Source organism: Mesoplodon bidens (genome assembly GCF_964165515.1).
Source record: "Mesoplodon bidens genome assembly, chromosome: 6".
Lineage (NCBI taxonomy): Eukaryota > Metazoa > Chordata > Mammalia > Artiodactyla > Ziphiidae > Mesoplodon > Mesoplodon bidens.
The window spans coordinates 105,404,914-105,549,092 of NC_138162.1; the positions used below are offsets into that span (position 1 = coordinate 105,404,914).

A 144,179-nucleotide genomic window follows, 5' to 3' on the forward strand; every position below is an offset into this window, starting at 1 on the left:
TATAAAGAGAAGCAGAAAGTAATCATGACTCACTTTGTCATCTGGTACAAACCACACCCTCTGGTGTGCAAACATGTCCCTCTTTCCCATCCAGAAATGGTGGGAACAGATGGTTTTGGAAAAACTTGTTTTGTAAGATGAGCTTCTGAAGAGTCCAGTGTGTTTTTTACATGACCCTTATCTCCAAACACAAGGCCCTCAAATCCTGTGTTTTTTCTCACACTGTGTGTGTAGGGGGCTGGGGGAGGGAATGAAAATTCTCTCAGTCCATGCGAATAAATCTCTTGCCCTGGCCCTGGTCCATTTCTGCCTAAACAAACTCATAAGAAATACTATAATTGGAGCCAAGGTTTGCAGCAAAAAAAAAAAAAAAAAGAAAATTTTTTTTGACTGAGAGAGAGAGAACTGACTTTATTTCCTCCTGGGACTTTTAAAAAAGATAACTTAGCCTTGTTGACTCCAGCTTTCTTATCAGGCAAATAAGTAGGTTTGGCTAGAAGGCCCACCTAACTAGTTATTCTGTAACTCAGATCTCTGATACATTCAGCAGCATTTCTCTTGGGGTTAATAATGTTGTATTGTGCAAAGCAAGCTTGATTTTCACAGCTCAGTCTTTCCTTTGCTTGGTTCTGTCTTCTTCCTCTCCTCCAAATTATCTTCTCGCCACGCACATTATCAGTTCACTTTATGTCACATAGCATCCCCGGCCTTCCTGTTGCTTCTACCTTTCATGAGTTCTAAATTCTAAATGTCCTCTCCTCATTTCCTCACTGGTAACTCTCTCAGCCTTCAATCTTGTACCCAAGTCATGAGCAATCATTACAACTGTTCCCTTTATGTCTTCAGCCTGCTTCTTCCTCTCTAAGTCTTGTTTATTCTGTTTTTTTTAAATTGGGGTATAGTTGCTTTACAATATTGTGTTAGTTTATACGGTACAGCAAAGTGAATCAGCTATACATATACATTTATCCCCTCTTTTTTGGATTTCCTTTTCATTTAGGTCACCACAGAGCAATGAGTTCCCTGCGCTATACAGTAGGTCCTCATCAGTTATCTATTTTATATGTAGTATCAATAGTGTATATATGTCAATCCCAATCTCCCAATTCATCCCAACCCCCCTTTCCCCCTTTGTATCCATACATTTGTTCTCTACATCTGTGTCTCTATTTCTGTTTGTAAATAAGATCGTCTATACCAGCTTTTTCAGATTCCACATATATGTGTTAATATATGATATTTGTTTTTCTCCTTCTGACTTACTTCACCCTGTATGACAGTCTCTAGGTCCATTCATGTCTCTACAAATGACTGAATTTTGTTCCTAAGCCTAGTTTATTCTTGTAAGAAGTTTTCTTGCCTGGACAGAAAGAATCAATAAAACACGACCAATGAAAATATTGCCTCTCTCCTGCCATCTTCTCCCATACCTAGTGTGTTATTTAATAATTGATTTTATGATATTCAGGTCGCTGGTTCTTGATGATAAATTCTCAGAGAAGAAAAACGTTCTCTACTTGAGCAGTGGGCATGGGAGAACCGAATTCTCATGCTTATTTTGTTACTTGCTTTGTGATCTTTGGCAAAGGACCTCTGTATGATGTATGCAAATTCATGTTAGTACCTGTCGCATGATCTCAGAGTGTCATCATGGTACAAATGAGTTGCTTTCTTCCCTTGCTCTATTTTTTTCAAAAATGCTCAGATTAGGAGCTTATGTGAGCCTCTTGAAGGTAGTTTCTTTAGTGTCTGCTCTGTGTGTGTGTGTGTGTGTGTGTGTGTGTATGAGAGGGAGAGGGAGAGAGAGAGGGAATGTGAGAATATAAAGAAGGTAATGAGTAATCACTTATGGAGTGAATGAATGAAACTGGTTAAAATACATGAAAATCAATGGGGTGTCATTTTCTATTAATAATTAGAACAGAGAAACACATTCACCTACTAATTTATTTATACTTAAGTAAGAAAAGCCAAAGTTTTGAAAAATTCAATGAGATTTTTTTTTGTAGCTCCCACTTTTCAGATTTATTTCAGAATTTTCCAAACCCCACATCTTCTTAGAAGGTGTATTTAAGGTTTTTAAATGTAAGTAAAATAAATCGTGCTTTCAGGAAAATGTCACCATGCTAAGAATTAGTTGACTTCAAATTTTCAGATGACTATGACTATTAATTCTCAGTTGACAGGGACTTTGTGAGCACACTGCACTCAAGAGCGTGAGATCTGCCAACAACAGGGATATTTTCGTTTCCAGTGAAAGGTGTTGCCTATTTTGGCAAGAGTGGAACTAACTTATAAATCACTGATTTACGCTGGTGTTGTGTTTATACACACACACACACTTACACACATGTATATTTATATATGCATACACTCTCCCAGCAAACAGCCCAGCTATCCAAGACTGCATTCCAATTTGCCAGTATCAGTAAAATTGGCTACAATACCAAAAGATGTTCTAATAAAATTGTGTCTATCCCCAAATGGTGAGAGTGTTCACATGCTTCTGCATGAGTATTTTCTGTAACGTTGTGACAATGAAATGTTGGAAGCAATCCCAACAAACGTGCATTAGTTAAATTGTTGTGCATTCATCCAGTGGAGCACTGGGCAGCAATACAGATGTTTCAGAACTGTACCTATTAATTTAAGAGATTTTCACAATACATTTTTAAATGTAAAGGAAAGCTATAGAACTTAATATCATGGTCTCATTTTGGAAAAAGTAACACACATATAGATGTGTTGAAAATTTTCCAAATGAATATACCCTGGTGAGAACTTGTCTCTGGTGTGGAGAAATTAGAGCCTTTAAAAGCCTTTTTTTCTTTTTTTGCTTGTTGGTACTTTCTGTTCTTCTATACTCAACATGAGTTAATATGATAATAAAGAAAAACACATTCAAGATGGCTATTTGGCCATATATGTTAAAGCCCAAGAATCATCATGCCCTCAGCATAAGAAAAATTTTACACTTTGGAATAAGACCCAAGAAAATGATTAGAATGTATACAACGTATCCAAAATATTGGACTAATTTCCCCTTCCTTCAGCAGTGATATCCTTGGCAATATTAAGCACTATCATTTTAAAAATCTGTGCTAATTTGATGGGTGAAAAATCTGTTTATTTATATTTTATATTAATCTTTAATTAATGTGGAATTAGTATATCAGACAGGAATTATAAGTCGATATTTTTCTTTTCTATATAGTTAATTAGCTAGACTTAATAATTAGTAAACCTACTAATTAATACCACTTATTGAGGACCATAAGCTGGTATGAAAATTTAACCTTATTATACACTAAATTTATAGATATATTATGGTCCATTTCTGGACTATCTAGTCGATCTCATTTATTTGTCTGTTACTCTGCCTGGACAAGACTTTTAAATAGTGTAGCTTCATGATTTAAATCTGGTGAAAATTTGCCCCTCCTTGTCCTCACTTTAATGAAGGGGTGTTTACTAAAATGAATAGAGAATTATTAATCAAGGAACTCAAGAGCATGAACAGGACTGTTTAGGGACCCCTTACAAAATTTTGACAGGTAAACTTGTGATGTATTTCTCTAGGTATATGGGTCAGTGATATCATTACGACTTGTCTGCACATGTAGTCAGTGTTCACCTGCAGATCAGTATTTCTCCTAATCAGCTTTTCTACTATAAATGTTCTAACTCCTTGCCACCCAGCTTCTTTCCTAGGAACAAGAAATAACAATGTAGAAACTTCAGATAACTCCTTGGGTTCTGTGAGTCATGTTTCATTCTATTCATCCTGACCCCATCCACAAGGTTGTTCCTGATAAATACCTTTCCTATATATAGTAAGACACGTGCTAAGGTTTGCACCTAACAACTCTGCTAAGTCAAGCAATCCTGGCAGTGATTCATTAGAGAATTGCATACTGGAGACATCTGAGATTGCTTCTGGAAGTCTCTGTGATCTATGAAGACAGTTCAAGACCATATTTGTACATGAAGCTCTCATCTCCCATTCTGCATTCTACTTATTCTTCCAAGTATGTTCTCCTAGAGCTGTACCTTTTTCTTTTTTTAATTTAATTTTTATTTTATATTGGAGTACACTTGATTTACAATGTTGTGTTAGTTGCAGGTGTACAGCAAAGTGATTCAGATATATATCTATATATATATCTATATATATATATCTGTATATATATATCCATTCCTTTTCAGATTCTTTTCCCATATAGGTTATTACAGAGTATTGAGTAGAGTTCCCTGTGCTATATAATAGGTCCTTGTTGACTATCGAACTGTTCCTTTTTCTTTCAAGTCCTGCCATTCGTGGTCATCTTCCAGGTGAAAACGACTTTGGTCAATTTTTTTCTATATCTTGTCTCGAAATTTCTCTGTGCTTCTTGTGCCACCTTGTCACTACACCACTGCTCTCTTTTCAGGCTTTCCATTGTGCCTTCCAGAATGACTGTGGCATTGTTTACAAAACCTGTGTTACTTTTGACATCACTTCACTTCATTCATCTCTAGCAAGGATAATGTACATCTGTAGCTTTTTAGTAGACAGTCCTCATTCTGTTACCTCCTAAGTATGCAGGAAGCAGTGTTCAGTTTTCCTAAGTTTCCCAGCTATTGGTATCTTTCCTCTTCTACACGTGTGCAAATCTTTTTTCCTTTGAAGCGGGCAGCACTCTATATTTACTTAGCCTCCGAGCTACTTCTGCATAGTCATCTACAAGTTAGCACACTTTTCACAGATTTTCCGCTTTCAAACCCTAGTTTCTACCATCATCCAAGTGAGTACAATGTGCATGTAATCTGATAAAAAAGCTGAGCTTATCGCTCAGTTCCTTGACATTCTGTTGCATTTATCTTCCCCTTATGTCATTCTCAGAAATAGCTTCATCCTCAACCTGTTCATCGCTATAAAATTCTCCAGTTTTGGAACATTAAAAAAAAGTTTTGGGCTTCCCTGGTGGCACAGTGGTTGAGAGTCCGCCTGCCGATGCAGGGGACATGGGTTCGTGCCCCAGTCCGGGAGGATCCCACATGCCGCAGAGCAGCTAGGCCTGTGAGCCATGGCTGCTGAGCCTGCGCGTCCGGAGCCTGTGCTCCACGAGGGGAGAGGCCACAACAGTGAGAGGCCTGCGTATTGCAAAAAAAAAAAAGTTTTTGATTTCTAATTTATTATATAAAATTAATAATGCTCACTTTAGAAAAATTTAAGAGAATTTAAGTATATAAAGAACATACAACTCACCAGTAAGCCCAGGATATTGATAATTTGTAAGTTATATATCAATCTACCTCTATATCGATCTATCTATCTATCCATCTATCTATCCATCCATCCATCCATCCATTTATTGTCTATAATGTGCATGTTATCTTTATCTTAACAATTTATAATCCAGAACCTTAGTTTAATCCATTTATAAACCCTCACATAAATGATCAATTAATATTTGACAAAGGAGCCAAGAGTACTCAATGGAGAAGAGACAGCCTCTGCAATAAATGGTTTTGAGAAAACTGGATAATAACACACAGAAGAATGCAGTTGGACCCCTATCTTATACCGTACACAAAAAATAACTCAAAATGGATTAAAGACTTAACTATAAGACCTGAAATCACAAAACTCCTAGAATAAAACAGGAAAAAATATTCTTGACAATGGTTCTGGCAATGATTGTTTGGATTTGATGCCAAAAGCAAAAGCAACAAAAACAAAAATAAACAAGCAAGACTACATTAAACTAAAAAAATAAAAAATAATAAAACAAAACAAAACTGCACAACAGGTAAACAGTTGACAAAATGAAAAGGCAACTACAGAATGGGAGAAAATATTTGCAAATTATATATCTGGTAAGGGGTTAATAACCAAAGTATATAGGAACTTATACAACTAAATAACTAAAAAACATACAGTCCAATTAAAAAACGGGCAAAGACCTGAAAAAACATTTTTCCAAAAAAGACATAGAGATGGTCAACAGGTACATGAAATGATGTTCAACATCACTAATCATCAGGGAAATGCAGAACAAAACTACAATGAGATATCACCTCATGCCTGTTAGAATGGCCATCATCAAACAAACAATCCATAGAAAGTGCTGGTGAGAATGTGGAGAAAAGGCAACCCTTGTGCACTGTTGATGAGAATGTTAATTGGTGCAACAACTAAAGAAAACAGTATGATGATCCCTCAAGATATTAAAAATAGAGCTACCATATGATCCAGCAATCCCACTTGTAGGTATTTATCAAAAATAATTGAAATCAAGATCTCAAAGAGATGTCTGTACTCCCCTGTTCAGTGCAGCATTATTCACAATAGCCAAGATATGGAAACAATGTAATGTCCATTGATGGATGAGTGGATTAAAAAATTTATATATGCATACAATGGAATATTATTCAAGCTTAAAAAAGAAGAAAATCCTATCATTTATGATAACATAGGTGGACCAGGAGAAGGTTAAGCTAAATGAAATAATCTAGACATGGAAAGACAGATACAGAATGATCTCATTTATATGTGGAATCTAAAATCATCAAATTCATAGAAGAAGGGCTTCCCTGGTGGCGCAGTGGTTGAGAGTCCGCCTGCCAATGCAGGGGACGTGGGTTCGTGCCCCGGTCTGGGAAGATCCCACATGCCGCGGAGTGGCTGGGCCCGTGGGCCGTGGCCGCTGAGCCTGCATGTCCGGAGCCTGTGCTCCGCAACGGGAGAGGCCACAGCAGTGAGAGGCCCACGTACCACAAAAAAAAAAAAAAAAAAAAAAAAATTCATAGAAGCAGAGAGTAGAATGGTGGTTATCAGGGGCTAGGGGGGAAGGGAAATGGGGAGTTTATGGTTAAAGGGTACAAAGTTTCAGTTTTGTGTGGTAAGTAAGTTCTAGAAATCTACTGTACAGAACAGTGCCTAGATCTAACAATACTGTATTGTATACTTAAAATTTACTAAGAGGGTAGATCTTATGTTAAGTGTTTTTACCACACAAAATAATAATAATAGTAGTAATAAACAATAATTTACAAAGGAGGTGGGGAGGAAGCTTTAGGAGGACTTGGATATATCTATGGCCTTGATAGTGGTGACGGCTTCACAGATGTATATTTATCCCCAGACACATCAACTTGTATACTTTGAATATGTACAGCCTTTTACATGTCAATTATACCTCAATAAAGTGGTTTAAAAAAGAATCTGCTGACTTAAATGTTAATCTCATCAAAAAAACCCTTCATAGAAACATCCAGAATAATATTTGAACAAATATCTGGGTATCATGGCTCAGCCAAGTTGCCACATAATATTAACCATCATATATTTATAAGTTAAATTCTAAATCTTAATTTCTTCAAACTGTTCTCAGTTCCTTAGCATTCAGTTGCATTTATCTTTTCTCTTCTTAAGCCACTCTCAGAAATGGCTTTATTCTTGACCTATTAAGAAGATCTGCTCAACACAAAATTAATTTATGAATAATTGGATGGTTTTAATTCATACATATAGTGCATAAATGATCACACATTAATAAGTGCATGGGTTAGCAGCTTTGCTTGGTTAAGTCCAGAGAGAAATCAGAAAGGATCACCCAGTCCTGTATTCTTATTCTATCAAGCTTACAGGGTACTTTTTCTCAACCCAGAAGCATGTGACACAGAAGTAGAGTTTGTAGAATGGCTAAGTTACAAATAAATAAATGTGTTGAATGTGACTCCTGGAACAATGTGCTTCCATACAGTTTGTATAAAAGTAAGGACAATGCCTTCAGCCTCAAGGTTTTTGTTGGTCCTGGTTTTCATGTTCCCACCAGGTCAAAAGATGAACAATAGGGTCTGAGAACCTACTCAAAAAACATTTACTCAGAACTTGCGATCAGCATCTTGCTTTCACTTCCAGGTGTTTCAAGTTCATTTTAATTAACCTGTCACAGCTTTGGGCATTATGACTCATGTGGCCATCCCTTCCTTTCTACAGTGGGCCCAAGATGTGTAATCCTGAGTTGATCCTCTTTGTCTGGCAAAGGATCTCTTGGAGGGCCCTCTTTGATATGCAAATGTAGGGCTAGCAGGAACACATTTTTCTAGGATTAGAGAATTAGTGTATAACCAGTTCTTTTTTTTCTTTTTTCAATGACGAAATAGCTGCAGTGTGGAGTACATCTCTGTGAAGAGAGTGACAATTTAAATTAAAAGCCCTGGGCTTTCTGGAAGGAAAGTCAAATCCCAATCTGCATGCTCAGTGTATGATTAATTTTCTGTGTTAACTTGGCTAGGCCACAGTACTAAGATATTTGGTCAAACAGTATCCTGTTCCTGTGAAGATATTTTTGCAGATGACATTAACATGTAAATCAGCGGACTTCAGCAAAGGAGATTACCCACCTTAATATGTACAGGCCTCATTCAATTACTTGAAGGCTTTAATAGAAAAAAGAATGACCTCCCCTGAGACAGAGAGCATTCTGCCAGTAGCCGGCCTTCAGACTTGAGCTGCAATCCTAACTCTTCTGGGTTTCCAGCCTGCTAGCATACCCTGCAGGTTTTGGACTCGCCAGCCTCCACAATTGTGCGAGGCAACTCAGGGAATACTTCAGGATATGAGGACCAAAGACAGAGACCACTGAATTAAATAGCATGTGGGAAAAGGGAACTTAAGCTGGAGAACGGGCTTTAGACGAGGTTTTAAGTTTGATTGAGAAGAGTTGGTTTGAAGCAATATGCAGCTGCCACGTCCTTTAAACCTAGCTATCCTTCCGTGAACAAGCAATGTGAACAGTAGCTAACCAAGTCAGTGTGAACTAAGAACCTTAGTGCCTTATTTGGAGCACCATCACTGTCCAGGGAGGGTTCAGAGCCTGTAAAAATACTTCTATATTATGGACCACTTCTTGCATCCAGTGACAAAACAGTTGCAATAATAGACCAATCAGAATCCAGTTCTCAGTCTCTGCTTAATATCTTGAAAAGGCATGACGTACTTTCAACTATGTAAATCTGTAAGAGTTTTGAATGATTTGGGGAATGGAAGGGTGTATACAGAGAAATATAATGGGTTTCCTGTTAACTGTGTAATGGGGTCTCAAGTGGGTTACTAAAAACTTTTCTGAAGTTAAAATATACATCAGAATTTTATGTCAATAGATAAAAGAATTTTTGCTCCAATTTTTTACTTTTTAATTTAAATTCATCAATTTAAAAAACATTAACAAATATTTATTGGGCACTTTTTCTAAAACATGCACAGTTCTAAGTGTTAGAGCTAACTTATTGAACCATTACTTGCTTCATGGAATTTACATTCAAGTGGATGAGAGAAAGGCTTTAAAAATGAATAAACACACAAATACATAATGTAGAATGTTGGTGTGTAATAAGTGCAATGGGGAAAAATAAAACAGAAAGGGTATGAGTTGTGCTAGAAAAAGGAAAAATGGAAATTTCTGATTGTTACACCTCATTGAGAAGGCAATTTTTTGTGTGTGTGTGGTACGCGGGCTTCTCACTGTTGTGGCCTCTCCCATTGCGGAGCACAGGCTCTGGACGCGCAGGCTCAGCGGCCATGGCTCACGGGCCCAGCCGCTCCGCGGTATGTGGGATCTTCCCGGACCGGGGCACAAACCCGTGACCCCTGTATCAGCAGGCGGACTTTCAACCACTGCGCCACCAGGGAAGCCCAAGAAGGCAATCTTTGACCAAATACTTGAACTAATCATCCAGGTACCTATCTGAGGGAGGAGTATTTCAGGCAGAAGGAAGGGTCAAAGCAAACGCTGCGGCAAGCCTGTGCCTGATTATTCAAGGAATATGGAGTCATCCAGTGTGGCTTGATTAGCGTGAGCAAGAAGATGAGCTCAGACCAGAAGGGAGTCAGAGTACATGTCCTGTACAGCCTTGAAAGTCATTGTAATGGATGGAGTTGAGTTTAATTAGGATGGTGACGATTTTTCAGTCAGTCTGGATTTTCACATGTAGGAAGACCATGAGGGGACGACCGTAAGCAAACTTTCTCAACCTTTGATTGTAAATAAGAGGAATGAGATTTCCCTATGGGAGTTTAAATGTGAAATCAACACATAATGAATCAAAACAGATATAAGCAGAATGCCTCCCTGGTCCCTTTGGAAAGGATTACTGTTTGACTAGGGGACCTTATCCATAGAGTAGGGAGGGAAATTTGTAGTTAGGCCAATCCAGGCTCTCTCTCTCTCTCTCTTTTTTTTTTTTTTTTTTGCCATATTAAAGCACACATATTGGATCTGAATTTTAGTTTTTATACCAGATGAGGGGTAGGGGAGAGTGTAGGTCAGCAATGGAGCACAGAAAAACTAGAAGAATCACAAATATAAAGATGGACAATGTCTAGTCTCATTCCACCTGGAAGACAGTGTTCGGACAGCCCTATCTGCTTGTTAAGATTATGCAAATGATGCATCAGTTTGATTGGACTCAATAAATCTCTGTGATGAGCTACTGCTTTTTAATTTAGATAATGTATGATGAGAGGAAAGGTCACTTCATGTTACTAAGAGCCTAATGCAATGTAGCAAGTCTTAAATAATAGCTAGTAATTCAGGGTGATTCAGGGTGAGAGGAGTTATTGGCTGATTATAACAGTTAAACTTAAGCAAGAAAGTGAAATCTTACGTAAACATAGTACCTGAAAGGAGATAACAAAAACCTCTTGGCTTTCGTATATAAAAATGTATTTACAGAGCTTAAAAGCCAATAGCTTTCTTTCTTTGTGTTACACTATCTACTTAACACAGGTGGGAACATAATAAGTTAGAAGAGGAAACCTTAAGGCTTTACCTTTGTTCTGGTTTTAAAAGACTAACAGGGCTTTTCTCTCTTTTTTTCTAAGACTCAGCTGCTCGTGGCTTGTAGTTCAGGGACTCTGCTTGTTTTTTGAGTGATCCTCCTTCAAATCATTAAATCAGTGTGCAAACATATATTCATTAGCTACTATTTTCTAAGCACTATGTTGGGGTCTTGAGGGTGCAATGATGACTAATATGTATCCTCAAGGAGAGCTCAATTTAGGGGAGAATAGGTCTATAGTTTTGAAAAAATATTTTGATTTTTGTGTTTACTTTATGTAATTTTTAAATTATAAAAATAATAGTAACCACTACTTAAAAATTAAGAAATACAGAAAGAAAAGAGGTAAAAACACTCATCTTCCCAGCACATACAGAAACACCTCCCTAAATATTTGGGAATTTTTTTGCTTTTTTTTTTTTTTTTTTTTTTACTCCAAATAGGTTTTTGAAATTTTTATGTAGTTCATCTTCCCAGCACATACAGAAACACCTCCCTATATATTTGGGGATTTTTTTGCTTTTTTTATTTTACTCCAAATAGGTTTTTGAAATTTTTATGTAGCTGTGACCGTTTTGTATATAAATTTGTGGCTTCAGTTTTGTTCCAATATTATAATGTTAAGCTTTCCCATAATATTACATTTCATTGTAAGTGGTTTAATATGTTATTGAGTAGGTATGTAGTTGACTATATGCCCATCTTTTTATTTTTGGATATTTAGTTTTAGTTTTATTCCTTAGAGATAATGTAATTAACATCTTGATGCATAAAACCCATTTTATATTTCAGACAATTTTCTTAGAGTGATTCTCAGTGGTTGAACTCCTTGTTTAAAATAGAAAATATTTTAAAATCTTGAATTTGATGACCAGTCTGTCTTCCTTTAAACTCTTAAGTTTGTATTTTTGTTTGTTTTGTTATAGAGATGTGATCCAATAAATTTTCAACATGTGTACAGTATGTGTATAGAGCAGGCAGAAGGAATGTATTCAGCCGTGTTAACGCCTGAGTTCCTTATGCTCTACAACATGTCCTTTAATAGCGTCTCTGGAAGCTATTTAATTTACACAGTGCCAGCTCTGTGTAATTCATTTCTGGGCCCAGGGAAAACAAAGGTGGTGCCTCAGTATTCACTGACCCTATAGTGTGTCTTTGGGTTGAAGGAATGGTACCTCTCTGTCTGTTCCAGGAGCAATTTGTAAGAGCATAGCAGTGTAGGAATGTTTTAATTAAATAAAAACATATTGAAGAAAGATCCTACACCCAGTGGTCCCAAGATTTGTCACACATGCTCAGAAAAGATCAATACTGGGACTTCCTTGGGGGTCCAGTGGTTAAGGCTCCGCAGTTCTGCTGCAGGGGACGCAGGTTTGATCCCTGGTCAGGGAAGTAAGATCCCGCAAGCTGAGCGGCCAAAAAAAAAGAGAAAAGATCAATATCAAGTCTTTGATAATTCAATGACACTTCCTTCTCTAGGTTCTAGGTTGTGGTGAAGATGATTCATGTTAATACAAAGCAACTGGCACATTCTAATCACACAGTAAGCATTTGCTCCTTTCTCTCTTCCTGTAAGAAGACTTTGCATCCGCTTGGTCTGAGTAGGGTCAAGTAGGTGGTGACTGAATCATCCTTTTCTCCCAGTTCCAATACTAACATCATTTGGTCTTTTTTCTGTGTGATGTTCTTTGAACTAATCAGAATGGAAAGCAGAAAGAATAGTGAGAATTCTGGGCTGAAAAGAGATTTTTGTGAAGTTCTTTTGAGGAAAAATACAGTCTTCCACGTGTGCTATTCCTCTTCGCCCTTAGTGAATAGGGACAGAGCTATAATGGTCCTGGGAGGTGAAACAGTGACAGTAAGTTCTTCCTGGAGCTTCAGTGAGAACCCATCTTGGGCAGAGTTCAAGACTTGATCTCTCATTCATATGATTCGATGATTCTAAATAATTACTGTTGAAGAAATTTTGAAAACCTTGAATGACATAAACATACAGAGAACACAGCAGAACGATTATATTTATTAAATCAGATACAATCTATGAGTCTTAGTAACCTACCCATAATTGGGTCCTTTTCTTCCCATGATCCCACTCTCGGTTTTAGGTCCATCTACTCCTAAGAGGTAAAGATAAGGTGTTTTAAACCTTGAACACCTCCCCTATCCATTTATCTATGTCTGTTTCTCCAGAAGTTTCTTTTTTGAGGTGTGCAGCAGGGAGGAAAACAAGAAGAGAGGGTATCCTATTCTGGTACAGATACTCCACTCCAAGAAACACTTCCCAAAGCATCAATGAAAAGGCAGAGCTCAAGACCAGATCCTCCTGATACAGTACACTGATCCTCATTGCCTGTCTCCTGCTTGGTGCTGTGGGGTCCTTTCACTATCAGTCTTTCCCAACCAGTATCCCTAAAGGATTTTCTTTTTCTGCTAATCATCTCCCAGTGAACTGTGGCCCTGAAGGATGGAGGAGGATCTGAGTAACTCCAGCGCTACCAAAAAACCATCCTTCATAAGCTACACACTGCTGGAGTCCCTGCAAAAACTCCCTTAATACATCTGGACCTCAGTTTCTGCATATGTAACTTGGAGTTGTTGATACATACATCGAAAAATTTTAATAGGAACTAGCGACACCACATACAATGAACTTCAAATGGCATCAGGCATATATTAAAGGGAAGGGGCTTTACAAGTGTCTTATACATTACAATGCATAGGAACTACACAATCTGGAACACCAGTTCAAAGTAGTAATGTTCTTACCTGTATCCAGATCAGATTTTGTTCCTCACTGTTTTTAATCAAATGATTAAAATGGATCATCTTGTTAGAACCCTCTCGTTAGGTGACATTTAACTAAGAGATATTGGTGTAGAATAGAGGATAAACATTTTACAAGCGCTTTTCAAATATATATTATCATCTGATCCTTATAAAGTCCAGTGAAGTAGAATGCTGGAAGTTATTTGCTACATGACTTTGGAACTTAACTTTGTCCATAATCAAGATTTAAGAGAAAGTTACATTCCCAGTGTAATAACGCAAGTGGCAGAGTAAGAACTTGAGCCTGTATTTTCCCACTCAGGATCCTGTGCTGATATCACAACAACATCTTCCCATTCCCCCAGGCACTCTTTGCTCCAAAAACACCAGAACATCACCAGCCATAAACTAATGTGTTATGAGACATCCTCCTCACTTCTTCTCACAGTTGGTTCCTCACTGATCTCACTGTTCTTGCCTCCAGGAAGCCTTCCTTGTCCTGACAGGGTTTCGGCATAGAGGTCACCTCTGACCTCTATGCCTAAATCTATCATAGCACTAAACACAAGGTACTGTGATCTACGGACAGTACTCACTTTGCACAACTTCATGGTAGCCGTTCTTGCCTATCTGCCTCACCAGACTGTAAGCATCTCAAAGGAAATGATTGTGTTTTCAGCCATGACCTCAGTGTCCTACGCATAAGATACTAATGAATGTGTACAGAATTAATGGAGAAGAACCATGTAATCATTTAAAAGCACATGTATTCTTTCTGTTCCCTGAAAAAAACAAACCAGTAGAACTTGGATGGAAGAGACAAGACACCTGTGAGATTCCCAATCCTGATGGCTGAAATGTTCAATAACTAGATTAAAAAATTCCCTTATGCTTGTTGGCCAATATGTGTATTATCATTTAGAGATACCCCTTTTCATTGCAATCACTAGTATAAGAATGTGCTTCAGAATCCATAAAATGATGCATAATTTTAGTGGACCAGGAATGGGTTTTGTAATAATACTTCAGGGTTTTTTAGTAGGAATTGTATATTTATTTCTCAACAGAAATATAACCGGGTGTATAAATCAGCTGCATAAGTAGGAAGCATTAGAGTCTGTGAGTAGGAGATCAGACAACACCAGGTCCAAATTCCACTCCTACCACTTACTAGCTAGGTAACTTTGGGCAAGCTGCTTACTCTTTTTATTCTATAAAATGAGGAAAACTGAGTCTTAATCTTCTGAATTTTTTATCTTTTTAAACCCCAGTTTTTTTCATATACAAAATATGGGTAAGATGATATTTATCACACAGGAGTATCATAAGAATCAATATGATAATAAGTATAAAGGACCTGGAAGTTAGTAAGCAGCTCTAATTAATATTAGCTATACTGTATGATATCTGGGCATGCCAACTTAGACTCACTACCACCTGTGACAACTCCTGAAATTTTCCTGGAAGTTACATTTTGTGAGTCTTAAAGGCTTCCCCCAACCCCCTTTTCTTCGTTGTTATTGACGATACAAATACCCTTGGGGAGCTGAGAAACCTTGAGCTAATAGAGTCCTACATTCTTTTTTTGTTTTGTTTGTTTGTTTGTTTTTGTATCTTTTTTATTCAAATTTTATTTTTTTTTGCTTTATAACAAATTTAATCAGTTATACATATACATATGTTCCCATATCCCCTCCCTTTTGCGTCTCCCTCCCGCCCTCCCTATCCCACCCCTCCAGGTGGTCACAAAGCACCGAGCTGATCTCCCTGTGCTATGCGGCTGCTTCCCACTAGCTATCTATTTTACATTTGTAGTGTATATATGTCCATGCCGCTCTTTCACTTTGTCACAGCTTACCCTTCCCCCTCCCCATATCCTCAAGTCCATTCTCTAGTAGGTCTCTGTCTTTATTCCTGTCTTACCCCTATGTTCTTCACGACATTTTTTTTTCTTAAATTCCATATATATGTGTCAGCATACAGTATTTGTCTTTCTCTTTCTGACTTACTTCACTCTGTATGACAGACTCTAGGTCCAGCCACCTCATTACAAATAGCTCAATTTCATTTCTTTTTATGGCTGAGTAATATTCCATTGTATATATGTGCCACATCTTCTTTACCCATTCATCCGATGATGGACACTTAGGTTGTTTCCATCTCTGGGCTATTGTAAATAGGGCTGCTATGAACATTTTGGTACATGTCTCTTTTTGAATTATGGTTTTCCCAGGGTATATGCCCAGTAGTGGGATTGCTGGGTCATATGGTAGTTCTATTTGTAGTTTTTTAAGGAACCTCCATACCGTTCTCCATAGTGGCTATACCAATTCACATTCCCACCAGCAGTGCAAGAGTGTTCCCTTTTTTCCACACCCTCTCCAGCATTTATTGTTTCTAGATTTTTTGATGATGGCCATTCTGACTGGTGTGAGATGATATCTCATTGTAGTTTTGACTTGCATTTCTCTAATGAGTAAAGCTGTTGAGCATCCTTTCATGTGTTTGTTGGCAGTCTGTATATCTTCTTTGGAGAAATGTCTATTTAGGTCTTCTGCCCATTTTTGGATTGGGTTGTTTGTTTTTTTGTTATTGAGCTGCATGAGCTGCTTATAAATTTTGGAGATTAATCCTTTGTCAGTTGCTTCATTTGCAAATATTTTCTCCCATTCTGAGGGTTGTCTTTTGGTCTTGTTTATGGTTTCCTTTGCTGTGCAAAAGCTTTGAAGTTTCATTAGGTCCCATGTGTTTATTTTTGTCTTTATTTCCATTTCTCTAGGAGGTGGGTCAAAAAGGATCTTGCTGTGATTTATGTCATAGAGTGTTCTGCCTATGTTTTCCTCTAAGAGTTTGATAGTGTCTGGCCTTACATTTAGGTCTTTAATCCATTTTGAGCTTATTTTTGTGTATGGTGTTAGGGAGTGATCTAATCTCATACTTTTACATGTCCCTATCCAGTTTTCCCAGAACCACTTATTGAAGAGACTGTCCTTTCTCCACTGTACATTCCTGCCTCCTTTATCAAAGATAAGGTGACCATATGTCTGTGGGTTTATCTCTGGGCTTTCTATCCTGTTCCATTGATCTATCTTTCTGTTTTTGTGCCAGTACCATACTGTCTTGATTACTGTAGCTTTGTAGTATAGTCTGAAGTCAGGGAGCCTGATTCCTCCAGCTCCGTTTTTCGTTCTCAAGATTGCTTTGGCTATTCGGGGTCTTTTGTGTTTCCATAGAAATTGTGAAATTTTTTGTTCTAGTTCTGTGAAAAATGCCAGTGGTAGTTTGATAGGGATTGCATTGAATCTGTAGATTGCTTTGGGTAGTAGAGTCATTTTCACAATGTTGATTCTTCCAATCCAAGAACATGGTACATCTCTCCATCTATTTGTATCATCTTTAATTTCTTTCATCAGTGTCTTATAATTTTCTGCATACAGGTCTTTTGTCTCCTTAGGTAGGTTTATTCCTAGATATTTTATTCTTTTTGTTGCAATGGTAAATGGGAGTGTTTCCTTGATTTCACTTTCAGATTTTTCATCATTAGTATATAGGAATGCCAGAGATTTCTGTGCATTAATTTTGTATCCTGCAACTTTACCAAATTCATTGATTAGCTCTAGTAGTTTTCTGGTAGCATCTTTAGGATTCTCTATGTATAGTATCATGTCATCTGCAAACAGTGACAGCTTTACTTCTTCTTTTCCGATTTGGATTCCTTTTATTTCCTTTTCTTCTCTGATTGCTGTGGCTAAAACTTCCAAAACTATGTTGAATAAGAGTGGTGAGAGTGGGCAACCTTGTCTTGTTCCTGATCTTCGTGCAAATGGTTTCAGTTTTTCACCATTGAGGACGATGCTGGCTGTGGGTTTGTCATATATGGCCTTTATTATGTTGAGGAAAGTTCCCTCTATGCCTACTTTCTGCAGGGTTTTTATCATAAATGGGTGTTGAATTTTGTCGAAAGCTTTCTCTGCATCTATTGAGATGATCATATGGTTTTTCTCCTTCCATTTGTTAATATGGTGTATCACGTTGATTGATTTGCGTATATTGAAGAATCCTTGCATTCCTGGAATAAACCCCACTTGATCATGGTGTATGATCCTTTTAATGTGCTGTTGGATTCTGTTTGCTAGTATTTTGTTGAGGATTTTTGCATCTATGTTCATCAGTGATATAGACCTGTAGTTTTCTTTCTTTGTGACATCCTTGTCTGGTTTTGGTATCAAGGTGATGGTGGCCTCGTAGAATGAGTTTGGGAGTGTTCCTCCCTCTGCTATATTTTGGAAGAGTTTGAGAAGCATAGGTGTTAGCTCTTCTCTAAATGCTTGATAGAATTCGCCTGTGAAGCCATCTGGTCCTGGGCTTTTGTTTGATGGAAGATTTTTTATCACAGTTTCAATTTCAGTGCTTCTGATTGGTCTGTTCATATTTTCTATTTCTTCCTGATTCAGTCTTGGCAGGTTGTGCATTTCTAAGAATTTGTCCATTTCTTCCAGGTTGTCCATTTTATTGGCATAGAGTTGCTTATAGTAATCTCTCATGATCTTTTGTATTTCTGCAGTGTCGGTTGTTACTTCTCCTTTTTCATTTCTAATTCTATTGATTTGAATTTCTCCCTTTTTTTCTTGATGAGTCTGGCTAATGGTTTATCAATTTTGTTTATCTTCTCAAAGAACCAGCTTTTAGTTTTATTGATCTTTGCTATCATTTCCTTCATTTCTTTTTCATTTATTTCTGATCTGATTTTTATGATTTCTTTCCTTCTGCTAACTTTGGGATGTTTTTGTTCTTCTTTCTCTAATTGCTTTAGGTGCAAGGTTAGGTTGTTTGTTCGAGATGTTTCCTGTTCCTTAAGGTGGGATTGTATTGCTATAAACTTCCCTCTTAGAACTGCTTTTGCTGCATCCCATAGGTTTTGGGTCGTCGTGTCTCCATTGTCATTTGTTTCTAGGTATTTTTTGATTTCCTCTTTGATTTCTTTAGTGATCACTTCGTTATTAAGTAGTGTATTGTTTAGCCTCCATGTGTTTGTATTTTTTACAGCTCTTTTCCTGTATTTGATATCTAGTCTCATAGCATTGTGGTTGGAAAAGATACTTGATACAATTTCAATTTTCTTAAATTTACCAAGGCTTGATTTGTGACCCAAGATATGATCTATCCTGGAGAATGTTCCATGAGCACTTGAGAAAAATGTGTATTCTGTTGTTTTTGGATGGAATGTCCTATAAATATCAATTAAGTCCATCTTGTTTAATGTATCATTTAAAGCTTGTTTTCCTTATTTATTTTCATTTTGGATGATCTGTCCATTGGTGAAAGTGGGGTGTTAAAGTCCCCTACTATGATTGTGTTACTGTCGATTTCTCCTTTTATGGCTATTAGTATTTGCCTTATGTATTGAGGCGCTCCTATGTTTGGTGCATAAATATTTACAATTGTTATATCTTCTTGGATCGATCCCTTGATCATTATGTAGTGTCCTTCTTTGTCTCTTCTAGTAGTCTTTATTTTAAAGTCTATTTTGTCTGATATGAGAATTGCTACTCCAGCTTTCTTTTGGTTTCCATTTGCATGGAATATCTTTTTCCATCCCCTTACTTTCAGTCTGTATGTGTCTCTAGGTCTGAAGTGGGTCTCTTGTAGACAGCATATATATGGGTCTTGTTTTTGTATCCATTCAGCCACTCTGTGTCTTTTGGTGGGAGCATTTAGTCCATTTACATTTAAGGTAATTATCGATATGTGTGTTCCTATTCCCATTTTCTTAATTGTTTTGGGTTCGTTATTGTAGGTCTTTTCCTTCTGTTGTGTTTCTTGCCTAGAGAAGTTCCATTAGCATTTGTTGTAAAGCTGGTTTGGTGGTGCTGAACTCTCTCAGCTTTTGCTTGTCTGTAAACGTTTTAATTTCTCCATCAAATCTGAATGAGATCCTTGCTGGGTAGAGTAATCTTGGTTGCAGGTTTTTCTCCTTCATCACTTTAATTATGTCCTGCCACTCCCTTCTGGCTTGTAGAGTTTCTGCTGAGAGATCAGCTGTTATCCTGATGGGGATTCCCTTGCGTGTTATTTGTTGTTTTTCCCTTGCTGCTTTTAATATGATTTCTTTGTGTTTAATTTTTGACAGTTTGATTAATATGTGTCTTGGCGTATTTCTCCTTGGATTTATTCTGTATGGGACTCTCTGTGCCTCCTGGACTTGATTAACTATTTCCTTTCCCATATTAGGGAAGTTTTCAACTATAATCTCTTCAAATATTTTCTCAGTCCCTTTCTTTTTCTCTTCTTCTTCTGGAACCCCTATAATTCGAATGTCGGTGTGTTTAATGTTGTCCCAGAGGTCTCTGAGACTGTCCTCTGTTCTCTTCATTCTTTTTTCTTTATTTTGCTCTGCAGCAGTTATTTCCACTATTTTATCCTCCAGGTCACTTATCCGTTCTTCTGCCTCAGTTATTCTGCTATTGATCCCATCTAGAGTATTTTTCATTTCATTTATTGTGTTTTTAATCGATGCTTGATTCATCTTTAGTTCTTCTAGGTCCTTGTTAACTGTTTCTTGCATTTTGTCTATTCTATTTCCAAGATTTTGGATCTTGGAAATAGAATCTTGGATCATCTTTACCATCATTATTCTGAATTCTTTTTCAGGTAGACTGCCTATTACCTCTTCATTTGTTAGTTCTGGTGGGTTTTTATCTTGCTCCTTCTCCTGCTGTGTGTTTTTCTGTCTTCTCATTTTGCTTATGTTACTGTGTTTGGGGTCTCCTTTTTGCAGGCTGCAGGTTCGTAGTTCCCATTGTTTTTGGTGTCTGTCCCCAGTGGCTAAGGTTGGTTTAGTGGGTTGTGTAGGCTACCTGGTGGAGGGGACTAGTGCCTGTGTTCTGGTGGATGAGGCTGGATCTTGTCTTTCTGGTGGGCAGGTCCACGTCTGGTGGTGTGTTTTGGGGTGTCTGTGGACTTTTTATGATTTTAGGCCACCTCTCTGCTAATGGGTGGGGTTGTGTTCCTGTCTTGCTAGTTGTTTGGCATAGGGTGTCCAGCACTGTAGCTTGCTGGTCGTTGAGTGAAGCTGGGTGCTGGTGTTGAGATGGAGATCTCTGGAAGATTTTCGCCGTTTGATATTATGTGGAGCTGGGAGGTCTCTTGTGGACCCGTGTCCTGAAGTTGGCTCTCCCACCTCAGAGGCACAGCACTGACTCCTGGCTCCTCAATTTGGGATGATTTGTTGTCTATTCATGTATACCACAGATGCAGGGTACATCAAGTTGATTGTGGAGCTTTAATCTGCTGCTTCTGAGGCTGCTGGGAGAGGTTTCCCTTTCTCTTCTTTGTTCTCACAGCTCCTGTGTCTCAGCTTTGGATTTGGCCCCGCCTCTGCGTGTAGGTCGCCGGAGGGTGTCTGTTCTTCGCTCAGACAGGACAGGGTTAAAGGAGCAGCCGCTTCGGGGACTCTGGCTCACTCAGGCCGGGCGGGAGGGAGGGGCACGGAGTGCGGGGCGAGCCTGCAGCGGCAGAGGTTGGCGTGACGTTGCACCAGCCCGAGGCGCGCCGTGCGTTCTCCCAGGGAAGCGGCCCCTGGATCCCGGGACCCCGGCAGTGGCGGGCTGCACAGGCTCCGGAAGGGCGGTGTGGACAGTGACCTGCGCTCGCACACAGGCTTCTTGGCGGCGGCAGCAGCAGCCCCAGCGTCCCACGCCCGTCACTGGGCTCCGCGCTTTCAGCCGCGACTCGCACCTGTCTGTGGAGCCCCTTTAAGCAGCGCTCTTAATCCCCTCTCCTCGCGCACCAGGAAACCAAGAGGGAAGAAAAAGTCTCTTGCCTCTTCGGCAGCTCCAGAGTTTTCCCGGACTCCCTCCTGGCTAGCTGTGGCACATTAGCCCCCTTCAGGCTGAGTTCTCGCCGCCAGCCCCAGTCCTCTCCCTGCGCTCTGACCGAAGCCTGAGCCTCAGCTTCCAGCGCCGCCCACCCCGGCGGGCGAGCAGAGAAGCCTCTCGGGCTGGTGAGTGCCACTCGGCACCGATCCTCTGTGCGGGAATCTCTCCGCTTTGCCCTACCCAGGTATGTGGGGAGTTTCTTGCCTTTTGGGAGGTCTGGGGTCTTCTGCCAGCGTTCAGTAGGTGTTCTGTAGGAGTTGTTCTACGTGTAGCTGTATTTCTGGTGTATCCGTGGGGAGGAAGGTGATCTCCGCGTCTTATTCTTCCGCCATCTTACCCGGAAGTCTAGAGTCCTACATTCTTATTTTATGATAGTTCAAGCTCCCTGAGATCGCCATTGTGGAAGAACAGGCTAAGGATACAAAATAATTGGAAAAGAGAGTTTTATATAATAATGGGATTGGATCAGAAATTGCTTCACTGAACCACATGTATATGTGAGAGGATAACCTTCTCAATAAATTTTTGCCAACATAGCAAATACATATATAAATACGTATACATGTATTTATTTATTTTGCTTTTTATTTTTTTAAATTTTTATTTAGTCATTTTTTTATTGAAGTATAGTTGCTTTACAGTGTTGTGTTAGTTTCAGGGGTCCGCAAAGTGATTCCGCTACATATATATATATACTTTTATATATACATGTATATATGTGTATATATATATTTACAAATATATATATATACTTTTTCAGATTCTTTACCCTTAGAGGTCATTACAAAATACTGAGTATAGTTCCCTGTGCTATACAGTAGGTCCTTGCTGGTTATCTATTTTATATATAGTAGTGTGTACATACACATATATTTATTATACACATAATAAATACACACATTTATCAAGCTACATTGAAGCCATTATTGCAGTGGCTTATTGGAATATAGTATTTTATTGGAAATGTACTACTTCTGAGTGGGGAATATGGGGAAGAAAGAAAGAGAAACAATAGCGTAGGATCAAGGGACCTTAGAGCCAGACTGCAGCCAGAACTTCCGCCTGCTGTGCCATTGTCACAGGACCATAGCTCTGAGGTTGTGCAACACCTTGAGTAAACACTTCCTGAAGCAGAGACAAGAATGAACCCTGAGGTTTCATTCTGTCTCATTTTAGAGGAAGCGGCAGACCCAGCAGTGCACGTCTGCTTGAGACAGGAGGGCAGACAGCAGGCTCCTGGGATCACCCAGCATGTGGCGAGGGCTTCTTTTGACAGCCACTTTCCTCCTTTCTCCACTTCCAGGTAGGTGTTTAACTCCTTTGCAGGTTCTGTTAAATACCCAGGGAACTGCTTGCTTTTCTTCTTCTCCCAGTATTTTTTTTAACCAATTTTACTAACCAGTTGAGCTGGTTTAATTTGTTGCTTTGGGTGGGGGGGGCTCTGACTGATTTAAACACTCAGTGTAAAGGAGAGGCAAGCAGACTTCTTGAATCAATATTTACACGTCTGATCTGAGAACACTTAGAAATCAAAGGGGAAATTTCATTCAGCATCATTTAAACAATGAATGTGATCTTTGCATCAAAGAATGGAATGCACCAAAATCAACATTGTCAGTTTTTAGAGCAGTTAAGATGAGGCAGATTTGACTGGTTATTAAGGTACAGAAGGCTTCAGAAAGTATGTTATTATTATTAGGGCCAGTTTGATTTGTCCTATTCCTTTCGATCACATTTTTATATTTAGTCCTTTCATTATTGGTGATGATAAATATAATGAATTAGAAATAAGTAGTGGACCCATTTCATGTTTATAAAGCACTGTGATATCACTTGATCAAAACAATGTTGCCCTTGAACTTACGTTGATCATTCACTTCCATTTTGCTGGTTAGATCAAACATTTGTCGACTGAAAAAAAAAAAAGCACAATGTGAGAGTTGTGAGTGAAGTTTTATTTGGGGCACAATGAGGACTATAGCCTGGGAGACAACCTCTCAGATAACGCTGAGGAACTGTTCAGAAGTAGGGCAGGGAGATCAGTTTTATGTGTTTTGTTGAAGGGGGACCCATGGAATCGAGCATACATTTTGGCAGGAGGTTGCTGCTAGTCACGGTGAGCGGATGTCTCCATTAATAATTTTAAAGCTTTTCTACATATGAGAAAATGCAAGAAATTGGGTTCATAACATCTTCTCCTAAAAGTATCGAATTATCTGAAGGTCTGTTCTGCCAGTTTTTCCCAGAGTACAGAGTGCCTCATTTCTGATCTTTGCCAGCCCTGAGCTCCTGTTTCAGGCTGTGTGTTGAAGGTCAACTACTGCAGTGGCTAGTGACTTCATTCTTTTTTTTTTTTTTTTTTTTTTGTGGTATGCAGGCCTCTCACTGTTGTGGCCCCTCCCGTTGTGGAGCACAGGCTCCGGACGCGCAGGCTCAGTGACCATGGCTCACGGGCCCAGCTGCTCCGCGGCACGTGGGATCCTCCCGGACCAGGGCACGAACCCGTGTCCCCTGCATCGACAGGCGGACTCTCAACCACTGCGCCACCAGGGAAGCCCCAAGTGACTTCATTCTTGTAGTGCCAGATGGCGAACAGCAATTTTTAGTTTAAGTTGTCAAAAGTAGAGTAATATTACTTCCTAATAATGTTATATCTAGCATATCTCTCCATCTCTGATGAATTCTCCAATTAGATTTTGGTTAAATTCTATTGGCTAACACATTTCCTTTGTTTATTTCTACTTTGAGAGCTTATTGAAATTCAGCACATTAGCTTCAGTGTGTGAGATGCCTTCCCTGGTAAACGTTTTCCTGGGCTTTAGAATGTTTGCTGGGACCTAGAAATGGGAACAAATTATCAGCAAGAAGGATGGGGTTAGGTAGGGATATATTCTCCTGTGCCTTTTGCCCACTTAGTATTTTGTCACTAAAAGCGACTTTCCTTTTACGCTGGTTTCTGATTTGTTTTTCAGACTTGGGAAAGTTTTACTTAATATCTTTTGGTATAGAACTGTGCTAGGAATTTAAATTATTGACTTAAAATTCCTATTTTTCGAGTCAAAGTTAATAGAAATCTTCTTTCCCTACATTCTCCAAAAGTAGGATCACTGAACACTCTCTGGGACACTTTGCTTGGTTGAAACATAAGAATTGTTTGTGTACTAGCCTTACCCAACAGCATAAAGATCAAGCTGGATCTGTTAACAGAATAACATAGCTACCAGTGAGGTCCACCCACATTATAGCCTTTTCGGTGAATTTGGGCATACCAACTGATTCTGTTCTCTTGTCTTTGCATTCACATCATTTGCCCCAAGAGACAAAACATCTTTAGAGGTCATGTCTCAAAGTGTGACATCTCTGAATACTTGGTGAGAGGGGGACAGAGGTTCTGAAGTGGCTTTTGTGAGGATGGGGGGACGAACAGAAAGCTGCCTTCCCTTATCTTCCATCTGGAACAGAAAGCTGCCCCCTCTTTTTTATTTTCCATTGTGTATTTTCAAGAATGTCTCCATGAATCCACCTGCCAATTCAGGGGACATGGGTTCGAGCCCTGGTCCGGTAGATCCCACATGCTGCAGAGCAACTAAGCCTGTGAGCCACAACTACTGAGCCCACGTGCCACAACTACTGAGCCCGTGTGCCGCAATTACTGAAGCCCATGAGCCTAGAGCCCGTGCTCCACAACAAGAGAAGCCACGGCAATAAGAAGGCCATGCACCACAATGGAGAGTAGCCCCTGCTCGCCACAACTGGAGAAAGCCCGTGTGCAGCAACCAAGACCCAACGCAGCCAAAAAAAAAAAAAAAAAAAAGGAATGTCTCCATGGTCACTGAAACAACCCTGAAATGAAAAACCCACTGAAATGTAAGATGTAAAGCAATTTCCATTTTCCCATCTCCTCTTTTTGTTTCTCTGCCCCCATCATCCAGATAATAAGTACGTGCCCCTCCAACCATGACTTCTGCCCAGTTCTTACATACGCGAAATTAAAAAATGAGGTCAAATCAGGCCAACTGTTTGTAATGAGCTTTACAATCCCCTGAGAAAAATAACTTATAAGACTTCATTGTAGGAAAGGGAAAAAAATTTAAAGAATGTGACAGGTGCTTGGGGGTGAAGAAGTAGGGAGAAATTTCTTTACTTCAGCAGAATATCCAGGGGGTACAGTACTTTCTGAAATTATTTTATTACAAATTGCAATTTCTTCCTGTCTTCATAAGCCGACAGGAAGACCCCAAAGAGTATAGGTAATTTGATCTTTAGAGCTAAAGTGATAGACGTAATTAGGATGTGTTTTTTCCCTTAGTGTTTGTACTCACTTTTACTGCATGAAGTTTAAAATCACCAGATAGCTTGATGGGGTACAGAGAATTCCAGAACTTAAGTCCATGTCATTGTATAAGCCCTGATTCAGGGCTTAACATCATGTGTTTAGTTTGAAAAGACATTGCTTTCAACAGTTCTGAACAGATTTGAAGAAAAATGGAAATATCAGTATTATGTACAAAGGGGCTAAACTCTAAAATGGCTCCAAACACATTAAAAAATAAAGTAGCCATCCAGACTAATGTCTGGTGTATTAATCTTATCAACAAGATTTAACTTTTCTAAAGACAGAGGGAGGGAGGCAGAGAGAGAGAGGGAGATAGAAGAAGGAAGAAAGAGAAAGAAAGAAAACGGTTGGAAGGAAGGATGAAGGGAGGGAGGAAGGAAGGTGAGAAGTTTCCAGAGTAAAAGAGAGTAAAGAGGGCTTCCCTGGTGGCGCAGTGGTTGAGAGTCCACCTGCCGATGCAGGGGACATGGGTTCGTGCCCCGGTCCGGGAGGATCCCACATGCCACGGAGCGGCTGGGCCTGTGAGCTATGGCCGCTGAGCCTGCACGTCCGGAGCCTGTGCTCCGCAATGGGAGAGGCCACAACAGTGAGAGGCCCGCGTACCGCAAAAAAAAAAAAAAAAAAAAAGAGAGTAAAGAGACATGAAAACAAGATAAAATACCTGACCCTAGAGTGGATCCTGCACTGGAATGGGGAAAATTCTATAAAGGATATTATTTGGTCAATTGACAAAACTGGAATACTGATGGGAGATTAGATAAAAGTACTGGCTCAGTGTTAAATGTCTTAAATTTGAGAGCTGTGCTATGGCTGTGTAAGAGAAGATTCTTGTACTTAGGAAACAAGTTTGTAGGGATAAAGAACCATGATGTATGTCATGTAACTCATCCTCAAATGTTTAGAAAAAAGTGTGTGTATGTGTATGTATATTTATATACATATGTATATGTAGATACACATATGTATATATGTGAGAGACTGAGAATATTCAAAATCTCAGTGACAACAACCTCAAAATATTGGTGGCTTACAAGAATACTTTGTCACTCATGAACATGTTGGCAAAAGGGTAGATCTGTGAATTAGGTAAATCTGGGTGAAGGAGATAAAGACATTATTTGTACTATTCCTATTCCTGCAATTCTTGTATACATTTGAAATTATTGCCAAATAAAAAGTGTTTAAAAGTACCCCCCCCCAAAGATTTCACTTTTCTAAAACTAATAAACAGTGAAAATAACTATCTAACCCAAAGCCAAATAACAGTTTTCTTTTTCTTGATCTGGTTTTGCTAGTCAAAACTAATCCATCCTGTGAGTTCTGTGGGAGAGAGAAAAGCAAGTATTAAAGTGAATTAGTAGAAACATAATGTGTTTCATCTCAGATCTGTGTAATCCCTGGATGACAGTTAGTTGTGTTTGTTCCACAGGCCTCAAAATAATTCGTCTGCTGTTATTCAGCTGGGAGGAGACTGCACCATCACACCTTAGGATGAATGAGCCACACAACACTTAGGCCTATTGCCTCTCTTTAACTGCTGTATAATTTGTTGTATCTCAGATCTCATTCTTTCAGGGCCTTCTTGGTTTCAGAAAAAGAAGGGCCATTAAGATAACAGAAATTCTATCTGTTATCTTTAGAGAATGTACCCTGTTGCAAGAATGTGAAAAGCTGGAAATCTGTTCACTTCAAACTGAGGAAAGTGTGAGGTTGCTGGAGGCGTTTTAAAAAATATTCTGGTTTAGTTTATTCATTGATTTGTTTTGGTTGCCATTTGGAAGTGCTTGGCCATCAAACAAACAGTTGGAAAGAAATTTCTCCACTGATTTACATGTTTAGACTCCATATTTCATAGTCAGTTGGGAAACATTAGCATTTAGATACTAACTAGAGGCATGGAGATCAGTGTGTATATCAGAGAAAACTTGTGTTGGTTGGATTGGCCTGTCCCCTTCTCACCACTTCTGATGGGAGGCATGTTGAGTGTTGTCCCCTTCTGCTTTTTTTTTTTTTTTTTTTTTTTTTGCGGTACGCGGGCCTCTCACTGCTGTGGCCTCTCCCGTTGCGGAGCACAGGCTCCGGACGCGCAGGCTCAGCGGCCATGGCTCACGGGCCCAGCCGCTCCACGGCATGTGGGATCCTCCCAGACCGGGGCACGAACCCGCGTCCCCTGTATCGGCAGGCGGACTCTCAACCACTGCGCCACCAGGGAAGCCCCCTTTCTGCTTTTATAAAAAGAATTAGTTGGGTAGGTATTATTTTATGAACTGAGGGCAGCTTAGACTAATATTTCCCATCAGAATAATGTGCGTTTCATACAGCATTTTTAGAAGAGTTACTCTGGTTGCAATGTTGGTGAATATATGGCTTCATGAGCTCCATATTAATGGGACTAATTGCATTGATTGAACACAGTCCACCAGACAGCATGCGGGTGCCTTATGGTATACTTAGAGAGTAACAGGAGACTGTACGGAATTGTGTTGCTACCGTCAGTTAATTTCTGGCAAGAGTAATTTTCTCACTCTTGGCATCTTATTATTTTGAAATAATTACGATAATTAGGAAAATTTTCACTCGATGGAAAGAAAATGGCTGATTGACTGTTCCTTTAGGATCTTGAACCTCGCTTATTGTTTTAAAACGAACGTTATCATTTTCCTCTACCAAAAATTAATTAAATAGAAATAAAAGATGCCCAGTGATCAGCTCTATAACAGCAAGAAGTAAGTGACTAAGGGAACTTGTGATATAATTCTTGAAGTGTGACTTTGTAATGAGACATTTTATCACAAGGTTCTGATTAGAACGTTATTGAAATGACGGTCACCTATTCAAAGAGATCATTGGAGATTCTGTATTTATTTGCATAAAGCTGTAGACTACTTGAACTCTGCTTCAAGATCATTTAATCTGCCCCCCCTTTTCACAATTAAAAAACCCAAACTAAACCCAAAGTTAATGTAGTCTAGTGTTGATGCCATGGCTTTAAGTGTTTTTGAATTATTTTTAACAGTAAATCTTGAGCCAATGAAAGAAACGCCATTTCATCACTTTAACATTCCATTTTTGACCCAGTGAGCTTTAAGCAAATTTAATCACTTTTTCTATTCTTCAAAGTTAGATGCAAATGGCTCTTGAATGGTCAGAAGAATGAAAGCCATCCTCAAATGATAAAAGAAAATTGATATCACTAGGAATTTTGAAAAGTTTCTACTTTAGTTTCTGAAGAAACTTTGAAAAAATAAGCATTTATTCTCTGGAGCATCACTGGGATAAGTGTACATTCATGCAAAGTGACTAATGAAAAATACTGTTTTATTTGCTAAAAGATCAACCCCAGTCACATAAATTTATGTTACCATAGAATTTAGGTTTGCCTATTTTAATGAGCTAGAATTACCCTCTAGTCATTTAAAGCCTTTCCAGTTCCAGTTAGGAAACTGCTGGGTTGGGGCCATACTGTGGATCCCTGTTCCCCTGTACCTACATTCTCTGTGGATATGCAGCCCCTTGACCTCTAAAGAGCTGGTCTGTTGACATTTCCTCAGGCACTTCTTTATACAGAGCAGGGACTGGACCATATGGGCAAGTAAAAAAGAAAGTAGAAAATTCAGCATCAGCTTTGGAAAACTGAATTTCTCTAAAAAAAATAACTTCTAGAAACAGCATTGAAATGAGAATTCAAGATGCCAATAGTAGGTTGAATCTTTCCAATTCTCTTTCAATATAACTGCAGGTTCAGAAGTTTTCCTTCCAGGCCAGTCCTAGTGTTCTAATTGTCTCCTTCTCCAAGTTTCATATTTTTCATGTTTTGTATTCAAAAATGAAGGTATGTCTGTACTGCAAAAGTCAGCCTATTCTATGGAGCTGATATTGGAGCCTTTTCTTACTGATTTCGTTTCTTTCATTAGTGTAAAATATTGCTGTTGGAAAACCCAAGAAAAATATATTAGAATCTGAAATGGCATCCATTAGTTATTTCATTTTTATGACACTGTGTAGTTTCAGAGTGCTTCAATTTGATTATTCTGACACTGATTAGGTTCTTAGAGGATTAGTTTGGCTTCTGTTCTCCTGTCCTGGCTTTTGCCTGTACTATTTGCTACCTTCCCCTAGGGGACACAAAGTGGTAAAGAGTAGCGGGAAAATTCCAAAGAAATATGTTCACTAAGCTGAGAAACACCAATAAACTTTCAGTGGGAAAATATCTGAAGATATAGATTAAAGATCTGAGAGGAAGAGTAGGCTTCTGATTTAGTTGAACTTTTCTGGTGTCTGCACTTTTATAACTCTCTCACATAACTCAGTTAAAGCCCCTGCGTGTGGCATCATTCATCAGAAACGCTATCAAGATGACCACTACCGAACAGCTTATGTTCTGCTTAGATGAATCTTCTCTCTTTTTTTTTTTTTTGCTCAGTAAATTCTGTAAAAGAACTCCCTGGAGTGAAAAACTATGAAGTGGTTTATCCCAGAAGACTTCATCCACTACATAAAAGAGAAGTCAAGGATCCAGGTCAACAGGTATAGCTTTTGATTTAATAAAGAATTTTGAATACACGCACACACACACACACACACACACATGCATATATATAACTATATTTAATATGTAGATGTATATACATATTTTTGTATATATACATACACACATTTGTGTTTTTTAACCTGTCATATCTTTATTAATCTTCACGATAACCCAACATTCTATTATTAGCTTTATTTTGATTTTAAAGTTCTGGCAGTTGAAATAAACTAACTGTCCAAGGTCACACAGAGGGTAAACTTTATTTATGGTAAGTTATCTTATTCTGTTACTTCTAGAGAATTTGATGCAACTTCTTTTATCTGTCTCTTTATATATCTCTATCATCTATACATACACACATACAAACAAAACCGTGAACACTAAAATTGAAGTAAAAAGTAAAATATTGTGGGTGAATAAATGCATATATGTGTAGTAAATTAGGAGTAATTACTGTAATTGAACATAAAATTTACCTCTGTTTTTTCAAAAGAGTCGGCTATTAAAGTTTGTAGAATTCTTACCACTTGACAAAACACACGTTCTCAGTCAAAAGAGGAAAGCTAAAACATGATGATTCATTCCACAGCAATTTTCTAATTACCTACACCTGGAAGTCTTCTGCTGGGAGCCAGGAAAATACAAATAAATGAGACATAAATGACAACTTTTACATCTATCTATTGTAAGATGAAACTCACTGGAAGCTCATATTCCCCAACTGGACAAAGTTCCTCACAAATTATTTTTTCTAAAGCAAACACATGTATAGCAATAGAACCCAGAGTAGACTCTGTTTCCCAAAATAATTGTCTCTCAACAAAATGTTCCTGCTAAATTTATATAGGACCCATATGCATTGGATTCCCTGTCAATATGGCTTTCTTCAAATGCTTTCTGGCAGTCTCTTAAAAATGCCAACTACATTTTTCACTGAATATTTTGAGGTGAAAGCCAAGTTCCTAGAAATTAACTTTGTGGTTTCTGTGTTGAGACTCTTGGTCTTCCTTGTGCAAATAATTGATTAGCAATTACTTGAAACATTTAGAATTTAGAGTGCATGGGACAGAGGGGATCCCTGTATCTACACAGATCATGGTCTGGATTGATCACTTCTCAAGGCAGTGAAGAGGATGACTCTTGTACTTACTATTATACCACTGTGCCCTCTGCTGGACCAGAGAACTAAGGCACCAACATTACCTGTCAGGTATGCCAAGAGCATGGCCCATCTTTCTGACTTCATCACACCTGGCCACATTACTTAAGATTTGAGCTAGAATGAAGTAATCCTCTGAAAAATTTTCTGGAGGAGGCACTAACAGCCAAGGCAGAAAGATTTGATTCATGATTGTATTCTTGATTGTATTTTACATACATGGCATAAGGAGACCTGAATAAGCGTTTGTTGAATAAGTGAGCAAATGAGTAAGTAAACACATAGATGAATGAGTGTAAGTGGAATACATTTCCTATAAACCTACATAGATGTACAGTCAACACATTCTCAGCCAAGGTCCCTGATGTTGAAACTTACATTCTAAAGGTGGTCACTATTCTTTCTAGGATTCAGTCTTCAGATCCCATGCTTCCTTAGAGGCCAAAATCATCTTGCTGTTGGTCCATGCCTTAAAACAGAATATCTGGCATCACAATGCCTCCCCTATTGGGAACAATGTCAGGCCTTAGCTAGGTTCACCAGGGCTTTCAGAGGCCTGGGATTACTGTATGTTATCACAGTAGTTGGGCTACAGGGTTTCCTTTGTGTATTCACAGGCATCATGTTGACTTTACAGTTCTGTTTCCATCTCAGAACCATACAGGACTCTAACCGTCCCAATCCACCCACTAGACCTTACCCATGGCGTTTCCTGGAGGAAATTTTTATTTATATGTCCCTGTGTCCAGTCAATCTTACTCAGTGGGCTCCAAATCATTTCCTTCTAGTGGAAGCTCTCCAAATCAAGGTGCCTATTTCCTCTCCCAACCCATAGCTCAGAACCTAGATAGAATACAAATAAGACACACTTCTTATTAGCAGGCATTGTTCTCCACCATGAGCTTCTACTTGAGAAGTACAGTTATAAAATTACCCAGTGCACCCTCTTTCATATAGTCTCTGGTTTTCTTCTTTGCTGTTTTCTTTCATCCATACCCTCCATGATAGTATTGGCTAAAACTCCCGTTACCCAATTATCTTTGCTGAAACAACCTCCAAATAATATTTTATCTGAAAATCTACTAAAATCCATTGCTGACAGAAAACAGATATCTGGAAGGCTCTTCTGTATGGACGGTCATATCTGGTATCCTCCTAATATTTTCATTTTATCTGGCCTTTCTTAAGCCTGAACAAGAAGTGGTGACAACAATTCTCCATGACGTCTGTTTTCAACCCTCAGGCTTTTTTCCAGCTCCTGTTATTCATGAAAGTGAACTGAATTATAGCAGCTTCCCCTCATCTAGACCCACAGGGTAGGATATTTATAGTCTGAGATTTTTGACACCAGAGACACACTTCAATAACTGAAAATTTAAAGGAAATTTTAGCTGAAATAACTGACCTTAGAGATGGCAAATCCCTGCACAATATTCTGACCAGACGGCTCTAACTTTTTTTTTTTTTTTTTTTTTTTTAATGCGGTACGTGGGCCTGTCACTGTTGTGGCCTCTCCTGTTGCAGAGCACAGGCTCCGGACGCACAGGCTCAGCGGCCATGGCTTACGGACCCAGCCGCTCCGCGGCATGTGGGATCTTCCTGGACCGGGGCACGAACCTGTGTCCCCTGCATCGGCAGGAAGACTCTCAACCACTGCACCACCAGGGAAGCCCCCCCTTTTTTTAATCAACAATTTTATTTTATTTTTAAAAATTTTTATTGGAGTATAGTTGCTTTATAATATTGTGTTAGCTTATACTGTGCAGCAAAATGAATCAACTATATGTATACATATATCTCCTCTTATCTGGATTTCCTTCTCATTTGGCTCTAACTTTCTATTGTCCCTGGATGAGCTCAGGGCCTTTTCTCTCCTTCAGGAGAGGGAGGAGACAAGAAAGCTTGACCTTAGGTGCAACACAGTAGCGGAAGCATCACTGAGTCCATAATAACTGTTGCTCTATCGTGTTTGCTCTGCCATATTGGATCTCTTTAATGACAACAAGGTCCTGCTACTTCCCAGTGAATTGGTAGATATTACATGTCACCATGGCTAATAACCCTGTTTTATAGGACAAAGTCAGAATTCAGTACCTGATAACATCATCTTTAAAATTCTTCTGTGTAGACCTATCTCCTCCTGTATATATAAATCTAAACTTAAACTAGTTCTCCTTTTCCACACAGTTTACTAGAAGGGACATTTTCTTCTCTTTCTGAACACCCGAGACTCTGTTTTCTTCCTGATGACTTCTTCCTGCCTTAGGGTACAGATTCATGTTATTTTGCCCATATTCTGCCCTCCATGTAGCAGTGAGAAGACCTCTAGACCAAATCATCAGTTGAGAGGCTTGCAGGTCTTTGGGTCTGTGTGCATAGTAGTACTTCTTCTCAAATAAGTTCCCCACCCTGTGTCACTTGGCTAATTCATATCTCAGCTGACATGTTCCTTCCTCAGGAAAGTCTTTCCCTGCCCTTAAGACATTAGACATCCTACCATGCTTCCAGATTCATACCCCTTATCATATAACTCACTCTTATTGTCTGTCTTTCCACAATATTATAAGCTTTCTGACAGTCAGTACCAATGTTTCCTGCTCAGAGGCCAGTTTCCAGAACTTAACAGTGCCTGGCATATAACCCACACTCACATCCTCTTTGTAGAATGTGAGGCTGCCTGGATGGATAGATGGGTTTGTATAAAGGTCTCAGATAACTTGTCTCTTCAGCTGGCAGTTGTTTGACTTGTTAACAGAGGCAGAAGCAGACATCTGGAATCATAGAGACCACTGTTAAAGAAAAGCAGGCATCGCTTTCTAATGATGAGACAGGTGGACCTAGCCAAAGGAATCTGTGTGTGTATGTTTTTAATCACCAGTAAGTATTTGTGCATTTTTGCAGGAACAATTTGAAACTGAAGTGAAGTATGAAATGACAGTTAATGGAAAAATCGCGGTGCTTTACTTGAAGAAAAACAAGTAAGAGTCTTTACTTCTGATACTGTCCTCACCAACAGCCAGTTAGCATGTGGCAACTGTGATAACTGAGTCTGTTACTACTTATGACGCCCACAAACCTTGGCTCATCAGCTTTTACTCTCAACTGACCCAAGGGCTTCCACGAGTATTTGTTCGTACTGAAGTAGTAGAGACACTGAGTAAGGTAACAGTTTACTAGCGTTCTGCTAGGTGAAGTCATAAAACACAATCAATGAGGTGTGAGCAGACGTATATTTTATCAACTTCTATGAAACAGCACATAGATTTTTAAGTCTCCCCCATGCATCACTGCGTTTTGTTATTTTAACACTGAAAGATTAGATATTAAAAAAATTTGCAACTATTTTCATCAGAAAAACAAGACATACATAAGTTAAATAAACTCTAGGGCCAAAAAAAAAAAGTCAGTGGTAAAAACTGAATCAGGGTCCCCTGATTGCAACGCCAATGCTGTTTCTACCTAGCCAACCACTAACCCTCCATTTTCTCATACATTACATTTTCCTGTGTTCCTTCATTCTCTACATTCAGTTCATTGAAATTCAACATTCTTTTTCAAATTTCACTATCTCAGCTCTCACCCAGATCTTGATCATCCTATATCTAGACTATATCCGAAGTAGTCTTTTCCTAATTCTATGCTTTCAAGCTTTTTTAATCCCTCAATTGTTCAATATAGGGCAATGAGATTTTTTTTCCCCCCTCAAATAGACTATCACCTTTTGCAAAAAGTCACAACTGTCGAGAGTTTGGAAACAGTGTGGCACAATGGAAATAGTACAGGCTTTGAATTCAGGCAAATCTGGATAGGATTCTTTGCCACTTGAACTGTTTCATCTCCTCTGAAAAATAAGGAGAGTAATATTTATCTGGTAGGATTGTTGAAATGATTAAATGATATGTGTAATAGGTCTATCCCAGCGGCCAGGATAGAGATGGTATAGAATACATATTAGTTACTTCCTTTTCTCCTTGCTCTGCCTCTTTAAAAAATATATTCAGACTCCTGTGTGCTGGTGGATCATTGAAAGCACTTTAAGAAGCTCAGTGAGAATGCTGAAAGAGCCCCAACTTCCCAGTGCAAGTCAATTTTCAATACACTTTCCACTGCTGCAACTGTTAACAGTTACTGGTAACTGACACGGACTGGGTGGAAAAGGCAGTCATCCTTAGCTGCGGGGAAAAACATTGCTGTTTTCAGTCATTTTTATCAACTTTGCCCTACTCGGTTCTATTTCTTCCTCAAATCTCTCCTCAGACAAACATGCAGAGTCTGATGAGGAAACAGACATTGTTCCACAGTACTCAGGCATGTCCCTGCCCTCCCCACTCTCTCCAGTTTAAGCATCCCTTTCACGCTTGGATTTGCCCTGAGGGGCTAAGAGGTAAAACTTTTCTCCACACCCAGGGAACGCTCTCGCTTTGATCACTGGACTTTGCAATTAGCACGAGTAAACGTGACATTTTCCCCCCACCCCCAGGGGTCTCCTTGCACCAGGCTACACGGAAACATATTATAATTCCACTGGAAAGGCGGTCACCACAAGCCCACAGATCATGGTAAGACAGAGTATCCTAAATTCATTGCTAATGGGCATGTGACCCACACACTCAGAGGCAGTGTCATTGCCAATTAGTGAAAGTGAAATGGTGTTAGAGCAACGATGTTTTTTTCACAGTAGTAATTTCTTTCCTTTAATTTTTATTTTATATTGGAGTATAGTTGATTTACAATATTGTGTCAGTTTCAGGTGTACAGCAAAGTGATTCAGTTATACATGTATATATATCTGTTCTTTTCCAGATTCTTTTCCCATATAGCTTATTATGGAATACTGAGTAGAGTTCCCTGTGCTATACAGTAGGTCCTTGCTGATTGATTATCTATTTTATATGTAGTGGTGTATATAAGATGTGGTACCTATATACTATGGAATATTACTCAGTCATAAAAAAGAATGAAAAAAATCCCATTTGCAGCAACATAGATGGACCTAGAGATTATCATACTAAGTGAAGTAAGTCAGACAGAGAAAGAAAAATACCATATGATATCACTTACATGTGGAATCTAAAAAAAAAGTGATACAAATGAACTTATTTACAAAACAGAAACAGTAGTAATTTCTTAATAGATCCTCTAACATTTTTACAGTCTGACAAGAACAAATGTATTCCTTGACCACCACGTTAACCCTTTAAGGACTCCTTATAGGAGAGTGAGCAGAAAGAGCTTATTTTCATTTGAAAAGTAAAGAATTAAATGTATCTGGTGTTCTTATTCAGTGCCAATCACCTCTCAGGATCACGGAGTCTCTCAAACTCAAGACTATTTCCTCAATGGTAGAATTGCAGAATTCTATGTTTTCTCTAAATAATTTCCACTCTGGACTCTTATTCAGAGAAGAAGACGGATGAAGTGGTATGAGGAGTGCTTTATCCTTGCCGTCTATTCTGAGGGAGTTTTTCAAGCATTTTCCTCCATAGCAATGCACAGAGGTTTATGTGGGCCAATACCTCACCTGTTCCAAAGTAGAAAGGTGAATTTGACTGAAGTACGTCCATGTGAAAAAGTGCTAAGACTGAGCATTTTGCTTCGAGTGGATACAGGGATATTAAACTAATCTAGTTAGTCTGGTGGCACTCTCTGGATAAATCAAGAAATAACAACACAAACTGAATAATCCATTCATTGGAAAGAGCTCATCAGTGTTAGGAAAATTTAATGAGCAATTAGCCAAGGGAAAGAATGAATGTCTGGCGTTCTGGGGGCTCAGGTTTTAAACTTATACCTGTGAGTTGGTTTTTTCCCAGACTGTATTCATCCCTGTTATCCTTCTTCTGCAACAACAAAATTTACAACAGTGTTTAGTTAATGCCCCCTAAGCATTTGGGATCATTAGCTAAATAGTAAAGATTTTAACCACAAAAGGCTGCTTTAAAAAAAATTTTTTTTAGGGAGATTTCCCTGGTGGTCCAGTGGTAAAGAATCCACCTTCCAATGCAGGGGATGAGGATTTGATCCCTGGTTGGGGGACTAAGATCCCACATGCCGTGTGGCAACTAAGCCTGCATGCCACAGCTACTGAGCTCGCGTGCCTCAACTAGAGAGCCCACACACCACAACTAGAGAGAAGCCAGCACGCAGCAACGAAAGATGCCTCAACGATGATCCTGCGTGCTGCAACTAAGACCCGATGCACCCCAAAAAAAGAGAAAGAAAATAAATTAAAAAAAATTTTTTTTGTTGTTCAGCATAAAATGATTTGAAGACATTATAGATCTGGTTTCAACATTTCAAATTCAAATTTAGTAGTGGGTCTAAAGTACATGCACACTTTTCCTTTGTCAAACCCCTTTTCCCTTTTGTCTAGGATGACTGTTATTACCAAGGACACATCATAAATGAAAATGTTTCTGATGCTAGTATCAGCACATGTAGGGGTCTAAGGTAAGGCTTCAGAATGGTTTGTATGTACCTGTGATGATGGGTGTGTGTGTGTGTTAATTACCTAAAGAATCTCAAATATAATAAATTATACTACAGTTGAGTATGAATTCTAAGGACTCAAAAATTTTGAACTTTGAAGGAAACATGGCTTTTCTTGGTAGTAGTTTGTAAATTACACCTCTGAATTGCTTGCAGAGTTGTTTTTGTTTGTTTGCTTGTTTTCAAAGTATAGGTTTTTGAGTCCCACTTTTAGAGTCAGAATCTTGAGTGCATGGGAGCACCTCTCTTCACTCTAAACTCTCTCTAGTGTGTCCAATCCATGCCTATGACATCCATTTCTTTCGGGATGTTAATGACTTGTCATGTATTTGTCTACAGTAAGATATCTCTCCTGATGCCCAGACTTCATTATCTCACTTCCTCTTCCATATCTCCATATCTCTCCATATCTGGATATCTTAAGGAAATCTCAATCTTAATATACTCCAAATCAAACTAATGATATTCTCCCTCCTGTGGTGTTTTTCCAGTGTTTCCCATCTCCATAAAAGATACAGTCAACCAACCACCTAATACAGAAACCTAGGTTCCTTGATGACTTCTTGCCTTTCAAATATGCATTTTCAATCCATTTAACAAGCCCTATTGATTGTATGTTCTAAATAGTCCCTGGGGTTATTCACTACATTCTCTCTCTACTGCCACACCCTAGTCCAAACTGCCATGATCCTTTAGGCAGACTATTGCAATAAATCACCTAACTTATTCCCCCAATCCACTCTTCTGCTTCCACGTATGCTTAGTCCAGTCTCCCTGCTATATATTCTCAGACTTTTTCTTCCTAGCAATTATCTGCCATAATTGCATGTATTACGTATACATCATAAAATTGTATATATTTGTGGATCAAATGTGATGATTCGATCCACATCCATCTTCCTTATTTGGATATAAGCTCCATGAGATGAGAGACCACGACTCTTTTCCTTTTACCTTCTGCCCTTGCTCCAATGTCTAATGAATAATGGGTGCTCCCTAATTCATGGTTAAATGAATCTTAGCTCAGGGCTTTAGCAGAGAGAATCGAGAAGAAATTGATAATATTCATTGATTATGTGCCTTACGTATTATCTCCTTCAATCTTTACAACTATCCTATTAGGTAGTTATTATTATTCTCATGTTAGAGGTGGAGAACTAAGGCTATGTGAGCTTAAGTCATTTTCCCATGGGATCACGGATAATAAGTGATAGACCCAGAATTTTAACTCTCTCTATAAGACTTCAAAGTCTCTTTTATTGTCGGTGTATCTTTAGAGCAGACCAGGCATGAGAATCGGAAGGACACTTGACTGAGAGTCAGGTATTTTCCATTCTAGCACCAGTTCTGACACAGGTTAGCTATATGACTGCAGTAGTTACTTCTCCCCAACTAGTCCAATTTCCTCATAGAGAATATAAGTTTAGGTAATCTCGAAGAGTCTCTTCAGCTATAATGTTATACTATATTTTACTGCCATGAGCTTGGAATGCTTTGGCATTGGTCATTTTTTGAAGTCGGCAAGTCTTGAGTGCTCAGAACTGGAATATTTTTAGGAAGCTTAGATTCTTGTGTTTTTCAGGGGCTACTTCAGTCAGGGAGATCACAAGTACTTCATTGAACCTTTAAGCCCCACAAATCAGGATGAACAGGAACATGCACTCTTCAAGCACGATCCTGATGAACAGAAGACTAACAGCAACTGTGGGATGGATGACATGTTATGGGTACCTGAAATTCATCAGAAGGCAGTCCCATCGGCCACCAGTCTTGTTGTATGCCTTTTATTTTTTATTTGCAATGCTCTCATGTATCTAATCCTGGCTGCTCTGGGTTCCAGCCTTAGTAGCTCCAACTGACTGAAGCTTTACAGTCATTGTTGAAACTAGTAGGTTACAGAGACATGAAAACCTTACTGTACATTGACGATTTATTTAATGAGTGTGTAAGGATCAACTATTATTAACAACATGTTGTGTGCAAGGGTTAAAAAGATGCATAGATAGAATGCTGGCCTCCTAGAAGCAGACAGCTTTCATGATACTACACCATACAACAAAGGTGTAAAGTATTATTACTGCTTTGAGATAAAATACCCTGTTGTCTCCATGAATGAATCTATTCAATAAATCTTTCTGGAAGTATTGCCACAGGTGCTGGGGATATAGCAGTGAGCAAATTAAATATCAGCTCTTCCCACAGGAACTTGGAATATTCTTTCATACCTGGAATTCAGCTTCTGGTCACAGAAGGAAAATGAATATTGCTTGAATATAGTTTGAAACTATAAAATATATACACAAAAACTTTGTCATTAGTACCTTCATTTTCTTTAGGATACACTTCACATCCAGTCATCTCTTCTATTGATACATGTTCTCAGAATGCATGAGCACTGGACAGAATAGGTTTGAATAAAATACAATCTCTGTTGGGTTTAATCTGCTACGGGTTTAAATTCTACCAGCGGTATGATATCTAAGAGTCCAGGAGAATCACTCTGAGCTATATGTTCCTATGAACGTTGATCTCCTGGTTTAGCTGGGTACAGGCCTCTCGTCTTTCTGTCTCAATTCCTTGGTAACTGTGTGCAAATAACCTCGCTCTCATGACATCTTACTGTTTGGTTTTGCTACTTCTTCTCAGTTCCTCTCACTGTTATCCCGCCTCTGATGGACCACTAAATATTAGAGGCCTCATGTAATTCAATACTGGGTCCCATTCTTTACTTTATCTACACATTCTTCCTAGGTAATCTCATCCGGTGCTATGTCTTATTTAAATAGGAACTCTGCACTAATTACCAACAAATGTATATCTCCAGCCTTTGCCCTTAGAGGCCAGACTGTTACAAGTAGCTACCTACTTCATGCATCTAACCCTTGTCTGAATTTCTCATCTGGCCTCGTATCAATTTCTACTGATTAAAGAGTTCAAGAACCCAGATCAGTAAAAAATCTACTGTGAAACATGTTTTTTGCTTTTGTTTCATTTTGTGGAGAGAAAGAAACTGAAAATAGGAAGGCTTGGAATGTGGGAAGGAGATCAAGCACTGTCTGAGAAGAAAAGGACAGGCTGGGTGCCGTGGTGGCTCTGGGCTTTGCACCATTGGTAAAGGAGGGTGTATTCACTGGGATAGGAATAAAAGGCAACCAAAACCGAACAAAACCCTAGGAGCATGCTGAAGTTAACATGCCTCTGTTTCACAGCAGGCTAGCGGAGAAAGTCCACCGTTCAAAAAATATGAAGACTTTGGTTTTATTTTTAGCACTCAGTCGTGTAATCCTTTACACTCTTTGGTAAAAATGAAGGGGCTAGACTAGAATATCACCAATGTCTCTTCTACCTCTGACATTCTGAGCCTTGTCTATAGATGATTCTGGATGGTTAGTTAGAGTCAAAATGGTAATATTGTCTTCCTTCATTCCCAGACCAACCAACTCTTACAAAATTACTCATTTAAAATTTAAGAATGATTCTTGCAGAGAAAGATGTTGTCTTAGTAATCTTCTTTTTTATGTTTATTATAGAAATCCAAAGACCAGAAGGCGTGGGAACAAAATAAATACATAGAATATTTTTTGGTCCTGGATAATGGTGAGGTAATTATATCAGATAAATGTGTATTTTAAAATGCTATACTACATAAATTTATTATGCAGGATATTAAATAATGGATAAGTTTTTAAAAATAATGAGCATGATCTATTCTTTTTTACAAATTGTTATGAACCTAGGAAATATGACATAATAATTAGATTGATATGATCTTACCTTTTAAGGAATGTACACCTAATATGATATGCATAAACTGATTTTTTTGCACTATAATGCTCCTTTCTCATTGTCTTAAGAGCCCCAAACTTATTTTCCAATTAAATTCCTTTGTCACTTTGTCTTCTGTTAAGTAGTTAAATCATTGGTAAATTAAAGTTTATGCTCATCAGGGAGTGGTAAATAAAAAAAAAAAACTAATGGATAGAATTTTCTGAAAAAGGTGATTTTTTTGGTAATATTCATTGTTAATCTTCTTTTATAAGAATGCATTTTATATATTGATTATTCTAAACCTGAAGTCCACATGTGTGCTCTCAAAAGGAAAATTTTTGTGTTATGATAATATGAGTAAGTTAGTTCAGACCCTAAAATTTTGACCTCTCTTATTATACTAAATTCACCTACTGCTCATATTTTTTGAAATAAGTAGACTATTCCTTGCACTAGTGCTCCTCAGCTTAGGAAACCATGATATTTAACTGAAAATATGTCTGCAATAGCTCCTTAGAGCTTTACACTGAGCTAGTACTTCAGGGGACAAAACATCATCTCTTCTCCCAAACTGCTTTAATTTAGGTAGAGAAATAAGGAAGTGCTTTGTTTTTAATGTTTAACTGTTAACTTTTATAACTGATCATTAATTATAATAAGTAAAATAAAGTGAAATTGCTTTTTTTTACCTTCCGTTTATATTCATTTCTATCAATGTCTATATTTTGTCTGTAGTTTAAAAAGTACAGTCAAGATCAAGAGGAAATAAGAAAGCGGGTGTTTGAGATGGTCAATTACATCAACATGGTATGATATATTTTATTAAGTGTAATTTTAACAATTTGCTAGGCGGTGTCTTTGGGTGTTTCTATGAATGCTCATGAAGCAGGGAAGAAAAGCCAATAGTCCTAAGACTAATACTGCTTACTGGCTCTTGAAGGGTGACCACAACTTTGGCAACTTAATTGAATATTAATATTACATGATAGAGAAGTATACATACTCACCACACTATTCTCAGGTCCATGAAGGTATAGGAGGTGGTTTTGTTTCATGGTTTTTGCTTTTCTAAAACCCAGTAAGAAAATGCTGACATACAAATCCCAATAGAAAACCAGTCTAAGGAAGAAAACGGAGAGCCAACCAACCAACCAACCAACCTAAAAACAAAATAAGCCAAGCTCTGGTACAGTAGCAGCTTTCAATACCTAATCTCATTTAATCCTTGAACAATGCTAACATATTATTAAACATAATTTATAGCTAAGAAATTAGTTTCTAAGATGCAAAATAACTTGCCTAAAATCACAAGGTTAGGAAATGTTAGAGAGAAGATTTCAACTTAGATTGGTTAGATTTCCAAGCCTATTTCCATTGTACGACTGTTGATTCGGTTCTTTAAACATGATTTTATTATCTAATTTCTAAAAACTTTTAAAAAATGATTTTTATATCCTTTCTATTTAAATCTTGTTAGTTTCCTATTAGTTGAACATATGGTTACCTACTCAGTTGAAATGGCTGAGTCACTTGTAGTCCTGCAAATCCTCTGAGGATAGAAATAAAACGAAGGTGGATACAGTGACCAAGGTCATATCTCATCTTCTCACCACAAAGAGTATGCTGACTCCTCTTAAGGAGCCCCAAGAACTGGCCATATTTATTGAGCACCTACTTTGTGTCAGGTACTTTTCTAGATTACAGAAATAAAATGGGGGACAAAACTGACAAATATCCTTTTTTTCAAGGAGTTATTCTTCCCTTCAGGAAGTTAGCATCCTTGTTCAAGGAGGCAAACAAAGAAGTCAAATAAAGAGTATGTAAGATGGTGATAAGTGCTATAAAGAAAAATAAAGCAGAGTTTTTAAAAAGAGAGAGAGAAAGGGAGAGAGAGAGAGAGGAGAAAGATTGAGATATCTTGGGTACTGTGTTAGACAGGGAAGTCATTTCTAATAGGGTAACATTTGAGTAGAGACTTGAAGGAAGGGAGAGAAGCCTGACCCTAGGCAGAGCAAAGGACCTGAGGGCAGAACCTAGATTGCCTTGTTTGAGGAATAAGGGGAAGGCCATTGTGGCTGGTTGTAATAAGCCAGGGCTAGGGTGGGAGATGACATCTAAAGGTAGCAGTGGCCAGAACCTGAAGGCCCTGTGGGTCTGCATAAGGACTTTGTTATTCTTTCTTTTTTATTGAAGTATAGTTGATTTACAATGTTATGTTAATTTCTGCTGTACAGCAAAGTGATTCAGTTATATACATATATATATTTATACATTCTTTTTCATATTCTTTTCCATTATAGTTTATCACAGGATACTGAGTGTAGTTCCCTGTGCTATAAGTACGATCTTGTTGTTTATCCATATTATATATAATAGTTTTCATCTGCTAATCTCAAACTCCAAATCCTTCCCTCTCCCACCCCCCTCTCCCTTGGCAACCACAAGTCTGTTCTCTATGTGTATGAGTCTGTTTCTGTTTCGTGGATAGGTTCATTTATGTCATATTTTAGATTCCACATATAAGTGATAACATATGGTATTTAGCACTTTGTTATTCTTAATGAATGAGGAAGACATTGGAAAGCCTGAGCTGAGGTGTGACATGTTCAGATCTGTGTTCTTAAAAGATTACGTTGGCCATGCTGTTGAAAATAAACTAAAGGAAAGCAAGGGCAGAAACAAGACCAGGTAGGGGAATCGTGTCATAATTCAGGGCAAGAGAAGATGGTGGCTTGAGGAAAGGCAGTGATGGGAGACCTACTGAGAAGATCTGATGTCTGGATAGAGTCAACTGGGTTTATGAGGTGGGTGGAAGATGAGAAGCATAAGAAAAAGAGTGGAGTAAGGTGACACCAAGGGTTTTGACCTAAGCAACTTCAAGGATGAGGAACAGTGGTGGGGGATATTGGAAATCTATCAGAGGAAAGGTTAGGATTTCCATTTTGGACACAGCAACTTTGAGATATCTCTTCATATAAAAATTTCTAGGTGGAAATGCTGGAGATACAAGATTGAAGTTCAGGGCAAGAGATGGCAGGTCCAGGTCCATAGATATAAATTTATGTTTTTAGCCCATATAGATGGCATAAGACACAGGTTAGCAAACTGTAGCCTGTGGACCAACTCTGGCCTGTTGCCTTTTTATAAAATAAAGTTTTATTCAAACACAGTCATGCCCATTTGTTTACATTGTTTATGGTTGCTTTCCTGCTACAATGCCCAAGGTGGTGAGTAATTGCAACGAAGACCCATGGCCTCAAAGCCTAAAATATTTTCTACCTGTACCTTTGCAGAAAATGTTTGTAAAATCACCAAGGGAATGGGTGTAGATAAGTAGGAAAATGACACAAAGATATATACTCGAAGTACTTCTCTAAGGAGGAGTAAGAGGGGAGGAGGTGAGAGTGGAGGTGAGACCAAGGATTAGGCAGTGAGATAGGAGGAAATCCAGGAGAAGTTGTTATTCTAGAAGCTACTTGAAACAAAAATCTATCAAAGGACGACACGATCAATGATGTGAGATGCTTCTGAGGACCAGGGACTGGCCACTGGATTTAACAAAGTAGAAGTTATTGGCCTCCTGGATGAAGCAAGTTTCTGTGGAGTGTAAAAGCATGATTCCAGGGAGTCCAGGAGACAATGAAAGAAGTGGAATTAGAGACAGCAAATAAAGAAGTTTTGTTATAAATGGAAGCAGAGAAATGGGGCATAGTCATTGGAGGAAGAATCATAAAGAGAAATTCCGGTCCCGCCACGATGAGGCATCCTTTTTATGCTGATGAGAACCATTGCATGAAAGGCTAAACACTAACAATGCAAAAAAAGATGGAATAATTGTTGGAGGAATCTCTTTGATCTGGGGAGAGATGTCAGGTCCAGTGCATGCACGGAGAAGTTGGCCTTGGGCTCACAGTTCATTCATATAGTGAGGAAGGGGAAGCACAGGTTGTTTGAACAGGTGTTGACCAGTGGGTGGCCGGGGTGGGAGTTTGTGGAGATTCTCTTCTGGTTGCATCTATATGCTCTTCGATGAATTTGGCAGCAGGGACATCTGCTCAAAGTGAGGCTTTCAAAGAAAGTGGCAGAATTTTTGAGAAAGAAGAGCAAGCATGAAAACATGTATAGAAGGTTGTGAGAGTGAACGGGTTTTGGAAATGCAGCAGGTTTGCTGGAGGGTGGTTCAGACCACTTGAGGTTAGTGGTCATGGCTTCTAGGTGAAAGCAGCCAACATCATTTGTTCTCCCCTGTCTGTGTTCGGGGCTTGATGGAGGAGAGACAGAAGGAAGAGTTTGTTTTAACCGGGATTGGAGTTTTGTCAGGTGAGTAAAATAAAAGAGAGGAATAAGGAAGTTGGGAAAAAATCAAAGGCAAGATTTTAATCTGATTAGATGTTTACTTTGCTTTTGGTGATAATTGCATTCCTCAACACTTTTCTTGTTTGTTTTGAAAAAATATCTCCTCAGGTTTCTCAGCAGAAAGTTGCCCCAGGAGAAAGCCTGTAACTGTGTAGTTTTTTTTCCCCAGCTTTATTGAGATATAATTGGCATATTACATTGGGCAAATTTAAGGTGTTCATTGTGTTGATCTGATATATATTGCAAAATGATTAGGTTCGCTCACCTAATAGGCTGGCTAACACCTCCATCCCGTCACATGATTCCATTTATTTTTTGTGATGAGAACATTAAAGATCTACTCTCTTAGCAATTTTGAAGCATAGAATACAGTATTATTAACTTTAATCACCATGTTGTACATTAGATCCCCAGAACTTACTCATCTTATAACTGGAAGCTTGTACTCTTTGACCAACACTGTGCAGTTTTATAAACTATAGTAGTAATTTAAGTTTTCATCTTTAGAGTAAGTGTATTGTCTCATAAGCTTAACTAGTTATTTCTAAAGGTTACTCTATATGCATTGTAGATTATTTGGTTCAGTCCAGTTTCAAGTATTAGAGGTCCCTTACTTTATTGTAACTCACATATGCAGGACTTTTTCATGTAGCCTGTTCCTTTTCTGATGTCCAACTCAGCACTGAGTCAAGCTTGCTAATTCTGAAAAATTATGACTCTGAGGAAGTTACATAGCATTTGAGGAAATATATTTATAGTAAAGTCACAGTCATGAACTACTAGCAGGAAATTATAATATTTTTTGAGGTTGCAAGCAGGAAAAGTTTGTTTCAATAGACCCTTTGTCCCAAAAAAGGGAGATTATAGACCTGAAATATCTAAGGGTGTCTGTCTTGCCTACAAATGGGGATGCTAGTGTCTGCCAAAAGAGATGGCAACTTCCATTTCACAAGTATGTTTGGAAAGAAGGTTTTTACAGTGCTGTTGTAAATAAGTTTCAAAATCTAAAGTACACTGAAAATATTAAAAGATAATAACACCATTATGAGTTGTTACATTGCCATTTATTCTCTTTCAAACAGCTTTATAAAAAGCTCAATACTCATGTTGCCTTAATCGGGATGGAAATCTGGAATGACAAGGATAAGATAAAGATATCCCCCAATGCAAGCCTCACCTTGGAAAGTTTTGCTAAATGGAGGGAGGGTGTCCTCCTAAGAAGAAAGCGTCATGATGTTGCTCAGTTAATCACGTATGTATAGACTTTGCCCTTTGTATGTTCTGTGGTATTTGCCATAGACACTTTTCAAAGCCTTGGCAAAGCAAATGGTATCTCAGGTTACAGGTTTACACATAGAGCGTTAAAAGTTTAAAAAGTATTCATTTGGATCTTATGTTGCATGTGCTCTTACTTTTGTTCCAACTATTTCTTTTTCTTTTTTTGTTTTTTTTTAAGAGAGAGGCTAGTAAGTGAGCAATGATTCATAACAAGCTTGTTTGTTTTGATTGTGTATAACAGAAAGGAAAGGCGGGTTTAGATAATGGCAAGAGGGATTTAGATTCAATGTTTTAATAGAATGGATTAGCTTTACGCACCAATCAGGACAAACTTCTAGGACTGAAGGAAAATTGAATGTGATATTCTAATCCCATACTTCTACCATCCTGACGAAATGACTAATTAGTGACTAATTTAAAAAATAGGGGAAATAAATCCAACAGCTATAAATGATACAAGACTGCTAAGCATATGCCTCAAGACAGTTCTGCTGGATGGTTTGCAGCTGGAATCAGAGTGCAACAAAGAGTGACTTAAAATTACTTGAGTTTCACTACCTAAGAAAACAGTGGGTGTCATGGGAAATAAGTGGACTAGGTCCTGTCAGAATTAATTAATATTCTGTGCTGGTTATCTATGACTGCATGATGCATCGGCCCGCAACTTCCAGACTTAAAATAAGTCTTTTTCATTTATATGTCTAGTGCCTTGCCTGGGGTGCTGGTTGATCATCTCTTTGCATATACAGCTTTTCATGTGGCTAACTTGGACCTGCTCCAATATGGCAGTCTCAGGTTTCTGGATATCTTAACAAGGTGACTAGCTTTCCCCAGAAGCATTCTAAGAGGCCCAGGAGAAAACTTCAAGGCTTGTTATGACTCAGTCTTAGAAATCACACATCACTTCTGGTGTATTCTGTTGGTCAAGAACAAGTCATAGACGTATCCAGTTTTAGGGAAGGTGCTACACAGGATATGAATACCACAAGGCTGGCTCATTGGGTTAACTAGCTGCCACAGTTCCTTAATTTGGAAAGATGAGTTCCAGACGCAGGGGCCCACCACAAGACATAGCTCATTTGGGGGAGTGGTTTGGTGATTTTCCAGGGTCTCGAAGGTAGTGAGTAGTAAGGGAATTCAACTCTTACCAGACTGGTCCCAGGACAAAGCTAAAATGGTAGTTGAATCCAGTATTGTGAAGTAATAGGGTAGAGAAGTATAAATTATAGACAAGATGACAGATGTATAGATAAAAAATAGTAATCCAATATCAAGAGTAGATTTCCTGAATAGACCAGAATAAACAGGATAAAAGAACTAAAAAGATAAGGGTGGAAGGAAATAATTGTTCTTTCATGTGTAAATTGAAAGCCTTACCATTTACCTGACAAATGAACAAAATATACCTATACCTGGGCATAACCAAGTATGAATCTTAGAGTCCAAATATACTCTATCCACTGAAAAGAGAAACTGAAATAGTTAATCCCATAATGGAGGAAGATTTTATTTTTTATAAATGAGCTAGTAGTAAGAATTAAATCCACAAAAATGTAGACTTAAGTATAAATAATTTTACAGTATAATTTTAAAAGAGAATATAAATGCCATAAATCTTTAAAATATCATGTATGATACCAAATATCATTACAGAATAACAGATATTGAAATCTCCATAGGGGATGGGAAGTGGCAGGAAGTTCTCTCATTTCCTCGTTTTTCATGTGGCAAAATGTGTACTTGCCATTCTTCATGTTGGTAAGTGGGAAAATATAGGTTCAACTTTTTATGTAAAGGCACCTACTAAGGGAATTTTAAAAATGATGCATACTTGCAAATTTCTAGATGCAAACCAGGGTCAGATTCTTTTTTAATTTATTTTTGTTGTGTTGGGTCTTCATTTCGGTGTGAGGGCTTTCTCTAGTTGCGGCAAGCGGGGTCCACTCTTCATCGCGGTGCATGGGCCTCTCACTATCGCGGCCTCTCTTGTTGCAGAGCACAGGCTCCAGATGTGCAGGCTCAGTAGTTGTGGCTCACGGGCCTAGTTGCTCCGCCACATGTGGGATCCTCCCAGACCAGGGCTCGAACCCGTGTCCCCAGCATCAGCAGGCAGACTCCCAACCACTGCGCCACCAGGGAAGCCCCAGGGTCAGATTCTTAACAGACAATAATAACAGAATAATAATAACAATAAAAGCACATGGAATTATTAAAAATTGAAAGAAAAAATGAAACAAAACCAAAATAGAAATTAAAATTACTAAAGACCAAATATCTTATCTATGTAAATAAATGCCAGTGGTTCAAATGTCTCTCCAATAGGACAAATATTGCAAATGCATAAATGCTTCAATAACACAAATACTTATAGAATGAGCCCAAACTTAAATCAAGCTACAGCTAAAACAGTGCTAAAATAAAAGTAAACATATATGAAAATACATGAGAATATAAATTAAAGCGAAACATGTTTGATCTTAATTTATATATTTATATAAATTTATACATACATATGTGTATATATAAAGCAAAACATTTGTTAGAAAAAAATCCCCCTTTATTTCCTGACAAGAGATGAATTCCACAATGAAAAATATAAGAATCATGAGTAAGAGATATAAAATATTAAAGTGATTACTCCCAGATGCTTGGATTTAGGTGGTATGAAAACCATCAGATTTAAAAAAATGCCTTCTGCAAACTCACTGAAGGAAATATTTGAGTGATGATTCGCGATGTGAGTTTCTCTGTTAATTAGTTAGGGTTCTGGATGAATTGTCTATAGAAAATATATACTTAGAGTCACAAGCTTTATCAATCTCTCTTTTTTGCAGGGCAAGTGAATTTTCTGGAACAACTGTGGGCCTTGCTTTCATGTCTACAATGTGCTCTCCATATCATTCTGTTGGCATTGTTCAGGTTTGTTTAAACTGTTGGTTCTACAGCTCAAGCCTGTCAAATGCTGTTCTGCTGCATCTATTGAGAAGGTCATGTAGTTTTTCTCCTTTGGTTCTTTGGCATGGTAAAAAACAGTGACTGAATTTCTAATGTTGAAACAATCTTGCATATCCAGTGTAAACCCAACATGGTCATAATGTATTATTTGTATATATTGCTGGAGTCAACATGGTAACATATGTAGAGGATTTTTGCATCTATATTCATGAGGGACATTAGTCTGTAGTTATCTTATCCTGTAATGTGTTTTTCAGGTTTTGTTATTAGAACAAATATCAGGGTAAAGCTGGCCACATAAAATGATGTGCTCCCAACTCTTCGGTTTTCTGGAATATTTGAGTAAAATTACTATTATTCCTTCCTGAAATGTTTGGTGTAATTCACCAGTAAAACCATATGGGTCTGGCATTTTTTTGTGGAAAATTGTTAAACTACATTTTCCATTTCCTCAATAGATCTTGGACTTCTCAGGTTATTTATCTCTTCTTGAGTGAGCCTTGGTAGTTTGTGTCTTCAAGGAAAGTTGTCCACTTCATTTAAGTTGGCATATATTTGTCAATGATATTCCTTTACTATCCTTTTAATATCTGTAGGATTTGTAGTGATTTTCCCTCTATCATTCATGATATTAGTAATTTGTGGGGTTTTTTTCCCCATGATCAGTCTGGCCAAAGGTATATCAATTTTATTGATCTCAAGGAAACAGTTTTTGCTTTACTGAGGCTTTCCTAGTTTCAATTTCATTGATTTCCGCTCTTGTCTTGATTATTGATTTTTTCTGCATTCTCTGCATTTAATTTGTTACTTTTTCTAGTTACTTAAGGGAGAATTTTAGATTGTGAATTTGAGGGTTTTCTTCTTTTCACATATAATCATTTAATGCTATAAATTTCCCACTATGCACTACTCTAGCAGCATCCAAGTTTTTTGGATACATGTGTTTTCATTTTCATTAAGTTAAAAATATTTGCTAATCTTTTTAATAAATTTATTTATTTACTCGTTTATTTATTTATTTTTGGCTGTGTTGGGTCTCTGTTGCTGCACGCAGGCTTTCTATAGTTGCAGCGAGCAGGGGCTACTCTTCATTGTGGTGTGTGGGCTTCTCATTGCAGTGGCTTATCTCTGTTGCAGAGCACAGGCCCTAGGCGCACGGGCTTCAGTAGTTGTGACACGCGGGCTCAGTAGTTGTGGCACATGGGCTTAGTTGCTCCACAGCATGTGGGATCTTCCTAGACCAGGGATCGAACCCGTGTCCCCTGAATTGGCAGGCGGATTCTTAATCACTGCACCACCAGGCAAGTCCTCTTAATTTCTTTTTGACTCATGTATTATTTAGATGTGTATTGTAATAATTTTCATTATTGACTTTTTAGTTTAATTCTGTTATTCTGTCATGGTCTGTGTATTCATTTGTTAGGGCTGCCATAACAAAATACTATCACCTGTGTGGTTTAAACAATAGAAATTTATTCTCTCACAGTTCTGGAGGCCGGAAATCCAAGATCAAGGTGTCAGTAGCTTTAGGTGACAAGGTATCTGAGGCTTGTCTCCTTGGCTTGATGATGACCACCTTTTTGCTGTGTCCTCATGTGGCCGTTTTTCTGTGCACACTCATCCCTGTTGTCTCTTCCTCTTCTCATAAGGACATCAGTCTTATTGTATTAGGGCCCCACCCTTATGACCTCATCTAACATAATTATCCCTTTGAAGATTCTATCTCCAAATAGAGTCACATTAGGAGTTAGGGCTTCAACATATGAATTAGCGGGCAGGACACAATGTAGTTCATAATAGTCTGGGAATATACTTTGTAGAATTTTGATGTTTTAAATTTTTTTGAGGTTTGTTCTTGGTCATTACCCCATATGAACTTCAAAAAGGATGTGTCCTGCTGCTGTTGGAGGGTTCTGTAATTGTCAATTATGTCAAGTTGACTTATAGTGTTGTTCAGTTCTTTTGAATCGTTTATGGAGAGAGTGTTTAAGTATCCAAGCAGAACTGTAGATGTGTCTGTTTCTTCTTTCAATTCTATAAGTTTCACTTCATGTATTTTGAAGCTCTTTTGTAAAGTGAATACACAGAGTTGTCATGTCTTGTTGGAGAACTGATCCATTTATCATATTATGTCTCTCTGTTTCCCTGAAACATTCCTATTCTGAAGTCTACTTTGTCCAAATTCAGTATAATCACTCCAATACTTTGTGGCTATAGTGTACTTGATACAACCTCTTCCTTACTTTTATTTTTAGCATATGTATTTCTTTACATTTAAAGAAGGTTTCTGCTAGACAGTATATACTTGGATTTTATGTTTTGTCTAATCTGACAACCTCTGTCTTTTATTTGGTATGTTTAAATAATTTATATGTAATATCATTATTGATATTGTTGGATTAAAATCTTTCATTTTGCTAGATGTTTCCTATGCCATCTCTTCTATTTTTTCTGCCTTTTTAGGATTGAGTATATAAAAAAAATTTCATTTATCTCCATTATTAGCTTTTTATTGATTTGTTTCTTTTTAATGGTTACCCTGGGGGTTATTGTACATCTCTGCTTGTATGTTTTACCTTGAAATGATATTAACTGGTTCACATATAGTATAAGGACTTTACAAGGGAACACCTCTAATTACTCCCTTCCATCCTTTGTGCTATTTTTATCAAATGTTTAACTTCGCATATACTATAAATACAATATACATTGTAACTAATTTTTCTTTCAAAGTTATCTTGCTGTGCAATTTAAAATGAGAAAAAATTAGTTTTCCATTTATCTTGTCTTTACTGGTGCTTATTTTGGTTACATTCCCAACATTCTTCATTTCTTTGCGGAGAGAATATTTCTCTCTGGCATAATATATTTTTTCTTCCATAAGAATTTTTAAAAAATATTTCTTATAATACAAGTCTCCTGTCCATTAATTCTTTCCATTTTTTTAAGAAGATGACCATATCTCTCTTTCATTTTTGTATATATATTCCACTGGGTTTACAATTCTGGGTGGACAGTGTTTTTCTTTCAGCACTTTTAGTGATTTCACTGTCTGCTGGAGTTCCTAATGGGAAATCTGCTGTAAACTTTATCTTTGTTCCTCTCTAATGTGTGTGGGTTTTTTTTTTTCTGATTTTAAGATTTTTCCTTTGTCCTTAATTTCTTCAATTTGATTATAATTATAATTATGTTATAACTAAGGGGTTTTTGTGGGGAGAGGTAATTTATCCTACTTAGTGTTCCTTTGTCCTGAGGCTTGGTATTTGTGATTAATTTTGGAAAATTTTAGGCCATTATGTCTTCAAATATTTCTTCTCTTCCATTCTCATCCTTTTTACTTTCTGGGGTTTCAATTACATATAAGTAATTGAACATACATGTATGATCATTCTATATTACCCCACAAAACTTGTATGTCCATTGTTTGTTTCATTTTGTTTGGTTTTTCCTTTTTATCATTTTTTTCAATTCGTGTTACCATTTGGGTAATTTCTGTTGAAATATTAAATCCACTGATTCTTTCCTCAGCTATTCCAGATCTACTGTTAAGCCTATGGAAGGCATTATTCATCTCTGTTACTATCTTTTTCAATTCTAGTGTTTCCACTTGATTCTCTCTTATGGTGTCCAATTCTCTGCTGAAATTTTTCATCCAGTCTTATATGATATTCATCTTTTCCACTGGAGCTTTTAACATATTAATCATAGTTATTTTAAAGTGCCTCCCCGATAGCACTAATAATCTGAGTCTGGTTCTGTTGATCGGCAGGGTATTGTTTTTTCTTGGTTTTTTTTTTTGGATGCCTTATTACTTTTAGTTGAAAGTTAGGCATCTCGTGAAAGGCGATAGTCTGAGGTAAATAAATTTTTTCTTTTTTTTGGCCACTTCTTTCCTTCTTTTAGGACTTCAGTGTGCGGATCTGAATCAATCTAGCAGGAGTTGAGCTGGGTTCGGGATTTTCTGGTTACTGTGGCCATCCTCAGTGCAACACAGATGTTAAATTCCTTTCACATCATTCTGTGTTTAGAATGAAGGATGGTTTGCCAGAGGTTTTCTCACTGTGTGTTCCACACTCGTCTTTAGGGCTTTACTGCACCTCACAGGGAGTCTCTTTAAGCTGTTATCCATCTCCCATCAATCGGTTGTTGTTACTTGTTACTGGGTGATTGTTGGACTTTTGGTGGGAGGAGGGCATTTCCTTTTGTTCCCATTAAGCTCAGTCTTAGGCAAGTCCTGCATCTCTTAGTTTCTGGCATGGGTCCTTCTAGTGACCCTGACCCACTGCCAGACGGTGGAGACCTCTAGTGACGTCAACCCAGCAGGCATTCCTGCCCCCTCTGCCACTCCCCTCCAGTGGTAGAGGTTTTTTTGGTTTGGGTTTCTTTTTTTCCCTTTCTTTTTCTTTTTCACAGTTGCACTGAGACTTCACCAGTGCCTTAAGGGTGACAAGATTTGTTGCCCTTCTCTCAGAAGTTGAAGACCTTAGTTAGGGCTAGGACTAGAGTAATCCAAGTGAGGCACTTAGCTCACCCTGGTGCTGGTCATGTTTGCTCCATTACAGGGATAAGGGAGAAGGATCGTGAAGGAGTTTCATGCCTTTGCTACTGCTGTTCTGCTCCCCCAGGTCAATACCATGATGGAGGATTTCCCAGAACTCTCACTTAGTGACGTCATGTGGAGAAAAATCTGTGAATAGGTGGGAATTTCTCTTATGTCTGAATTCCTCACATTTTGCATATTCTCTTGCTATTCCACAATCAACATTTATCCGTTTTTTGCGGGGTTTTTTTTGGTGTTTCCACCACATTTTTTAAATAGATCTTTATTGGAGTATAACTGCTTCACAATACTCCACTAGCCTCTGTCACACAACAAAGTGAATCAGCCACATGCACACATACATCCCCATATGCCCTCCCTCTTGAGCCTCCCTCTCACCCTCCCTATCCCACCCCTCTAGGTCATCGCAAAGCACCAAGCTGATCTCCGTGTGCTATGCTGCTGCTTCCCACTAGGTGACAATTTTACATTTGGTAGTGGATATATGTCGATGGTACTCGCACTTCGCATCAGTTTTTAATGTTTTGTATGAGTTATTACTGGCATCTGGTAGTGTCTGCCCCAGGTAACAGAAGTTCACGTCCATCTCTCCCACTAGGTGCCAGCCTGTCTTTCCTTAGATTTCAGCTTTGTTGCCTTGTGGCCTCAGCTCTAAGATTGGTTCTAGAAAATTGTGAATCTGACTACAATAAGTTTGGGTGTGATGCTCTGTCCAGCTTCCTATTATCTGGTGATGGGAAACAGGGGTCAGGGAATTCTCATCTGACTTTGTCTAATTTCAGTTTTCATCAGGCCCTGGGTCTCAGCACTTAGGCTTTCTCAGTGATCCTGCATCCTTTCAATGGCAGCAAAACTCTACTTTCTGACTTTTGCAGATCATTCCTGGAAGAGAGTTTCCTGGCCCTCCTGCAATGGCAGAAAACCTCAATTGATATCAATATAGGATCCTAGGCTCAGGATTTTTGTCTGCCCTCTCTCTTAGGAGTAGAGGTTTTTGTAGGGGGGGGGGGGGGGGGGTGTGTGTGTGTGTGTGTGTGTGTGTGTGTGTGTGTGTGTGTGTGTGTGTGTGTGTGTGTGTGTGTGTGTGTGTGTGTGTGTGTGTGTGTGTGTGTGTGTGTGTGTGTGTGTGTGTGTGTGTGTGTGTGTGTGTGTGTGTGTGTGTGTGTGTGTGTTAAACCCATGCCCTATCTGTAACAGGGCATCAGTTCTCCTATAGGTTGTTGCTACTTCTCTCCAATATATCTTATGAGTCTGGGTTTATGATAGGCTTCCTATCATAAACAGAGGGAGTAAAATATGTATTTTAAAACTTGAAAGTACCTACCATAAGATTGGAAGAGAAACTAGCCTACTTAAAGCAATAGTTAATAATATATGATAGTAACATCCCTAAGATGTTATGGAAAAAACCTGAACAAACTTTTTGGCCAACCCAATAGACTTAAAACTGCAGTAGGAATCCAGAGGAGAGGATTGTTGATGAAGAGTAATGTGGTCAGGAAAAGTTGCATTAAGATGAACCTCAAAGCTTGGATTGGATTTATGGGGAAGAGAGGATGGAGGTAATTCTAGTAGAAAAAACCATGTAAGTTATGAAAATAATTATTTAAAGGAAGGTACCCTAAATTTGAAGGAACCTCAAATAAGGCAATCTGGAAAGTGTCTATTTAAACACATTTCTTTTTTTCTTAAATTGTTTGGTTTTTGTCCCCACTGAAGACACTCCATCTTAATAGATAGTAAGGTTACCAGGTTCACCTCAACAGGATGAAACAATATTGTGAGTGGTAGGTATTAACTTCCTGTCTCACATAAGTGTTCCTTGTTTGCCAGCCTTGTACTGTGCCTGATGGACTTCTCTATTTTGTTCTTTGAAATGAAGTGCATAAGGGAATCAGTTTTCTGTGGGTGGGTGTTATTGGCATCAGTTTTTTAAAATTCTAGCTTATTATTATTGTTGAAAAAAAGGTTGTCATTATCCATCATGGCAGGAAATAACAAAAATTTTCATTATAGGGACCCATTGACAAGAACAGAGAGTAGGCTGTATGCCTTGTGATGGGGATTCAGTACCAAAGGGGTGTGTGTGTTGGGGGGAGAGACAGCAAGAGGTACAGAGACAGAGAGACAAAAGGGCAGAGAAAGTCAGGGTGAGAAGCAGGAGAGAGGGGAAGAGATGGGTAAGGTGAGGAGACTGAAGCTAAAATCAGACTCTCTACTCCACACTTGACTACAGTAAAAATACTTAATTATGTCCTGAGTGATAATTCAGTTTGCAAACCAGAGGATCTGTCTCCCTATTCTCATCCTCAGGACTACAGTCACAACATGCTCAGCGTTGCAGGGACCATGGCTCATGAAATGGGCCATAACTTCGGAATGTTTCATGACACCTATGCTTGCAAGTGCCCTTCTACAGTATGTGTGATGGACAGAGCACTAAGGTGAGCCTTTCTGGGAAGATGCTATTTATCTGTGTTTTGGATTCACTCTGGGCTGTCATCTTCAGTGACATGTTCAAACTTGCAAATTATTAAATAGCAGTATCAGGACAAAATCATGGATGTGCACCTCTACCAAACTACCTTGTACCTCATCTATGTGTAATGTTTTTCATTAACTGAGACATAGTTTAAACATACTGTCTCTTTGCTGTTGGGGTGATGTGTCACTTTATCCTCATCTTAGCTACACAAGATCTGGGTTCATAAAATCATTAGCATGTATCACATTTTCAGTGAATTCAGATTGGGTGGTGGTAATGGAGAAGTTTTAGAAGAAAAATGTAATTAAAGAAGAATGGGGCTTCCCTGGTGGTGCAGTGGTTGAGAGTCTGCCTGCCGATGCAGGGGACATGGGTTCGTGCCCCGGTCCGGGAAGATCCCACATGCTGTGGAGCGGCTGGGCCCATGTGAATTCAGATTGGTGGTAATGGAGAAGTTTTAGAAGAAAAATGTAATTAAAGAAGAATGAAATTAGAACACTTCCTAACACCATACACAAAAGTAAACTCAAAATGGATTAAAGACCTAAAGGTAAGGCTGGATACTATAAAACTCTTAGAGGAAAACATAGGCAGAACACACTTTAACATAAACCACAGCAAGGTCTTTTTCAATCCACCTCCTAGAGTAATGAAAATAAAAACAAAAATAAACAAATGGGACCTAATTAAACTTAAAAGGTTTTGCACAGCAAAGGAGACCATAAACAAAACAAAAGACAACCCTCAGAATGGGAGAAAATATTTGCAAACAAAGCAACCGACAAGGGATTAATCTCCAAAATTATACAAACAGCTCATGCGGCTCAATATCAAAAAAAAAAACAATCAAAAAATGAGAAGATCTAAATAGACATTCTTCCAAAGAAGACATACAGATGACTAAAAAGCACATGAAAAGATGCTCAACATCATTAATTATTAGAGAAATGCAAATCAAAACTACAATGAGGTATCAACTCACATGGGTCAGAATGGCCATGATCAAAAAATCTACAAACAATAAATGCTGGAGAGGGTGTGGAGAAAAGGGAACACACCTACCCTGTTGGTGGGAATGTAAATTGGTGCAGCCACAATGGAGAACAGTATGGAGGTTCCTTAAAAAACTAAAAATAGAGTTACCATATAATTCCACTCCTGGGCATATATCCAGAGAAAACCATAATTCGAAAAGATACATGCAACCCCAATGTTTATTGCAGCATTATTTACAATAGCCAGGACATGGAAGCAACTTAAATGTCCATCAAGAGGAATGGATAAAGAAGATGTGGTACATATATACAAAGGAATATTACTCAGCCATAAGAAAGAATGAAATAATGCCATTTGCAGCAACATGGATGGACCTAGAGATTGTCATACAGAGTGAACTAAGTCAGAGAAAGACAAATATATGATAACACTTATATGTGGAATCTAAAAAAAGGGTACAGATGAACTTAGCTACAAAACAGAAATAGAGTTACAGATGTAGAAAACAAACTAATGGTTACCAGGGTGTAAAGGGGGAGCAGATAAATTGGGAGACTGGGATTGACATATACACACTACTAGATACAAAATAGATAATAAGGACCTACTGTATCACACAAGGAACTCTATTAAATACTCTGTAATGGCCTATATGGGGAAATAATCTAAAAAAGAGTGGATTTATGTATATGTATAACTGATTCGCTTTGCCGTATATGCGAAACTAACAACATTGTAAAGCAACTATACGCTAATAAAAATTTTTTTAAAAGAGAAGAATGTTCTCACAGGAAGATGATGAGAGTCTCTGAAAAGAGGTTACACTTTCCTGCCACACCTTAGGCAAAACTGCCCTGGAATTTTATTTTTAAGAACCCCACAATCCCTTTTATGTGTTCATTTCCTCTTTTTGTATTTCCCTCTCCCAGCTCATTCAAGCTAGGGTTAGTCTCCCATGCCCTTCCACAAAATAGCATATGGCTGCATGCCAGTTACATATCTTATGCTATCTCTCACATATATTACTGCATTTTAAAATTTTTTTAAAAATTTTAAGTATAGTTGATTTACAATGTTGTGTTAATTTCTTCTGTACAGCAAAGTGACTCAGATAGGTAGACATATATATTCTTTTTCATATTCTTTTCCATTATGGTTTATCACAGGGTATTGAATATAGTTCCCTGTGCTATACAGTAGGACCTTGTTGTTTATCCATTCTATATGTAATAGTTTGCCTCTGCTAATCCCAAACTTCCATTCCTTCCCTCCCCCCCACCCCCCTTGTCTACTGCTTTTTTTTTTTTTTTTTTCGTGGTATGCGGGCCTCTCACTGTTGTGGCCTCTCCCGTTGCGGAGCACAGGCTCCGGATGCGCAGGCTCAGCGGCCATGGCTCACAGGCCCAGCCGCTCCGCAGCATGTGTGATCTTCCTGGACCGGGGCACGAACCCGTGTCCCCTGCATCGGCAGGCGGACTCTCAACCACTGCACCACCAGGGAAGCCCGGCTACTGCTTTTTTAACCTCATTGTTATTTGTGGAATGAAGAGAGGCTGTCAATAGAAATCCCTCTGAAGGAAAATGAATTCTTAAACCTGTAAATAAATATAATTTTAGTGCCTTTAGGACTTCAAAACCAAAATGATCGAAGGCTGAATGAACTTATCTGGATAAATTAGAAGGATTTTTAGTTTATTAAACAGCAGCCTGGATGTTCTATTTTAAGATGTGACCATACCTGCCTTGTTCATTAAGCTGGAGGTGTTTATACCTGCCCGGGTGGGCTAATTCAGGCGCAAAAATAAGAGCTCGTGATTTAGCAGCTGGTGAGTGTATTCCCTTTGATCTTTTGGGTCACGTTTTGAGTGTATGACACCCAGTGTCTGATATTTCTCCCTATCTGCTCAGCGTGACTGTATTCCATTTTCTTTTTCCTTACCTTTACAGCTTCTATATACCTACGGACTTCAGTTCCTGCAGCCGTGTCAGCTATGAAAAATTCTTGGAAGATAAATTATCCAATTGCCTCTTTAACGTTCCGCTGCCTACAGATATCATATCCACCCCGATCTGTGGGAACCAGTTGATAGAAATGGGAGAAGACTGTGACTGTGGGACCCCCGAGGTACCATCAAGTTCTTTCTAAAATGATCTACTTTGTCTTTCAACTGCTGAGAGATAAACTATCAAAGAATGTGCGCTTCACTAAAAAAATCACACTTCTTGTAACTTTGTAAATGTGTGTTTGTAGACGTTTGTCAGGCCAACTTTGGGACTCAGGACTTTTTACCATTCGAAGTGCCTGGCTTGGTCCCATCCTCTTGACAGGGCAGCCAGGATTCTGAATGGGACCTTTGCTCCCATCTTATTAACACCTAATGCCACTACCAGGCCAAGCTCTCAGGGGGTCGGCCTTTCAGTAACTTCAAAATAGGATTACACATGTATCCCTTCTGTGAGAAAAAGGAATCTTTCCCAGAGGATGTTTGTTTGAATAAGGGCAAGAGTTTTAACCCTAAGAGTTGGTAACTGTAAATATCTCACTCTGAGGTTCCCAAAGTAGGAGTTTCCCCAAAGCCTGTGCAGATGCCTAATTTCTCAGAAGCAAGGTGGGGAGAAGAAGACAAAGTATACTGCTTTACAGAGAGCTGAATTAAATGTCAAACTTGAATAAAGAACTGTATTCTTAGATTTTCAGTACATGCTCCTGAGATTAAGTTTACTGCTGGATAGATACAAAATTGATGAGCTGAACTAATTATGTTCTGTAACAATTTAGAGGAATTTGATTTTCAAAAACTGTCCCTTTCTTTTGTTTTCTCTCCTATTTCACCAAAATTAGACCATGTTTAGTATTACTATGGGAGATTGGGGGAACTAGAAAAGATATTCAAATTAAAAAATGATGTAAGTAGAATTCAGATAAACTCAGTATTTCTAACGTTAAACTTTTTTTAAAAATTTTCCCCCAAATCATTTTCAAACTGTATCAAAGAAAGGTCTGTGTGATGAATAAATTGTATTATGAATTGTGCCAAAATGAGACCAAAAGGTAATCTTGCATTTGCATTTGTTTCTGGTATTTCTTAGGAATGTACCAATGTTTGCTGTGATGCAAAAACATGTAAAATCAAAGCAAATTTTCAATGTGCGGTAGGGGAATGCTGTGAAAAATGCCAGGTAAGATTATTATTTTATTCTATCTTAATAATTATGATTACTCTTTGTTTTTTTCTGAATTAAAATCTTAGGGATTATGTTAAATGAAATAGGCAAAGTAATATTTTTCTGTCTATAAAATAATGTTACCTACCATCAAGTTCTCACTGAGTACTTTGCAAAGATGGGCTCTTTAATCCTCCAACAGCCCTTTGAAATATATATTATTAAATTTTGTTTTCGAGCGGACAGAGTCTCAGAACAGATAATGTACAAAATAATAAAGCCACTAAATGGCAAAATCCAAGTGTGATCAGTTCCAAAGCCAATGCTTTGTTACTCCCACCTGCCATTTCTTCTGTTGCCGTGAGATCCTCTTGGACCAAATCCAGTAATTGCTTGCATATCCCTTTTGTCGGCAAAAAATTAATCAGTCAATCTAAGAAAGAAATGGAAATTTTTATTCTAGCCACATTGAGGATTATAACCGGGGAAGAGCATCTCAGAAAGCTCTGAAAACTCTTGAGCCAGTTAGAAGTCAAAGCACAGTTGTGTAAGTTTTTTGAGACAGAGGGCTGTACGTTAAATGGCATATTATTGATAATTTACACAATCCATATCTAAGCGTCACCATGGCCCCTTACAAGATCAAGAAGGAATGTTATCTTTTAAGGAGTTATCTTGTTGGTGCTGGGAGTATGTCTGTCTTTATGGTTGAGCAGGTATTTCTGCTGATGGGGAGGTCTGGTCAATGCCTAATGCAGGTACACAGTGCACTGTATGGGGAGAGAGGAGGTCAGAGGGAGAGACAATTTATGTTTAAATTTTCTTTGTCTTGCCATGAAATATGAATTTTATTTCCCACTTTAATATGGTGTAGTGGAAAAGCTTTTAATTTTAATAATATAGGGGCTCCTCTATCTTCAACCTTTGAAGTCACTTCCGGGTGAAATTCTTAGAAAAAAGACATAAGATGAGGATGTCGTGTCATTTTCTCTGTGGGGCTTTTTTGACTTTCTCTTCCAGTTATAGTTCAGCATGTTACATTCTGCTGTTGCAGAGAATTCTCTATTGTGATTATTTGTTTTTGTGTCTTCTTAGTTAGACTGATTCTTAATGTCTGGAGTCTGATTCATGCTCACCTAACACAGAATTGTGTTCATTTTAAAAGCCCAATAACCATCTGTAAAAGAAATGTGCAGATGGCATGCCAGGTTATAGGCAGTGTTTGAGATAGGTTGTTTTTTGTTTGTTTCTTTTTTCTTTTTTTTAATGTTGGAGGGAGAGGAAACAAATAAAGGAGGCCAAAATGAAGAAAATTTGAGAATTTAAGTAGTATTCAACAAGTATTTATTAAGTCTTGTTTGTTAGAGATTATGGGTGATAAAGAAAACTAGTATTTGACTTCAAAAAACTTGCTATTTCTTTAGGGTGATGATATACATAACTAAAACGATGAAAATATGATACATGATTAAATGCTCAGATAGATATTATAATGACAGATGGCCATTATATGGGTAATAGTTTCCACATATATTTTCACTTAATGTTCATAATGACCTTATAAAGTTAATACTGGATCGGGAAATGGATTTTCAGAGAGATTAAATCCATTTGCTAAGGGTACACATCTAGCCACTGGCAGAGCCAAGATTCAAACCTGTATCTTTCAAATGCAAATTCAGGGCTCTTTTCCTACCACATGTAGAAAAGAGGGACAGTGATTTGCATTGAAGAGGTCAGAGGAGATTTTAGATAAATAGAAAGAAAAAATTCCAAGTGAGCAGGCAGGGAGAAAGAAGAAAGAAAAGAAGATATATAAGCATGGTTTTTGTGACATCTGGTAAGAAAGCTAGTCTGACTGGAGTAGAGGGGGCTTGAATTTGGAGGGTCTCATATGCTCTGATGAAAATTTGGTTTCTTTTAAAAATATTTATTTATTTATTTGGCTGTGCTGGATCTTAGTTTTGGCACATTCTGCCACCAGCGTAAAGATATGGAAAGTCTTTTTTTTTTTTTTTTTTTTGCGGTACGCGGGCCTCTCACTGCTGTGGCCTCTCCTGCTGCGGAGCACAGGCTCCAGACGCGTAGGCCCAGCAGCCATGGCCCACGGGCCCAGCCGCTCCGCGGCATGTGGGATCTTCCCGGACCGGGGCACGAACCTGCGTCCCCTGTATCGGCAGGCGGACTCTCAACCACTGCGCCACCAGGGAAGCCCTGGAAAGTCTTTTGATGATATGAGCGCATGCCTTCTCACTTCAACTAGAGAAGGGTATGCTTCCAATATCCACACAGGCTTCTTCAGATTTGTATGAATGGCAGAATTTCTTTTCCTAAGGTTTCTCTGAGCTCATAAGAGCAAGACTCGCAGTAATAGATCACAATGGAATTAACACATGAAATGAATATTTGGTTGTTCCCTCCTTCTGATAAATCATTCCATAGAAAGACGTGAGTTGAAAAGAAATATCTGAACATACAATAAAAGGAATTAAGGATTAGGAAACTCTATGCCTGGGAAAGTCTCAGAGCATGCTGATCTGGGCTTATAAACTTATCTTCCTTATTATGGAAGATTTACTTCACCAATAAATCTCTGAAGCTGCAGATTTACATCGCCTTGAAAAGCTTGTCAAAGATGCGTTCAACAAAGGGAGAAATAACTTCCTTCTTTCCATCTAAGATATTGCTCAGTTTTCTTCTGTAGTTTTTCATTGTTATTTCTATAATGCTTGCTCTACAAATTCAGAAATATTGATTGCTTAAAAACTCAGGGCTTGGCCAACGTCAATAGAAGAGACATCATAGGAGATGGCTTTAGCTTATACAATGAAAACGTGAACTAAAATAGAACGATGCCTCTAACTACGTTGCCAAAAAAAGGCCACAGGGAAAATATTATTTGAATCAATTTGAGATATTAGGGTTAAGTCAGGTGGAAAAAAAGCTTTCTCTCCGATTTTATTTCCCTATAGTTTAAAAAGGCTGGCGAGGTGTGCAGACCCGCAAAACATGAGTGTGACCTGCCCGAAATGTGTGATGGCAAATCTGGTCTTTGCCCTGATGATCGATTCCAAGTCAATGGCTTCCCTTGCCAAAATGGGAAGGGCTACTGCTTGATGGGGATGTGCCCCACCCTGGAGGAGCAGTGCACCGAGCTGTGGGGACCAGGTAGGAGGACACACCCCAGTGATGCTGGCACTACCTTTGTACATACAAAGGAAAATCGTATCGCTCCAAGTGACAGTGTTTAATCATGGCCAAAGTAGCATCCTGTCCCTTTCTTCCATCTTAGAAACTGTGCCACTGACTGCTCAAAATCCTGGGTAAGTGGAGAATTTTGGTGCTGCTAGATTTAGCAAATAAAAATAAGGACAGTCCAGTTAAATTTGAATTTCAGATTAACAGTTTTTTTTTTAAGTTTCAGTATGTCTCATGCAATATTTGGGTGAGACTTATGCTGAAAAAAAGTCTTTATCTGGAATTTAAATTTAACTGGATGTCCTGTAGTTTATCTGGCAGCTCTAAGCAAAATCCTTCCCAGTTAAGCAGACCCTTGGAATTTTGTGTGTGTGTGTGTGTGTGTGTGTGTGTGTGTGTGTGTATAGGGGTGGAATGCAAAGGAGCAGTGAGGAAAATTGAAAGTTTTTAAAATGTTTATTTTGTCCATAATACCAGAATTTTAGAGGTCATATTCTCTGATTATACCATAAAAAAGAAATTAAAAATAAAAGCATAACTTAAGAATCTTCAAAGACTTTAAACCCAAATTTAAATTATGCTAAATAACTTGATTAGAAGAGCAATTTTTAAAATATCAATTCTTTGGACTTCCTGGATATGATGTATATTGTGTACATATATTTAATTTTCATACCATTTTCTGCTACATTTCCAGATTACTACTTAAATGGCTGAAGGACTATTTTTAACAGGGAAAATACATATTCCTAAAAATATTTGAAGAAGGTTATCATATGCTGGAAACTTTCCGTAATTCCTGAAAATATACATAAGACAAGATGAAGGAAAGCAACAAAAATCACTGATTGACAGTACACCCAGAAAAAAAGAAACCTGGGAAATAAATTAACAGGAACCTAGAAAAATCCCTGAATGAAAGCCTCTGTATCAGGCTAGGGTGAGCTGAGACACAATTTGAGGAGAAAGCTTGATACCATTGGTGCATCAGGAAGTGCTCTGATGGTCTGGAATTCGGTTCTGGCTCTCCTCCAGTTTATAGGTAATGCAGATGGACGTGCTAAGTTACAGGTGCAAGCAAAGATGGCTCTGCTGGTTAAAGACCTTGTACTTCCTTGGCTAACTTCAGTATATGGCAGAAACCTGGGGAAAGGAAATCTTCAGCACAGAGATGAAGCTCTGAACATCTCCTTTGTTACTTGGCTATAAATCACTGCGATAAAAACTATTACTTTCTTCTTTTTGCCTGACCCTTCAATATCACCTCCCTTACAAATCTGTAAGTTTTCTAGTACCCAGACACTGTTTTGTTCATAGTTGTTATTCCCAGTGTATCCTAGCACAGTGCCTGACTCTAGTAAATGTTCCAAGTGATCTACTGAATTAATGTTGAATATATTTATCCAATATTGGAATAGAGAAGAACTTTCAAATCATATATTTAGGGCTTCCCTGGTGGCGCAGTGGTTGAGAGTCTGCCTGCCAGTGCAGGGGACACGGGTTCGTGCCCCGGTCTGGGAAGATCCCACATGCCACGGAGCTGCTGGGCCTGTGAGCCATGGCCGCTGAGCCTGCGCATCCAGAGCCTGTGCTCCGCAACGGGAGAGGCCACAACAGTGAGAGGCCCACATACTGAAAAAAAAAAAAAAAAAAAAAAAAAAATCATATATTTAAAGGTGGCCTTTATAAAAGACCAGAAAAATAGATTTGCCTAAATAAAATTTCAAATTGTACAATTCACAAGGATCACACATTTATTTTAAATTAGTTCAAAGTTTGAGAAGTCTTATAACACATATAAGGGGGAAAAATCACTGTCTTTAACCTCCTATAAATCATTTGGAATTCCAAATATTGAAAATGTGACCAAGGAATAAACAGGCAATTCATCATAAAGAAGTACAAGTGTTTAATAAACATTAAAATCATTTTAACTCACTAGCAAGAAGTATGAAACACTATTAATACATCAGCACATGCAATATATGGTAAGAAATATAAATGAAGACAAGTTAATCTTCTATACTTGTTAAATTGCAAAGCTTTGTTACAGTTAATGTTTAGTGTTGGTGAGGATGTGACAAAACACTTAGTTTAATGTGCTCTGGTAAGAGTATGAATTAGTACAATCTTTTCACAAAGAATTTGGAAAAATGTGTGTGCAACCTAAAAAGAAAATGTGCTCATTTCCTTAGCAATAGTACCCAGGTATTATTTATTTACAAAGGATTTTCAGCCAGCATTTTCTTTCTGAACCACGTACTACAGACCAGGCACTCTTCTCAGTGGCTCACATATATTAACTCATTTAATTCTCATAATAACGCTGTGGGGGAGGTACTATTATAGAATCCTCATTTTTACACAGAGCAAACCAAGAGGTTAAGGCACTTGCCAAAGATCACACAGCTCTTACACCACCTCTCTTGATATCAAATTAGTGCAACCTATATTTCCAAGAAGGGTCAAGGGGATGATGCTAAAATCGTATTCCTCATGCTGGTTTTCTGTTTCATGAATCCTTTATGGCACTGAACTATTTATCTCTTTTCTTTTCAACTGTGTGCCTACTGACTATGCCTGGTCCCAGGAACCCAGGTTGCAGATAAGTCATGTTTTAGCAGGAATGAACGAGGGTCAAGTTACGGGTACTGTCGAAAAGTGGATGACACACGCATTCCCTGTAAAGAAAAGTAAGTGGCCTTGTTATTTGAACCTTAGTGCTCATTTTGACATATTCTGATTTATCCCATTTAAAGAGAAAGTGAATTTGGACATTATTCATTTGATAAACATTCATTGAGTGACTATTATATGCTATATTTTAGGCTAGGCAGTGAGTTAAAAAGACAAATAGGGAATGATCCCCTTTTTCCAGTCTCTCATAATGGATGCTTCAAAGGACACCAAGTACAGCTGTTGTTAAATAGAATGAATGTTTGAGACCGAGCATGCAATAGTTAAATGGGCCTGGCTGGAAATTTGTAAACTGATTCTCCAGTATACTTTAGATGCTTTTCCATCAAGCGTCTTTCATTATGATTCTAGGGTATAAATATGTATCTACTCAGAGAAATAAGCAATATGATGATTGTACAGTTTTATTTAAACTTGCCATGGCATTCCATAAAGAAAAAATACAGTAAGGGAAAGATTGACAATTTACCTAAAGAATTTGTTTTCCTTTTTGTGTTGATAGTCTGAAAAAAATGATAGAACACCATAAGCAATGAACTTGAGATTTTTCTATATATTTTCCTTTGATTCTGCAATTTTAAGATGACTTTTAAAATTCAAATGATAATAGATTAAACTTTATTCCTGCTCCAAATTTTACACATACAAACTAATGTGTAACCAGAGATTGAATGAAAAAAATCAGCATTTCTCAAAGATTTTCTATTAAAATAACACTGATTTTTCTCAATGATAGATGTTACCAAACAAACTATATTTTGGACAGAAGGTCATCTCTTGGGGAGTCTAAGCCTCAAAGATAATCATACCCTGTGGGCTCTTCTTTACAGGAAATCAGGGAAGATTATGTAAAAGGCAATATGTGTGGGCGAGTGGGGTGGGAGTGTGGCAATATTTAGTCTGAGAGGTCGTGACAGGGAAAAGAGACTAGGGTAACTCCATCTGACCTCTGTAGAGTGTATACACCCTTGTCCTGTATAACTTTGTGTGAACACTGGATAATTTCTGCAACCAGAGGCACAAGCATTTCATTTCTTCCCACAGGCTGACCTCCTGGTCACTTCTTGATAGTCTTTGGCTGTAGTGGGAAGTAAGCCTGCAAGTCCCTGTGTCCTAGAGCCTTCCTCATAAAGCTCTACCTAAATGATTCAAGAAAAACACCCCCCTCAAGTCTGGAGAGAATGCATGCCTTTCTCCACTCCTCAATGGTCTTTTCTAAAAGCCTTAGAGACATGCGAAGAATCTGATTCTACCACTCTCAGAAGAGTTTTTCACAGCATTCCTCTAAATTCTGCATAAAGCAATTGATTCCAATTTTGTTGGCGATGACTTTCTTCTCCTTGCTAGTGAAGGCAAGGCTTTAGGGAGCACTGAGCAGTTTCATCTGAATTTTCAGGGGTTCTTCCAGTAACACACGATGCCTTGGAGTGACAACCAAGGCTCAGCCTTACACTGATACAACTATAGTCGAGAGAATTATTCTGCTGTCCTTCATGGCAGTAAATAACCTGAGCTGAAACATGACAGAATCTGATTTCCTAGGCGCCCTCCATGATGTTAGACGTCCATCCTCCTTATAGCTTCTTGCTCCATCATACGTAGGATCTCCTTTCCCAAATGTTTCTCTCAGTCTGTGATGGCTTCTCCGACTCCAACCGTCATATTCCAATAAGCAAAAAGGAGAAAATATTGAGAAGAGGACATATACCCTCACGTAAGGCCACCCTCAAGAATCTGCAGTTAAGATTCTGCTTCCTTCCAATTAACTAGAATTTAGGCAACTGGCCAAACTTTGGGAATATGGGAGACATGGGATTTTTCTTTTGAGCAACATTGTGCCTTGCTATTATTCAGTGGTTCTATTACTGAAGAATAAGGGGGAAATTGGTATAAAGGAGAACTAGACGTCTCTGCCATAGGGGGAAATACCATTAGTTAAATATCGATAGGGAGCTGATTTACATTTGTATAAAACTGCATTTTGGATCCTGCTATTTCAAAGGCAGCAAATTTTGGCTTTTCTTCAGTGATGCCATGTGTGGGAAGTTGTTCTGTAATGGTGGGTCAGATTATCTGCTCTGGAAAGGACGTATAATAACGTTCCTGACATGTAAAACATTTGAACCTGAAGACAGCAGTCAAGAAATCAGCATAGTAGCCAATGGAACCAAGTGTGGAGAGAATAAGGTACATTGAAATGGTGGCTTTTACTCAAAATGTTCTGGTTGTTTGTTCATTTTGTTTGCTTGCTTCTCAAGGCCTCCTTGTGTTTCATGGAGCACAGTTTTCAAAGCAATGTTTATGCCATTCATGTATACATGACTGCATTCTTCCCTTCAATGTTATGTAATAAGTGCCTATTATGTGCTTAGCACTAGGTTGTTAAATTTAGGTAAACTTTATTTCCCCCAAATTGGTACGGTCTCAATAAATGAGAGCTATTCTGATGATAAGAATGAAAAAAATCATAACAATACTATTTATTTTTACATAAATGATAATTATCTTAATATTGGAGATGATGTGATATTACCATGTTTTCCATAGTATTTTTGTTTAGGATGCGTACCTTGTACCATGTGCAATGCTTAGCTCAGTGCTCTCAGTCTTCAGAGTTGGACTAAAGAGGTGCATTAAAGATGACCCATGAGATATGACGTGAAGTAAGGAAATCTTCTTTAAAGAGGACTTCCTAAATATTTTATTATAAAAATTATCTAGATTCCATATTCCTATTTTCAAAAGGATTCGGTGATTTCCCTAATAAAAAGGCAAGTTTGATAACAATAATAGTAGCTAAAAATACAAGGCTAAATATCAAAGAGTCAACAGTTTGCAGAACTGAAACCACTGGACATTCATGTCTACTTTGTGTTTTTCATATCACTTTCAGGTTTGCATTAATGCAGAATGTGTGGATGTCGAAAGAACGTACAAATCGGCCAATTGCTCCTCTAAATGCAAAGGACATGCTGTAAGTCTTGACAACATTTCCCCAAGCTTGCTGAATCTTGTGTCATTTTAGGTCAGACAGTTTGGATGATGTTAAAATGATGTTTCAGCGTTGAATGATTAAAATTATTATCTGACTCCTCACTAGTTTGATTCAATGAAAAATTCCTTCAAAGAACCTGGTACTGGGCTTCCCTGGTGGCGCAGTGGTTGAGGGTCCGCCTGCCGATGCAGGGGACACGGGTTCGTGCCCCGGTCTGGGAAGATCCCACATGCCGCAGAGCGGCTGGGCCCGTGAGCCATGGCCGCTAAGCCTGCGCGTCCGGAGCCTGTGCTCTGCAACGGGAGAGGCCACAACAGTGAGAGGCCCGCATACAGCAAAAAAAAAAAAAAAAAGAACCTGGTACTGAAATTCCTATTACTGATTCATACATTATGTAGACAGTTGAAAGGCTACAGAGCAGAGGTCATTCTTTTTTTGGATTGGACTTAATTATGGATGAATTGACCCTCGGGTTGGGGATTAGTCCAGTGAGAAAACTAACAGGATCATTGCTCCTCTAGGTGTGTGACCACGAGCTCCAATGTCAATGTAAAGAAGGATGGGCCCCTCCTGATTGCGATGGTTCTTCCGTGGTCTTCAGTAAGTAATATTGCACATCTAATGTGAGAAAATTACTCTCCTCTTCCAAGCTTTTATTTCCTGTTATGTAAGATTTCATTGTCTTTTTCCCACTCCTCTTGGAATTCCTATTCTGTAGATATTGAATCCACAATATTAATCCCCAAAGTCTCCCCAGCAACTTTTTAATCATATTTTCCACATTCTTATGTTTTTATGCTACATACAAAAAGATTTCTTGAAATTTTATATTTGTCATTTTATTTTAATTTTCCAAATTTTCTTGCTTTATGACTGTTCCATTTTCATAGCAGCCTTGACTGAATGTATACTAGATATAATATCCTCATAAAACTCTAAGAATATGACATAATTTTTGTAGGTTCACTTTGTTCTCTAGATTATCTCTATTTCTTTTGAGTTGAGTTGTTTTTTCACCCTGTCTCTTGTATTTCCCTGCGCTGTTTTTCTTCAGTATGTGTGATCCTTCTTTGAATGTGGGATTAGGTTGACTTGCTCTTTATAACTACTACTACTACTACTACTAAAATCTTTTCTTATTTTTTGGCCATTTGGATTTTGTTTTTTGCAAAGCATTTGTTCAAGCCATTTTGTTTATTCTTCTATTGGGTGTCTCCCCTGACCCCTTAATAACTTGTGTAAGTTTTAATATATTCTTGATATAAGCTATTTTTTCAGTTATATATGCTGCAAATAACTCCCTTCATTCTGTGTTTTCTCACTCTCTTCGTGATGTCATGTGATTAAAGAAGCTTTTTATATTATTATTATTTTCTTAAATCTATTCTTGGCTGCATTGGGTCTTTGTTGCTGCTCGCGGACTTTCTCTAGTTGCAAGTGGGGGCTACTCTTCGTTGAAGTGCGGGGGCTTCTCACTGCGGTGGCTTCTCTTGTTGCGGAGCACGGGCTCTAGGCGCGCGAGCTTCAGTAGTTGTGGCTCACGGGCTCTGGAGCACAGGCTCAGTAGTTGTGGTGCACAGGCTTAGTTGCTCTGTGGCATGTGGGATCTTCCCGGACCAGGGCTTGAACCCGTGTCCCCTGCATTGGCAGGCGGATTCTTAACCACTGCACCACCAGGGAAGCTCTAAAGAAGCTTTTAATTGTAATGTAGTCAATTTGTTAATCATTTCCTTGATGATTAGTTTTTTTTCTTTTTGTGTCCTTTTTAAGGAAAATTTTCCTATCCTGAAGTTATGAATGTATACCCATATATTATCTTCTAAAAAGGATTTTTGTATTGCCTTTTCAAATTTAAGTCTATAACATATCTGGAATTATTTTGTGTGTGATGCAAGTGTTCAATTTCGTTTTTATCTCAGATAGATGCCCAGTTGACACACCATTATTCATAAAATAGATCATCCTTCCTTAATGCTCTGTAGTGCCAGTTTTCTAATAAAGCACATGTGTCCACGCACGTGTGTTGTTCTGGGTTATCTATTCTTTTCTGGTGGTCCTATTTGGCTATCCTTATGCCAGTATAACACTCTATTATTGTATCTTTAAAATAATTTTGTTAGCTTATAGGAGGTCCTTTAACATTGTTCTTCAAGAATGTCTTGGCTATTAGCTTTTGTATTTCCACATATATTTTACCATCAGATTCTCAAGTTACAGAATTCCTGTTGGGATTTTAATTTAGTGTAAACTACATCTATAGATTTACTTGTGGAAAATGAGCATATATAAAATATTGAATTCCAAACCTACTGACATGAAATATCTATCCATTTACTTAGTCTTCTTTACCCAATAATAGTTAATGGTTTTCACCACAGAAATTTTACATATATTTTGTTTGTTTTATAAGAAATTAATTTTTACTGTATTTTTAAATGGTATTTTTTGAAAAAATATTTTTCAACTGTTACTAGAATATAGAAGGTCAACTAATTTTTGTATATTTATTTTTATATCAAGCACCTCTGCTAACCTCTCTTAATAATTTTAGTAATTTATTTGTAGATTCCATTAGATTTTCTACATATTCAATCATTCTGTTTCAGAAAAATGACAGTTTTGTTCCTTCTCTAATCTTCACAATTTTAATTTCTCATACTTGTTTTCCTTCACTGAGTAGTACTCTTGTGCAATGCTGAATAGAAATAGAGATAGCAAGCCTCTTTTCTCTTTCCCAATCTTAGGAAAGACTTTCAGTATTTTGCCCTGTTGTCTGAAGGTATTCTGTACATATTGGATCCTCTCATTTGATCAAGAAAATTCACTTCTATTTCTAGTTTGCTAAGAATTTTATCAAATACTTTTTATTTATTGGTTCAGATTTTTACCTCTTTACTCTGTTGGTATTGCAAAATAAATTGATATTTGAACATTTATCTAACTGTGCATACTTTGGATAAACCCAACATGGAAATAGCTCTCACAGATACTGATGGATGATGTTTGCTATTATTTTATGTTCATGAGTGATGCCTGTACTTGCTAAATTTGAGTATCATGGTTATGCTAGACATATTAAATGAAGTGGAGCATTTTCATTGATTTAAATTCTCTGGAAGAGTTTGTGTAAGAATGGAAGACTCTTTCCTTAAATATCTGGTAGAACTTGTCAGTAAGCCATGTAGGCCTAGAATTCTGGACAATATTTTAGTTAAAGATTCAGTGTCTTTAGTAGCTATAAGGCCCTTCAGGTATGTAATTTCTTCTTATGCGAGTTTTAGTATGTTATATTTTTCCTAGACATTTTCCTACTTCACCTAAATTTCAATGTTTTGGTTTAAGATTGCTCATAATACTCACTTATCTTTTCAATATCAATAGTATCTGTAGCATTGTTTTTTCTCTTTTTTTATATTATCCTAACAAAATTTTAAAACTTATTCTTTATGATTTGTTTAACATTTTTTTTGCTATTTCAATTTCTACTTTATATAATTCTATTTCCTTAAGTCTATTTCATCTTTAAAAGAAATCTTGAAAGGAATCTTTGGCTCATTAATTTTCAGTTTGTAGACCATATCGTAATTGGTATTTTCATTATCATTTGTTTCAAATTATTTTCTATTTTCTATTTGCTTTCTTCTTTGGCCCTGTTTAGACATATATTTCTTAACATACATGCATATGGAGATTTTCTAGCTTTTGTTAAATTAATACTTAGTATAATTCCATAGGGATCAGAAAACCTACTGTGTTGAGAATATGCTGAAATTTGTTGACACTTGCTTTATGACCCAGCATATGCCCATATTGTAAGCATTCTATGAACACAAAAATATGTGTTCTGCACTTATGTGCAGTGTTTTCCATATGTTTTTAATGCCATGTTTGTTAATTGTGTGTAATATATTAACCCTTCCTGATATCTTGTTTGTTTGTTGTACCAATTACTGAGTCAAGAGTGTTAAAACCCCCCACCATAACTGTGAATTTGGCTATTACTTCTGGTTCTATCAATACCTATATATTTGAGACCATGCTGTTATCTACAATAATGTTTAGAATTGTATGTCTTCCCAGTGAATTAACACTTTCGTTATTACGAAATGCTTTTGTGTATCTCTAGTCTTCTTGCCTTTTAAAGTCCACAGTTCCTGGAGAAAAATATAGCTGTACCTACCATATTTCTCTTGGTCCCTTTTGCTTTGGTGTAACTTTTTCTTCATACTTTTACTTTCATCCTTTCTGAATCCTCGTTTTATATCTGTCTCTCATTTAAAAATATACAGATACATTTAAAAATTTTAGTCTCAATCGGTTTTTAAAAACTTAGTCCATTCACATTAAATGTAATTACTGATATATTTGGGTGTAATCTACAATCTTATATTATATGCTTTTTATTTGTCCTGCCTGGTTCCTGTTCCTTTTTCTCTCCTTTCTTGTTTTCTTATGGACTTACTGAGGATTTTAATCACTTCATTTTTATTATTATTAATTTGGAGATTATACATTTATTTTATATTCTTTTAGTGGCCAGCATAAAAGTTTCCATTTATTATTCTTAATAGAGACTTTACATTTTAGAGCAGTCTTAGGTTCACAGCAAAACTGAGCAGAAAGTACAGAGATTTCCCCTATATCCCTGCCCCACACATGCACAGTCTCCCACCGCTAACGTCCCCCAACCAGAGTGGAACGTTTGTTACAATTAATGAACCTACATTGACATGTGATGATCATCCAAAGTCCACAGTTTACATTAAGGTTCACTCTTGGTTTATTTACTTTTCACTCCTTTCTGCATTTCTGAGCTTCCTTTTATGATCGTTTTCCTTCCTGTGTTTCTGAGTTCCTGCTTTCTCACTCCAAAGTAATTTTCTCACTCCAATATAATTTCCCCCTATTTCTTCAGCACTTCTGTGCTTTTAGGAAGATTTTTTTCTTAATTTATTAGTTGTTTTTAGTGAGAGAGCTAGTCCAAATTTCCTAGACCACCATTTCCAGAAACACAAAGGGCTGTATTTTTTGTTCAATCACTGACATCTTCAACTCTAAACCTGCTTCCTGTTAATTGTTATAATACTCTCCATCTGCTTGATGCCCCAGCTTTACCTCTAGACCACATTCTTTCAAACTATGGATGTCTGTGAAGTACTGCCAAGTTCCTCTTTATTTCCTCTGGACCGTGTCACTCTTTTGAAAATATAGCTACAATTCTGTTGTTAGTGCAAGTACACTTTAAAAATTCTGAACACATCTATACTGTTTCTAACACAGATGCCTCAGAACTTTATTTCCTTTGACTTTTTGGGTAGGAATTTTTATGGAGGGTAGAGAGTATTAGGTATCTGAACGGTTATTATCTTACCTAGAATTCTGCTTTTGAGGTCTCTCTCTGCACGCATGTGTGCTCACACTGTGAACTTTTCTTGCATTTATGCAAAAATCATTCTTATTATTCATTTACTGATCTCCGCCGTCTCTGTAATAAGAGAGCAGTGGCTGTTTGCATTGCTCTTCAAACGTGTACCTCCTGGTCTTTGTGCTTTCAGATGATTGTAAGAGAAATGAATACATGAGATAGCAAAAGATGGAAGTTGCATTCATTAATTGGATTAGTAGGTAAAAAACACCCTATAAACCAAAAAGCTTTGTTAGAACCATTCCCCAATTCACAAGGTCACCTAATTTTTTTGTCCATAATAATTCCACTATAGAGCAAACATCAGGACACTCACTTATATCCTATCTATCACTTATCAGTTATCCATCAATTCTCTTTTTCACGTCTCAGCTTCTTACTTGCTACTAAGAGGAATATGATTTCAAGTCTTCAGATTCTTTTCACTGGTGTTATTCCAAGGCTGAATTTTAATAATGTTTCCCTCCTCTTCTGCATCCTTACTTCATATTCTTTCTGATCTCCCAGCCCTTTGTTTTCAATTTATCACAAACGTCATCCCTTCTAAGAATTCCCAGTAGTACAATGCTTTACCTACCTCATGTAAAATGTTTTCCCTAGACAGCCTCTCAATTTCTTCTATCTAAATAATATTATAATAATCATTATCAAAATATATTTCATTTTACTGGCTATGAGAGATTTTCCAGGGACTGCATGTCCTTTGGGGAAAAGGTAGGTGGAGTTTGTGATAAATAAATAAATAAGGACCAGTGTGATGTATATTTGTGAATTTCCCATATTCTCACGAGGCCCTCGTTCTCTTGGTTGCAGATTTCTCCATTGTGGTTGGGGTGCTGTTCCCTGTGGCCGTCCTATTTGTGGTGTTTGCTATAGTAACCCGATACCAAAGCACCAGAGGAAAGCAGAAGGAAGTCCAGAGGTAGGCATTATCTTGCCTTGGGGACGTTTTTGGCCTCTAACTCACTTTAAATGTAAGGAATTTTTATCCAATTTAATTTTAGTTTACTTCAAATACTCAGAAATAAGTACAGATACATTTTTCTTGGACCAGAGGCTAGTTATTCTTTTTACTGGGAAATTCTTCACAGTAAGATCTCCTTTTTTTCTTCTGTTAATCACCATTTATAATTAATAATAACTCTCATTATTAAAGATGTTTATGCTCATTTTCCAAATACAGTATCTAAAATGTATTGATCATAGCTTTATGACAAGGACTCTGCTTAGCCCTTTTACATATATTATGTCAGTTAATCTTCATAAGGAAATAATAGTTACTATTATTTCCATTTTATAGATGAAAAGGTGTTATAGATTGATCCTCACAACAATCCTGCAAGGTCAGGCACTTCACTTTTTTACTGATGTGGAAACAGAAGCTCAGGGAGATAAACTAACATGTTCAAAGTCTTACAAAGTGAGTAATGGAGTCTAGGTTTACACATAGATCAGTCAGTCTTTCAAAGATAATCTTGACATTACAGTCTCTTTCTAGCATTTTTTCAAAATTGATTTATTCATCCAGAATGGGCTTTTAATAAATACTGAATGAATAAAACAAATCTTTAATTAAATGGCATTATTTACATAAAAGTTGGATTCAGCACCATCATTATTAGGTTTCAGGGATTGGTAGAGAATGGAAAAGAAAATTAGTGGTAATGATTATTAATTACAAGACAAGAAAACCTGCAGGGTGCCCTAGGGAGCAGATGAAAACCCAGTCAATTACCAAGTATGAGACAATGGGCAAAGGACACTAGCAGACTTCTCTTGAATCTCCCTCTCACGGGGAAGGAATTTCTAAGTCAGTTTATATGATATGCTTTCACATACAGGCCACTGTCTACCACTGACACCGGGCCACACAAGCAGAAGAGGAAACCACAGACGGCGAAGGCTGTTCAACCCCAAGAGGTGAACCATAGTCTGTACTGTGTTTGCCCTGGGTCCCAGTTTGTGATTCTCTCACTCTTGTCCTGACCAGCTGGCTGTCATTTCTACTCAGCAGTGTTTTACAAATCCATCTCACTAGTTAGTATGTAGCAAGGACTGTGGCCTCTGAACTACACATTCAGAAAGTTCACCTTTGCCTTTTGTTCAGTGCAAAAGAGTCTCTACAATTCAGAGGCTGCTTTGCTGGGGTTCACAAAACGCAAAGAGAATAAAGAGAAAGGGGAGGGCAGACGCCAGCTCTCTCTCTCTCTCTCTGTGTGTGATTCTAGGTTGATTCCTTATTCCTTTTGCAATATCCCAATAATGACAATGATATGTATACTTGTGTAATATGTATAATCCTTAATGCCCTAGTTGTGTCCTGCAAGTTTAAAAATTTAAGTGGCAGTTGCCTAATGACAATGACATTGGTAATAATGTTTTTGATGGAAACTTACCCATCTCTGATAGCTCTGTACACAGCAGAATGCAGCAGCTGGGCCACTGTGATTTTCCATCCAATCTCTTAGTGTCATCTTAGTTCTGAGCTCACATGATCAGAAACGGGTGCTTATTTGGAAGCTGAAATTAGGACACTGATTGTTTCATTTTTACAATTTCATTTCTACTGAATGAAGCATTCTTTAAATTCTATAGTGCTTTACAATTTTCAAAATTTTCACACACGATTTCATATAAACCCATTTTAAATTTTTATTTTTTTCATTTTAGATGAAGCTTGACACACCTGACCTTCTGGCAGAGGAGGATGCACCTCCAGCTTCTGTTGTGAGTTGGTAAATTCTCTTAAAAAGCCCTTCCAATCTAACCTCAGGGGAATACTAGTGAAAGACATAACCCACAATGCCCAATTATTTCTTCAGGAGAATGTTCAGATCCGTGTGAATATTCACAGGAAATATGGATTCTTCTGCAAAACTTTTTGAAAAGACGAAATACGAGCTTGCCTTTCCATTATACTACTAAATTTAACCCTTCAACCTGAATTACTGGGTCTGAAAAGCTAATTCATTAAAGAAGAAAACTGATCTGCTTCATGGAATGCCATCTTCATCATATGTCTGTTGGCACTGAGCTTATTTCTGAACTGCATGTGCGCACCTAAGTGAAAGCAATTAAATGTACAGGTTTAGAAGATTCCTAGTTCTCTATTTCTCAAAGTGATTTAAGCCTTTCTGTTAAGCGCACCTGTTTTCGAGGCCCCATTTTTAGTTTTTTTTTTTTTACCTTCTTCCTAGCTAATTACGAAGCCAGATTTTTCTCCACCGCCAATTCCTACATCTGTGTCATTCTCTTTCCTTGTGAGTATCAGATGGTCACTGGCCGTGTTTTAAATGTCTCTTGTGCCCAATGTGAAGGGTGTCTTCAGATCTCTGGGTTCCCTTCAGGATACGCTAAGCTAACCTGAGATATCATAGCCCATAGGAATATCTGAGAAAGAAGGCCTACTCACTATCTACAAATTAGAATGGCTATTAATTTTTTACTGTTAAAAATAGTTCTACTGTTACATAATTGTTAAGAAATGATAAATGGTTCTGCTGTACAAGTTGAACTGTCTCCTTCACAGGTTAGTTTCTAGACGCTCATTTTGGAGGATACAAAATTGTATTATAAATTAGACTTTACTTGTTTATTCTAGACAGAATAAGGTCTATATTACTCACAGTTTTCTAGAGGAGGAAGGGTATGAAAAACGGAGCATATGAAGGCAAACCCAGAATAAAAGCCAAGCACTCATGAAGTAACAGGTAGAGTCATTCGCTCAAGTGGATCCTGAACATATTCCCCTCATACTTGGTACTTTGTTGTGAGTAAATGAGAGGGAATTAAAACTTAAGGTCATTTTTTTCAATAATTTTTACATTTTTGGTGGGAAAACAAGTCATATGCATATGGAGCACTTAACTCCTCATATATTATGTGTGCCAAAGTAGGCAATACTACTGAGAGAAGTATGGTGAGGGGACAATGAGTGGGGGTAGGAATGGGAAAGGAAGAGGAAGGTCCATTGACTAAGTGGTTGGAATTTGTACTGGACCCTGAGAGCTGGGCAGAATTTAAAATAAGTGACAAGGAGGTAGGAAGGATTTAAATAAGGAACTAAGTATCACAACCATGGGAATTGCACAGCATTTCTAACACCCTCCCATTATTTTTGTCCCTAATATAGCATAAAGACACAAAAGGACTTTCCTCTACTGTTTTCAAGGATAAGCTAATGTCTACCCTGAAGGTAAGAGATCTATAACCAAACTATTCTAATCTTGTAGCCCTCCTAGAATCAAGGACAGAAGTTCTAACCATGTCTTCCTAGAAGATGTTCCCTAAGGACAGTGTCCATATGAGTATATTTTGGGTTCTAGTATATGTCTTCCTTCCAAGCTTGGACAAAAACCAAGAGAAAGAAGATGTAAGGGTCTTTGCTAGAAAGTGATGATGACCCCAATATTCTTTGTTTTCTCAGAAAAATTACCCAGGGATAGTGAGATGGAGAAAATTCTCCACAGACAAATTACTCAGCATGGCATAATTCTTCTCCTGATGCCCCACCCTCTACAACTGATAAGTGGCCAGGTGGATAGTTGAATCCCAGTGTGATGTTTTTCTCTCCTTTCTCTACCCTCTTATGTTTCCACTCCTTCACGGTCAAGTATCAAATAAGCTACAGAATAGGAAGAGTGATTACAGAGAAATCATTTTAATTTCTTAATAGTTCAAAGTTATGTAATATCGAAATTTTTAGGATAAGTTCATTATTTAAGAGTTCTGTCTTTTTTTAGGGCTCCAATCCAGAAGTCTGAAGTAACAGCTAAGCAAGGATTGGTGGGTAAATGATCAAATTAGAAGACTGGACAATCTGGATGGAAGAGAAATGTACTAATATCGCTCTGGACACTCAAGGAGGTTACTATTTCTTGATTATACTTTGAAGACATAAAACTTTCGAGACATACTCTTGATAATCTTTGTATGAATTAAAATTTTCTGTTCTCTATACTCATGGAAAAGAGGATGGCTCTAAAGAAAGAGCTATAAAGCTGAAATCTCTAAGTGAATTTCCTAACCTTTCCCACACACCCCCCCCTTTTTTACTGTGATGTTGACTAATATTTGTTAAAGGGTTTTGAGTACCTTGATTTTCTCATTCAGTAGGAATTAATTCACCCTCTAGTGAAAACAAAAAACAAGAAATCACAGGAAACTGGGAAGGATGGGAGAAAATTGTATACTCCTTATTCCACAACTAGCAATAGCTTAATTGTTTGAACCCTGAAACTGTCAAATTAGAACCCTCAGTTACAAAGAAAATTATACAACCGTTCTCTGGTTTATATCATGTCTTTTTCCTACCCTACATTATCTTTTGGAATTCTTATTAGCTGTGTCATTGGAAGTTCACTACAGCTGATGAAGACTTTATTAATTAAATTGTTTTTTTCATAGAAATTTGTATAATTCAGTTACTGGTAAGCTTAAAGTGAACATTACTTTCTAAGTAGAAAAAGTTTTAGTTAAATAAATTAGTAACGTAAACCAGAAGTTGTAAACTGCTGACCAGCAGGATGTGTCTGGACTGCAGATTTATTTTATTTGGCCTCAATGATTTTGGCCAAAAAGTATCTTTTAATGTTTGTTTTGAATGTACTGCCAATATTTAAAACTTGGGAGATCTTACATAAACATCCAGACCTCCAGCATTTTAAAAGTAATCAAATGGTTTGTCAACACTGGAATCACATTGCCCACAGCAACCATCAGCTTAGATGACAGGTGATGGAACAAACATTGTAGGTTACCTACCAAAAACGCCTTTGAAGCTTTTCAGAAGCCAAATTTTGTTCAGTTTTCCATATGCATTTCCATTTTCATGCATGCATGAAAAGATAATCTCTAATAACCTATATGGGAAAAGAATCTGAAAAAGAATAGATAAATGAATATGTATAACTAAATCACTTTGCTGTACATCTGAAACTAACTAACATAACATTGTAAATCAACTATACTCCAATATAAAATAAAAAATTAAACAAAAAAGATAATCCTAACTCCATCTCCTGGATACATTTCTATCACTCTAAGTCAATCACAATAATCTCATTTCCTTTACCAGTGGTTGATTGATTTGGAGGTAAGTATATTAACCCACCCTACCCCCATCCCCGCCTTTTTTGCCAGTGGGACAAGACAGGAGATATGCTGGGGAATTTCTAGGAAAGATATCCTTGTCCCTTCTGGCTATTTGGATACACTATCTGGTATTGTTGCAGCCATGTTGTGATTATGAGGGCAGGCTGCTATACTGAATAAGAGAGAGCAGAAAAATGAAAAGAATAAAACCTGGTCTTTTAATGATGTCATGAACTGGTAGATTAATGACTGCCTGCATCACCATGTACTTTCTTGGGACTTCTGTTGCATGACCAATAAAATTTTCTTATTGTTTAAGCCATTTCAAGTTAAATTTGCTCTTATTTGTGACAGAAGCCATCCTGACGAATAAAGTAGCTGCTCCTATTATTAGGGCACATGCTTTCAACTTCGTCATCACCGCTATATATTGCTTCCAGAAAAAGACCTTCCCTTGCCAATGACAACTTTAGACATTGCTTAGCAATTAGCCCTGGACAGTCTGCTATTCTGCTCAACACTAATACAATATTACTATTCTTGATCTGCTAAATAAGTAATATTACAGATATACCAGAAATACATCTACACGTGGAACAACTCCTACAGAACACCCACTGAACGCTGGCAGAAGACCTCAGACCTCCCAAAAGATAAGAAACTCCCCACGTACCTGGGTAGGGCAAAAGAAAAAAGAATAAACAGAGACAAAAGGATAGGGACGGTACCTGCACCAGTGGGAGGGAGCTGTGAAGGAGGAAAGGTTTCCACACACTAGAAGTCCCTTCGCGGGCGGAGACTGCGGGTGGCGGAGGGGGGAGCTTCGGAGCCGCGGAGGTGAGCACAGCAACAGGGGTGCGGAGGGCAAAGCGGAGAGATTCCCGCACAGAGGATCGGGGCCGACCGGCACTCATCAGCCCAAGAAGCTTGTCTGCTCACCCGCCGGGGCGGGCGGGGCTGGGAGCTGAGGCTCGGGCTTCGGTCGGAGCGCAGGGAGAGGACTGGGGCTGGCGGCGTGAACACAGCCTGAAGGGGATAATGCGCCACTACTAGTCGGGAGGGAGTCCGGGAAAAAGTCTGGACCTGCGGAAGAGGCAAGAGACTCTTTCTTCCCTCTTTGTTTCCTGGTGCGCGAGGAGAGGGGATTCACAGCGCTGCTTAAAGGAGCTCCAGAGACGGGTGTGGGACGCCGGGGATGCTGCCGCCGCCGCCACCAAGAGGCCTGTGTGCGAGCACAGGTCACTGTCCACGCCCCCCTTCCGGGGAGCCTGTGCAGCCTGCCACTGCCGGCCCCGGGATCCAAGGAAAACTTCCCCGGGAGAGCACAGAGCGCGCCTCGGGCTGGTGCAACGTCACGCCGGCCTCTGCCGCTGCACGCTCGCCCCGCCTCCGTACCCCTCCCTCACTCCCCCCCCCCCAACCCCGCCGGAGTGAGCCAGAGTCCCCGAAGCGGCTGCTCCTTTAACCCTGTCCTGTCTGAGCGGAAAAACAGACGCCTTCGGGCGACCTACACGCAGGGGCAGGGCCAAATCCAAAACTGAGACCCAGGAGCTGTGAGAACAAAGAAGAGAAAGGGAAATCTCTCCCAGCAGCCTCAGAAGCAGTGGATTAAAGCTCCACAATCAACTCGATGTACCCTGCATCTGTGGAATACATGAACTGACAACGAATCATCCCAAACTGAGGAGCCGTGTGGATGAAAGGCTCTTGGTGCTGCAGCCAGGAGTCAGTGCTGTGCCTCTGAGGTGGGAGAGCCAACTTCAGGACACGGGTCCACAAGAGACCTCCCAGCTCCACATAATATCAAACGGCGAAAATCTTCCAGAGATCTCCATCTCAACACCAGCACCCAGCTTCACTCAACGACCAGCAAGCTACAGTGCTGGACACCCTATGCCAAACAACTAGCAAGACAGGAACACAACCCCACCCATTAGCAGAGAGGCTGCCTAAAATCATAAAAAGTCCACAGACACCCCAAAACACACCACCAGACGTGGACTTGCCCACCAGAAAGACAAGATCCAGCCTCATCCACCAGAACACAGGCACTAGTCCCCTCCACCAGGAAGCCTACACAACCCACTGAACCAACCTTAGCCACTAGGGACAGACACCAAAAACAACGGGAACTACGAACCTGCAGCCTGCAAAAAGGAGACCCCAAACACAGTAAGATAAGCAAAATGAGAAGACAGAAAAACACACAGCAGGAGAAGGAGCAAGATAAAAACCCACCAGACCTAACAAATGAAATAGGCAGTCTACCTGAAAAAGAATTCAGAATAATGATAGTAAAGATGATCCAAAATCTTGGAAATAGAAGAGACAAAATGCAAGAAGCAGTTAACAAGGGCCTAGAAGAACTAAAGATGAAACAAGCAATGATGAACAACACAAGAAATGAAATTAAAAATACTCTAGAAGGGATCAATAGCAGAATAACTGAGGCAGAAGAACGGATAAGTGACGTGGAAGATAAAATAATGGAAATAACTACTGCAGAGCAGAAAAAAGAATGAAAAGAACTGAAGACAGTCTCAGAGACCTCTGGGACAACATTAAACGCACCAACATTCGAATTATAGGGGTTCCAGAAGAAGAAGAGAAAAAGGAAGGGACTGAGAAAATATTTGAAGAGATTATAGTTGAAAACTTCCCAAATATGGGAAAGGAAATAGTTAATCAAGTCCAGGAGGCACAGAAAGTCCCATACAGGATAAATCCAAGGAGAAATACACCAAGACACATATTAACCAAACTGTCAAAAATTAAACACAAAGAAAATATATTAAAAGCAGCAAGGGAAAAACAACAAATAACACACAAGGGAATCCCCATCAGGATAACAGCTGATCTTTCAGCAGAAACTCTGCAAGCCAGAAGGGACTGGCAGGACATACTTAAAGTGTTGAAGGAGAAAGACCTGCAACCAAGATTACTCTACCCTTGGGCTTCCCTGGTGGCGCAGTGGTTGGGAGTCCGCCTGCCGATGCAGGGGACACGGGTTCGTGCCCCAGTCTGGGAGGATCCCACATGCCGCGGAGCGGCTGGGCCCGTGAGCCATGGCCGCTGGGCCTGCGCGTCCGGAGCCTGTGCTCCGCAGCGGGAGAGGCCACAACAGTGAGAGGCCCATGTACCGCAAAAAAAAAAAAAAAAAAAAAGATTACTCTACCCAGCAAGGATCTCTCATTCAGATTTGATGGAGAAATTAAAACCTTTACAGACAAGCAAAAGCTGAGAGAGTTCAGCACCACCAAACCAGCTTTACAACAAATGCTAAAGGAACTTCTCTAGGCAAGAAACACAACAGAAGGAAAAGACCTACAACAACGAACCCAAAACAAGTAAGAAAATGGGAATAGGAACATACATATCGACAATTACCTTAAATGTAAATGGACTAAATGCTCCCACCAAAAGACACAGATTGGCTGAATGGATACAAAAACAAGACCCATATATATGCTGTCTACAAGAGACGCACTTCAGACCTAGAGACACATACAGACTGAAAGTAAGGGGATGGAAAAAGATATTCCATGCAAATGGAAACCAAAAGAAAGCTGGAGTAGCAATTGTCATATCAGACAAAATAGACTTTAAAATAAAGACTACTAGAAGAGACAAAGAAGGACACTACATAATGATCAAGGGATCAATCCAAGAAGAAGATATAACAATTGTAAATATTTATGCACCCAAATAGGAGCACCTCAATACATAAGGCAAATACTAACAGCCATAAAAGGGGAAATCGACAGTAACACATTCATAGTAGGGGACTTTAACACCCCACTTTCACCAATAGACAGATCATCCAAAATGAAAATAAATAAGGAAACACAAGCTTTAAATGATACATTAAACAAGATGGACTTAATTGATATTTATAGGACATTCCATTCTAAAACAACAGAATACACATTTTTCTCAAGTGCTCATGGAACATTCTCCAGGATAGATCATATCTTGGGTCACAAATCAAGCCTTGGTAAATTTAAGAAAATTGAAATTGTATCAAGTATCTTTTCCGACCACAACGCTATGAGACTAGATATCAATTACAGGAAAAGATCTGTAAAAAATACAAACACATGGAGGCTAAACAATACACTACTTAATAACGAAGTGATCACTGAAGAAATCAAAGAGGAAATCAAAAAATACCTAGAAACAAATGACAATGGAGACACGACGACCCAAAACCTATGGAATGCAGCAAAAGCAGTTCTAAGAGGGAAGTTTATAGCAATACAATCCCACCTTAAGAAACAGGAAACATCTCGAATAAACAACCTAACCTTGCACCTAAAGCAATTAGAGAAAGAACAAAAACACCCCAAAGTTAGCAGAAGGAAAGAAATCATAAAAATCAGATCAGAAATAAATGAAAAAGAAATGAAGGAAATGATAGCAAAGATCAATAAAACTAAAAGCTGGTTCTTTGAGAAGATAAACAAAATTGATAAGCCATTAGCCAGACTCATCAAGACAAAAAGGGAGAAGACTCAAATCAATAGAATTAGAAATGAAAAAGGAGAAGTAACAACTGACACTGCAGAAATACAAAAGATCATGAGAGATTACTACAAGCAACTCTATGTCAATAAAACGGACAACCTAGAAGAAATGGACAAATTCTTAGAAATGCACAACCTGCCAAGACTGAACCAGGAAGAAATAGAAAATATGAACAGAACAATCACAAGCACTGAAATTGAGACTGTGATAAAAAATCTTCCAACAAACAAAAGCCCAGGACCAGAAGGCTTCACAGGTGAATTCTATCAAACATTTAGAGAAGAGTTAACACGTATCCTTCTCAAACTCTTCCAAAATATAGCAGAGGGAGGAATACTCCCAAACTCATTCTACGAGGCCACCATCACCTTGATACCAAAACCAGACAAGGATGTCACAAAGAAAGAAAACTACAGGCCAATATCACTGATGAACATAGATGCAAAAAATCCTCAACAAAATACTAGCAAACAGAATCCAACAGCACATTAAAAGGATCATACACCATGATCAAGTGGGGTTTATTCCAGGAACGCAAGGATTCTTCAATATACGCAAATCAGTCAACGTGATACACCATATTAACAAATTGAAGGAGAAAAACCACATGATCATCTCAATAGATGCAGAGAAAGCTTTCGACAAAATTCAACACCCATTTATGATAAAAACCCTGCAGAAAGTAGGCATAGAGGGAACTTTCCTCAACATAATAAAGGCCAAGTATGACAAACCCACAGCCAACATCATCCTCAATGGTAAAAAACTGAAAGCATTTCCACTAAGATCAGGAACAAGACAAGGTTGCCCACTCTCACCACTCTTATTCAACATAGTTTTGGAAGTTTTAGCCACAGCAATCAGAGAAGAAAAGGAAATAAAAGGAATCCAAATCGGAAAAGAAGAAGTAAAGCTGTCACTGTTTGCAGATGACATGATACTATACATAGAGAATGCTAAAGATCCTACCAGAAAACTACTAGAGCTAATCAATGAATTTGGTAAAGTAGCAGCATACAAAATTAATGCACAGAAATCTCTGGCATTCCTATACACTAATGATGAAATATCTGAAAGTGAAATCAAGAAAACACTCCCATTTACCACTGCAACAAAAAGAATAAAATATCTAGGAATAAACCTACCTAAGGAGACAAAAGACCTGTATGCAGAAAATTATAAGACACTGATGAAAGAAATTAAAGATGATACAAATAGATGGAGAGATATACCATGTTCTTGGATTGGAAGAATCAACATTGTGAAAAGGACTCTACTACCCAAAGCAATCTACAGATTCAATGCAATCCCTATCAAACTACCACTGGCATTTTTCACAGAACTAGAACAAAAAATTTCACAATTTCTATGGAAACACAAAAGACCCCGAATAGCCAAAGCAACCTTGGGAACGAAAAATGGAGCTGGAGGAAGCAGGCTCCCTGACTTCAGACTATACTACAAAGCTACAGTAATCAAGACAGTATGGTACTGGCACAAAAACAGAAAGATAGATCAATGGAACAGGAGAGAAAGCCCAGAGATAAACCCACGCACATATGGTCACCTTATTTTTGATAAAGAAGGCAGGAATGTATAGTGGAGAAAGGACAGCCTCTTCAATAAGTGGTGCTGGGAAAACTGGACAGGGACATGTAAAAGTATGAAATTAGATCACTCCCTAACACTATACACCAAAATAAGCTCAAAATGGATTAAAGACCTAAATGTAAGGCCAGGAACTATCAAACTCTTAGAGGAAAACATAGGCAGAACACTCTATGACATAAATCACAGCAAGATCCTTTTTGACCCACCTCCTAGAGAAATGGAAATAAAGACAAAAATAAACACATGGGACCTAATGAAACTTAAAAGCTTTTGCACAGCAAAGGAAACCATAAACAAGACCAAAAGACAACCCTCAGAATGGGAGAAAATATTTGCAAATGAAGCAACTGACAAAGGATTACTCTCCAAAATTTATAAGCAGCTCAATAACAAAAAAACAAACAACTCAATCCAAAAATGGGCAGAAGACCTAAATAGACATTTCTCCACAGAAGATATACAGACTGCCAACAAACACATGAAAGAATGCTCAACATCTTTACTCATTAGAGAAATGCAAATCAAAACTACAATGAGGTATCATCTCATACCAGTCAGAATGGCCATGATCAAAAAATCTAGAAACAATAAATGCTGGAGAGGGTGTGGAGAAAAGGGAACACTCTTGCACTGCTGGTGGGAATATGAATCGGTATAGCCACTATGGAGAACACTATGGAGGTTCCTTACAAAACTACAAATAGAACTACCATATGACCCAGCAATCCCAGTACTGGGCATATACCCTGAGAAAACCATAATTCAAAAAGAGTCATGTACCAAAATGTTCATAGCAGCCCTATTTACAATAGCCCGGAGATGGAAACAACCTAAGTGTCCATCATCGGATGAATGGATAAAGAAGATGTGGCACATATATACAATGGAATATTGCTCAGCCATAAAAAGAAACTAAATTGAGCTATTTGTAATGAGGTGGATAGACCTAGAGTCTGTCATACAGAGTGAAGTAAGTCAGAAAGAGAAAGACAAATACCGTATGCTAACACATATATATGGAATTTAAGAAGAAAAAAAATGTCATGAAGAACCTAGGGGTAAAACAGGAATAAAGACACAGACTTACTAGAGAACAGACTTGAGGATATGGGGAGGGGGAAGGGTAAGCTGTGACAAAGCGAAAGAGAGGCATGGACATATATACACTACCAAAAGTAAGGTAGATAGCTAGTGGGAAGCAGCGGCATAGCACAGGGAGATCAGCTCGGTGCTTTGTTACCGCCTGGAGGGGTAGGATACGAAGGGTGGGAGGGAGACGCAAGAGGGAGGGGATATGGGAACATATGTATATGTATAACTGATTCACTTTGTTATAAAGCAGAAACTAACAAAATAAGTAATATTGTTATGGAAACTAAATCCCTAAGCAGAAGAAAATTATGGTATGCTGTTTACTATGAAAGTATCTCCTTGTTAAAATTTAACTCTTTTCTCTCTCACACCTGGTGTTGAAGTCCATACTCTTTTTTATAAAATAAATTTTAAAAAATGTATTGTGGTAAGAACATTTGACATGACATCTGTCCTCTTAACCGATACTTAAATGTACATCAAAGTACTGTTACCTGTAAGTACATATTTGACAGCAGCTCTCCAGTTCTTATTCATCTTGCATAACTGAAATTTTATACCCATTGATTGGCAACTCCCCATTTTCCCCTCCCAGCCTCTGGCAACCACAATTCTGTTCTTGGCTTCCAAGAGTTTGCCTATTTCAGACATCTCATATAAATGGAATCATGCAATATTTGCCTTTCTATAATTCACTTATTTCATGAATTAGCATAATGTCCTACAGGTTCACCCATGTTGTTGCATACGACAGGATTTCCTTCCTTTCTTAAGGCGAAATACTATTCCCCCAAGCCCCTGACAACTACTGATCCTTTTATTGTCTCCAAAGTTTTCCCTTTTCCAGAATGTCACAGAGTTGGAATCATAAAGTATGTAACTTTTTTCAGATTGGCTTCTGTCATGTGGCAATATGCATTTAAGTTTCTTCCATGTCTTTTCATTCTTGATAGTTCATTTCTTTTCAGTGCTGAATAAAATTGCATTTCTGGATGTACTACAGTCTATTTATCCATTCACTTGCTAAAGGATATCTTAGTTGCTTCCAACTTCTGGTAATTATGAAAAAGCTTCTATAATTATCCATATTCAGGTATTTGTGTGAACATAAGTTTCATCCATTTGGCGAAATACCAAGGAAAGAGATTGCTGGATTGTATGGTTACTCCAAATTGTGTTCCAAAGTGGCAGAAACATTTTGCTTTCCCACCAGCAAAGAATGAGTGTTCCTGTTGTTCCACATCCTCCCCAGCATTTGATACTGTCAGTGCTCTGGATTTTGGCCTTTCTAGTAGGTGTGTAGTCGTATCTTATTGTTGCCTTAATTTGCAGTTCCTCATGATATATGATGTTGAGTGTTTTCATATGCTTATTTGCCAAACATAGCCTTTTGAACTGATCCAGGAACTTTTTATTTTGTTGCAGCTGAAGATAATGTCATAATAAAACTTATATTTGAGTCCTTCTAATATCTCTTGAGATGGTAAATCTTCCATGCAGTGACTCAGATGACCTCAAATAATACCTCCATTAGCAATAGGTGGGTCTCACAACTAAAGATACAAGAGCTGTTTGGTTTAGACTTCTGCTTTCTTCTTAAAACACAAAATGGAGAAGTAAAGAGAGAAAAGGGAAGCTAGGCTGATACAAATAGGTTTTGTAATTAGAAAGGGATTTTAAAGGACCCATTCAGCTGAATGATCTAATTCTAGGTAAATTTAGTGAGGAAAGAAAACATGCATATCTTGTTTACATTTAAAAATCATCCAGTCATTTCAAGGAAATAAGCTGATATGGCACATCTGGCTATTTCTTTAGTCCCAGGAGAACTTAAGGAAGCTGGAAGACTTCCCCAGATAATGTGGGAGTGGGGGTGGATTTGTTTTAAGATTGTGTGCAGCTTTGGCTTGGAACAGGAGGCAGCTTAGAAATCTGTGAGAGGGTAAAAGAGGAACAGAAGGTATTGAGCTTCTCTGGCTGTTTGCCAGCTTTGCCTTGAATACACAGTGTTGTGTATTATATCTGCTCCAACTGGGATTAGTCCTGGTGGACTCAGGGATAAAATCAGGGCAATAGAGAAACCCTGAGCAGTATGATTCCAGAGGAAATGAGACTAACTAATCCTTAACAGTTGCTTTCTCACCTCACCCACTCTAAACTGACAAAGGAAGTAACATCTAAGGAGTTTATCTTACTAATGCTATTTCTCTAGGGGCAAACGTGAAGGTCTGAGAGCTGTCTGTGGGTGGGGAGTAATTGACTTGTTTCTTTGTATTTGAGGTTTTCCACCCCGTGGGAGATGCATCAACTTCCCACTTTCCAGCTTTTCTAGCTGACAATATCTGAGGCTGTCCTTCTCTATATGCATGTCTTAGTAGAATAAGCAATAGTGTTGTGTAAAAATGAGGTAGCTGACCCAAAAGTAACACATTAGGGAAACAAACATTTCCAAAGACAAGCAATATGTTGGATTACAGATTCCAACCTAGGCAGAAATATTAGAAGAGAGGAGACAAAAATAATAATAAACATACTAATAAAGGAAGATAGTTCAAATATGAAACTAGAAGATACTAGTAAAGGAAGATAGTTCAAATATGAAACTAGAACAAGAAAACATAAAGAAAGGAATCAAGGGAAAATATGAGATATAAGAAAACTTAATAGTTGAAATATACAGAATAAAATAGAATAAATGAGAATGGATAGAATTGAGGAACAAATCAGTAAACTGCAGAGACCAAATAAAAAGTTTTTTCCAGAAAGAACCAAAAAATTACGAAGAATTTTTTTTAAAAAAAGGAGAGCCAAAAATTATGGAGCGTAGAAGTAAAAATGTTAAAGTCCAAATAATAGAAATCCCAGAAAAATGATATCTCAAAAAAGGGGAGATAAGTAAATACTTGAATAATGGAGATGAAATTTCCAGACTTAAGAAAGACAAAAGAGCACTATATGAGAAAAGCCATGGAGAGTCAAAGGGGGAAGGGAGGCAAAACATTAAAAAAAAAAAATCTTGCCCTTAGCAAATTTATGACAAATTTAGGAATATCAGAACAAAGAAAAAAATCTAGTGATTCCAATAGAAATAGCATATCACATAGAAAAAAAAAAGATTTTCATTGACCTCACATTTTCCAACAGCTGTAATAGATTCATGAAGGAAATACAATAGCAATTTTAAAGTTTTGAAGGAAAAAACTTAGAACTAGGATTTTATACCCAACCAAACTCTATTTAATTATAAGGGTTTGATTCAACAATATTCTCAAGCATCAGGGGTTACAGAAGTTGACTGCACAAAGACCCACTTGAAAAGCCTTTGGGATAAATTAATAAATAAGACCAAAAAAAAATCCAGAGTACACCACAAGAAATATATGAAGCAGAGATGACTAAACATCTTGATAAAATGTATGTATCCTAAAAGAAAATATGTATGTATCCCTCCCACAAAGTATATCCATAATTTCCCTGATTTGAAAGTCTGGATCAATTCTATTCAAGAAAACTTTCGGTTATGATGGAAGTATTCTACATTTTCACCCTGTAAATGGGAGCCACTAGCCACATAGCTATTGTATGTTTGAGATATGGCTTCTATGACTTAGAGACTGAATGTTTAACTTGTACTTAATTTTAATTAATGTTAATCTTAATAGCCACATGTGGCTAGTGACTACTTTTTGGACAGTATAAGTCTAGAAGATATCAATAAAATGTAAGACTTGGGAAAGAGCAAGGAATATGAAAGCCAGGTGAATTCTCATCTTATTTGGGGGGAGAAATAGTTATCAACTATTTAAAAAGAAAGAAAGAATTTGAAAAGATGAAAACAAGGACAAAAAATACCAATAGTAACAATAAATATAATTAAACTAAACTTACAAGTTAAGAGACAAAGATTGATGAACTGAATAAAAATAAAATGCAGATATGCATAGTTTACAAGTGACACATCTAAAATATAATTTCATGTAAAGTGAAAAGATAGGAATAGAAATATCAGGCAAATATAAATAAAAAGAAACCTGGGGTATCTAATTATCAGAGAATATATACTTTATGGTACAAAAGCATTATTAGGGATGGAGAGGGTAGGGAACAAAGAGAGTTATTGTATAATTTTAAAAGGTACAAAGTAAAATGTAGTATTTTATGCATCTGAACACCTAATAAATTTCTAGAACCACAAGGGGAAAGTGATAAACTTACCTTCATTGTAAGAGATCTCAACATCTTCCTTTTGATTATGAATAGTTCAAACAGACAAAAAATTAGGAAGAATATATAGGTGATGTGGACAATATAATTAACAAGCTACGACTAATGTAATTATATAAAGGTCTGCATCAAACAACAAGAAAAAAATCTAAAAAACTATTACAAAGAGATACTAAAAAAATTTGAATACCCAAAAGAAGGCAAGAAAGGAAAAACAAGAGAATAAAAAGCAAATGCATGCAGACTCTGGAGGGGCTCATGCCAGGGAGTGCTTCCTTGGGCTTCTGCTGCTGGTGTCCTTGTCCTCATGGTGGGAGGGGGCCACCCCTTGCCTCTGCAGGAGGCCCTCCAACACTAGCAAGCTTTTAAAAGGTTACTGCCAAAAGTTGTTTACATAAAAACTCAAAAGAGAAGAGGAACCAAGATGGCGGAGTAGAAGGACGTGTTCTCACTCCCTCCTGTGAGAACACCAGAATCACAACTAGCTGCTGGACAATCATTGACAGGAAGACACTGGAACTCACCAAAAAAGATACACCACATCCAAAGACAAAGGAGAAGACACAATGAGATGGTAGGAGGGGCGCAATCACAGTAAAACCAAATCTCAAAACTGCTGGGTGGGTGAATCAAAGACTAGAGAACACTTATACCACAGAAGTCCACCCACTGTAATGAAGGTTCTGAGCCCATCAGGCTTCCCAACGTGGGGGTCTGGCAACGGGAGGAGGAATTCCTAGAGAATCAGACGTTGAAGCCTAGTGGGATTTGATTGAAGGGCTTCTACAGGACTTGGGGAAACAGAGACTCCACTCTTGGAGGGCACACACAAAGTAGTGTGCACATCAGGACCCAGGGGAAGGAGCAGTGACCCCAGGCGAGACTGAACCAGACCTATGTGCTGGTGTTGGAGGGTCTCCTGCAGAGGCGAGGGGTGGCTGTGGCTCGCCGTGGGGATGGGGACACTGGCGGCGGAGGTTCTGGGAAGTGCTTCTTGGTGTGAGCCCTCCCAGAGTCTGTCATTAGCCCCACCAAAGAGCCCAGGTAGGATCCAGTGTTGGGTTACCTCAGGCCAAACCACCAACAGGGAACCCAGCCCCACCCATCAGCAGTCAAGCAGATTAAAGTTTTACTGAGCTCTCCGCAACAGAGCAACAGTCAGCTCTACTCACCACCAGTCCCTCCCATCAGAAAACTTACACAAGGCTCTTCGATAGCCTCATCCACTAGAGGGAAGACAGCAGAAGCAAGAACTACAATCATGCAGCCTGAGGAACAAAAACCACATTCACAGAAAGATAGACAAGATGAAAAGTCAGAGTGCTATGTGCCAGATGAAGGAACAAGATAAAACCCCAGAAAAACAACTACATGAAGTGGAGATAGGCAACCTCCAGAAAAAGAATTCATAAAAATGATAGTGAAGATGATCCAGGACCTCGGAAAAAGAATGGAGGCAAAGATCGAGAAGATGCAAGAAATGTTTAACAAAGACATAGAAGAATTAAAGAACAAACAAACAGAGATGAACAATACAATAACTGAAATGAAAACTAAACTAGAAGGAATCAATAGCAGAATAACTGAGGCAGAAGAATGGATAAGGGAACTGGAAGACAGAATGCTGGAATTCACTGTTGTGGAACAGAATAAAGAAAAAAGAATGAAAAGAAATAAAGACAACATTCATTTCTGGGATAACATTAAACGCAGCAACATTCACATTATAGGGGTCCCAAAAGGAGAAAAGAGAGAGAAAGGACCAGAGAAAATATTTGAAGAGACTATAGTCGAAAACTTCCCTAACATGGGAAAGGAAATAGCCACCCAAGTCCAGGAAGTGCAGCGAGTCCCATACAGGATAAACCCAAGGAGAAACACGCCAAGACACATAGTAATCAAATTGGCAAAAATTAAAGACAAAGAAAAATTATTGAAAGCAGCAAGGGAAAAAAGAAAAATAACATACAAGGGAACTCCCATAAGGTTAACAGCTGATTTCTCAGCAGAAACTCTACAAGCCAGAAGGGAGTGGCATGATATACTTAAAGTGATGAAAGGGAAAAACCTACAACCAAGATTACTCTACCTGCAAGGATCTCATTCAGATTCGATGGAGAAATCAAAAGCTTTACAGACAAGCAAAAGCTAAGAGAATTCAGCACCACCAAACCAGCTCTACAACAAATGCTAAAGTAAATTCTCTAAGTGGGAAACACAAGAGAAGGAAAGGATCTACAAAAACAAACCCAAAACAATTAAGAAAATGGTCATAGGAACATATATATCGATAATTACCTTAAAGGTGAAAGGATTAAATGCTCCAACCAAAAGACACAGGCTTGCTGAATGGATACAAAAACAAGACCCATCTATATGTTGTCTACAAGAGACCCACTTCAGACCTAGGGACACATACAGACTGAAAGTGAGGGGATGGAGAAATATTCCATGCAAATGGAAATCAAAAGAAAGCGGGAGGTAGCAATACTCATAACAGATAAAATAGACTTTAAAATAGAGAATGTTACAAGAGACAAGGAAGGACATTACATAATGATCAAGGGATCAGTCCAAGAAGAAGATATAACAATTGAAAATATACATGCACCCAACATAGGAGCACCTCAATACATAAGACAACTGCTAACAGCTATAAAAGAGGAAATTGACAGTAACACAATAATAGTAGGGGACTTTAACACCTCACTTACACCAATAGATCATCCAAAATGAAAATAAGTAAGGAATCAGAAGCTTTAAATGAAATAATAGACAGATTTAATTGATATTTATAGGACATTCCATCCAAAAACAGCAGATTACACTTTCTTCTCAAGTGTGCATGGAACATTCTCCAGGAGAGATCACACCTTGGGTCACAAATCTAGCCTTAGTAAATGTAAGAAAATTGAAATCATATCAAGCATCTTATCTGACAACAACACTATGAGATTAGAAATGAATTACATGGAAAAAAATGTAACAATCACAAACACAAGGGGCTAAACACTACATTACTAAATAACCAAGAGATCATTGAAAAAAATCAAAGAGGAAATAAAAAAATACTTAGAGACAAATGACAATGAAAACACGACGATCCAAAACCTATGGGATGCAGCAAAAGCAGTTCTAAGAGGGAAGTTTATAGCTATACAAGCCTACCTCAAGAAACAAGAAAAATCTCAGATAAACAATCTAACCTTACACTTAAAGGAACTAGAGAAAGAAAAACAAACAAAACCCAAAGTTAGCAGAAGGAAAGAAATCATAAAGATCAGAGCAGAAATAAATGAAATAGAAATAAAGAAAACAATAGCAAAGATCAATAAAACTAAAAGTTGGTTCTTTGAGAAGATAAACAAAGTTGATAAACCATTAGCTAGATTCATCAGGAAAAAGAGGGAGAGGACTCAAATCAATAAAATTAGAATTGAAAAAGGAGAAGTTACAACAGACACCACAGAAATAAAAAGCATCCTAAGAGGCTACTACAAACAACTCTATGCCAATAAAATAGACAACCTGGAAGAAATGGACAAATTCTTAGAAAGTTATAACCTTCCAAGACTGAACCAGGAAGAAATAGAAAATATAAACAGACCAATCACAAGTAATGAAATTGAGACTGTGATAAAAAATCTTCCAACAAACAAAAGTCCAGGACCAGATGGCTTCACAGTTGAATTCTATCAAACATTTAGGGAAGAGCTAACACCCATCCTTCTCAAACTCTTCCAAAAAATTGCAGAGGAAGGAAAACTCCCAAACTCGTTCTAGGAGGCCACCAACACCCTGATACCAAAACCACACTAAGATACTACAAAAACAGAAAATTACAGACCAATATCACTGATGAATATAGATGCAAGAATCCTCAACAAAATACTGGCAAACAGAATCTAACAACACATTAAAAGGATCATACAACATGATCAACTGGGATTTATCCCAGGGATGCAAGGATTCTTCGATATACACAAATCAATCAATGTGATACACCATATTAACAAATGGAAGAATAAAAACCATATGATGACCTCAATAGATGCAGAAAAAGCTTCGACAAAATTCAACACACATTTATGATAAAAACTCTCCAGAGGGTGGGCATAGAGGGAACCTATCTCAACATAATAAAGGCCATATACGACAACCCATAGCAAACATCATTCTCAATGGTGAAAAACTTAAAGCATTTCCTCTAAGATCAGGAACAAGACAAGGATGTCCACTCTCACCACTATTATTCAAAATAGTTTTGGAAGTCCTAGCCACAGCAATCAGAGAAGTAAAAGAAATAAAAGGAATACAAATTGGAAAAGAAGAAGTAAAACTGTCACTGTTTGCAGATGACATGATACTATAGAGAGAGAATCCTAAAAATGCCACCAGAAAACTACTAGAGCTAATGAATGAATTTGGTAAAGTTGCAGTATACAAAATTAATGCACAGAAATCTCTTGCATTCCCATACACTAATGATGAAAAATCTGAAAGAGAAATTAAGGAAACACTCCCATTTACCACTGCAACAGAAAGAATAAAATACCTAGGAATAAACCTACCTAGGGAGACAAAAGACCTGTATGCAGAAAACTATAAGACACTGATGAAAGAAATTAAAGATGTTACAAACAGATGGAGAGATATACCATGTTCTTGGATTGGAAGAATCAATATTGTGAAAATGATTTTACTACCCAAAGCAATCTACAGATTCAATGCAATCCCTATCAAGTTACCAATGGCACTTTTTACAGAACTGGAACAAAGAATCTTAAAATTTGTATGGAGACATAAAAGACCTCAACTAGCCAAAGCAGTTTTGAGGGAAAAAAACGGAGCTGGAGGAATGAGACTCCCTGACTTCAGACTATACTACAAAGCTACAGTAATCAAGACAATATGCTACTGGCATAAAAACAGAAACATAGATCAATGGAACAATATAGAAAGCCCAGAGGTAAACCCACGCACCTATGGTCAACTAATATGACAAAGGAGGCAAGGATATACAATGGAGAAAATACAGTCTCTTCAATAAGTGGTGCTGGGAAAACTGGAGATCTACATGTAAAAGAATGAAATTAGAACCCTCCCTAACCCCATACACAAACATAAACTCAAAATGGATTCGAGACCTAAATTTTATACCGGGTACTATAAAACTCTTAGAGGAAAACATAGGAAGAACACTCTTTGACATAAATCACAGCAAGATCTTTTTTGATCCACCTCCTACAGTAATGGAAATAAAAACAAAAATAAGCAAATGGGACCTAATGAAACTTAAAAGCTTTTGCACAGCAAAGGAAACCGTAAACAAGACGAAAAGAGAACCCTCAGAATGGGAGAAAATGTTTGCAAGCGAATCAACGGACAAAGGATTAATCTACAAAATATAAAAACAGCTCATACAGCTCAATATTAAAGAAACAAACAACCCAATCCAAAAATGGGCAGAAGACCTAAATAGACATTTCTCCAAAGAAGACATACAGAGGGCCAAGAAGCACATGAAAAGCTGCTCAACATCACTAATCATTAGAGAAATGCAAATCAAAACTACAATGAGGTATCACCTCACACCAGTTAGAATGGGCATCATAAGAAAATGTACAAACAACAAATACTGGAGAGGGTGTGGAGAAAAGGGAACCCTCTTGCACTGTTGGTGAGAATGTAAATTGATACAGCCACTATGGAGAACAGAATGGAGGTTCCTTAAAAAACTAAAAATAGAATTTCCATATGATCCAGCAATCCCACTACTGGGCATATACCCAGAAAAAACCATAATTCAAAAAGACACATGCACCCCAATGTTCACTGCAGCACTATTTACAATAGCCAGGTCCTGGAAGCAACCTAAATGCCCATCGACAGATGAATGGATAAAGAAGATGTGGTACTTATATACAATGGAATATTACTCAGCCATAAAAAGGAATGAAATTGGGTCATGTGTTGAGATGTGGATGGATCTAGAGACTGTCATACAGAGTGAAGTAAGTCAGAAAGAGAAAAACAAATATCGTATATTAACGCATGTATGTGGAACCTAGAAAAATGGTAGAGATGATCCGCTTTGCAGGGCAGAAGTTGAGACACAGATGTAGAGAACAAACGTATGGACACCAAAGGAGGAAAGCTGCGAGGGGGTGGGGATAGTGGTGTGATGAATTGGGTGATTAGGATTGACATGGATACACTGATGTGTATAAAAGTGATGACTAATAAGAACGTGCTGTATAAAAAAATAAATAAAATTAAATTCAAAAATTAAAAAAAGAGAAAGGAAACAGCAGAATAGCATATTCTCCCCACCAAAATAACAATACCTAAAATGAAAACAGGCAAAATGCCTAAAATAAAGCAGCCTAAGCAGATATATTAGAAGAGAGGGTCCAAAAATAACAATAAACATATTAATAGGCATAAGAGAAGTTACTCCAAATATAAAACAAGAAAAGATTTTTTTTAAATAAGGAAAAATATTAGGCATGAAAAACTTCATAGTTGAAATACAGAATAAAATAGAATAAATTGTGGAATGTATGGAATTGAAGAACATATCAGTAAATTAAAGAAATGAAGTAGAAAAAGTATTTCCAGAAGAAGTTTAAAATTTGATTTACATCCAGAGAGACATATACTCAATAGTACTGTAAAATAGAATTGACTATAAAAACACGTATCATGTAAACACTCTTTAAGAAAGTTAGTGTGGCTATATAAATATAAGAAAAAATAGATTTTATACAAGAAATACAGCTGGAGGGCTTCCCTGGTGGTGCAGTGGTTGAGAGTCCACCCGCCGATGCAGGGGACGTGGGTTCGTGCCCCGGTCTGGGAAGATCCCACATGCCGCGGAGCAGCTGGGCCCGTGAGCCATGGCTGCTGAGCCTGCATGTCCAGAGCCTGTGCTCTGCAACGGGAGAGGCCACAACAGTGAGAGGCCCGCGTACCACAAAAAAAAAAAAAAAAAAAAAATACACGAAACACAAACTAAAAAGCATTAAGGGAGAAATAGGTAAATCCACAATTATGGTAGGTGATTTAAAATACCTCTTTCAGGCACTGATGGAACAACCTGGAAAATTTTAAGAGTACAGTTATAGAAGACTTGAACAACACTACCAACTAGACAACTAGTATGACCTAATTAATAATGAGTACAGTATTATATTCATAACCACAGAAAATACATGATTTTTAAGAGAACATGAATTTTTCACTAATACGTTGATGAATGTCTCATATATTTCAAAAGACTGTAATGTTACAAAAATTTTCTCAGAACACAACAGTAATATATTAGAATTTCATTAAAATGGGATATATTGGAAAGCTCCAAATACTTTGCAATTAGGCAGCATGCTTCAAAACCTCATAAATTAATAACAAAAATAAAATCAGGAGATTTTCTTTTTTTTCTTTTTTTTTTTTGCAGTACGCGGGCCTCTCACTGCTGTGGCCTCTCCCACCGCGGAGCACAGGCTCCGGACGCGCAGGCCCAGCAGCCACAGCCCACGGGCCCAGCCGCTCCGCAGCATGTGGGACCCTCCTGGACCAGGGTACGAACCCGTGTCCCCTGCATTGGCAGGTGGACTCTCAACCACTGCGCCACCAGTGAAGCCCAGGAGATATTTTTAACTGATATTTTTATCTCTTTTAAATAAATGAAATAGTGGATAGTGCTGAGAAATGTATAGCTTCCCAATGCTTGTTAGAAATTTAAAATCGATTCAAATAATAAAAAATTAAAAAGAAAATAAATTAATTAAAATTAAACTTATAAAAATTAAGAAAAAATGAGGGACTTCCCTGGTGGTCCAATGGTTAAGACTTTGCCTTCCAATGTAGGCAGTGCGGGTTCAATCCCTGGTCAGGGAGCTAAGATCCCACATGTCTCATGGCCAAACAATCAAAACACAGAACAGAAGCAATATTGTAACAAATTCAATAAAGACTTTAAAAATAGTCCACATCAAAAAAATCTTTAAAAAAATAAGAAAAAATGAAGTGGCACACAAAAATTAATAAAGGAATGAATAAAGTAATAATTTGATTTGAAAAGAGAAATTTGGTAAAGGTTTGATAAACTTTTACCAAACATATCAAGTATAAAGAGAAAGCAGAAATTACTAATATCAAGAATCAGAGTGATGCCATCACAACAGACCCTTTAGACGTTAAAAGGATAATAACAAAGTAGTATGAAAAGTTTACACTAAAAATTCAGCAGCTTAGATAAAACAGAAAAATTCCTTTAAAAACAATTTAATTTGGAAGACAGAGTAGGTGTACTTTTCCCTATTTCTCACATGAAGTACAACTAAAAACCGTATGTGGAATACATATAAAATAAACATAATAAGACTCAAAGGTGGAGAGAAGACAGAATATCTAGGACCTTGGGCTGCAAGTAAGGACATAATAGTGAGTTCCCCGGGTTTTCTTTCACCCAGATTGTATCTGAAGAAGCCATCAACTTGGAAATGTTAATGGACACAGACAAGAAAATCCTCAACAGAAGTCTGTTCATTTTAGTCAAAGAACCAGGAACAAGACAGGTTAGCAACACAGAAAATTTTAAATGCTCTACTCTGGCCAAACACTACACAAATATTTATGGCTACACTCCAACTACATCAGCAAAAGCTGAATGAACCCTTTGACCCCCATACTGGGGTGATGTCAGACAAGGCTAAGTGGAGGCCTGAGCTTTTTTCATTCTCACCAGGCAGTAATGATCATGACAGCCCCCTCCCCTTGGTCTCAGTGGAAATGAGGTAGAGAGCCTTGACTTCTACTCCTACCTGGGGATAATGAAGGGCTCCCTCCCCACTCACTGCTGCAGGGTTGTCAGAGGAAGCTTAATGGAGAGTCAAGATTTTCATCACCTCCCGGGTGTAACAAGGCCACCTTCCTTAACCGAGGTGTCAATGGAGACCATATGGGGAGCAGTAACAAGAGACCATATGGGGAGCAGTAACAAGGTGCTCCTACCTCTCCAGAGAGGGAAGTGTCAGTGGAAACCTAGTGGAGAGCCAGAACCCCCTCGAGACTACCCAGGAATGATAAGAAGCATTCCCACCTTTAGGTGTCAGTTGTGGATTTCTACCTGCAGTAGGAAGTAATGAGGCAGTGTCCCCCTTCTCCTGCCAGAGAGGTGTTGGAAGAAGTCAGCTAAAACAGAACGTTTAAGTAATATTTAGAGTTTCAAAGCATAATATCTCCAAAGCCCAAGTTTTAATAAGAAATTACTTATTATACCAAGAACAGTGGGTATCTCAAACTAAATGATAAAAAAAAATCCAAAAATCAGCCAGTATAGATGAAAACACTGAGATGACAGAGATTATAGAATCATCTGACAAAGATTTTAAACCAGTCTTTATAAAGATGCATGAAACAGCAACTATTAACATGCTAGAAACAAAAGGCAGTATTTTAAAATCACATTAATAGACTAAAGAAGAAACATCAAATGATCATATCAATCAATGAAGAAAAAATTTAATAAAATTCAACTGTAGTGCATGATTAAGCCCTCAGAAAAAAGGAATAGAAGGGAATTTCCTTAATTTGTTAAAGAACTTCTAACAATTTTTTATATTTAATTATATATTATATTTAATTATATTTAATGATGAAAAACTCAGTGTTTTCTCCTAAAACTGGGAACAAGGTGAGGCTATCTGTTCTCGTCACTCTTATTCATCAGTGTAGTAGAAATGCTAGCTAGTGCTACAAGGCAAGTAAGGGGGAAAAAATCAGATCAGAAAAGATAAAATAAAACTTTATTTGCAGATGACATGATGGTCTATATAGAAAATCTCAAGGAATCTACAAAACAATCCTAGAATAAGTAAGTTCCACAAGGTTGCAAGATACAAGATATAAATAAGTTTTATTTCTCTATATTACTAATGAAAACAAAGAAGCTTAAACTAAAACTACAATCCCATTTGCAGTTTCTTAAAAAATTAAACATGCATGTAAGTCTAACAAACATTTATAGGATCTATATGCTGAACAATAAAAATGCTGATGCAGTATATCAAAGAAGATTTAAATAAATGGGGAGACCTACCATATTCATGGTTAGGGAGACTTAGTATAGTAACATGTCAATTCTTTGCAAACTGATACATGGGTTCAACACAATTCCTATCAAAATCTCATGAGGATTTTTTTCTATATACAGACAAGATAACTCTAAAATTTATAGGGAAAGGCATAGAAATTGGTATAGCTAAAACAATATTGAAAAGGAAGAAGTGAAAAGATCAATTTACCTAATTCCAAGACATATTATATAGCTATTCTCAAACTCATTTTAATAAGTTTTATACATTTTTTTCTCTAGCTCATGACCATATTACTAGTGGAGGACTGGTCTGATACAGCCTAGTCCACAATAGCTGGCAGTTTTCTTTGGTTGATACCCAAAATACTCTTCTCTTACCCAATTCTGTATTTTCTTTTCCCTCATGCACCATTCCACTTACTGTTCAGTGTAATTTTCCTCACAATTATACTATTGAATCTCACCTCCCAAAACCCTTATACAAAGCCTGGAACATAAGCAATTCTAAATATTTGTTGAATGAATGAGCAAACCCAACTGAACCCTCTCTCATTCCTTTTACTTTATTCACCTGAAAATACACTTACCCCTCAGCTTCAATCTCTTTACCATCTGTCATAACTGAAATCCCACTCTCCATTCAATGACCTTGTCACCTTGCATGCATTTTAGGGATATTTCCAACATACTCCACATATTTCCCACATTAACTGGGAAAACTGCTAGTTCACCAAAGATGGCTTTAAAACTATTGCATTTTCACTTTTACTTCCATTAAGTTTCATGTTGCTCAGCTATCACCTTCTACTTTTACTTATCTTTGATATCTAACAACTTGATGATAGTTAACAAATACACATTAAAGCTGTGTGATGTAACTGTTCACCAAACCCATTTCCCTTTCCTCTGGAATCATGTAGCTGGACTATTGTCCCAGCTTCCCTTACAATTAAATGTGACCCTGTAAGTTCTGGCCAGTGGAGTTCCAAAGATGCAATGTCATTTCCAAGCCTAGCTCCATAAATGTTTCACTCTTTCTCTTCCTCCATCTTTCAGATGGATGTTGATGTCCATGGTAATGCTGAAAGTTACGTGTTGAAAATGGCGGGGCCTCCGTCCTCCGGTGTCTCCGAATGACCGTGTGGAGAAGAGCCCCTTGCTGCTGATTGGACTTTCAGTGATCTGTATGTTGTGTACAGCCACTGAGATTTAAGATTTACATGTTACTACCCTTAGTTACCTTTAATAGTGCACCGTGGTACTTCTCTGTATCAATAAAGTCTGCTCTAACTTTAGAACTTTTAATATTTAAAGACCCAGAAGCATAATAACATTACAGTTCTTGGATCTTACTGCAAGGCAAAACTTTAACTCTAGTGGTATCAAGACTTACTGTCATTTCAGATAACTTAGGTACCGAATCTATTGTCTAATATGAAATTCTTGTACATCTAACTCTTTCTGTGATTTATAACCTTAGTTGTTTCATTAATACTAACTAAACAATCTTTTTACCTTTCTTTAGTCATCTCCCCTTCCATTGTTTTGAATAATTATTCTGAGTACTTATTTATTTATTCTTATTAAAGTATAGTTGATTTACAATGTTGTGTTAATTTCTGCTGTACAGCAAAGTGGTGCCTTTATACATATATATACATTTAATTATTCTAAACCCTCTCTTCTCATCTCAAACCTCTCACCCAACCCACTAATTCCTATCCTCTCATATTCTTAGAATAGGCTTCTTCCTTGAAGCAATTGAAGCCATCATGGATCCCTCCCACAATAAGATATTTGAAATACTTTAGTTCTCATATTGAGCAACTCTTCTCCTATGTCGGTGACTTAGGAGATATATATTACAGACCTTCTGGATGACTTGAAGTAAGTCTCTTTGAGTCATCTATAAAATGGGAATCACAATCTTTGAACTGACTACTTAGATCTATTATGATTACCAAATAAAAGAATGTATGTAAAATATTTACATTTTAAGGGATTATTGTAATTTTTATCTATGTTGCTGTTCTATTTTCATTTCTAGTTAGACACTGTTTAAACATCTTCCCCAGTCATCAAGTATACTTTATTATGAAACATTTCAGAATGTTAAGTTGTTAAGTTTTATTGGAACAAAATTCTCTGTGGTCAAGATGTTGGTCATGTCTTAATTTTATGATCATAAATTAAGTCCTATGTTTAGTAAATCCTTGGATATTGTGTTCATAAGGGTACATGATATGTCATTCCTTATTCCCTCCAGATGCATCAAGTAAACAATGTCTTCACTATTACTTCCACAGTTTTAATTTATAGACTGATATTCAACTATTTAACAAACAGCATTAGTATCTCAGGCAGATAGTTCAGTTTACAAACTTCTTTTCATTGAATATGAATATTTTTGAACATCTATTATCTTCAAGGTGCTGTGCTCTTGAAAGATACACCAGGAGATATATATCCTGCCTTTAATGGTTATAACTAAACAGTCTGATCAACTGACCAAATGGGTAGATGTCATCTATAAGATTCATACAGTTGCTCAAGCTGCACCTTAGAACTCATTCCAGATTTTTCTATCTTCCTTAGTTGTTACATCCAATCAATTAGCAAGTGTGACAGTTTTATGAGCTAAATATTTCTCAGATAGGTACCATTCTCTTTAAGTCCTTTAGCATTTGTCTCTCCATAACTTGGCCCCCTGCATATCTCAAAAGCTTTATGCCATATGCCTATTACTTTTTACGTTATGTTCAAGTCATGGAGAACATACTGTAGTTCTACACACATATTATGATTTTCTACATATCCATGGCTTTTCTCACACAGTTTTCTCTCACAGAATACTCATTCCCCTATTTCTTTTCCAGCTAATATTATCTGACTCGCTCTGTGCACCAAATGATGTATTCTAAAATCTACCTGAATGTAGTGCACAAGCCTCAATCATAATGTTTACCATTTGTATAAACTGATGTAAATTTGTAATTTACATTTGTATTTGTAAATTAATCTCTATTATTAGACCTTGTTACAGGACTATCACAATACTAAGGATAGTATCAGGGTCATCTTGAAATGCCCAGAAATGTAGTATTAATTTAATATAAACTCAAATTTAACATGATCTCAATAAATATTTAACTTACCTTGAAATACTAGCTGTATAAGTAACCAAAAATTAATGTGGTGCTTAATAGTCTGAAAGCAGACTTTTCAACAGCAACACTAGTTGTCAAAAAAAAAAAAACAGTAAAATAGCTCACAAATGCTGAGACATTAATTGTCATTCTAAAACTGTATTCCCAGCTAAACCACCATTAAAGAATAGGGTGAAATAAATACTCTCAGAAAATTTTTTTTTAAAAAACCGCAGTGTTTACTCTAAGAAATGATTTGTCAGAGACTATGTTTTACAAAGACATTTAAAAAAATACTAATGCTAAAAGGATCTATAAGCAAAGAAGGTGGTATGATTGTGAGTAATTTCAAATAGTATTATCTGTATAAAACACAAACTAATGATAATGACTAACTTACGGGTGAAAATCATGGTAGAGCTAAAATACCTGACAACAACATGTAAGATGGCAAGAAGTGGGATGTTGATAAGAGTTACACCATCCCAAGGTCTTGTATTATTTGATGGTAGAGATGTTAATTAAGATTATATTTTGTGAAATTTTAATGGTAACTACTATAGGATATATGTAGACTGTTGATCTTCTGGACCAGCAAATATATATATATATATATATATATATATATATATATATATAAAGTTATAGAGAAAGCTTAAATGACACAACAGAATGTAGAAGAACAAAAAGAAGCATAAACATGGAGAGGTAACTATAAAACTTACAATCCGATGCTAGCAAACTCCCAAATGTATCAGTAAAAACTAAGCTCAGTAGTTAAAGAGCATAGATTTTTAGATTGGGAAAACTCTGCAAGTGGGGGTGTAATTTGGAGCTAATTCTCTGAGAATTACCAGATCAATGTATACCAAGAAGCTCAAATTGTTCTACCTTTTTAACTAAATAATACCATTTCTAGTAAGTTATCCAAAAGAAGTAATCAGAAATTCAATCATAGAAATATACACAAATAGCGACATATAAAACATAACACGCAAGGCAATATTCTAAAGTCATTAAAATAACATATTAATATACAATAGGATGACAATGTTTATGCTATAACGCTACGCAAAAAATAACAGGTTCCCCAAACCTTTTCTACAGTAAGAACTATAGTTTATAAAGTTTAATTTCCTTTTCTTTTCTTTTCCTTTCCTTTCTTTTACTAGTGCATGGAAGAGAGATGAAAATAAGTTGTCAAAATGTTAACAGAAGTCACTTCTTGCTGTTGGGCTGTTGGGTGACCAACTTCTTTTCCTTAGTATACTGATTTGATGCTTATGACCATGAAAGTGTATTATTTTTGTAATCAGAAAAATAGTTATTTTCCTTCAGTAGAACTCAAAGTGCATTTCAAAAATACTTTATATGCAGTATAATTTGAGGCTAGCACTGTCATCAAGAGAATTTACATTTGCACATTTCCTTATAGTTTTATGTGTGTGTGTGCGTGCATGTGTGTGTGTTACCTTGTATGAACTTTATAAGAAACTTAGAGTAGGTAGCGTTATCATCATCCCCTTTTCACAGATAAGGAAAGTGAGGGTCAGAGAAATTATAATATCCTAGCTTATAAAACTTTGCCTGGTGCTTGTTTTACAGATTATTTTCTCTGTGCCAATTTTTCAAAATATGTACAGACTACTGAAGTATTTTCTAACTGTATGGATCAATTTCTACAACATTACCGAACGGCATGAGCGATGGCTGAACTTAATGAATATGCAAATATATGCACACACATCTCAGTCTCAGTTGGTACTTTCCCGCTACTATAGGAGCACCGGGGCCAAGCAGCTGTCCAGATGTGACTCCTTAAGCTGTAACCACAGACATAAACACCTCTCATAAATGAGGAACATTCTCACGATCTTGACACTGCAATCTCTTAGCAACTTCCCTGTGTCATTAGGAAACATTCCTCAATCTCCCAAAGAAGGTTTGAGGTTTTTAGCTTTTTTTTTTTTCTTTTCAATTTGTAAAGAGAAGTAGGGGAAGATCAAACTGGATAGCTGGGGGGACCAAATCTTCATGGTGTGTGGACATCTCAGCTCCCTACAGTAGCCAGCATGTCTTCGGTCCTGCTTTCCACCCTCTGGCTCATCGTTCAAGCTCAAGGTAAGTACTAATATATTGACAGTTCCAAAGAATTGTTTCATCATTGTCACATCTTTCCAGAATAGGGAGAGAAAACTAAAGAAAAATTCTTTGTTATCAAAGCTGAACTGGAGGAGTAACTTGTTCTTCTCAATATTTCCCTTCTCAATGGAAATTGTCTTCCACTCAGTTTCAAGAAACCAACCAACAAAAACCTTTAAATATCTTGTCAGTATTACCTCTCTTTCTCTAGCAATAGCCATAAAGTGGACTTCTGAACTACAGCCCTATGAAGTGGTTCGTCCTAAAATACTACACATTTTACACAAAGGAGAGATACAGAACAACCAGACAGAGAAACATGGCAAAGAGGTAAGCAGTGGGATGACTGTGGGATTTTGCTGTCATCTAGAGACAGTAAAGGACCTTTTTACTAGTAGAAGTGATGTCACAGTCAACATCTAGTAGTTCAGTCTTGAAGCCCATTTACACGAATGTTCCCCTTTGCCCAGGAGAGGACATAGGATTTCTCTAAATGCTTTTACAATTAAGCAGCAGGAAGGGAGTTAACTCCCACACTGGATCAGAAAAAATAAAACAGTTTGGGTGTTTCTCCAAGTCTGTGGGGGGAACAAAAAAAAAGGAGGACAGACGGCAGTATTTCTAGGAGGAGATATTACTTGTGAAGCCCACCAAACCCATGTCTTCTCCCTACCCTCACCCCCTGGCCCCATTGAATTGCCTTTTGTCTATAATAGAGAAATCATATTATCTCATTAATTAACAAGATTTTAAAAATGTATTATAGATATTAACTTTCTATTACATTTGTAATTATTATTCTATACAGCTACCTATATCATTATAATTATTTTAGATAGACTCATAAATATAAATTATCATTATATTATTAAATATTTTTAGGAAAGATATGAACCTGAACTTCAGTATCAGATGATATTAAATGGAGAAGAAGTCATTCTTTGCCTACAAAAAGCCGAGTAAGTTGTATTTCCTGCAAGTCTAATCACTGGATTATACCTAAGAGAATGTGGAAAAATAAATCTTCTTGAGACTCTATATACTGTAATTTGAAATAGAAGACATGAAGCATATTGAGCATTAGATGCTAATAGTTGGTGTTAATATTATCTAAGAAGTTTGATGTTTCCCTAGGAAATTATATGCAAAAAGTAAAAGAGAGCTGCACGAATGACTTGATTCCCTGCTGCTTTTGGAATTTACTGAGAATAATTTGCACCCAGATAAACTGAAACCTTTGATGTGACTTTCCATTACTTTTTGTTGTTGTTGTTCTGTAAAGCATTTTTATTTTTTTTAAACATCTTTATCGGAGTATAATTGCTTTACAATGGTGTGATAGTTACAGCTGTATAACAAAGTGAATCAGTTATATGTATACATATATCCCTATATCCCCTCCCTCTTGTGTCTGCCTCCCAACTTCCCTATCCCACCCATCTTAGGTGGTCAAAAGCACCAAGCTGATCTCCCTGTGCTAGGCGGCTGCTTCCCACGAGCTATCTATTCTACATTTGGTAGAGTATATATGTCCATGCCACTCTCTCACTTCATCCCAGCTTTCCCTTCCCCCTCCCCGTGTCCTCAACTCCATTCTCTACGTCTGCATCTTTATTCCTGTCCTGCCCCTAGGATCTTCAGAACCATTATTTATTTATTTATTTTTAGATTCCATACATATGTGTTAGCATATGGTATTTTTCTCTTTCTGACTTACTTCACCCTGTATGACAAACTCCATGTCCATCCACCTCACTACAAATAACTCAATTTCATTTCTTTTTATGGCTGAGTAATATTCCATTATATGTATGTGCCACATCTTCTTTATCCATTCATCTGTCGATGGACACTTAGATTGCTTCCGTGTCCTGGCTACTGTAAATAGAGCGGCAATGAACATTGGGGTACATGACACTTTTTGAATTACGGTTTTCTAGGGTGTATGCCCAGTAGTGGGATTGCGGGGTCGTATGGTAGCTCTATTTTTAGTTTTTTAAGGAACCTCCATACTGTTCTCCATAGTGGCTGTACCAATTCACATTCCCACCAACAGTGCAAGAGAGTTCCCTTTTCTCCACACTCTCTCCAGCATTTATTGTTTGTAGATTTTTTGATGATGGCCATTCTGACTGGTGTGAGGTGACACCTCATTGTAGTTTTGATTTGCATTTCTCTAATCATTAGTGATGTTGAGCATCCTTTCACATGTTGTTGGAAATCTGTATATCTTCATTGGACAAATGTCTATTTAGGTCTTCTGCCCATTTTTGGATTGGGTTGTCTGTTTTTTTGATAGTGAGCTGCATGAGCTGCTTGTATATTTTGGAGATTAACCCTTTGTCAGTTGCTTGCTTTCTAAATATTTTCTCCCATTCTGAGGGTTGTCTTTTCATCTTGTTTATGGCTTCCCTTGCTTTGCAAAAGCTTTTAAGTTTCATTAGGTCTCATTTGTTTATTTTTGTTTTTCTTTCCATTTCTCTAGGAGGTGGGTCAAAAGGATCTTGCTGTGATTTATGTCATAGAGTGTTCTGCCTATGTTTTCCTCTAAGAGTTTGATGGTGTCTGGCCTTACATTTAGGTCTTTAACCCAATTTAAGTTTATTTTTGTGTATGGTGTTAGGGAGTGTTCTAATTTCATTCTTTTACATGTAGCTGTCCAGTTTTCCCAGCACCACTTATTGAAGGGGCTGTCTTTTCTCCATTGTATATTCTTGCCTCCTTTACCAAAGATAAGGTGACCATATGTGCATGGGTTTACCTCTGGGTTTTCTATCCTGTTCCATTGATCTATCTTTCTGTTTTTGTGCCAGTCCCATACTGTCTTGATTATTGTAGCTTTGTAGTATAGTCTGAAGTTAGGGAGCCTGATTCCTCCAGCTCCATTTTTCTTTCTTTAGATTGCTTTGGCTACTCAGGGACTTTTGTGTTTCAACACTAATTGTGAATTTTTTTTGTCTAGTTATGTGAAAAACGTCATTGGTAATTTGATAGGGATTGCACTGAATCTGTAGATTGCTTTGTGTAGTATAGTCATTTTCACAATGTTGATTCTTCCAGTCCAAGAACATGGTATATCTCTCCATCTGTTTGTAACATCTTTAATATGTTTTATCAGTGTCTTATAGTTTTCTGCATACAGGTCTTTTGTCTCCTTAGATAGTTTTATTCCTAGGTATTTTATTCTTTTTTGTTGCAATGGTAAATGGGAGTGTTTCCTTAATTTCTCTTTCAGATTTTCGTCATTAGTGTATAGTAATGCAAGAGATTTCTGTGCATTAATTTTGGATCCTGCAACTTTACCAAATTCATTGATTAGTTCTAGTAGTTTTCTGGTGGCATCTTTAGGATTCTCATTGTATAGTATCATGTCATCTGCAAACAGTGACAGTTTTACTTCTTTTCCGTTTTGGATTCCTTCTATTTATTTTTCTTCTCTGATTGCTGTGGCTAAAACTTCCAAAACTATGTTGAATAATAGCGGTGGGAGTGGGCAACCTTATCTTGTTCCTGATCTTAGTGGAAATGCTTTCAGTTTTTCACCATTGAGAATGATGTTGGCTGTGGGTTTGTCATATATGGCCTTTACTTTGTTGAGGTAAGTTCCCTCTATGCCTACTTTCTGGAGGGTTCTCATCATAAATAGGTGTTGAATTTTGTCGAAAGCTGTTTCTACATCTATTAAGAATATCATATGGTTTTTTTCCTTCCATTTTTTAATATGGTGTATCACATAGATTGATTTGCGTATATTGAATCCTTGCATTCCTGGGATAAACCGCACTTGATCATGGTGTATGATCCTTTTAATGTGCTGTTGGATTGTGTTTGCTAATATTTTCTTGAGGATTTTTGCATCTATGTTCATCAGTGATATTGCCCTCTAGTTTTCTTTTTTTGTGACGTCTTTGGTTTGGGTATCAGGGTGATGGTGGCCTCATAGAATGAGTTTGGGAGTGTTAGTTCCTCTGCAATTTTTTGGAAGAGTTTGAGAAGGATAGGAGTAAGCTCTTCTCCAAATGTTTGATAGAATTCACCTGTGAAGCCATCTGGTCCTGGGCTGTTGTTTGTTGGAAGATTTTTAATCACAGTCTCAATTTCTATGCTTGTGATTGGTGTTTACATTTTCTATTTCTTCCTGGCTCAGTCTCGGAAGGTTGTGCTTTTCTAAGAATTTGTCCATTTCTTCCAGGTTGTCCATTTTACTGGCATACAGTTGTTTATAGTAATCCTTCATGATTCTTTGTATTTCTGCAGGGTCAGTTGTTACTTCTCCTTTTTCATTTCTAATTCAGTTGATTTGACTCTTCTCCCTTTTTTTCTTGAGGAGTCTTGCTAGTGGTTTATCAGTTTTATCTTCTCAAAGAACCAGCTTTTAATTTTATTGAACTTTGCTGTTGTTTCCTTCTTTCTTTTTCATTTATTTCTCATCTGATCTTTATGATTTCTTTCCTTCTGCTAACGTTGGGGGTTTTTGTTCTTCTTTCTCTAATTGCTTTAGGTGTAACGTTAGGTTGTTTGAGATTCTTCTTATTTCTTGAAGTAGGATTGTATTGCTATAAATTTACCTCTTAGAACTGCTTTTGCTGCATCCCATAGATTTTGGGTGGTCGTGTCTTCATTGTCATTTTTTTTTTTTTTTTTTTTTTTTGCGGTACGGTGGCCTCTCACTGTTGTGGCCTCTCCCGTTGCAGAGCACAGGCTCTGGACATGCAGGCTCAGTGGCCACGGCTCACGGGCCCAGCCGCTCCATGGCATGTGGGATCTTCCTGGAACCGGGGCATGAACCCGCGTCCCCTGCATCGGCAGGTGGACTCTCAACCACTGCGCCACCAGGGAAGCCCTTCATTGTCATTTGTTTCTAGGTGTTTTTTGATTTCCTTTTGATTTCTTCAGTGATCTGTTGGATATTTAGTAGTGCATTGCTCAGCCTCCATGTGTTTGTACTTTTTACAGTTGTTTTCCTGTAATTGGTATCTAGTCTCGTAGCATTGTGGTTGGAAAACATACTTGATACGACTTCAATTTTCTTAAATTTACCAAGGCTTGATTTGTGACCCAAGATATGATCTAGCCTGGAGAACGTTCCATGAGCACTTGAGAAGAATGTGTATTCTGTTGTTTTTGGATGGAATGTCCTATAAATATCAATTAAGTCCATCTTGTTTAATGTATCATTTAATGCTTGTGTTTCCTTATTTATTTTCATTTTGGGTGATCTGTCCCTTGGTGAAAGTGGGGTGTTAAAGTCCCCTACTATGATTGTGTTACTGTCGATTTCCCCTTTTATGGCTGTCAGTATTTTCCTTATGTATTGAGGTGCTCCTATGCTGGGTGCAAAAATATGTACAATTGTTATGTCTTCTTTCTTGGATTGATCCCTTGATCGTTATGTAGTGTCCTTCTTTGCCTCTTGTAATAGTCTTTATTTTAAAGTCTATTTTGTCTGATATGAGAATTGATACTCGAGCTTTCTTTTGATTTCCATTTACATGGAATATCTTTTTCCATCCCCTCACTTTCAGTCAGTATGTGTCCCTAGGTCTGAAGTGGGTCTCTTGTAGACAGCATATATACGGGTCTTGTTTTTGTATCCATTCAGCCAGTTGATGTCTTTTGGTTGGAGCATTTAATCCATTTACATTTAAGGTAATTATAGATATGTACATTCCTTTTACCATTTTCTTAATTGTTTTGGGTTTGTTTTTGTAGGTCTTTTCATTCTCTTGTGTTTCCTGCCTAGATAATTCCTTTAGCATTTGTTGTGAAGCTGGTTTGGTGGTACTGACTTCTCTTAGTTTTTGCTTGCCTGTAAAGATTTTAATTTCTCCATCGACTCTGAATGAGATCCTTTCTGGATAGAGTAATCTTGGTTATAGGCTTTTCCCTTTCATCACTTCAAATATCTCCTGCCATTCCCTTCTGGCTTGCAGAGTTTCTGTTGAAAGATCAGCTGTTAACCTTATGGGTATTCCCGCCTATGTTATTTGTTGCTTCTCCCTTGCTGCTTTTAACATTTTTTCTTTGTATTTAATTTTTGATAGTTTGATTAATATGTGTCTTGGCGTGTTTCTCCTTGCATTTATCCTGTATGGGCCTCTGCACTTCCTGATTAACTATTTCCTTTCCCATATTAGGGAAAGTTTCAACTATAATCTCTTCAAATATTTTCTCAGTCTCTTTCTTTTTCTTCTGGGACCCCTATAATTTGAATGTTGTGTTTAATGTTGCCCCAGAGGTCTCTGAGACTGTCCTCAATTTTTTTCATTCTTTTTTCTTTATTCTGCTCTGTGGCAGTTATTTCCACTATTTTACTTCCAGCTCACTTATTCGTTCTTCTGCCTTAGTTATTCTGCTATTGATTCCTTCTAGAGAATTTTTAATTCCATTTATTCTGTTGTTCATCGTTGTTTCTTTGCTCTTTAGTTCTTCTAGGTCCTTGTTAAACGTTTCTTGTATTTCTCCATTCTATTTCCAATATTTTGGATCATCTTTACTATCATTACTCTGAATTCTTTTTCAGGTAGACTGCCTATTTTCTCTTCATTTGGTGTGGTGGGTTTTTACTTTGCTCCTTCATCTGCTGTGTATTTCTCTGTCTTCTCATTTTTCTTAACTTACTGTGTTTGGGGTCTCCTTTTCACAGTCTGCATGTTCGTAGTTCCCATTGTTTTTGGTGTCTGCCCCCAGTGGGTAAGGTTGTTTCAGTGGCTTGTGTAGGCTCCTCGTGGAGGGGACTGGTGCCTGTGCTCTGGTGGATAAGGCTGGATCTTGTCTTTCTGGTGGGCAGGACCACATCTAGTGGTGTGTTTTGGGGTGTCTGTGAATTTATTATTATTTTAGGCAGCCTCTCTGCTAATGGGTGATGTTGTGTTCCTGTCTTGCCAGTTGTTTGGCATGGGGTGTCCAGTGCTGTAGCTTGCTGGTCGTTGAGTGGAGCCGGGTCTTAGTGTTGAGACGGAGATCTCTGGGGGAGCTCTCACCGATTGATACAGTATCTATGAGGGGCCAATTGGACTGGTGGTCCAATGTCTTGAACTCGTGTCTCCCAGCTCAGGTCTGAGACCCGGCTGGAGCACCAAGACCCTCTCAGCCACATGGCTCAGAAGAAAGGGGAGAAAAGAAAGAAAGAAAGAAAAGAATACATAAAATAAAGTTATTAAAATAAAAAATAAAAAGATATTAAATTAAAATTTTTTAATTAAAAAAGAAAAAGACGAGAGCAACCAAACCAATAAACAAATCCACCAATGATAAGAAGCACTACAAACTATACTAAGATAAACATAAAAATCAGAAACTAGTCAGTCACATACAGCAAACCCCAAGTCTACACTTGCTCTTAAAGACCACCACCTCAATTTTGGAATGATTAGTTTTGTATTCAGGTATTCCACAGATGCAGGGTACATCAAGTTGACTGCAGAGATTTAATACGCTGCCCCTGAGGCTGCACAGAGAAATTTCCCTTTCTCTTCTTTGTTCGCACAGTTCCTGGGGTTCAGCTTTGGATTTGTTCCCACCTCTGCATGTAGGTCACCCTCTGGTAACTCTTCTTCATCCAGACAGGAGGGCATTAAAGAACGGCTGATTTGGGGGCTCTGGCTCACTTAGGCCAGGGGGTGGGAGAGGTATGGAATGCAGGGTGAGCCTGCAGTGGCAGAGGCCGGTGTGACGTTGCACCAGCCTGAGGTGCGCCATATGTTCTCCCGGGGCAACTGTCTCTGGATCACCGGACCCGGGCAGTGGCGGGTTGCACAGGCTCCCAAGAGGGGAGGTGTGGATAGTGACCTGTGCTCTCACACACAGGCTTCTTGGTGGCAGCAGCAGCAGCCTTAGCATCTCATGCCCATCTCTGGGGTCTGCACTGATAGCTGTGGCTTGCGCCCATCTCTGAAGGTTATTTAGGTGGTGTTCTGAATCTCCTCTCCTCGTGCACCCCAAAACAGTGGCCTCTTGACTCTTAGGCAGCTCCAGACTTTTTCCCAGACAGCTGTGGCACACTAGCCCCCTTCAGGCTGTGTTCATGCAGCCAACCCCAGTCCTCTCCCTTGGGTCTGAACTCCGAAGCCAGAGCCTCAGCTCCCAGCCCTCACCCACTCTGGCAGGTGAGCAGAGAAGCCTCTCAGGCTGGTGAATGCTGGTCGGCGCTGATCCTCTGTGCGGGAATCTCTCCACCTTGCCCTCTGCACCCGTTGCTGTGCTCTCCTCCGTGGCTCTGAAGCTTCCCCCCTCTGCCACACACAGTCTCTGCCTGCAAAGGGACTTCCTAGTGTGTGGAAATTTTTCCTCCTTCACAGCTCCCTTCCAGAAGTGCAGGTCCTGTCCCTATTCTTCTGTCTCAGTTTTTTTTTCTTTTGCCCTACCCAGGTACGTGGGGAGTTTCTTGCCTTTTGGGAAGTCTGAGGTCTTCTGCCAGCGTTCAGTAGGTGTTCTGTAGGAGTTGTTCCACATGTAGATGTATTTTTGATGTACTTTTGGGGAGGAAGGTGATCTCCCCGCCTTACTCCTCTGTCATCTTGAAGGTCCTCTCCTCCATTACTTTTATAATAACATATATCTAATGCTCATTCAGGGCACACAAGTTTGAGATAGATCCCAGGGTATGGGGCTCCACCAAGTTCTATAATAGTCAGTAAACTTCTCCCTGAATGCAGTGGTCCTTCATGTGTATTTACGACCCAACACCCTACAGAGATCCTTTGGAGGCTATATCCTTGGTTCAAAGAATCCCAAAATAATCCATTTGAAGGTAGAAAAATTCCTATGTGATTTTTCTATCAGAAAAGTATTTCAGGGTATTTATTTCCTCAGATCTAAGAGGTCTAACTAATGCTTTGATTTGCTTCAGGAGCAGACTTCTGATGTTGGAAAAGGACCAGTGGTCAGAATGCCAGCTCTTTCTCACTGTAGACATTATCATTCCTTTAGTACTGATGATCTTACAGGAATATTAGCCTTTATTACCACCATGAGAGTATCATGCAGCTTTCTGCTCTCTACAGGCATCTCCTGGGGCCAGACTACCTTGAAACATATTACTCACCCAGAGGAGAGAAAATCACAACAAGCCCTCAGAACATGGTAGGTTCCGAATGCTTTCTGGGACTCTTGCTTGGATCTGCTGCTTACATCATAAGATTCATAGGTTCAAGGGCAACTTAAAAAAAATTAAAGGACTTGAAAACAGGGTGATCATCTAAGACCAATGAGATAACAGATGAAAAAAATTGTATCTTTTTTAAAAGATAGGAGTAGTAGGAGGCTTCCAAGTGTTGCATTTTTAGAAGCAACCAAAAGTCTGCTTTCCCCTAAACCATCTTATCAATAGGTTAGAAATATTGTCCCCTAGGTACTTGAAGGGTCATGTCGCTGTTTACTGTTTTCTAATGATATATGCATTTATCCTGAGATCAGCAAAGGTATATCAATTGTTTAATTAATATAATTTTTTATCTGGTTAAACTACCATCATATGAATAATGCCAAGGTATAGATATCAGACATAGAGAATCAAGGCCAAGGGAAAAACAGGAAGAGAATATAAAAAGACTCATTCATAGAGTATTACCAAGCTAAGCGAGTTTCTCAGAGCCACCCTCCATGGTGCCCCAAACATCTATGTTTCTATAAAAAAACAGACAAGACTTATGCCACAGAATGACTCTCCATTCCCTTCTCAAGTCAAGACTCTCATTTCATGGATGTCTGGATTGTTGCTAACATTGACCTCTGGGGAAAATATCTGATAAATTTATTCATGCTCAAGTGTGAATGACCAGTGATATCTTAATGTGATACCTTTTCCAAGTCATCTATAAGAAAATGTTTATGATGACAAGGTTTCTTACAAAGGAAAGAAAGACACATATGGATTTTCAGGCCCTGAGGCAAGTCAGTTTATTCTGAGCAAGAGTTTATTCATTAGCTTTCTTGGATCATTCTACATAAGTGACCCACTACTTTGCTTCTACGAAGCGCCAACCATGTGTGAATCTCTAGTTGTAGACAGATTCTCTGGGCTTTGGATGCTGGTAAAGGGATGCCACTAACACACTAGTTAAAATAATGAGTTGGACCAGTTAGTCTGAGGGGCTCAGGAGTGGTGGTGTGGTCCCTTGAGGACTCTAGAATCTGGAAAAATGAATACCTCATTTTATTGATATGTGATGCACAGTGGAGCTTGCACAAGGGAACTAAATTCTCAAAAGTTGACACTTAAACCTGAGAGCTCTTGGGGAGTGCTATAGATCCCACGGGGGAACTGGCTACTTCTCAAATGCAGCATCCACTCTTGCCATGAGTCCATTTAGATTCAAATTCCCCGTGGAGTAGTTCATGAAAGCTCTGAGGTTCTCAATGTTTTTGTTTCTGGGAACTGGTCTGGCCACAGCCACTACTTGAAGAACTTTCCTACATATTCAAGATAAGAGCTTTCAACACAACTGTGATATGTTTATTTTTGTAGTTAAAAAAAAACCACATTTTTTCCAACCTTAGGAACACTGCTACTATAAAGGACACGTCCTAAATGAAAAGGATTCTGTTGCCAGCATTTGTACTTGTGATGGGCTGAGGTGAGTGCCACTTGCAAAAATGTTAAACATCAAGCACCATTTTGTTACACAAAATTGAGTCTTTCTAAACACCATACCTTCTTACTATCTTGGTAAAATTGTTTCCATTGATAAAAATGTTGAATATATGTGGTTAAAGTGAAGAATAATGTATCATCCTTGCACTCATTATCTGCAGTTCTAGTAAAAGTTAAAGTTAGCAATTTTTAAACAAGTACTACATTCTGGAGCTTGATGATATCTGGATCCATTTTCATGTTTATCACCCACTCTACCGCTCACTTCCCAAAACCACCTGTTTCAGTTTCTTAAAGATTCTACCCTGCAAATGTCATGGTTGAACATAATTTTTAGAAGTTTGTGTGTATGGGTATGTGTGTGTGTGTGTGGTATTTCTGTTTACTAAAGTAATTCTTGCCAATTAGGGGAAATTTGTAAAGTGTGAGAAAGCACAAATACAAAAATATCCACCATAAAATTTTACCTCTGAGTATCACTATTATTAATATTGTCATGGTTGCTGCCTTTTATGCATATAGACAAATATATACTTTACATGATTGAAATATGAAATAAAATATACATGATTCTTCTGCCAACCTGGGACATACACATGACATCATAAGCCTTTTACCAGATCATAAAATACCTTCATAGATGTAATTTTTAACAGGTGTGTTGGCTTTCTAATATTCTATCATATGGATTTACTTTGTATTTCTGAACTAATCTTCCTTCTAAGAAGAGAAAATCTTTAAGTTAATACTAATTACAAACTGTTCCTCTGGCTGATGTGCTCATCATTCTTTCTCTCTTCTGGGGTTCTTGGTATCTAAACATGCCTTTACTGCATTTTCTATTATATGCCTGGGACCTGCCAAGAAATATTTGCTAAGTATGAAAATAAACTATGGTGTAAATTCCAAATTCTTTGGGATAGCTTCATCTTAATACATCTTGTTCAGAGTTCTCTAGGTAATTAAAATAGGCTCTATTTTAGTATTGATAAATACTGAGTATAACTTATGTTAGCAAAAGTTAGCTGCAAGGCCTACAAATGAAAACTCTATGTGTGATCTTGGGATTCAGGGAGAGGTATCCCTCCACTCTGGTCAGTGGATGTGACTCTGGCAGACAATCTTGAAATATGAGCCTCTGTATCTCGCAGGGGATACTTCACACATCACAATCAGAGATACATGATAAAGCCTCTGAAAAGCACAGACCAAGAAGAACATGCTGTCCTCGTATACAACCAGGAGGAGCTAGACCCAGCTAATCACACCTGTGGTGTAAGAAATGTTGGCGGGAAACAGGGCCTTATTCGAACCTCAAGGTCACTCAAAGGGCCAGAGGTGAGTGCAGCTTTCCGACCAACATTCACTTCAGCAATGATGTATGAGATACTGGTGCACCCAGCAATGACTCGTATGAGTAAAGCCCAACCCTTATTTACTTATTTAAATCTCTTTGTAAGCATTTTTAATCTCTTAGGTTGAAGATATTAACAATGTTCTTTCACTCTTTGTAAAGAAAGACTTTCTTCAGGCTGAGAAATACATCGATCTCTTTTTGGTGCTGGATAATGCCTTTGTGAGTACGAAATATAAGTACTTCTTGGCCAGTTAAGTCAACTTTTAAGTTTTCTTATCAAGCGGACACAAGCAATAAACTATTCTAGCTGCAAATACAAAGCCTGTCCACCTGATTGTCTTGTCTGTTCTACCTGTTTTGTCAAAAATAGTTGTCATTCATCCCCCCCTTTAAAATCTTCTGCCAAAATATTCAGATATTGGAAATATACTTAATGCCAGATAGCAACAGTAAAACAACCACAATAACTAGAAACATAAAAGAATGGGTTACTAAAATCTTTTAAAAGTTCTCACTATAATACATGTAGACATAAAACTATATATACGTTACAGATTATGTTCATATGGTCAAAAATACTAGAATCTGTGCTTCTAACTCTCAAATACTGCTTTATAACCAAATTTTAATAATATTAAATTGGTTTAAAAACATTGAAATTAACTTGATTTATTCAACTTAATTTGAATTGATATTTTATATGAATGCCAAATTGTTCCCCTGCCAAAAACTTCTTACATTTGAATTAGAATTTGTTGAAATAGATTCTTATATAAGATAGACGTGGAATGAATAGACATTTATTTACATTGAAATGTGTAATTTTTCTTAGAATGTAAAATCCTGTACCCCATCAGCTTCCTCACTTTAATTTGTGGTTTTAATTACTCTTTGCATTTTGTGTTTTACAGTATAACATGTATAATAGGAATGTAACTTTGATAAGAAGCTTTGTGTTTGACGTGATAAACCTACTCAATGTGGTAAGATATTTGTTCTCTAAACATATATTTCCACACAGGAGCTTAGGGCTTCCCTATGTGTTCACCAAATAAGGAGCTGGGAGAGTCACAATGGCTTAAGGCCAGCAGTTTTGGGAAATTTAGCAGATAATGATCAACATCAAGGTAAAATCACATATACTGTAGCAAAGGCAACTTCTAGGTTTTCTATTTTCAAAATTCGGATACATTTATCCATCACTTGTGGTCAGTAAAATACTAAAGAAATCTCTCCTACTATATAGCACAGGAAACTATATTCAATATCCTGGGATAAACCATAATGGAAAAGAATATGAAAAAGAATATATATATATAAATAACTGAGTCACTTTGCTGTACAACAGAAATTAACACATTGTAAATCAACTATACTTCAATCAAAACTTTAAAAAAAAGAAATCTCAAACATTTTCATGAAGAAAAATGTTCTTTCCACAGATTTATAATACTATAGATGTTCAAGTGGTCTTGATAGGTATGGAAATCTGGTCTGATGGTGATAAGATAAAGGTGGTACCCAACGCAGATGTCACCTTTAACAACTTTCTGAATTGGCATCGTTCTAACCTGGGGAAGATGAAGATCCATGACCATGCTCAGCTACTCAGGTGAGCACTCGCTGGACAGGGCCAGGCCTATTTTGGCAGAGAAGATAGTTATCCCAAAGGTTTCTTGGCAGAGATTCCTGTTCAATTCTACCTCCCTGATCAGTTATCAGAGAGCCTAAAGTTCTACTAATAGCAGTTCACCTATGAGATTATTGGAGACCCATGTCAGAACACTAAAATTGACTCTTGGATGTGGGATAGCCATCTGTGGTCATTATAATGCTATAGAACAGCAGAAGCTTTTCTGGGGCCTCGTGAATATGAAAAGGGTAGGGGAACTAAGGAAATCTCAAACATCGTTGAAAAAAGCTGATGGTTCCAAAGATTCAAATTCTGACAATGTACCTGTAACTTTCACACAGTGGAGTTGGCTTCAAAAATCGAATTACAGGACTGGCAGCCTCGAATTCCTTGTGCTCCCCATCGTCTGTTGCCGTTATTGAGGTTTGTAAAAATATAGCTCCATGAGGTTCTATAACCTCCAGGAAGACAAGCACAATGTCTTATTCAGAGTTAGCGCAATGTACATTTGCTGAGTCAGTAAATAAAAGTAGAAATGAACCTCCCGCTAGATCACTACACTGAAGATTCCTTGGATTATGAAACAGAATATCTCTTTACATTGACCATCCCAGAGGTTTCATTCTTTAGTTTGTGTTAGGGAGTAAAAACAGGAAGATTGGGACATAAAGGGAATCCAGGTATCCTCTGGGGCCCAAGGCAACTTCAAATTAATCATCCCTAGTATCTATGTCCAGGAAGGTCAGACAAAGTACATGCTGGTGTCATATGGCCAAACACTACCAATGTCATAGGCATCACAGCAATAGTTTTTGGAGGTCTTTGAGTACATACTATGGTGTATTTTAATACTTCTTATGAAGAATGGAGTTATCATAATTTAACCATGGTTTACCAAGAATTCATCATTAATTCAGCAAATATTGATTGAGCACTGGCTCAATGGTTAGATTACCAGGAGGCAATCATTTCAAATGTTTATGCAACAATTTACAATAACCAATGACAGGGGAAGAAGCTCAATGATTCAATAATTTTCATCTGTCAAACTATTTTTTTGTAACACTGAACATGGCAAAAATTAACAAATAACTGAATAAAATCAGAAGTAATAGATATTTCTATTTTTTTTTCCAGGGTAAGAGAAAGAATAGTGTCTCTCTTGTAGGAGTGGTGGCACATGAGTTGGGTCATGTCCTCGGTATGCCTGATGTTCCATATAACACCAAGTGTCTCTCTGGGAGTTGTGTGATGAATGAATATCTGAGGTGAGCCCTTGTCACCCTAGAGAAAAAAATATTTCTTAAATCTTAAAAGAATTTCAGATGCAGGCTATATAGTTGGATGGACATTTTTTTTATGTACGGCTGTGTTTCCTGCTAATTCACCCTCCAGCTTCTTTTTTTTTGGCCGCACCGCACAGCTTGTGGGATCTTAGTTCCCCAACCAGGGATCAAACCTGTGCCCCCTGCATTGGAAGCACAGAGCCTTAACCACTGGACTGCCAGGGAAATCCCCACCCTCCAGCTTCTTGATGTATAGGACTTACTAGCTAGCAGAGTTCATTATTTAAGATCTCCAAATATGCCAAGATAAGAGTTTATAAGTATAGTGACCATGTTATTTTAACTTAAAATAATTTTAGCTTAAAATAATATATTTTCTAAAAGTATTTATCTAATTAAGATGATGACAACATCCTTATAAATTCCCATCACCAATCAATTCATTTTTATGTTATTAATAGTTGCCTTTTAATTCCAGGCACTTTGCAAGGACCTGGGATAGAAAAATGAAAAAACATACCTTGCTTTTGAAGTGTTCATAAATAGAAAGATAAATATGTCCATAGAACCTCTAATTCTGCAATTATTTCCTTTCACTATTCATTGTTATTATCACTTACCTCTTAGCCCTCGGCGAGATGAGTGAATGATAATAAATGGCGAGGCTCATCACTGCTGCCCTTTAGGACAGAAGTGAATCCACACGGGAATTTAAATTCTTCCAACTCTACAACTGGGTGTCTAGGAAAAGAATTTTCCAACCAGCATAGTATGCATGCTCTATCATGCTCCACATATAATATGGTCCATTTATACTAAATTTGGAATTTTCATTGAACTACGTAATATAGTTAGACAAGTCAGATTATCATGTTCACTTATCACTGTGTGTCATGGTATTTCTCATTTTTCTTCTGGTTGCAGTTCAAAATTCCCAAAGGATTTCAGTACAGTCAGTCGCTCACATTTTAAAAAATATATTTTATCTCAAAAACCAAGATGCTTGCTGCAAACACTGGTTCCTAAAAATATGATGATAAAACCAGTGTGCGGGAACCAACTTCTGGAAGTAGGAGAAGTCTGTGATTGTGGCTCTCCTGAGGTATGAAAATACCCACGGTTTAAAAAATGTACTAAAGAGTTATTGTTGCATAAGAATTATACTGTTTTCTTTTTCTTTTTTTTTCCTTTAAAATGTTTTTTTGGAAATTCTTTTTAAAGACAAACTTGGCATCTTAGTAAAAAGTAGGCTTGCACTTGTTTTCAGTACTGCTTTTAGTAATCTTTTGAAAAACATTTCAAAGCCAGGATACCCTTATGACATGACTGTATGAAGTTCAGTGTAAAGAAGTAAATCATTAACTATAAGATGTCACTTACGATCTTTCCTAGATATATTAGTCAGAAATTCCTAAATCACATAAAGTCACAGCTGATCATTTGTTGAGCAATAACAATTAAAAGTCTAGAAGTAAGTTCTCTCTATAGAAAAAGAGCTGGCCTTCTCTCATCAAACCAGTGTGTGAACGAGGAGAAATTAAAACAGAAGCAGAAAAAAGAAAAATCACACAAACCTGTAGAAAAGGGGTTAACATAGAACGTCTAAGATAATTACTATACTTCTGCTAATCTTCATAAAAATCTGACCCCTTCAAGGCATCAGTGTACTCTAAAGAATGTCTCTGATAGAATGTTTACTAGCAATCCCAGATTAGGTTTCTAAAAGAAAGCATTCTATTTTCTTAGCAATCTTCTTTTACTTTTAAGATTGAGAAAATGAGTTACTATTTGAAGAGAATTTTTATGTGTCAATCTGCAAAATGCTTTTATAATCACAATCTCCTTATTACTCACAACAAATCTACAAAATAGGTTTGTTATTTTCCCAATTTAGAAAAGAAGTGAGACACAGAAAATTTAAGTAACTAGATCCAAGATACAAAGCTAGTAATTGGTGAAGCCTACTGCAGCCCAAGACTTATCCATTACTTTAAGAGGCTCTATGACAATGAGGAAGGCATGTAATCTCTCTATGCCTGAGTTTATTTATTCAGAAATTTTAAGCTATTGAATTATATTAAAAGTTTACATGGTGCAACTTAATCATTTATAAAGAATATTGCAAATATTCTCTTAATTATAATGAGACATGAAATTTTACAAATGATGTGATACCTTACAATAAGTTAGACTTATGTTTATCTCATTCTTATTTCCTTACATTCCCATGTGGTTTCTTGGGTGGAAGATCATTGAAGTTGTTCACAATCTTTGGTATTTCTAATTTCAGCAGGTAAATAACGTGTATTCAGTACATACAGACACACACAAAAAAGAGGGAGGGAAGGGAGGAGGAGAGGAGAGAGAGGAACTACTATATATGATGTATAATACCTAATATTCTTTAAGTATATCATTCAACTGCTATACTGTTTCCATATCTTGTTGATTTTCTTCTTCTGTAGTTGAATAAAATCAGAGTTAGAGAGTTCGAGCTTACGAACAACTGAATTTTTAAACAACTGTTTTCTTATCTAAAAAGTAGTGTATATATACTTTATATAGTATCCTTTAGTGAAAAATCCAGTTTTCCATGATCTTATATGCTATTTTATTATTTTTATGTACATATGCAGGTATTTTTCTAGATTTAAAAAATAATTCTATCTACCTGTCTAGATATTATCACACAACCGGAATGCTATTTTAATGACTGTAACTATGTAACACACTTTAATATCTTTAATAGAAAATTTCTTCACTGGCTTTTTTTTTGCAATGTTTACATAGCAATTATTCAGTGTTCATTCTTCTATAAAACTCCCAGTAATTTTTTTTTTTGTCAACTTGTCCACAAATACAATTGAGATTCTGGTTGAAACGTGTTAAATTCATAATTCACTCTGAAGGCCACTGGCATTTTCACAATATTAAGTATTGTCTTAAAAGACAAGTTGCCTTTGAAGTTTTTCAGGGAAGTTATATAAAATGTTCTTGCACATTTTGCAAGTTTATTTTGAAGTATTTTCAATTTTTTTCTTTTTGCTATTAATATGTGTAATGTTTTCTTTTTTATTTAGGTTCTAATTTATTAGTGTTCTTGACGTTATTTTATTGTTATCTTAAACAGCTATCTTCGTGACTCATTCAAAGTTTTTAGAGTTGATCCTCTCTTTTTTTCCTAGGTCAAGAATTGTACCACATATGAATAATGAAAGTGTGATTTTATGTTCCAATTATTATACTTTCATGTATTTTTTCACTCATAGCATTTGTCAGAATTTACATTAAAATATAGCCTATGAGTAATTTTTAAAATTAATTTTTATTGGAGTATAGTTGCTTTACATAGCTTATAAATAATTCTTGTCTTATAGTTTACATTACTGAATATTTGCTATTCATCAGATAGATTTTCTTTATAATGATGCATAACTCTGTTCATAGTTTACTAATATACTCTTAAATAAGTAAATAATGGCTACCTAATTTGTACTAATTTTTGCCATCTATCACAATAATATTAGTTGTTTTCTCCCCTCAGCCTTTTAATATGATGGATTATATTACTTTATTCTGTACAGTTGAGTCACTCTTGCATTTTTGGTGACAAAAAAACCCTGCATAGTTTGTAACAGAGAGCTGTTATATTAATAAGCTAGTGTTTTACTAATATTTTATTCAAGTTTTTGCATTTGTATTCATAAATGAGAACAGTATGTATGTGTATATTCATTACCAAATCTCATTATCGAAATTATGCAGGAGTGGTAAAATGAATTGAGGATTAAGAAAATTTTTTTCTCTATCTTCAAGCTGTTTTGAATAGTATAGAAATATTGTCCTCTGAACTTTTAAATTAACTTACATGTAATACCATGTGGGCAAATTTATTTGGGATAATTCTTGGATAATTCTATTTTTGTCCTTTTTAGGAGGTAGTTTTCACTACTCAGCATTTTTTCTATTATTAAATTTCCTTGGTCATTTCCACTGGAATTTGTATAGCAGAGTAATTTAGTTTAGAAAGTGAAATTTCACTGTCATCTTGTACCAGAATTCTGTGCACCTAGTCTACAGGAAAAAAAAATACTTGAACCCACTTTCGCATTGTGTGTGTGCTTTAAAGGAATGTGCCAATCCTTGCTGTGAGGCCATGACCTGTATGTTAAAACCTGAAGCTGACTGTGGAAAAAACAGTAAACCGTAACACGTAAGACTCTTTTTTCTTTCTGTTTCCAAATATTTTCAAACTTCTATGTGATTTAAGAAAGATGTGACACTGAGTTCTACAACACACTAAAACACAATTTATTTTACATTTTTTAAATGACTCAGTTTCAGAAATGAAAAAAACCATCAATATGAACATAAATAACTCAGAGTTGTGTGTATACTAATATAGTAATGAGAAAAGTGGCTACTTTATCATCTACTAGATCAGGACTGCTGAAATATGTGCTAAAATTTGTATAAATTTCTATTAGATAGTTATAAGTTTAATACAAAGTAATATGACAGAAAATTTTATTTAAAAGGGTCTCAATTGAAGAGCAAATTTTGTTCTTAAGTGCTGATCATTGAAACTTGCAGGGTAGTCAGAAAATAACATTTAAGAACACACTACAAGATTTAGCAATTTTATTCCTTTCAAAATGCCTCAATAATTCATAATTAACTTATTTTTGTGTTTTACACACTCCTACATGAGTTAGACTAGGAAACCTAATTGTTCTGAATATATTCCTTTCAGTGAAAAACAGTCTCCAAATCTAAAAATGGCAACAACAACAAAAAGTTATAAATAGGGAAAGGTTCAGGATAAATTATATTAAAGGAGTTATTCTTACAAATCCCCACCCTTTCCTGAATTTCCTGAATCTTTTCTGGGACGGAAACTGCAGAGAGATTATAAAGGGAATAATCGACTCAAAAACCATTGACTTTAACTTCCTCAAGGAAAGGATCAGAAGGGTCATAAGATGAGGAGCATCATTCATTCTCTCACCAAGCATCACTGCACTCAGCTGAACCCCTGGTGTGACCCACTCTGCAGGGAATGCTAGACATTAGGCCCATTTTCTTCCTCTGTCACAGAGACCAGAAGCATAGCATCACAAAAAATACCCATTCAACTCTTTAGGGGCTTGGAATGATAGGTGGGCATGCCCCATTACCGGGCAAGGTTGGCAATTTAGTATCATGGAGAGAAAATTGGACTTGGACTCAGGAAACTTCAATTCTTTTCTTAGTTCTTCCCCAAACTAGGGACTTTAAGCCAAGTTATTTAATTAGTTTTCTCACCTGTAAAATGAAGCTAATGATATTGTCTTTCAGTAGGGTTGTTACCATTTTTTAAATTCTATAAATATTTATTATTATTACATAATATTTTATAATTTATAATAACCATGGCTTCCAAACTTTTTTCTTTTGATCAGAGAATGAATCCAAAAATCCATTTCATTGAGATGCTACTTGCCAGGACAAGAATCAAGAAATCTAAACATGCCAGGAATCTTGCATATTCTCACTGTTGTCCCGAGACATATTTTGCTTTTCACTTGTCATTATGCTTCCTATATTTTTACCACTCCAGCCAACAGGTCAATAAATGTATTTAGAGAAGCTGCATGTTTTCTAAGCCTGATCTTTAATGCATTTTTAAGGACCCTGAAGCTGCTGTTTAGCTCTGCTCTTTGGAGAACAAAAGAAATTAGCCTTTGACTAAAACACCTCAAAATGTTCTGCTGGGGCTTCCCTGGTGGTGCAGTGGTTGAGAGTCTGCCTGCCAATGCAGGGGACACGGGTTCGAGCCCTGGTCTGGGAGGATCCCACATGCCGCGTAGCGGCTGGGCCCGTGAGCCACAGCTACTGAGCCTGCGCGTCCGGAGCCTGTGCTCCACAACAAGAGAGGCCGCAGTAGTGAGAGGCCCGCGAACCACGATGAAGAGTGGTCCCCGCTTGCCGCAACTAAAGAAGGCCCTCACACAGAAACGAGGACCCAACACAGCCATAAATAAATAAATAAATAAAGCAAACTGTCAACAAGTAAAAATAAATAAATACTAAAAAAATGCTCTGCTGAATTATGCAGGCTCAATTCAGAATTGTAAAATGACAAGTGACATGTGTTTTAACCCCACTTTTTTTTTTTTTTTTTTTTGTGGTACGCGGGCCTCACTGTTGTGGCCTCTCCCGTTGCGGAGCACAGGCTCCGGACGCGCAGGCTCAGTGGCCATGGCTCACGGGCCTAGCTGCTCCGCGGCATGTGGGATCTCCCTAGACCGGGGCACGAACCCGTGTCCCCTGCATTGGCAGGCGGACTCTCAACCACTGCGCCACCAGGGAAGACCCTTATTAAGCATTTTTAATTTTGTCATGTGTAATCCTTTCACCATCACATTTAATATTAATCTGGAGAAGTCTGCATTGCTTACACTGGAATTTAGCCACCAAGGAATGCTTCATTCATCTATTGGCTTAATGAACCACAATGTCAATGAATAAAATCACAACTTTTTGAGGATTTTCTGTGTGGTCATTTTCAAAAATGAATATTTTCTAGTTTAGCTGTAGGTCTGTGTTAGACGTTAAAGCCTCACATAATTAGACAATTTTCCCTCTGGTCATTTGACGGCATTGCCACGAGAGCTGGGTATCGTGATGGAGATGGAAAAGGTCACATCATATTTTAATGCCCAAAATGAAATGACTTGAGGCCAGTCGCACAAGACTAGACTTCTTTTTGAAGTTTCTCTAAACTCTTTTTAACAATTAAAATAACTGCCCACATTTCCACTGATGCCTGGGCTGGAAGAACAGGAACTTAAACATACTTCTAAAGATTAGGTTTTGAACTTAAACATACTTCTAAAGATTAGGTTTTGAAACAAGCAACCTTCCAGAAAGCCCTGCTTGCTGGTGTCGGCTGTCTTCCCCTTCCTTGCTTCCATATTATCGGTGGGTTTGTAACTACAAGTGTTACAGTGAAGCTGCACATCTGATGTTGCTGGTAGCCCTGCTGCAGCCAGGACTTGTCAATATCCCCAACTGTCCACTGGTCTGATACAAACTCCCACCCAAATCTTCCAAGGAAAAAGGGTTTCTTTAGGTTTATTTCTCCCCTACCTCATGCTCAGATAGAGGCTTCTTATAGTAAAACTGCTTGACCTGCAAGGATTATAGCCAGTGGCATGCTGGAGACAGCTAGTATTGGTTGTAAAACACAGCCATTACTAAAAAACCAACCTGTAAAACATGTATAATTAAATACATTATATTAAAACCTGTATTAGAGCTCCTCAGAGAAACACCATACATACTATATTTACATCTACTCACTCTTTATGATAGATATCATATACATATGATAAATAAATACATATCTACATCTATATTTATATCTATCTATCTATCTATCTACCTACCTATGTAAGAGAGAGAGAGAGATTGAATTTTGTTGTGAGGAATTCGCTCACACAATTATGAAGGCTGAGAAGTCCCCAGATCCACCATCTGGAGAGCCAGGAGAGCTGGTGGTGTAATTCAGTCCAAGGGCAGTAGAAGTTGAGATGAGGTGTCCCAGCTCAAGCAGGAAGGCAGGAAGAAAAAACAGGAAAATTCTTTTTTCTCCACCTTTTGTTCTGCTCAGATCCTCAACAGATTGGATGATGCCCACCAACCTTGAGGAGGAATCTGCTTTACTGAACCTTATGACACCCCGCGGTGCAGTCAAGTTTACCCATAAAATTAGCAGTCACAAAAGCAAAGGACACACTGAAAACTTATCACTTCCTATTATACTACATATTACCATCCTGTGCTCTTCTTGTTGTCTAGGTCTACCATAATCATGTGATGGAAATCTCATACAGATCTTCCTTGATTTATGATGGGATTATGTCCCAACAAACCCATCGTTAAGTTGAAAATGCAGTTAATACACCTAACCTCGTAGCTTAGCCTCGCCTACCTTAAATGTGCTCAGAACACTTCCGTTAGCATACAGCTGGGCAAAATCATCTAACAAAAAGTCTGTTTTACACCGAAGTGTTCAACCTTGCAAGTAGTTTATTGAATACTGTACTGAAAGTGAAAAACAGAATGACTGTCTGGGTACAGAATGGTTATAAATGTACAGGTTGTTTCCCGTCATGATTGCATGGCTGGCCGGGGCCTTTGCTTCCCTGCCACTGCCCAGCATCTTGAGATAGGATCATACCACATATCACTAGCCTGGGAAAAGATCAAATTTCAAAATTCGAAGGACAGTTTCTACTGAATGGGTATCGCTTTTGCATCATCATAAAGTCAAAAAATTGTAAGCTGAACCATCATAAGTCTGGGACTGTCTGTATAACCGTGTGCTACTCTGTGTAGTGTGTACACCTCTACTCTGTGTTCAGCGACGTCACATTAGTAGCTTTGAAATGGACCCTGGTGGGAGAATTTTATTATAGAAATAGGCAAGTGCTATAAATCACTGATTGTTTTGTACATTGTCTATACTTCAGAAAGTGATGGAGAAGTTTTTTATAATGCAGATTCAACTTAAAAATAAGTCTTTAGGGCTTCCCTGGTGGCGCAGTGGTTGAGGGTCCGCCTGCCGATGCAGGGGACACGGGTTCGTGCCCCGGTCCGGGGGGATCCCGCGTGCCGCAGAGCGGCTGGGCCCGTGAGCCATGGCCGCTGGGCCTGCGCGTCCGGAGCCTGTGCTCCACGGCGGGAGAGGCCACAGCAGTGAGCGGCCCGCGTACCGCAAAAAAAAAAAAAAGAGTCTTTATAGCAATTACAATGTGAATAGCACAAAAAAGTTAAGAGACTATTCTTTCAGTATTGGAAAACTATTATCCACTTAAACAAAGTCACTCACATCTTTGACAAATGAGAGAAATTCAAATATATATCTTTGTTGTTTCATTTTTGTTCATTTGCATAAACAAAGATACAAGTTCTGATATTCATATCAGAACTACCCTCATTCATCATTTGCAGCAGCTAGTTTGGCTACAGACACAATTGTTCAACAGAAATCAAAGAAAGCATCCTGTGAGAATCCAAAGGCTGTATGGAATTTACAATAAAGAATATTGTATGTGTTATTATTATTTAAAAATTATGACACACATTCTTTATATCAGTAAAATTTATAATAAGCATATGTACTTATGTGCAAACATGCCTTTTTTTCCCCGAGAGCCAGTTGTTAAAAATTTACCAATGTATCACTGATTAGAGCATTTTATGTCTAAAATTTTTAAGTCATACTCATGTGACTTAAAATCACTTTGTCCAGGGTATATCAGTGTAATCAGAATGCCCAGGTCATGGGAATGGATTCTAATAGCCCAGAAATATGATCTCCATCCCTTTTCCACTCTCTTCTCACCTACTAAGTCCATATACATAGTCTGGTCCTTTCCTCTTCCTTTCAGTGTTGGTTTTTTTTTCCTAAAAGATCCCTAGTGTTTTTCTGAAATTTGCCTTGATTAGGGCTGCTCCAGTCTATCCAACATGGGCTTATATCTATAAACCTCAAAGGCAAGAGTCAGGATTTTGATTTTTTTCCACCTTAAAAGATTATTCTCCCTCAGTTATTGAGACGGTATATAAATACATGGACTAGAGTTGAAGTAGGGAGGACTCCTTCCAATTCTACTTAATAGCATCTAAGCTCCAAAAGCTGATGTATATTGCGGGGGAGGGGCAACCCCTAACTCCAAGTGGCTTCAGGCTGTGAGTCCCAAGCCCTTGCCTAGCTAAAATGTCCTATTACATAATTTTAAATTTCTAAACAACACCTCATTTTGTAACCAAAAGTGGGGTCTAGCACTTGCTGCTCAAAAGCCAATAAAGAGGCAAGTTTGGTGGAAAGGAAAGTCTGCTTTATGTTGGATGCCAGCAACCAGGGCGGACACCTGTCCAAAGGCTGACTCCCCGACACTGACAATCGGAGGCAGGGCTTTTATAGGCTGAAGGAGGAGACTACATGCAGAAACAGCACAGTCAGCTCTGACCGTCATCTTGAAATTGGTCATGAGGTAGTCTGACCACTGCCATCTTGGTTGTTTTAAGTACAGTTAATCTTCAGTTCTAGGGTTGGTTTGTTCCCATTTCCTTGAGGCCAATTCTTGGAATTGTGGCAGCTTATGTCATGGCTACAGTCTGACCATCATGTAGTTAGCTTCTTCCACCTGGTGAGGGTTTCAGTACCTATAAGACAGCTCACAGGATATGGCTCATAATATTATCTATAGCCCTTGAGTAGGAACTAAGGGTCCTTGATTAATGTTTAATGAATAAACTATTATTATTTGGTCTCCTTTGACCATTTTCCTTTGTTTCTGCATTTTCTCACTTCTCTGATTAAACTTATTCTTTGGCTAAAGTTTTTCCACAGATGAAAGACAGGCAGAGGACACGGGGGGGCAAGGACCATAGGGTCCTGCTCCGTTTCTATTTGTCATGAAAAGATAGCATCTTCAGAAAAGTCGCTTAGAGATTTGGACAATTTTTAAAGGCTGGGTATAACTGGCATATTACCAAATAACCAATTTAAATAAAAGTTTTCCCATTGAATTTATCAGGAGTCATCAAACTATTGGGGAAAAAAATTGCTGTGACAAAGACTTAAATACTGTTTTTGGAAACCTTCAGATGATTGGCATGTTGGTAGACCAAACATCTGGATAGTTTGCTTTTGACGTTTGGTAATATGCAGACAGTCCAACAGTTAAACGTGATGTGTTTTTAACATCTAGAAATTACTTTTCAAAGGCATAATTTTGTTTCCAGCCAAGACAAAATCAAAACACCACCATATATCTGTTCGACGCTGTAAGTTTTTCAAAGTATTTTTATATCTTTTACTTAGTTTGATTCTTAATGAAATCAATAAGAGGTATGCATGAAAAATATTATTTTTATTTCATAAGGAAATAATCTGTGGCCAAAGAGGTTGTTTAGTGATTTATCTAGACTTCTATAGGAAAGTCTGACAGAACTCAAACTCAAGTGCCCTGAGTCCCAACATCAGATCACTTACAAATAATTTAGATTTTTACCATTTTATCCTCCTTTCTGATGGGATTATCTCTGGAATGGATGAACCTCACATCTTAAAGCATTCAGATGGCATTTATATATTAAACCTTAGAGTGTGTCATAAATCCTAAGAGAACCTAGGATGTTGGAAAATTAATTTGAGCTCAAAGGCCTAATGTCTACAGATAGTGCTCAGTAATCTGCTTTCTAAAGACACTGCAGATGTTACTTCTGTTTCCTCCAAGGAGCTTCCTTTTGAAATACATGTTTCAGGAAGTCTTGAACTATTGGAATCAGTTTTTACATTGCCTTTCTCTGTCTTCCTTGTGATCACAGTTAGTCCACAAATTCTAAGAGAAAAATGAAGGCATAGAAACAGAGGGTCAGTAAAAGCTCACCAGGGACTTCCTGGGTGGTCCAGTGGTTAAAACTCCAGGCTCCCAATGCAGGGGGCCCGGGTTCGATCCCTGGTCAGGGAACTAGATCGTGCATGCCGCAATAAAGGTCCCACGTGCCACAATAAAGGTCCCACGTACCGCAACTAAGACCCGGCGCAGCCAAATAAATAAATTTTTTAAAAATAGAAGAAGCTCACCAGAAGAGAAACAGTAAGAGAGAGGGGAAAGCGAGGGAGTAGAAGGAAAAGAAATCTACTCTCCTCAATGGATATATTAGAAAATACCCTTTCTAGGTGGCTACCACTCTGTACCAGGTGACTGGAAAAATCATTCTTCATCTTGACCATCAAATATCAATACATCAGAATGTTAGTTACTCACAGCTATTCAGCTTTGCCTATCCCCAAGTCTACCACCACCTAGGGACAGCCCAAAATTGAGAGCTTTTAATTTCTGAAATCAAATTAATTGGGATTTTTGGCATCTTCATAGACAAATGACAATGATCAAGAAAAGATAAACCTGTAAGAGGGAGAGAGTGCCCCTACGTATCTTAGGGGTAAAAAGAGACGCATTGTTTTCTCAGGTATAATAAGGTCCATGGGATACAAGAAAGCAGTGAGAAATCAGGGTCAAGGGTAGGTAATAATGTTTCTGTGGACAGACAGGGAGAATCAAGGTTTGAAAGGTCAGTGCTGTGGAATCATATTAGAACTACACAGTTAGATCAGCTATATAGAGATTGCTTATAAGGAATCTAATCCATCATACAGGAAACATGTATAACTCTTCAAATATTCTGGAGCCCCTGACTGTCCTCCTGGACTGGGCTCACTCATTTTCCTTCTGCTGATGCACCACGAAAATTCCTGATATAGCTCTTCCTCACCTGTTATCGACAAAAGCCAATCTTAAATAATGAAAAATAATGACTTCTTTCTTGTTTCTCTTGGCAGACCTAACTAAAGTGCTTTTTGAAAAAACTAACTTTACTATAGACTTAATAATAGGAAGAAATAAATAGCAGCATAAAAAGGAAACATAAAAGATAGGCATCCTCCCACAGTGTGGCTTTTCTGACAAGCGCCAGTCCAAAGGACTGTACATCTTCATGTACTTTGCCCAGGGCCCTTCCTCCTCCTCCTCTTTATTTCCACGGGAGGGATTCCATTTTATCATTAACTTTTTATTAACTTTTCGTCCTGAATTTCTGATCCTTATTCATCCCTAAAAATCCCACTTAAGAACCATCTGCAAGGCCCTCCCTGTAAGTTTCCAGGAAAGCCGCTTACTTCCCTGCAGGAGACTGTTCCAGGAAGGCTTTGGACAAGGGGTCGAGTTCCGGTGACGGGGAACAGACAGCAGATTTGCTCAGCCCATTGGCCTTAGCGACACAGAGCAGGGCGGGGGGGGGCTCTCCGAGGCCGCGATCGTCAGGACCTCCCAGGAGCAGGGACTTCTTGCCTTTCCCCATCGTTGCATCTCAGTCTAGTCCCCTTTTCTCCTGCATCAGAGGGGCTGTGACCAGTGCGCGTTGTTGAACAGAGTACAGGACTCCAGGATCAGGGCAGGTGGACGCTAGTCTGAAGTCTGGAAGCTTAGAGAGGGGCTCAGGCAGGGCCAGGATTTGTGGATTCAACGCCGGCTTTCGCAGTTGTGGACACTATTTAGGGTTTTACGCGCCCTCGTGTGGCCACAATATATATAGCAGCAGAGCCCAGGTCGAAATCCTCTGTTGACCTAGTAAATCCTCAGCGCTAACACGACCCTCAGAGAATGCCTTTCCGACAGGCCTCGGAACGTGCTGGTGAAGCATATGTGACCATGCCACCGTGGCAGAGAGAAGAAACCCAGCTCCAAAGAGAATTCCTTAGGACCTGTCCCTGACCTAAGTCCTACCTGTATGTAGCCTTTACTACCGGCCCAATCTGCATTTCCTTCAAGTCATCTTAAAGTTGATCCACTGGGGTTGAAAGCTGCACCCCTGGCCAAGCTTCATCCATTCAGTTCAATACAACAAACTGCTCTCTGGTTAACTGTTGAATGAGGAAGTTGGTATCTTGGTTCTACTTGCGTTTTAAGAGTTTGTAAGGACACCCTTCCTTATTCCTTTCAGATTTGACCAGTTTCCCACCTAAGAAGACTCTTTGAAGGAGCTCAGAGGACAGACAGCATGCATGCTCTGGAAGTGGTCTCCTCCCAGCACTGCTAATGTACTGCACATACACACATATTCACACACCAAGCTGACTGCACTGATTACCTGGGATAATTACCCATGGGGTTTACAGATTCCACACAGCTGTCACTCAGAGTCTGGGCAGGGGGTATAAACCACAGGATTATTGTCCCTAGTCAGAAACACAAAAGGAAAGGTCAAATACTGAGGACACTCTGGTTTATTTCCCAGGGATACAAGGAAAAAAAAAAAAAAACTGGATCAGAGGAAATCAGAGGTCTGAAGATTGTTCTGGCAGATTGCTTCTGCTCTGGCAGAGTGACATATGTCAGAGACTTCAAGCATTTGGGTTGCATTCCCAGACTCGCAGGCCCTAGAGGTAACCTGGTTCATTCAGCCAAGAGGAACCCTGCTAAGCCCTGTGGGGTGGATGTTCCATTTAGTGGGCTTTCAGAAAGTTTAGGGCCAACAGTAAACACTGAATCACTAGGATACATCCTCTATTCGCCTAAGAATTAAAATTAGTCCAGCCATGCTATCTCCTATCCAAGGGTTCATCCAACTTTTCCTTTCCCCTTCTACTCAAAAGGGAAGCTATCTTCTCAAATCCTACACAAGCTCCCTCCTTTCTCCTTAAACTTTAGCCTGGAGACACAAGAGGCAGGATGACCTGCTCCCTTGTTTTTCCTTGTTAATTCTACCTGGGACTTGAGCCTTACCCCTCATTCCTTGCCTGTGGACCAGAAATCTCTTGGATTATGGCTATCCGTCTACTACCATTTTTTGAGCGCTGATATTCTGGACACAAGTCCTTGTCAGATATATGTATTACAAACATTCAGATAAGTCAGAATATGAATACATATATATATACATATATATATATACACACACACCAATTGGGTATAGTGGAACTTGCCTTTTCATTATCTTAATGCTATCTTTCCAAGATTCAAAGTTTTTAATTTTAATGAAGGCTAATTTATGACTTTTTAAAATGTTTGTTGTTTATATTCGCACATCCTTCTTCCCTTAGGGTTGTTAAGATCTTCTCTTACGTTTTCTACCAGAATTTTTATTATTGTATTGATGGTTTTTACATTTAGCTCTATGATGCATTTCAAGTTAATTTTCATGCGTGGTGCTAGGTAAGGTCCAAAGTTCACTTTTTCCATATATATATATATATATATATGGCCTGTGGTTCCAGCACCATTTGTTGAAAAAAAGTATCAGCTCCTCATTGAGTTTCCTTGATGCATTTGTAAAAACAGAAAATCAATGGTTTATATGTGAGAGCTCGTTTCTGGACTCTGTTTTGTTTCATTGATCTATGTATCTAATCTATGACCTTGCTCAACTAACTTATTCATTCTAACAGCTTTCTCCCCCCTGATTTAAATACTGCCTTTTCTTGTTGTATATCGTCTAGAGGACTACAGATCCCAATGCTCTTCATTGCTGTGTCACATTATTTAGGATCTAGCAGCTATTCCTAAATCATTTTGTGCAGCCAGTTCAGTGACCGCCATTCAGTCTGGATGTGGCATGTGTGTTCTGTTCCACATCCTGGTGCCTCACTCTTTCCTAATGCTGCTACGTGATGACTTCCTGTCCCGTACACACGCCCTCCCACCAAGAACCAGGCTGATAGGACCATCACTCTGTCTTCCCCATCCTCCAAGTCAGTGGCATCATCTATATTTTGCTTTAGGCAACATTGCTAGCCCAGTAATTCAATTTAGAGACTGGCGATTCCAGCTTTTACCCTGAAGAGGGCTGTCTCCATGGGGGGGGAAAAATCTCATATTCCATAATTGATGATTTAGGATTTGTATTTTTTTGCTTTATTATTTGTTGTCTATTTATTTGATTGTTTATGGCCATATTTCTTCCTTTTGTGGAATAAATAGAAGTACAGAAGAAATTGTACAATTGAGGAAGATGGACTCATGTCTGGAATATGCCAGGATATTTTGCACAACTCAGCTACAAGAGGACATCTTTTGGGACCACAGTACATGTCGACCTCTTGCCTTACATCCACCCGAAAGGATGTGATGGTCTTCGCTGAAATGAGGGGCCCGGGATTGAGTGCAGAGATGTATTATATGAAGAATAGGGGCTAATTTACTGTTTTTAAAAAAAGGGAAATACAAACAAACGATATTCAACAAAAAAGTCTTCTCTAAGAATGTGAGCAAAGAAAGATAAAAGCTTCTGCTGAAAACTGGGAGATAAAGTTTCTCACGGTCTGCTGCCAGGGTTGGGATGGTCATTGTGTGGAGATTGTTACCTGGTTTGTTTTTCTTGTATTTATGGAACTCCTACTGTGGGCCAAGGGAAAAAAAAAAAAAAAACAGCAGGCACTTGCTGCAGGCTCCTATTTCAGGCAGCAGAGAGAATTCTTTTTTTTTTTTTTTTTTTTTGTGTGTGTGTGTGGTACGCGGGCCTCTCACTGTTGTGGCCTCTCCCGTTGTGGAGCACAGGCTCCGGACGCGCAGGCTCAGCGGCCATGGCTCACGGACCCAGCCGCTCCGCGGCATGTGGGATCTTCCCAGACCGGGGCACGAACCCACGTCCCCTGCATCGGCAGGCGGACTCTCAACCACTGCGCCACCAGGGAAGCCCAGAGAGAATTCTTTATTTCCCCCTTAACCACTCCAAAAATGCAAATGGAAAAGAGGGCACCACCTCCTGTGTCCATCAGCAAATACCAGGGCCCACCACCATCCTTCATCACCCCAGGCCCTGTGGCCTCGAAATTCTGATGATGTATAGCATCATGTTGTTTTCTTAAAGCATCAGCCAGCAGGTGTACTGACACTCGGTTGGCACCCTCCAGAATTAGGCTCTGCACAAGGGAAACTGAACAGGGCAGATGTCTGGGAAACTGGGAAGCAGTGGCAGGGGTGTGAAACTCACCAGCTACTTGCAAATAGCATGTGGTTAGTGACCATATTTCCTTGGTGCTAAGGGCAACATCCTTTCACATTTTAACATTTATGAAGTTGGGATAGTGCTTGTAGTATATATGGATGTATACTTTTACACACACACACACACACACACATTTGATGAGGTAGTGTTCTGTTTTTCTCTTCAATAACTATAATTAAATCAATGCTGTAGTTTACCAGCATGTTACTTGCCAATGCGGGAATGCACTCATTACCGTGTCAATTCTCACAATGTGTTAATGATACTAGGTGCCTGTTTTGTTTTTTTTTTCTTTTTGCGGTATGCGGGCCTCTCACTCTTGTGGCCTCTCCCGTTGCGGAGCACAGGCTCCGGATGCGCAGGCCCAGCGGCCATGGCTCACGGGCCCAGCCGCTCCGCGGCATATGGGATCCTCCCAGACCGGGGCACGAACCCGTATCCCCTGCATCGGCAGGCGGACTCTCAACCACTGCGCCACCAGGGAGGCCCTAGGTGCCTGTTTTTTAAAGCCATATGTCAAAGTGATTAGTGCCTTTCTCTTTTTCATTAAGAAAACTTAGAGCATGCTTCTCTTTTATTAGGCAATTGTGACACCTGCTGTCAGAAACAAAGAACTTACTTCCCAATTCCTTGCTGGTCTTTCCTATGGAAAAGAGATAAATATTGCTAGAACATGAAAACTTCTAGGAGAAAATGAGCAAATAACAGTTAATTTTTCCTGACCGTTGAAATTCCAGTATTAAGTAGGTAGCATTATGTGTTGAATTATGTGTTTTTTTAATTGTAAAAAAAAATTATCTTTTTTTTTGTTTTTTTTTTTATTTTTTTTATTGTAAGCAGCCCAAAGCATGTCTCTGTGTCTCCCCCTTGTTTTTTCCTGAGGATTTGGTGATGAGTGATTTAGTGACCACCAGATGGACAAATATTTGCAGACTTCTACCCATTCTTGGAGCAGGTAGATAGCACACTTCTATAGTTTTTAGTTCCTTTTGTATGTTTGTCCCTATGTTTTGTTTTGAGCATTTTCTTTTCTTTTTTTTTTAATTTTTATTGGAGCTTAGTTTGCCCATGGGCTCTGTGGGTTAGGATTTCAACAGGGCATGGTGGGGACAGCCCTTTACGGTCTGGGGTCTCAGCTGGAAGTACTAGGAGTGACTAAATGCCTGGGTGTCAGAGCAATTGAGGCGATGTCACCCATGCATCTAACGGTTGATGCTATGGGCAGAGACCTCTGTGCTCTATAGACTGGGACACTTATCTGCTGCTTCCCCACAGCATGGTGAGTGAGCATTAGCATGCGGCAGGTCCTGGATCCAAAGGCGTCCAGAACCAGGCAGAAGCCACATGGCCTTTTCTGACACAGTCCCAGAGGTTGTATAGCATCACGTGTGCTGTACTGTATTGCTTGCAAATGCACCCCTGTGATCAGTCTAGATTCAAGAGGAGAGGTCCATGTTCAGAGAATCTGTGAACATGTTTTAAAACTACCACATCTATTTAATTGTGTGCCCTGGCAGTTCATTTCTTAAAATCAATTAGTAGAGTACCATTGTATGGCTGTGCCATACTTAGTGTAATCGATTTAACCTTTCATAGATATTTAGGTGGTTTCTAGTTTGTGGCTATTATGACTATAACTGCAATAAATATTTGTGTACAAGTCTTTCTATGGACATACATTTTAATTTCTCAGAAAAATACCGGGCTTCCCTGGTGGCGCAGTGGTTGAGAGTCCGCCTGCTGATGCAGGGGACACGGGTTCGTGCCCCGGTCTGGGAAGATCCCACATGCCGCGGAGAGGCTGGGCCTGTGAGCCATGGCCGCTGAGCCTGTGCGTCCGGAGCCTGTGCTCCGCAACGGGAGAGGCCACAACAGTGAGAGGCCCGCGTACCGCAAAAAAAAAAAAAAAAAGAAAAATACCAAGGATAAAATTACTAGGCCATATGGCAGTATATATTTAACATAAGAAAGTAACACAATGTTTTCTAGAATATTATGACTTTGTATCCCCATCAGTTTATATGTGAGAATTCAAGTTACTCCACATCTTCACCAACAGTATCATTCATCTTTCTCAATTTTAGTCATTCTGCTGCGTACGCAGCATTATCTCCATGTGATTTTAATTTGCGTGTCCTTATTGACAAATGTTATTGAACACATTTTTGTATGCTTATTGGCTATATCTATTTTCTTGTGCAACGTGTGAGTTCAGATCACTTGTACATTTTTATTGTGTTGTGTATCCTATTACTGAGTGATAGTAATTCCTTATGTATCTGGGCATAAGTTCTTTGTCAGATATACTTATTACAAATATTTCCTCCTAGGCTATCTATCTCTTGCCTTTTCATTTTCTTAAAGATTTCTTTCCAAGATTAAAAGATTGTTGTTTTAGCATATATGTGGAACCTAGAAAAATGGTACAGATGAACTGGTTTGCAGGGCAAAAATAGAGACACAGATGTAGAGAACAAACATATGGACACCAAGGGGGGAAAGTGGCGGGGTAGGGGTGGTGGTGTGATGAATTGGGAGATTGGGATTGACATAGATACACTAATATGTGTAAAATGGGTAACTAATAAGAACCTGCTGTGTAAAAAAATAAAATAAAATTCAAAAATTCCAAAAAAAAAAGGATTGTTGTTTTAGACTTGTGGTTGCCAAAGGGGACAGAGAGGCAGGGGAGGGCTGGACTTGGAGTTAGGGGTTAGCAGATGCAAATTATATAAAGGATAGATAAACAACAAGGCCCTACTGTAGAGCACAGGGAACTTTATTCAATATCCTGTAATAAACCATAATGGAAAAGAATATGAAAAAGAATAGATATATATGTATAACTGAATCACTCTGCTGTATACCAGAAACCAACACAACATGCTAAATCAACTACACTTCAATAAAAAAAAGGGTTTTATTTCTTTTTTTTTTTTAAGAATTTATGTTTTAGAGCAGTTTTAAGTTCTCAGCAAAATTGAGAGAAAGGGAGATTTCCCATATAGCCCCTGCCCCGACATGATATGCACATAGCCTCCCCAAAGTCCTAAACCAGAGTGGCATATCTGTTACAGCCGAGGAACCTACACTAATATGTCATTATCAACCAAAATCTACAGTTTAGGGCTTCCCTGGTGGCGCAGTGGTTGAGAGTCCGCCTGCCGATGCAGGGGACACGGGTTCGTGCCCCGGTCCGGGAAGATCCCACATGCCGCGGAGCGGCTGGGCCCGTGAGCCATGGCTGCTGGGCCTGCGGGTCCAGAGCCTGTGCTCCGGAACGGGAGAGGCCACAGCAGTGAGAAGCCCACGTAATGCAAAAAAAAAAAAAAAAAAAAAAAAATCTACAGTTTATATTAGGGTTCAGTCTTGGTGCTGTACATCCTAAGGGTTCGGACAAATGTATAATGACATGTATGCATCATTATAGTATCTAACAGAGCATTTTCATTGCCTTAAAAGTCCTCTGTGCTCTGCAGATCTTTTTCCTCCTTGCCCTAACCCTTGATAACTACTGATCCTTTTAACTGTCTCCATAATTTTGCCTTGTTCAGAATACTGTATATAGCGTTAGAATCATATAGTAAGCACCCCTTTCAGGTTGGCTTCTTCACTTAGTAATATTCATTTAAGGTATTTTCATGTCTTGTCATGCTTGAGATCGCATTTCTTTTTAGCACTGAATAATACTCCATTGTCTGGATGTACCACAGTGTATTTATCCATTTACCTACTAAAGAATAACTTGGTTGTTTCCAAGTTTGGGCAATTATGAATAAAAGAGCTAAAAACACTCATGCATATAGGTTTTTGTGTGAACCAAAGTTTTCATCAACTTTGGGAAAGTAGTGCAGAGGGCAAATGCTGTATTACATGGAAAGAGTGTATTTAGTTTAGCAAGAAGCCACCAAATCATCTTCTAAAGTGGTTGTACAATTTTGCATTCCT

General features: G+C 38.1%; 2 protein-coding genes across 13 annotated transcripts; both read left to right on the forward strand.

Moving 5' to 3' along the window:
• The first annotated feature begins 22,650 nt into the window (after positions 1-22,650).
• On the forward strand, positions 22,651-82,279 carry ADAM28 (ADAM metallopeptidase domain 28). Of its 7 annotated transcripts, XM_081236480.1 has the most exons (25): positions 22,651-22,773; positions 30,230-30,333; positions 34,398-34,474; positions 35,977-36,055; positions 36,898-37,035; positions 37,870-37,946; positions 39,568-39,760; positions 41,516-41,587; positions 42,489-42,560; positions 47,192-47,361; positions 50,222-50,306; positions 57,217-57,347; positions 60,332-60,509; positions 61,475-61,564; positions 64,522-64,717; positions 67,338-67,440; positions 69,472-69,631; positions 70,338-70,418; positions 70,961-71,039; positions 76,678-76,786; positions 77,706-77,784; positions 78,535-78,591; positions 79,062-79,124; positions 79,997-80,059; positions 80,607-82,279. In XM_081236480.1, exons 1-25 carry the CDS (start codon positions 22,722-22,724, stop codon positions 80,625-80,627), a joined length of 2,529 nt encoding a protein of 842 aa, XP_081092606.1. In that variant the 5' UTR covers positions 22,651-22,721; the 3' UTR covers positions 80,628-82,279. The 7 variants fall into 7 exon arrangements, with proteins under 7 accessions (XP_081092606.1, XP_081092609.1, XP_081092607.1 ...); XM_081236483.1 differs by lacking the exon at positions 79,062-79,124 and having other exon boundaries at positions 78,535-78,599; XM_081236481.1 differs by lacking the exon at positions 79,062-79,124.
• Positions 82,280-108,450: 26,171 nt separating this feature from the next.
• Positions 108,451-129,249, forward strand: ADAMDEC1 (ADAM like decysin 1). 6 transcript variants are annotated; one of them, XM_081236858.1, is made up of 14 exons: positions 108,451-108,777; positions 109,010-109,128; positions 109,681-109,757; positions 117,804-117,882; positions 119,299-119,375; positions 120,544-120,730; positions 120,909-120,968; positions 121,661-121,732; positions 122,192-122,361; positions 122,724-122,805; positions 123,520-123,650; positions 124,593-124,770; positions 127,798-127,881; positions 129,110-129,249. In XM_081236858.1, exons 1-13 carry the CDS (start codon positions 108,729-108,731, stop codon positions 127,876-127,878), a joined length of 1,362 nt encoding a protein of 453 aa, XP_081092984.1. In that variant the 5' UTR covers positions 108,451-108,728; the 3' UTR covers positions 127,879-127,881; positions 129,110-129,249. The 6 variants fall into 6 exon arrangements, 5 of the variants coding, with proteins under 5 accessions (XP_081092984.1, XP_081092986.1, XP_081092985.1 ...); XR_014016063.1 differs by lacking the exon at positions 124,593-124,770; XM_081236860.1 differs by lacking the exon at positions 109,010-109,128.
• The last annotated feature ends 14,930 nt before the right edge of the window (positions 129,250-144,179 follow it).

Excerpts from the sequence above, each read along its gene's own strand:
- ADAMDEC1 (XM_081236858.1), top strand. The coding sequence starts at position 108,729 with ATGTCTTCGGTCCTGCTTTCCACCCTCTGGCTCATCGTTCAAGCTCAA. Across the intron at positions 109,758-117,803 it reads CTTTGCCTACAAAAAGCCGA|GCATCTCCTGGGGCCAGACT; the intron begins GTAAGTTGTATT and ends TGCTCTCTACAG. Across the intron at positions 117,883-119,298 it reads CAACAAGCCCTCAGAACATG|GAACACTGCTACTATAAAGG; the intron begins GTAGGTTCCGAA and ends TTCCAACCTTAG.
- ADAM28 (XM_081236480.1), top strand. The coding sequence starts at position 22,722 with ATGTGGCGAGGGCTTCTTTTGACAGCCACTTTCCTCCTTTCTCCACTT. Across the intron at positions 34,475-35,976 it reads CTTTACTTGAAGAAAAACAA|GGGTCTCCTTGCACCAGGCT; the intron begins GTAAGAGTCTTT and ends CCCCACCCCCAG. Across the intron at positions 39,761-41,515 it reads CATCGGCCACCAGTCTTGTT|AAATCCAAAGACCAGAAGGC; the intron begins GTATGCCTTTTA and ends TGTTTATTATAG.